This window comes from Salvia splendens, chromosome 21 (assembly GCF_004379255.2).
Source record: "Salvia splendens isolate huo1 chromosome 21, SspV2, whole genome shotgun sequence".
Taxonomy (NCBI): Eukaryota; Viridiplantae; Streptophyta; class Magnoliopsida; order Lamiales; family Lamiaceae; genus Salvia; species Salvia splendens.
In genome coordinates, this window is record NC_056052.1 from 27,224,285 (window position 1) to 27,330,781 (window position 106,497).

The 106,497-nt window shown below is 38.4% G+C and overlaps 12 protein-coding genes and 1 pseudogene across 16 annotated transcripts; 5 read left to right on the top strand and 8 right to left on the bottom strand.

Annotated features, from left to right (window-relative positions):
• Positions 1–1,059: 1,059 nt before the first annotated feature.
• Positions 1,060–3,212, bottom strand: LOC121783790 (glycosyl hydrolase 5 family protein-like). Its single transcript, XM_042181970.1, has 3 exons — positions 2,630–3,212; positions 1,957–2,557; positions 1,060–1,633 (listed from the first exon to the last, which is right to left on the bottom strand). The coding sequence occupies exons 1-3, from the start codon at positions 3,191–3,193 to the stop codon at positions 1,200–1,202; spliced, it is 1,599 nt and encodes a 532-aa protein (XP_042037904.1). The 5' UTR covers positions 3,194–3,212; the 3' UTR covers positions 1,060–1,199.
• A 4,670-nt stretch (positions 3,213–7,882) lies between these two features.
• Positions 7,883–10,037, top strand: LOC121785580 (uncharacterized protein YpgQ-like). Of its 4 annotated transcripts, none has more exons than XM_042184052.1 (4): positions 7,883–8,599; positions 8,705–8,802; positions 9,025–9,123; positions 9,413–10,037. In XM_042184052.1, the coding sequence occupies exons 1-4, from the start codon at positions 8,562–8,564 to the stop codon at positions 9,442–9,444; spliced, it is 267 nt and encodes an 88-aa protein (XP_042039986.1). In that variant the 5' UTR covers positions 7,883–8,561; the 3' UTR covers positions 9,445–10,037. The 4 variants fall into 4 exon arrangements, 3 of the variants coding, with proteins under 3 accessions (XP_042039986.1, XP_042039985.1, XP_042039984.1); XM_042184051.1 differs by having other exon boundaries at positions 9,460–10,037; XM_042184050.1 differs by having other exon boundaries at positions 7,883–7,994; positions 9,683–10,037.
• A 2,069-nt stretch (positions 10,038–12,106) lies between these two features.
• Positions 12,107–13,642, top strand: LOC121783473 (probable membrane-associated kinase regulator 2). The gene is made up of 2 exons (XM_042181557.1): positions 12,107–13,222; positions 13,295–13,642. Exons 1-2 carry the CDS (start codon positions 12,109–12,111, stop codon positions 13,399–13,401), a joined length of 1,221 nt encoding a protein of 406 aa, XP_042037491.1. The 5' UTR covers positions 12,107–12,108; the 3' UTR covers positions 13,402–13,642.
• Positions 13,643–16,626: 2,984 nt separating this feature from the next.
• LOC121785467 (respiratory burst oxidase homolog protein A-like) lies at positions 16,627–24,322 on the bottom strand. The gene is made up of 13 exons (XM_042183910.1): positions 23,236–24,322; positions 22,980–23,139; positions 22,776–22,824; positions 21,755–21,868; positions 19,749–20,171; positions 18,494–18,880; positions 18,311–18,406; positions 18,109–18,224; positions 17,860–18,027; positions 17,606–17,765; positions 17,318–17,512; positions 17,031–17,238; positions 16,627–16,937 (listed from the first exon to the last, which is right to left on the bottom strand). Exons 1-13 carry the CDS (start codon positions 23,882–23,884, stop codon positions 16,828–16,830), a joined length of 2,835 nt encoding a protein of 944 aa, XP_042039844.1. The 5' UTR covers positions 23,885–24,322; the 3' UTR covers positions 16,627–16,827.
• Positions 24,323–35,274: 10,952 nt separating this feature from the next.
• Positions 35,275–36,550, top strand: LOC121784030 (protein LURP-one-related 17-like). The gene is made up of 2 exons (XM_042182214.1): positions 35,275–35,594; positions 36,120–36,550. Exons 1-2 carry the CDS (start codon positions 35,340–35,342, stop codon positions 36,495–36,497), a joined length of 633 nt encoding a protein of 210 aa, XP_042038148.1. The 5' UTR covers positions 35,275–35,339; the 3' UTR covers positions 36,498–36,550.
• Positions 36,551–37,247: 697 nt separating this feature from the next.
• On the top strand, positions 37,248–40,822 carry LOC121783768. Its single transcript, XM_042181943.1, has 6 exons — positions 37,248–37,362; positions 38,331–38,745; positions 38,914–39,224; positions 39,317–39,364; positions 39,764–40,215; positions 40,292–40,822. Exons 2-6 carry the CDS (start codon positions 38,486–38,488, stop codon positions 40,565–40,567), a joined length of 1,347 nt encoding a protein of 448 aa, XP_042037877.1. The 5' UTR covers positions 37,248–37,362; positions 38,331–38,485; the 3' UTR covers positions 40,568–40,822.
• A 261-nt stretch (positions 40,823–41,083) lies between these two features.
• LOC121784747 (WD repeat-containing protein 7-like) lies at positions 41,084–49,787 on the top strand. 2 transcript variants are annotated; one of them, XM_042182968.1, is made up of 9 exons: positions 41,084–41,369; positions 42,560–45,247; positions 45,323–45,426; positions 45,754–45,823; positions 46,658–47,455; positions 47,890–48,092; positions 48,496–48,619; positions 48,898–49,104; positions 49,368–49,787. In XM_042182968.1, the coding sequence occupies exons 1-9, from the start codon at positions 41,214–41,216 to the stop codon at positions 49,509–49,511; spliced, it is 4,494 nt and encodes a 1,497-aa protein (XP_042038902.1). In that variant the 5' UTR covers positions 41,084–41,213; the 3' UTR covers positions 49,512–49,787. The 2 variants fall into 2 exon arrangements, 1 of the variants encoding a protein (XP_042038902.1); XR_006046777.1 differs by lacking the exons at positions 48,898–49,104; positions 49,368–49,787 and having other exon boundaries at positions 47,882–48,092.
• Positions 49,788–49,845: 58 nt separating this feature from the next.
• LOC121784748 (probable WRKY transcription factor 43) lies at positions 49,846–50,857 on the bottom strand. The gene is made up of 2 exons (XM_042182969.1): positions 50,526–50,857; positions 49,846–50,034 (listed from the first exon to the last, which is right to left on the bottom strand). Exons 1-2 carry the CDS (start codon positions 50,855–50,857, stop codon positions 49,857–49,859), a joined length of 510 nt encoding a protein of 169 aa, XP_042038903.1. The 3' UTR covers positions 49,846–49,856.
• Positions 50,858–55,332: 4,475 nt separating this feature from the next.
• Positions 55,333–56,863, bottom strand: LOC121783414 (WRKY transcription factor 22-like). Its single transcript, XM_042181476.1, has 3 exons — positions 56,472–56,863; positions 56,250–56,363; positions 55,333–55,823 (listed from the first exon to the last, which is right to left on the bottom strand). The coding sequence occupies exons 1-3, from the start codon at positions 56,783–56,785 to the stop codon at positions 55,457–55,459; spliced, it is 795 nt and encodes a 264-aa protein (XP_042037410.1). The 5' UTR covers positions 56,786–56,863; the 3' UTR covers positions 55,333–55,456.
• Positions 56,864–61,479: 4,616 nt separating this feature from the next.
• On the bottom strand, positions 61,480–65,568 carry LOC121785349 (G-patch domain-containing protein 1-like). Its single transcript, XM_042183732.1, has 11 exons — positions 65,408–65,568; positions 64,977–65,061; positions 64,768–64,844; positions 64,637–64,664; positions 64,471–64,552; positions 64,305–64,371; positions 63,414–63,504; positions 62,730–62,881; positions 62,119–62,343; positions 61,931–62,044; positions 61,480–61,834 (listed from the first exon to the last, which is right to left on the bottom strand). Exons 1-11 carry the CDS (start codon positions 65,483–65,485, stop codon positions 61,772–61,774), a joined length of 1,062 nt encoding a protein of 353 aa, XP_042039666.1. The 5' UTR covers positions 65,486–65,568; the 3' UTR covers positions 61,480–61,771.
• Positions 65,569–66,966: 1,398 nt separating this feature from the next.
• On the bottom strand, positions 66,967–81,542 carry LOC121783759 (annotated as a pseudogene).
• Positions 81,543–83,836: 2,294 nt separating this feature from the next.
• Positions 83,837–85,061, bottom strand: LOC121783878 (heavy metal-associated isoprenylated plant protein 39-like). Its single transcript, XM_042182061.1, has 3 exons — positions 84,901–85,061; positions 84,592–84,667; positions 83,837–84,296 (listed from the first exon to the last, which is right to left on the bottom strand). The coding sequence occupies exons 1-3, from the start codon at positions 84,907–84,909 to the stop codon at positions 83,956–83,958; spliced, it is 426 nt and encodes a 141-aa protein (XP_042037995.1). The 5' UTR covers positions 84,910–85,061; the 3' UTR covers positions 83,837–83,955.
• A 12,924-nt stretch (positions 85,062–97,985) lies between these two features.
• LOC121783995 (protein ROH1-like) lies at positions 97,986–99,382 on the bottom strand. The gene is made up of 2 exons (XM_042182175.1): positions 98,916–99,382; positions 97,986–98,758 (listed from the first exon to the last, which is right to left on the bottom strand). Exons 1-2 carry the CDS (start codon positions 99,360–99,362, stop codon positions 98,009–98,011), a joined length of 1,197 nt encoding a protein of 398 aa, XP_042038109.1. The 5' UTR covers positions 99,363–99,382; the 3' UTR covers positions 97,986–98,008.
• Between the last annotated feature and the right edge of the window lie 7,115 nt (positions 99,383–106,497).

The window sequence follows — 106,497 nt, forward strand, 5'->3', positions numbered from 1 at the left end:
TCAATTCTGTATTGTTCTTGGTTTGATCGACGAGCAAAGCTCCCGCCTCTACCTTTTATCCCTCCGACGATTGCAATCGCGACGCCGGAATCTTGTTAAGAGAAATCATCTCTTAACATACGGCCTCGTGAACATATACGTCGGCCACGTAAACCTTACGCAGTTGAACCCATTTTCACTTATCTTTTGTATTATATCGTCCATCGGCCCCTTGTCTAACCCCTCTGCGATCATCGGCTCCAAGTGCGAAGGCCAGTTCACTCACGCCAGCATCACGCGCTGCCCCGTCACGCTGTCGACTATCCATCGGGAGTACGTCGACAGCAGCGCGGATTTGGAGAAGGCGGCGACTTGAAGAAGGAAAAGAGCCATTAAAATGGCGTGGTGATTCATTTTGTTTGTCATTGTTGTTTTTGTGTGATTTCTTTTCATGTTTTCGTGTTGATATACAATTAAAAGTTTCGATGGAGAGATTTGGTTATTAAACGAAAAAATATTTTATGGAAACCCTATTAAATGACCATTTCCATTTAGTTAACGAGATATGTGTAATGTATTTATTCATTACATGCATTTGAATTTGATTTTGTTTATAATTATTTAACTGAATTATTGCGATTTATAAAAGTACACATGCTCGCTCCTTTGTTGGTCGACATGCTTGTTATTAAGCTCACGCGTTAATTAATTATTAAATGGCTAATTATGACAATATAATATCAAATCCACGTTATATATATTGATTATTTGTTAAATACGTGTGAGAGAGGATAGGGGAGCTCCTTTAATTAGTAAACGACTTTTATTTCCTTTTCACATTCTCTAACTCCCTTATTTGTTTTATGACAAATCGCAATTCACTTCATAAAAACATTTATCATACAATCATTATATTGGAGATTCGTGTCACCTAACCTAGTGTAAGGGAGTGTGTAATATTTTATAAAGTGCTTTCCTATTAAAATTTGTCAGAAAATATCTTATAAGAAAATGGATGAGATTAAAATCGTTTGATAATAATTAATGGTACTAGCTAGTAAAAGGTTTGTAATTCGGTTATTGCTTTATGAATGGTAACCTCTTCCTTTCATTAAAAATTTCATTATCACCCATATGTAACTTTATATAACACCAATAATTAGTGAAATAAACCACAAGATTAAAAAAAATCAAATAATAAAACTCAACTCCAAGCCATTTTAGCTAACATTTGCTATTATAAGCTTAAACCACTGGCTTTGGGGAGACTGTAGGCACTTCATATCTTCATCTTGCCCCAAACAAAAACATTTGCTAGTCAAAACTCTTGATGAATTATTAACATCCAATTCCAAGCACAAATAATTCCCATTCTCATCCCTATTTGCCACTTGAAATTTGGTGTTTGAAAGCAATTCCCATCGACTCTTTCCACCATTGCAATTCCGAGATAGTGTTGCCGGAATCCCATCTCCGGTAGTCGAGAGACACAATTCGGTGTCAATCAATTGGATAGAATGAGTATTCCGATCATAATTCCATCGACTGAAATTCTGACAATTTCCCAAGTGAACTTCCCTATTGTCGACTTGAATACATCCTCCGCTTAATGGGTGGTACAAAATTTGGTATGTAGGAACCCTTGAATTAGGATCTACAAAACAAATGTTATATGCCAATCGAGAGCCCATCAATTGTCAAAACAGCCCTAACTATTTATTATCTCATCAAAGTAGGCTGAACATTCATATTTCAGTTTCGATTTTCGTACATTCCAATCTAAAAATTCATAATTTTATTAAAAATGAATTTGAGACGATATGTATTGTCCAAAAGTCCAAAAATGCATAAACATATCAAAGAAACTTATAAAAAACGATTTTTATTTCATAAACTCATTTTTTCTTGATCATAAATAAAGAATATGTGTAATAACTAACACATCCAATAATGAAACATATAGTAATCGAATTGAACCTTGAATTTTGTGTTGAACAAGCTGAAGTTGGTGATGAAAATCGGGATTCCTAATGGAGGTCCAACCCGAATCCAGCATCCCATAAGTCTCATCAAGCCCACGAACCCCACTCCTAATATAATACCCTCCTTGCAAAGCCCACACACTCCAATCCATATCTTTTTCCGCCAGATAGCCCAAGAAACAGCCCAAAAACAATCTCTCGACCCGACCCATTTCCATCTGGTTTATCCCAAATTCACTAGCAAATAAAGGTGATGCATTCTCACCCTTAATCAGAAACCCAGCCTCTTTCTCAATCTCCCCTCTAACACTATTGCAAGCTTCATGAAAAGGCTTTGTTAGCCACAAATTCCTCTGCCCCTTTGAGAAAACGTACCGATGAAATTCATACACCAACTTGTTCTTGAATGGCTTTTGCTTCAATGGCCTTTGCTTCAAGAACCCTAAGCTAACATCGTAGTGCAGTCCGGAGACGATCACCACGAGGTTTGGGTTTGCTTTGTGAATCCGTCTTGCTCCTTTCTCCATGTACTTGTACCATACACTCGAATTCTCATGCACCCCGCGAAGTTCATTACGTAGACTCATGCCCACTACCTATATCACCATCAACATATTAGATTTTGAATTTTCCGAAGAAATTGGATCATACATGAATTTTGAACTTACCATTGGTGTATCTTTGTATCGTTTGGCCACAATTTCCAAGCCACGTAGCCACTCATTGGGATCAAAATCCTCATCTCCAAAGAAGCCATTTCCATCATGATCACCACAGCACCACATGGGCTGGCTCACATGGTTGTCTAGTACAACCATTAGACCCTTCCCTACAAGCTCTTCCACCACTGCCTGTTGCGCTTCGACCACGGTGAGGTTGAGAAAGCCTGGATTGTTCTGGGCTATCCCAATCCTAGCATCGCGGAGCCCAAGCCTGTGAAAGGACTGGCCCACTGTGGTCTTGCCATACCGGGTGAACATATAGGTGGCCCACGTGAGGCGCACACAGTTGTACCCCATGTATTTTATGTGGGCCGCTATGTGGTTGACTGGCTTCTTGTCAAGCCCTTCAGCCAACATGGGCTCGAGGTGGGCCGCCCAATTGACGCAAGCGAGCTTCACCCGGGCCCCACTCAGATCATCCACAATCCATCTTGACCTTGTTGAGAGAGGGAGTGAGAAGACTAGGTTTGCTAAGGAGAGAAGGAACAAGTGTATTAGGATGTTATTCATGCCTCAACAATTATTTGATCAATTCAGCCTCAATATATATGGGTGGGAGGGGATAAAGGTTGTTAATTTTTACAACAACATTGGAACAAAATTGTATCTGTATCTTACCAAGATTTGGACACTATATAGACTCCTTGAATTAATGAAAGAAGTTGATCGGAAGGGATTAGGTGGTCTGAGGGGAAAATCACATTCTATTCAAGCCATTATTTATTGAAGTTCTTAAGTCACATAAATTTGCACAGAATTATCGGTTGTAAATGGTGCTTTACTTTTTCTTTTGATGTCACCAATGACACTTATACGCCATCAATTTGGTTTTGAACTTTTGATAGAAAATTTTTTCCTTATAAATCTAAAAATCTAATAAAATAATTTTATTATAATGCTAATTCTTCTTTTGAACAAGATGTAACAATAATTAATAATTATATTGATGCAACTATGCCACTGTTTTAGTCAATGTAACCACGATATTTTCAGTGGTCTAAAAACTAGGGAATTAGGATCTAGCTAATTTAGAGGTTGAACTAATGAACCATTTCTAATAATTTGATTGGACTTTGGGCGGTCAACATTATGATATATAGTCGAACCGGTCCATACACTTTTTCCAATCTAGTATTAGTCCAACAACTACATCCATGTTGACTACACACATTTTAATTAATCAATTACATTTCGACCACCTTAGTTCTGTTTAATCATACTCTATAAATTGACTGATGCATTTATCAGACATTTTTATAAAAGAGTGAACTGCACCAAATGATCATAACTTTTGCACTTGTTGCACCAGTGACTCATAACAAAAAAAAATAGCACCAGAGGGGCCTAACGTTAAATATAATCACGAATCATGTTTTTTCGGACCAAAACACCCTCAGGCCTAAAAGGGCATTTTTATCACTCCATTATATTACTGACATGTGATTTCTACCACATTTCTGTCAACAACTTCTTATGTAATTTTCTAATAAGTTTTTGTACTTCATACATAATTAAAATTTTGTCATTATTTACACTTTCTATTTTTATTATAATATACATATTTATCATTATCTGCATTAATTAATATGAACCTAATCAAATGAGATCATTTCTTCCTTATAAAACTCATTTTCTGGTATTTTTCCGTATTTTATTTTATTTACATTGATTTATGGATCAATTTTATTTATTATGAAAATATCTTAATTTTGCAGTATTAATTTATAAACTTACGTTGTCTTATTTCAAATACTATTGTTAATAAAAAATCTTGAAGGATTAAATAGCTAATATCACATGCTTGAATTTTTTCAAAATATTACTCACGTTTCAGTTTTATCATGAATGACAAGAAACTATGCAAATTTATATCTAAAGATTGAATGTTCATATGATGTTAAAATTTTCAGTTTTAGCTAAATTAAAATTACATCAATAAAATATCAACCATAAAAATCGTCTTAAAGTTAGGCTTAGAGTAATAAATTAGTTCGATAATATATAATTAAAAAATATTTTAAATGTCAATGTTTTCAATAAAATAATTATCGTATCATTTAATTAAATGTGAAATATTTTTTATTCTGTGTATTATTGATTCGGATTTTATTGCATAAATAACTTCACTTTTTCCATATTTTTGTTTCTCAATGAATTTCCTACTTGATATAAGTACTATATTGTTACCACTAACTAGAAATAAAGGGACATAAGAATTTTTTTTTTGTACCAATATTGACAAAACTTTAATCACGTATGAAGTACCAGAACTTATTAGGAAATCACTTAAGAAGATATTGACAGAAATGTGACAAAATTCATAGGTCAGCGAATTTAGGGATTGCCAAAAATGCCCTTTTAAGCTATTTGGGCATTTTCGTCCGAAAAGTGACTAAAAAACATGATTCGTGATTATATTTAACGTTAGGTCCCTCTGGTGCTATTTTTTTGTTAGGGGTCACTGGTGTAACAAGTGAAAAGTTAGGGTCATTTGGTGCCGTTTAGAGCATCCACATCCGTGCTCTTGCCAGCGAGCACGGATGTGGGCCCTGCCCCTCTTTTTCTGTCTGCCCTTAGGCAAGAGCACAACACCCACATCTGTGCTCTTCCGCAAGGACGAGCACAAGACCACCATTCTATTATTCAATTTAAATAAAAATATTTCTACAAAATTAAAATTCATTAAAAATACCCGAAATAATATTACAAATTACAATAAAAATAAAAATTACATAATTAAAATCCTAAAAAATAAAAATTACATAATTAAAATCCTAAAAAATGAAAATTACATAATTAAACTACTAAAAAAATAAAAATTACACAATTTAAGCGTAAAAATGCCCCCGGTGAAGACTAATCATCATCCAGCAATACCCCCAACGTTCTTTGGAGACCCCGTACCATCGCCACATGCGATTGAAGTTTCTCGGGGTCATATTTGACCTATCGGCCAAATTGATTTGGGCCAAAACCCCCCACAACGAGTTGCTGGGGTGTTGAGGTGGCACATAGGGAGCGGGAGCGGGTTCGGGATCGGGGGCAGATGGAGTCGCGGCGCGACGGCGGTTGGCCGCTGCCTTCTTCCTTCCTTGCGGTCGGCGTTGGGAACCACTCGGGCCGGCGTCGGGGTTACCCAAGTTAGCTCCGGCAAGTTGGCTAGCCACGTCTTCGGAGCCGGCGTCGGATAGGGATACCGACCTTGACCGTTTGGAGGAGCCGATAGAGGAGGATGTTACGCCTCCCCTATACTTCGGATGTGACCGTGTCTCCTGCCAAATGTTGAGGTACTTGAACGGCTTGTAGTTCATCGATTGGTAGGTCGACAAGGCGGAACTGATGATGTCGACTTCGCTCCGGCCGCTCCCCGCCGACCGCTCTTCATGGAGGTAATACCCCTGGAACTTTTGGATTTCTTCGATGGCTCTGTATATGGCGTTGTGCACCATACTCTCGTTGCGCTCGATTATTCCAGCCGGCCGGTTTTTATTATACCGTCGACAGATGCGCCACCATTAATGATCACAGGATTGGTTCGTGTCAATCTTCGGATCTTCGGAGATTGACAAGAACGCTTTGAACAATTGCTCCATCTCCGCCGGAGTGTACGGTGTGCGAACACCGCGAGTAGGAGGAGTCCGAGTTTGGGAGGGGCCGCTCGACCTCGCTCTAGGCTCGGGTGTCCACCCGTATTGCCCTTCGGGGGCATCTTGGTCGTCGATCGGGTAAGGCCGGTAGCCACCCGGAACTTTCGAACCTTGGGTTTGAGGAGGGGCCGAATATTCCGTTTCCGGACTAGGAAACGGTTGTGAACCGAACTAATCGTGGTTCCAACCGTGGGAGCCCGGGTGGTGATCGCCGTGGCCGGACATTGTTTTGTTGTAAGAGTAAGAGTGAATGAAAGATTGGATGAGAAATGAGAATGGAAATGAGAGAATTTGGATGATAATTGTGTAGTGTGGTGTGAATTTTTGGTGTGGAAGTGAGAGTATTTATAGATGAAAATGTGTATTTTTGGGGAAAATAATTTGAAAAATAAATTAAAAGTTGGTAAAAACGGATATAATTTTTTGGGAAGTGGGAAAATATTTTTTTATTTTTAATCGGATTTTTTAATTAAAATCCGTTTTTTTTAAAAAATTTAAATTGCCAACGGCTATACCGTTGGCCAATCACACGTTGTCACGTCGCCTGCTCGCTGGCACGGACGTGCTCGATACATCGAGCAGCGCCGTGCCAGCGGCGGACAGCGTCTCCGTGCCGCTGGCACGGACGGACGGACGCCGTCTGCTCGCCGTTGTGGATGCTATTACTCTTTAAAAAAAATTCAGGTGATGCCTTTTTAGAACCATGTAATAGTATAAACATTCAATATTGCAATTATTAAACTGAGCGGAAGAACCTCTTATTATTATTATTTGTTGCAATTAAGAATCGTTGTCGTGTTATCGGACACCGCCGCAGCGCCGCGAACCACCACAGTGAGAAGCAGCTGTTGCAACACACCGCGTAGGCTCTTCACAGTCCAAGTCCAAGTCCAAATTACTCGTCAGTCTAATAATTAACCATCTATTTTGGAAGATAGGAAGAATCTTTGATCCATTTTCAGTTGGCGAGACGTAGTTTTCTGCTTTTTTTGCCAAACAAAAGTAGAGAAAAAATCGAACTTTTACTCCTCTGTTACGGACTCAATTCCCACATCGGTTATGAGAACAACGGATCTGATATAGACTAAATAGGCTCTCTCTCCTAAAAGGCTAGTCTTTTGGGACGAGTTCTCCTGTTTGGTCTGTATCAATTGGTGCTTTCATAGAGAGCCCAAACGGCTCGGAGTGGTGGCCGAGCAACGAACTTGCCGTGACCAACGAGTGCGTTTGAGACCGCTTGGAGTGGTGACCCACGGAGTGGTGTCCGGGCAAAGAATCCGCCGTGACCAACGAGAACTCGGACTGGTGGCCTGGCAAAGAACCAGTCGTGACCAACGTGGCCGTGACCAACGAGGACGTTGGCCCTTAAAGGAGGGTCGAATGTTACGGACTCAATTCCCACATCAGTTGTGAGAACAACGGATATGTCCTATATAGACTAAATAAGCTCTCTCTCCTAACAGGCTAGTCTTTTGGGACGAGTTCTCCTGTTTGGTATGTATCATCCTCAAATCAAATCATTTTCCTCCACTAATCAATCCCTTGAGAGGCGAGAGAAAATGGGAAAGCAAATTGGGAGGGACATACTGCTAAGAGCAGAAGAATTGGTTAAATCCGCTATGAAAGGAAACGATGCATCCCACGACGCCGCCCACGTCTTCAGAGTGAGAGACCTCGCTCTCTCACTTGGATTAAGATGAATGGCTCCACTTCCTCTGTTCCTTTGGCTTCTATTTTTCGTTCTTTACTGATAAATCTTTGATCTTGTTGAAATCATTGTATCATTTGTTTCCTGTCATTACGGCACCGTGATATTATTTTTCCGAGGATCAAAATACAACACGGTATACTCTAAAATTGTTGGTTCTGCTAGCACCTTCATGTAACTTTGATGGCAAACTTTGCATCAAGTTGAATTCGGTTGTATCAAGTATGGCTTGATTGGGTGTAATCTTCTAGGTAGTTTCTTAAGTAATTATTTTCCCTTGAGGATGTACTTTCATATGGACTACACCTTTTCTGGCAGCTATATTGCTGTATTTGTTTTCGTACTAACTAATATTTTAGATCCTTTTTTAAATTAGCCCACTACTTGGAAAAAAGTTTTTCCCATACCTTTAAGAATAAAATTATCTTCACATGGTTTATGCATTACTTGAAATCAGATGCATTTTGAAATGGTAAACTTATGTTTGTAACTAAAATCCTTGATATGTTTCTCCCAACTTATAATGACCTTTGGTAAAAATCTGCAAGTATTTCTCCAAAGGTTTGATGGCGCAGCCCTTGCCTTGTTTCTCCATTGATTCAAATTCAGTAGTATCATTCTCTCTCTTAGTCTTTTGTCTTATTAATTTAAAATGGTTATTTTTAGGGATCCATCGGAAGGAAAAATTGTTGAGAACTTTCTCGTGGAGGAAGGTGTAGATGAAAATACGAAGACGAGTATATTGAGCATAATAAAGGGAATGGGTAAGCAACCCCGAAGCTTTTCTTTCTTTTGTTCCCCAGTGGATCATTTTGCGTGTTGCAGTTCTATATTGTATTCATTGTATATTGTTACATGAAGCCGTCTTCTGGTATGTAATGCATGCTTCTGCCATTTGGTGATCGTTTTATCAGTCTTATGCGACATCGTTATTTTTGTGTTCCAGCTACCAGCCTACCATAATAGAATTTGCTAACATTTTTCAGGCTTCAAGGAGGAAATTGGTGGGCTTACAGGTAGCACTCGTTGTCCAGAATTTGGAGTGGTACAAGATGCTGATCGCCTTGATGCAATTGGCGCAATAGGTATGTTACTTTAAGTCATGGCCGTGCATGAGCTTTCAACGGTATGCAACATTTTGTCGGTATATTTGATTCTTTGGATTCCAGGCAATTGTGCAACTCAGTTTTGATTTCATATACGAGTACAACTCAGTTTTAATTTCATGTACAACTAATATTTGTCTGAAGATTTATTTGATCATAATACATAACCCATGTTGGAAAACGAAGAGCGGAAAGGATGTAAGTTAGAGACCCTTTTCCCCGCAAAATCTATTGTAATGACTGAAGAGTCAAATGATTTACTTCACAGGTACGATTCAGTTTTTGAACTGTGATTGCTGATAGAGTTGCTTTTAGGAATTGCTCGATGCTTTACGTTTGGGGGAAGCAGGAATAGGGATCCCCAGATAAAGACGAGCAGACAACAGTGAACCATTTTCACGAGAAAGTTGTTTTCTTCGAATAACTTGAGTTAGATGATAGCATATGCTATTAAAAATGAACATTCTGCACGAAATCATTAGTTGTAGGAGCAACGCACAAATTAAGAGTTAAACAGGTTTTGTGTGTCAACTTTCAGCGTTTTCCAGAAAAAGGCACAAGTTCATGGAGGAGTTGTTGGAGAGCATGAGGTTGGGTTACTTCCTTTCTCTCGTAAACCTATGTATTTTCGTCATAATTGGCTCTCCGATATGATTCTGTTACTGAAAATGCTGATTTGGTTGCAAAATTTGGTATGAATTTGTGAGTTAGTTGTAAAAGAAGGTGGGGGGGGGGGGCATATATTGGCTTCATTCATTATTGAACCAAGAATATTAGTAACTCATTTTTCTCCAATTGCACACACAACACAATCAGCTATGTTGGTGTTTTATGTAAGTTGGATATTTGTCTGTCACACACCCGCAATAAAAGAGCTGTCCCAAATTCTTACATATGTTGAAATGGTACGTTGCGATTGCAGGCTGACAAAACTGCTACTACATCACATGACTTACGTATACAGACAAATAAATGTTGTAATAATGTCTTGTTCTTACCGAATTTACCCCTCCTATCCCTTTTCAACTAGTAGTACAAAGTTTTTCACTCCATGACCATGTTTGGTTGTCGAGAAAGTAAAGTTGTCAAGGAACATGATTCCTGGGAAAATGAATCCTGGAAATATGATTTCTAATAACTTTACTTTCCCGTGTTTGGAAAATATCAAGATTTGAAAGTATATATTTGATTTAAACACTAAACTAAAAATATACTTATCATTTTTTATTTATAAAAAATAATAATACATATTAATTAATAAATTATTAATTACAAATGATAATAATTATATTATTTTATTTATTATTACGATGGATAGTTTAAATATGGATTATACATCATAATATATAATAATATAATAATAAATAAGATTATTATTATTATTATTATCATATTTACTTAATTTTTAATTGAATAAATTTTATAATTTAAAATTTCACTACAATTTTATTGTTAATTACTAATTTATAAATTAATAATTATTATATTATTATATAATTATAATTATATTTAATTATTTAATAAATTATTATTATTATGATAATACAAATAAAATTAAATATTAATAATATAGTTATAATTATGATAATTTGAATTATAGTTATTTATTATCCTGAAATTAAGTATGGTTTATACTTTTAAATTATTTTTAAAATATTGTAATAAATAATAACAATAATAATGATAATAATAATAATAATAATAAATTGTACTATATTACATTAAATAGATAAGAATCCTAAAACTGGGAAAAAGAATACCTAAGAAAAGTTAGGATTTAGAATCCTGGAAAGTTGTACTAACTTTTATTGTTTCAGGATTTTGATTACTTTCCCAGTTTGATTAAAAACAGAAACAAACACAGGAATTTAAAATTTAAGGAATCAGATTACTTTCCCAGACAGAATCCTGACAACCAAACAAGACCTATGTATTTTGCTTCGGTGCAAGAAAGACAACTGAACTTTCATGGGAAAGGATTTGAAAGGGGAAATTCCATTTTTATTCTAGATTTATGTAACAAAAATTGTAAAACATTTTACATAAAATTCCTTTTTTTTGTCAGTTGAAATTTTTGGTTACGAGTGTTTAAAATAGGTGTATATAAAAAGTAGAACTAAAAATCAAGAAAGAAAATCATAAAGTCAATTTTTTGACAGGACATTATTACAAGGAAATAGTAGGAGTAGTAAATTTAATTGGCTCAAAACAACTAGCTCAATTATCACTCCATAAACTTGAAAAGAAAATTTAAAATGACATAGTTATGTTAGAATCTAAAGGTTTGTATCTCAATCATCAATACTTATTAAAGTTGACGGAGTACATTTTTTAGTTGGTCTGACTACACAACTTTAAAATTACTAGATTTCAATTATCAAATCTAAATAATCTACCTAGGTTAATAATATAACATGAATATATGATAGGATCAATGACTTTATGAAGTAGTACAAGAAATTCAAGATTCATTGACGGCAGCTAATTGATGAGTTAATCATTCCGTAGAAATTTATTCGAACTTCCAACTTGAAAGGGAACCATCTTACTAATTATTTTGTATTTCATTGTTAATTGAGAAGGTATAGTTATTCTTTTTAGAAGATAAATGAGAAATATATCTTCTCAATTTAACTTTTTTTTTAGAATGTATAATTATTTTTTATGAAGATAAATCAGAAATATATCATCTTAATTTAACTTTTTTTAAAGATGCTTCAATTGTAAAGAGAAAATATGTCCATAAATATTAAATAGAGATAGAAAGGGAGTTAGATATTTAATTGTAGAAAAAAAAGTACTATATTTATTGGAAAATAAAGTTAACAAAATAAAATGTACTCGTTATTATCTTATTTTATCCCAAACTAAATAGAAAATGTGTTATCCTAATTGGGACGCGAAAATGAATAGATTATAAAATAGTTTTATACAAAATGTGACATTATAATAAGAAAGTCGTATATGATTCACAAATTCATCAATATTTTTCTAAAACCCTTTATTGCTCCCTCTATCTCTCTGGCTCTACCAACCATGGAAGCCTTCAGTTTACTCAAATACTGGCGCACTAGTGGCGGCGGCGGCGCTGCTGGAGCCACCACCACCGCAAACTCCATCACCACCGCAAAAGCCATCACTAAAACCACCGTCTCCACCGCCGTGAGCCCTTACTCCTCCGACGGCGAAGACGGTCCCTACTTCGACCTCGAATTCGCCCTACCTGACCACGAAAGCGACACCGCCGTATCGCTTGAAAATGACGTCAAAATCCTCCAATCAGAAGACGAAACCGACACCGAAGAAGAAGAGGAAGAAGAAGCGGAGCTCAAATTTTCTCTCTCTAGCAATGAGTGTACGGATCAGAACGCCGCGGCTTCTCCTTCCGACGACCTCTTTTTCAAAGGGGATATGGTAGCGATTGAGCCTTCCAGCATTCTGCTCAACGCCGCCGGAGAGAACCCTAGGTTTCCCGTGTTTCTGGTCAAATCCGCTTCCAAATTCCGCGTGCTCATGCTCAAGCTGAAGAAATCGAAATCCGCCAATGGCGAGAATCCCGAAGCGGCTGACGATTCCGGCGGTGCGAGGATCGTAGAGAGGGAAAATCAGGGGAAATCGAGCGGGAAATTCTTCGTGAAGCTCAAGCTCGAAGAAGCGCCGCTCGTCAATTTGTTCACCAGAGACAGCAGCTCCAAGGAGAAACCGCCGATTCACGATTCGGAGACGAATCCGGCTTCGGATGAGCGGAAATTGCCCAAGGAAGTCATGGCTAAGTATCTGAAAATGGTGAAACCTTTCTACATTCGCGTTTCCAAGCGCTACGTGAAGAAGCTGAAACACCCCGGCGGCGGAGGCGCCTCCGCCGTGTCGCCGGAGAGCAATGTGAAGAATTCGCAGGGGAAGAATCTGCAGGCAGGGCTGAAAGTTGTGCGGAAGCACTTGGGGAAAAGCCGATCTGCCTCCGCAGGTGCGTCGGCGCCGCCTCCCTCCGACCGCCGCGACGACTCGCTGGTGCAGGTGCAGGACGGAATCCAAGGCGCCATTTTGCACTGCAAGAAATCATTCAATACCTGTAGAGGTATTTTTCCATTTTTCTTCAAAATTGAATTGAATATAAGTTTTTAATAATGAATAGAATTAAATTATGCAGAGGTTGATTCATCTTCAATATTAAGCCGTTCAGTTAGTGATCCATCTGCAACGTCGTCGTCAACCTCCAGATCAGAAGCTAAGAAGAAGGGATTAGATAATGTTTAGGAGTGAAATTAGATAAAGAATAATGATTGTAAGTAATGTTTTTATTTTATTTTATGTGTTTTTATTGATAAAGATATAAACTAGTGTAGGTCAAAGTGCTAGGCCGAAAGAGCAATGCTCTTTTATTTTAATTTGGCTACTTCGATTTGCGTGCTTCAAATTGAGGTATGGCAAATGAAATGATTGAGGCCATCCACAACGCTGTTCCTATACCGTTCCTAAACCGTTCCTTAAACTACTATTTGAGGGTCCCACTGTACTATTTTACTCCATTCCTTAACTAAGGAACGGAACCTGCAACCATCCGTTCCTTTACCGTTCCTTAAATTACTATTAATTCAATTTCATTTTTTATTTTTATTTCCAACTCAATTCAATTAAAAAAACACACTTTAATAAAAAACACATACACTTTATTAAAAAACACAAAACATTAAAACAAAGTTACAACTTAAACTTAAAAAAATAAAAAAGCACACAATTAAAATCCTAAAAAAATAAAAGTACGCAATTTTAATAATTTCATCCGCCAAAGTTTGTCCAAAAAAACGGTCATAATACCGTTGCAAAATTTTTTTTTTTAATATTAAATTCGAATTAAAAAAAAATTTAATTATTGCGTCAAAAAACGAAACTCACTCGCGGGGCAGCGAGTGGGCTTCAAGCGACGAATGGGAGGCCGCCACGTCGCCTCGGCGTGTGGCGGAACGGGTCGTGCCGCGTGCCGCGGCAACGACCCACGGCACGGCATAGGCACGGATCGGCGACGGTTCGGAGGCTGCAACGCTGGTCCTTGGCGGGACCGTTCCGGCGGCACGGCTCAGTTCTTACAACAAGAAGATATGGTAGATATCTGTAGTGAAGAAAAGTGAAAGGTGGGAGGTGAAATGTGGATTGAGGGGTGGGGAAAAGGGGAGGAGACAAGGACTTGAACAACAGTAGTAAAGTTTATAGCTTTTTGAATTAGTCATATTTTTATCAAAGGAAGAGAATTAGGCAATAAAGTTAAGTTTGATAGAGATGTGAATAAATGAAATTGTTTGTTTTGGGTGAAAGATATAGTAAATGGTGAGATTCTTGCTTTTGCTCTTGTATATTGGCATGTGTGTCTTTTCACTCCAATTGCATATTTGTCGCATGCAACTATATAAGCAGTTACAAAATCAGGATATTAGTATTATTATTAGGATTAGTATTTGTTGGAAGTTGTGAAGACTTTGTAATAGTACTATACTATATCATATTGAAAATTTTATAATTTGAGTTTTTATATGTATCTGATGGTGTGTTCCCTATTGGAACGACATGAGTTATAAAATTAACATCATAAGCTCAAATATTTTAGTAATTGGTATTTTCATCAGAATTCATAAATGCTACATCATTCATGTATGTTGTTAACGCGTAACATAGTCAGTTGATTTTGAAAAAAATTGCATCTTGGCGCAGGAGATGAATATATGTGCATTAAAGCATTATATAGTCAATAAATTGGCATATTTAATTATTGTTTATCGGTTATACCGTAGAATTTCAACAAAATTCAGCTTACTTTAATTAAAAGTGTAAATTTGATGGAGGGAGTATTAAATTAGAGTAAGTAATTAATTACAGTTGCAATCATGTGTAAAAGTGTGGTGGTAGTTGTTCTTCGTCAAAATTAGATCTGTAATGATGGCTAATCACCATGAAAATAAGTATCCCAGTCAGACCTCTTGGTTATAGAGAGTACACTAAATTACTACTTAGTACATTTGAGTTTCAATTGCAATTAATTGTCATTTCAGATTCAATTATCGAAAATAACAATGACTAAAGTAATTTTAGGGTGATTTTGACAATAATAGAATGTCTCACAACAATATAGGAGTAGTTGAATTTATAAAATATTAGTAGTATTTACTACGGAGTATAGCTTGATTGAACAACACTTTGTTTCTTTTCAGCACTAGGGATTTCTCTTCTAACCAAAAAGCATTGAAAAGCCTACAGATTTCCCCTTTTCTCTTTATCTTTTTTGACATTTTAATTTTGTCGTAATGTCTCTTTTCATTAATATTTGTCACCAAATTTTAGATTTGGCATTATATGATGATGGTCATTATTCGAAGTTGCTTTATGGTTACGGGGAGTCAAATAAAATGACTGTGTGACGTTGATTTTGATGGTAAAAACACTTAATTGAAAACTAGTCCACATTTGTGGGTGATGGAAATTCAATTTGTCTCCTCCTACAAAAGCAATTCCATTTAATTCTCCAATCTTCTCTTTTTGACCATTAATTTTTGCCACACCAAGAGACTACATAAAATTATAAATTACACTATTTATCTATGCTTTATTGATAAAATAATTTTTTTACTATGTCAATAAGTGCACTTGCATAAATTGTGCATTTATGCAATATTCCATGAATTAAAGAGATATCGAATTAGAGTAAGTTGGCTTTTTAAGATTCAACACCAAATGTGACACTTATTATGGGACCGAGAGAGTACTTCTTCAACCGTTACTAGCAAACTACGATTCAAAAGACAAAAAACACAGCTTGACAAATTTATGTATGATAAGGTCGATTTAAAACAATATATGAATTGGTTGAGTTGAAACAATACATGAATGAAAAATATTAGTAGTAATTAGTTAGCTATAACGTCTTTTATCTAAATTTAATATAGGCATGTGACTTTGTACACAATTGCAATATAATTTCACTAATAAATGTCTTTTAAAAGACTCCAAACTGAAATAAACATTTCCTAAAAAAATAAAACAAATCCTGGTTATTATAATTGGTAATTTATTTCTTCTGCAAATGTGATATTTTAATTTTAGTACTATATAATGTGAACATAACATATTAGCTAGAGGACCACCTACTGGCTACTACTGAAATAATTGAATTGTTATGATTGCGACATTAATAACGAAAATACTTTAAAATTGTCACATTATATAATACAGCCACTTTATAATTAATCTAGTTTATGAACTAGAAACTACGTATATCGATTTCTTATTTTTTATGGGCTTCTGACGAAATTTTGTCAAACATATATTTGAGATTAATAATCCCACCCTAAAGAATTAGGCCAAAATATAAGAATTTACATGTAAATATCACTTTAATTTTGTACATGATCTTTGACTCTTGAACAGAATCAAAGAACTCTGCCTAACGCCAACCAGCACCAATTTTTGGTTTGGTCATGAAACTCTCTCTACTTACTAATAAAAATACTATTTTATAAATACTCAATTACTTGTACGTATACATTTTCATTAACTCTAATCTATTATCCTATCAAGAACTATACAAAATATTATTACGTTGAAGCTCTGTGAAATGGAGAGGATAGGTCACGTAATACTACTACTACTACTTGTATAGACTTGGATATTTGGTCCTCTTAATTCCTTTAGAAATTAGAAATGCTCCTTGTGGAACTCGAATTTCGTCGAACCCTTCTGATTATAGTCATAACAGAGGTTGCTAAGCTCCTTGGCTAACACCGGTGCTCCACAGTAGAAAACTCCTGCTCAAAAGTGTTCAATTCACAAAATCACATTGCTATGGCATTTGAGTAAATCATAGTAATATTTTGGTATAGCATAGCATAGTGACTTACCTATCCTTGCATTGGCATGCTTGGTACCGATCTTAGAAAGAACTTTCTTCCAATTAGGCCTTGCAAAGTGTGTTCTCACCCTTGTCCCAGATACAATGTCCACCCCATTTTTGGCATGGTTGAGTGCTTGAACCATAGTGATGAGAGCTGAACGAGCATCGCCTTCTTCATATACACTTGTTAGATAGTTGTGCATCTCGATCACCCCCTGAAAATTCAAATCATTGTGCTGAGGTTATGAACTTGTAAGCATGTTTTAGATGACTTGGAGATGTCCCTTTAATTACCCTTTGGTCAAGCTCAGCGACTTCATTCATGACGCCTTTGAACCAATCGAATGACCCTTGCTCTCTTGTGACCCAATAAAAGTAGGCATTACTTGTCCTTACAGGTTTCTTCCGTTTGGGAGAAATCTTGTTCAGCGACGAGTCCATAGAGCCCGTGCTCTGCTCCGAATACCTGCTGAAATCTGATATCGAATCCTGAAATATATAAAAGGAAAAACTATTCATAGGTTCTATCCTGAAAATAAAATTAAAAAAAGAAGGCCTTCCATAGTGAGAAGTGGTGCTTACAGCCAGCTCCTCCATTTTGATGATGTTGTTGAGTAAATCTTTAAGGATGCTGATGAAGGGCGTTGCTCCGATGCCAAGGCCAACAAGTAAGAGCACGTCGTACTTTCTGTAATCTTGTGCTGGAGCTCCGTAAGGTCCATCTATTAGTAGCTTTGGCAAACTGGATGCAGAGAAGACTTCAAATTTTCTTGGGAGGAATACATCTCTACAAGTTCATAAACCATGCGTACTTATTTTTGGGAAGAGAAACACACCTTTTCTTAGTGCTTTCGTCTGCTCTGAGTAGCCCACTCTTCCCAGAAAGAGGAGGTTCACATGCCTCAGCGAATACCCTCTTAAGTTCTTGTGTCCAGTCACCCAACTGCCTTATGTGAATGCTAAGATAATCGTCATCAGGTGCGGAGGTAATCGAAAATGGATGCCTAGTTGTGAATATGCAAGCAATGGCCTCAGCAACTGACTTGACAGTAAACAAAATATGATAGCAAGTTAATGAGTTTTACCATTCAAATGGAGAAACAGCTGGACACTGAACGAACATGTACTGCCCACTCTTATATCGAAACTGTGGAGGTTTTGACATTTGCAACGTCAGTACATTTCCTGGATAAATGGCTACCTGGAAAGGTTGGGGGAAATAGAGATAAATAATTAGCTTCTTCAGTTGAACTTCATTTGTATTTGTCTTAAGCAAATCATGCTCACCTTCAAAATCCGGACGCTGAAGAAGCCTGACCGGAAGTATCTAAGGGTCCTTTCTCCAGCATACAGGAGTACAGGGACAGCAAGATACATCCATGTCTGAAATGTTAAGAAAATAGAAATGCATTAACCTCCTTTGGAATTCAAGTATCATGAAGCTTTAAAGTCTAGCTAATGTATGCATACCGTCATTTTGTACCAGTCGTGAACAAGGTAAAGAGATGTGCCATGGACGATGAGCAGGATGTAGACAATAGCAAACAGGTGGTGTGAATACCAGAAAGCGTTATAGCCTGTGAGCCTGTCAAATGGCTTAGGCAGCTTAATAAGACTCCGCCTGAACCACCGTGTTGCCAATGTAAAAGCAATTATCATAAGGATCACCATGAGAATCCCTGTCACACCCTCAGTCCCTTTAATTAGGTCCATGTACTGTGGCTTGTGGCGACCAAAATCATGAGCCATATACTCATTGTATATGTCATCGGACTCATGTATAAGCCTTGGAAAGTCGCAAGCAAGGTGGTTTCCAGCATGGAGTATGATACCAACTACAATGGATGCAGCGATGGTCTGCATTTGTCCAAGAAAACACTCAGAACTCTATTATACATTATATGACTGCAATAGACTTCATGAATTAGAGCTCAATCATAAAATGTTGAAAGCCAGTATCATTGCATACAGTTTAAGATATGAAGCATGATCCAGTTCTCAAGTTTAAACAATTCAATATCCATGTGAAACATTCTCCTCCCCTGCTTTTTAGCTTATAAAAGCAACATTGCTAATAAAATTAAACTGCTCATTTCTTTTGTTTTCTGCATTATGCTTTCTTCATGAGGATTACCTCATAATATTGAAAAGTGATCTATCATATTCAAATAATAGCAGTTTTACTTACAATAAACTAAAACAATAGAAGCATCATGCAAGGGAAAACTAGCTGATATTGTTTAACCTATAAATATTTGTTGCATAGGTGGGAATATCATGAACATTTTACTTGGAAAGCTAACTAGTAAAGCTTGATGCAGAAAGAATAAAATTATCAACCATGTTTTGCATACTTTGTAAAAATAACTCATAAGCTACTGTATATGAATAGCTTTAGAAAGCCACAACAAATGTCAAACTTCTCTGCAGATTCTGAGTTTACTTGGTAAATTCAGGTGGAAAAATAGAAGTAGAGATATTTGTTTTTATTGAAACAATCACTGCTGACTTATTCATAAGTCCATGGCGATGGTGTCACATATAGACGTATAAAACAAGTAAATATAAACAAGCGTGGTGATGCTTATGACACCTTGGTTGTTGGGACACATTTCTTTCCTCATGTCATTCTCAAATAGTATGGTCTTGAAATGGTATAAATCTCACACGCTGGGACCCCACCCAATGTGTAAAACTAAAACAAATGAGTGGATGAGATGCATACCTTATGAAAGTTGATATTGTCATCAAAGGGCACAAAATGGCCCATTTTAGAGGACCTCAACCAAGTAATGGTGTTCCTACACACAGGCAGTAATATGAGCGCCATGTTGAATTTCAAAGTCTCTGCTGCGCCTTTGGCCGTGAGGAGGCAATAACCCATGATCATGAATGCCTTCTTTTCTTTGTACGCATAGAACTTCCATGTGAAGAGTCCAATCATTATCACAATCCATAGAGTTAGCACCCAAATTCTCCTCCAATTTTCTTGCAAAAAGTAAACTAATTTAGTGCTTAATCTCTTAATCCGGCCTCGATATCTGAGGCCGTGGAGGTTTTGGCTAAGGGCTTGGCTTGTGTAGCTTAGAGCTTGGCTATAGTTGAGGTATGTGTCCTTCTGTAGCAGTAGTGTTTCCAGCTGCCAGAGCTGCATCAACGTGACACCAAATTATGTTTGGACCCTAAATGGCCAAAATGAAATCATGTTTGGACCATGTATGTGAATGTGTGATTGATGTCCATATCTTTGAGTGCTGAAAACACGCTTTACTGGTCCGGAAAATAGAATGTTCACATGGGCAAACCAAAAAGTATGCTTGTCGTCTCATGATAGAAAAAAAGGGCAATAGCAATTACACAATATTCTTTGTTTCGTTTTGCTCTATATTGGCATGTCATTTCTACTTATATATACTCTCATTGTTAAATAGGTTATGCAATATTATTCGTTTGAAGAATCTCTTTTGTCTCGTTGCAAGAATTCTTGAATGACTATAAAAGACAATTTAATGGACGAAAATATATAGAATTATAATTTCCTCAAAAAGATAAAGACAACATATATATGCTCATAGACTATAACAAGCTATGTACCACTTACATAATTAGTACTTGTGTTTAAATATGTAGATTGTAGAGTGTGGTATTTCTACATAGCGAAAGATCGAGACTGTGTCATAAAATCTATCTATCTATAGTTCTCCACAATAAATCAATAATAGTACAAGTGAAGCCATCGGCTAACTTTTCAAGAATCATTACGTAATACGGAACTATAATTTCCAGTTGCGCATTTTTTATAATTTTCTTCATTAACTTCGCCTTATCATCTAATTGGAATTAGGTAATTGATTAGTTGTTTAAAGAAACAGTTGGCAAGAAAGCTACTCCTAGATTACCCATTTACCATAGCTATTCTTACATTATACTTCTGCAAGTTGACTTAATAACTTTTTTTCCTTGTCTTAAAGAGTGCTATGACAATCATGGATTAATATTTTACTGTTCAACTGTTAGCCCACTGGCATTATGCCATACACCTGTATAATCTATAAGAAGCAAACTTTTTTTCTCTCTTTTTCGACATAACCCACCAACTTAATTAAGAGAGACGAGAATTAAAACTAGAGATAATTATCACAAAAAAGTTAATTATACATTACTCTCAGCCATTAAGCGAAAGGTAGGGTCGTTGAGCTATCAACGTAGACAATTCATACTATGCCGTAACAAGATAATTAAGGGGAAAATTCATACTAATATTTTCAACCACTCTTGGTCCTTAGATGTAATCATACTTTAATTTAAATTATACTATAGTATCTTTTTAGATATTTTATCATCATTTTTCCCTAATTGCCCTGACACACCCAGCTTCTCTATTTTGACTTGCAACTAAACAAGGCTCCGCTATACAAAAATTTCAGAGACTGGATATTTGTATACTAATGTTTATACATGTGTAACACATATGGTATTTAATTCAACGTGTATAGTTGAACAACACAATAATCGCAATGTTAAGAGGATGTAATCAGTCATTTGTCCTCTAACTACTTATTTTTAAAAAAATAATAGGTGTGGCAACTAAAGTCCAATATGATAATTTTAGTTGCAACCATTTTTCATTCTATGTGATGTGGTTGGTGAAGAAGCAATCACTAGCTATATAAATAATTAATGTTGTATGAAATTTATGAAGTGTATGTTTAGACTGAAATCGAGTCGTACCTCAATGTAGCCAAGCCTTTCAGGGTCTAACTCTTCCATGATTAGAGCTGCGTACTCTTCGGCTTGCTCTTTTAATCTCGATAATTTATTTGCAGATGCACTTACCATAATAATCTACACAGTTAAAGAATAGGAAAATGGTAAAGAATTATTTACTGTCATTTTTTCATATTCCCAAGTTTACCCCCACCAACCCCGGAGTTGATTTATTTATCTTTATTTAAAAGTCGGTGTATTTTAGAGAATTTTGGCAAGCATACTTTGACTATCTCAATAACCATAAATATAGTTCAACTTCAAATAAATGCGTGGGCATATATATTGAGACGTATGTGTACATAAATGAATCTCATTAAATAACAAAAGTAGAAGCACAATTTGCATGTATATCTTGATAAAATAGTGTATTTACCAACTCTGCTACTTAACTCATATTTAGTGCCCCTTTCATAAGTTTGACATACCTATATTTTTAACCAGCAGACCGAGCAAAGCAATGTTACATATCTAATACTACTATTTAATATATACTGAAGTATAATATAAGCAAATATTGGAGTTGTTGGTATAGGAAATTATACAATATGGTCATCCTTCACGCCTATCCCTAACCAATTTTAAATTCCACTCTCGAAAGATCCTTTAAAATAAGAAACTTTTTGTTATAGATTGGATCAAATATAACAGTATCACATTAAATCCAGTAACTGAATAATAATAATAATAATAATAATAATAATAATAATAATAATAATAATAATGTAGACTAATATTTACATTTACAAATAATTACTACTACTACTACTACAGTATATCACTGTACCCAATTAATTATTTCCAAAGAAAATTGTCTGCTCTAATATTTATTTTTAACAGAATCTGACAGATGTGCTTTCCTCAAATTATCACTTCCTTGATTTAAAGTTATTGATGAAAGGTGATGATTAATTAATTACCCATTATTGATTAGTAGGGAGAAATGATTACTCAAAAATTAACAAAACGAATTAATCAGTGTTACCTCCTTCACTTCCTCTTCCGTGATCCGACCATCCTCATTTTTGTCCACCCTGAAACACGATCATTAATTAATTAATTAATCAAAATTAATAAAAGGATAGATAATCACGGATATATGCTACTTTAACTGTAGTTTAATTAATTAATTGACTTATTAATCGCTGAGTAAGAATTTTGAACTAACTAAATAAAGTTGAATACATACATGTCGAAGAAAATCTGGAGTCTCGAATCGAAGCTTTGATCGGTAATCTGTGACCAGAACTCGTAGAGCTCATCTCTGCCGATCTTATCGACTTTCAGTCTTCTTCTTCTGCTTAATGCATCGAACAACTCCAGTCCAAATTCCTTCGAATCTCTCATCCCTATTCAAAAAAATAACATAATTTTTTAATTAAAGAGCAAAATTATCTCGTTAATCGAGAAAATTTATCGCGTTGAAAGGCGATTAATGAATTAACCTATGCATTGCGAAAAGTCAGCGCGATGAAGGTAACCGTCTTTGGCGAGCTTCTCGAAATTGATCTGAACTTCGTTCCACGCTTCGACGCGGTTGTTTCTGCTATTACTGATGAATTTAAGTCCTTGTAGCGCCTTGTGAGCGCCGGATCGCGTCCGATCCAGCTGCGCGCGCTGCCGGCGCATCGCCCTCGCCGCCAGCGCGGAGTCCAATCCGCCGTTCCCGCCGCCGCCGCCGGAGATTATCCGCGACGCGTGCCCGTGGCTCCACGAGAACCTCCTCAACTCATGCGATAGCTGCTTCGCCTTCGCCAGCGCCTCCGCCTTCAGCTCCTGAGAAAACTGGAGCAACTTGTTCGAACCGCTCCGGCGCATCGTCGGCGATCGAGACGCCGACGACGACGGCGCAGGCGTATCGATCCCGGAGATGACGTCATTACCGTCGATGCTGATCACCGTCGCCGGCTCGACGCTGCGGAGAATGATCGTGTCGTCGTCTTGGAGATCGAGCGTGACTTCGACGAATTCTGACGCGCTCGCCGCCGAATCGGCGGAGTACTCCGTCGCCGGCGAGGATCCTCCGCTGGCTATATTTCCGGCGGGTATGGTGTCGGATCCCCACCGCCGTTCATATCTTCCGTTTCCCCTCATTGAATCAACAAAAATGCGACAACTCTTTTTGGTGCCAGCGAAGAAAAATTCGCACAAATTGGGGAAGTTGAGAAACTGAGAATAAAATAAACTACTCCGATAAAAAAAATATTTAAATCCAAATAATAATCAGTACTCCATTTGAATGAATATAAAAAGGAGTGGAAATGCAATGAGGAGCAAAACGCGTCAGGAATCCAAGTAAAACGACATGCAAGGCGAAGGTGGTGAGGTAAACGGACGGCGAAAGAGACTGCAATCTGCAAAGGCGAAGAAGGAAACAGAGCTCACACACTTGAAGTCGTGCTTTTCTGTTAGAAACTTATTCAATTTTTCCAATGAAAATTGCATCTCAATTTCGGTGATAATGATTCCACATGTATTAGCTAGAAAGGGCAGTGGATGATGAGTGGTTTTGTTGGTGTCGAGTTTCTGCTGTGAAACTCTCACTCTCTCTCTACATATACATGTATATTACTCCATATAATAAGTATATACGAAATGTATGTAAAGTTGAGTATATCTGTGTGTGCGTGTATATGTGTGTATACAAGTTTGCAAAGCTTGAGAGTTGGTGTGACGCGTCTGGGAAAATACAGGGAAAAGACAATAAAAAGGGCAGATCAGATTACTGAAAAAAAAATGTAAGTAATCAATTTTAATTAATTATTTTAGTTATTTCAAGAAATGAAATATCATAATTTTAATATTTTTCTCAATTATCTTATAATATTCGATTTTAGAGAAATTATGTATTACTTGGTAACGAGAAATACTATATTGGTAAAACTTTCAAGTTACTTAAACGACGACATACTAGGATTATAAAACATCTAGTTAGTCCCGTCTTTAATTTTGCACATGTACGCATCATGTCCGTAAATCCAAATATGTAGCAATTTTGAAAATTTTCGATATATATTAGTAATTGAGAAACATATAAAAATTACTTTCTCCGTCCATGAAAAATAGAACACATTTGTCATTTTTGGTTGTCCGCGAAAATGAAAAATAGAGCACATTTAAAAAAGGAAAGTTTTCAACAACCTCTCTCTTGCTTTTTTTCATTTTCTCTTACTAATAATATGAACCTCACATTCCACTAACACTACTTCTCTCCTACTTTTTTCCCTTCTCTCTTACTTTTTTTCCTTCTCTCTTACTAATAATATGGACCCAACATTCACTAACACTACTTCTCTCTTACTTTTTTCCCCTTCTCTCTTATTTTACCAATTCCATATTAAAGTCATGTCATTCACAAAGCGTCCAATTTTTTTGTGGACGGAGGGAGTATAATATAATATGTCATTTTATTAAGCTGTGAGATTAACTAATTAAACTTATGATACTTCTTCAATCTTCTCAGAAATGATATAGCTGAGAGGGATAAAAAGGTAAAATTAAAAAGGAGTACGAAATTGATAGGTGGCGAAAATGAAAAGAATTGCTGTGGGAATCTGCTTTTCTTAACAATTTTTTTCTTAGATATTCTTATTAAAGTTGAAACTTTATCAAATTGATGTAATTTTCTTCACCTTTTAAATGATGCCATCAACTGCAAATATTTGCTTGTCATCAAATGAATCTATTTCACGTTAAATTTCTAAGTTTGCATTTCTTATATGGTACAATTTCTGCAATTATTTGATGTGATTGTAGAATTCAACCAATTCGTATTAACATAGAGAGAGCATTGGGGCTGAAGCCCATATACAAGCTTCTTTCTTTATTTATTTTTTTAATTATAGATTATTTAATTTATTTAAATATTATGTAAATTCTTGTGCAAAAATTCCTATTAATAATCTCAATCACTGAAAATTATATTTTCAAAATATATTCCCTACTAATTTTTTCTGCATCTTTTCCGGCATACCAGCATATCAAACATGTTACCATACTCATTTCTAAACGTGAATATTAAATTATTAGCTGACAATAATATTACTGTTCACCACTATTTGAATTCTCTCCTCTTTATAACTTGTGTATTCAAAAAATCATTAGTGGAATAACAGAATATACCATGTGTTTAATAAAATTTATAACAAATTTCTCCAATTGATGTTATGTCATTTAAAAAGTGAATATCTTATCTCACAAGATAACTACATAGTATGTTATTCAATATTTCAATTAAAGTTAGGTCCACTTGATTTCCATCATTCACCAACTACTACTGTAAGGTCCAAAAAGCCCCTCGTGGCAAATATATGTGCACCAATATATATTACGTAAAAATATTCATGCAACATATCAAATTTATAGAATTCCAGTCTTACAAGTTAGAAAGATTGAAACTGACTTTTTTCCCATTCATATAACAAATTAGGTGATCGCTATATGGCCTGATTAATCTAGCTATTTTTTCAAATGGCCTAATTTCAAAGCAAGTTCTTTGTAACAATATTAGTTCATTCCTTTTACATATTTCGAGTTTGAAATAGATTTTGATTCTTCAGTAGACGATGAGCAAGTAATACAAGAATCGGTCCAAACAAAAGAATGCACAAGCAACAAAGATAAACATATACGAACAAACAACAATCAAGGACATAGTTGAGTGATATCAGATATTGAAGTCAAGATTGATACCAAGTTTGTGTCCATGTTCTCCAGTCGTGCACTACGGTCTTTGCTTGTGTCTTTGTGGTGCCGGATGTTTCGTAGGTCGATTTTTTGTTGTATTTTTTGACGTTGCTTATGTTTCTTAGACTAATTACGTTGTTGGCGTTGTTTTGTTTTTTGTTGATTGTTTAGGATGTTACTTGTGGTTTTTGTTTGGATTTTTGTGGTACGGCATTTGACCGCTTGTATCGAACCCTTGATCGTTGTTTGTCAGGTCGAGCCTTTTCTCTGTTAATCGAAAAAAAAGAGACCCCCAACATCAACAAAAATCAAGAATACGACCAACTAATGCCCCTGATCAACAAACTCACAACGAGAGGATGAGATAGAATCACTTTGGTTTCAAAAGCAAGAAGAGAATTGATCTTTTAGTTCTTTCATAACCAGTTTCTTACCTTGAATAAATCCTCACACAGTTGCCCTCCCAAAAAATCAACTTTTGTCGGCATTTGTCTCTGGACACCAACCTTTATTTTACAAACTAAACCTCTAAATAATGAGTTTCATCTCGGCAAAAAGCGAGATTCTAACGCCGGGAATGAAAAATACGTGCAGTGAATGGGATGAAAACACCATATACTACTATTCTAAACTAAAATAGTAAAATGTCATTAAAACTAATTCCACTTACTATTGTAAACCAATTATTAGATACGAGCAACAATTTTCCAACCATATACTAGTATTTAACAAGTTACTTAATGGAAAAATAGTCTCATTAGTTTTTCAAAATCTTTTACTAACACAATTCAACAATATTCTATTCATAAGTTATAGTCGACAAAACAAAAGAAGGGAATCTACAAACTCCCTTAAACAAAAATACAAACAAAAAATTTGAATATAACTTGATGTTGGGGCAAGCAAAAGGAGTGATACATCATATACACTCTTTAGAGCACCCACAACCGTGCTCTTGCCAGCGGCACGGTTGTGGGCCCGGGCGGTACTATTCATGCCTGCTCTCTGGCAAGAGCACAACACCCACAACTATGCTCTTCCGCAAGGACGAGCACAATTAATATAAAATTCAATTACACAAAAACATTTTCATAATACTAAAATTCATTAAAAAAACCACAATAAAAATTACAAATTACAAATAAAATAAAAAGACATAATTAAAATCCTAAAAATTAAAAATGGAGATGAGAGATTGAAGATGAGAATGGATATGAGAGATTGAAGATGAGAATGGAGATGAGAGAATGATGATGAGAATTGTGTAGTGAAAGTGTGAATTTTTGGGAGTGAAATTGGGGGTATTTATAGATGAAAGTGTGTATTTTTGGGGTAAAAAAAATGAAAAAAAAAATTAAAAAGGTGTAAAAAACGGTTATAAACGGATATATTTTTTTGGGGAAGTGAATTTTTTTTTATCGGTTTTTTAATTAAAAAACCGATTTTTTAAAAAATAATAAAAAAATTTTAAACTCAACGGCTATGCCGTTGACGAATGGGAGGGCGACACGTGTGCGTCCGCTGGCACGGACGTGCTCGATACATCGAGCAGCGCCGTGCCAGCGGCGGTCCTTCGCCTTGCCAACGGTGCGGACGGCGGTGGCAACTTTCGCCACCGCTGCGGATGCTCTTACTGATGCTTTGTCCTAAGAATAAACCACATGTTTGATTTATTTTACTAGAAAAATAAATTCTACTGAAAATTTTGATGTAGAAAAAAAAGGTATTTTTCTAGTATTACTCCCTCCGTCCCTTAAATATTGTCCCACTTTTACCCGACACGGATTTTGAGAAATGTAATGATCAGTGAGTTGAAAAAGTTAGTGGAATGTGAGTCATACTTTTATATATTAGTTTTTATAATAAAATATGAGTAGAAATGCGTTAGTGGAATATGAGATCTGCGTTAGTGGAATATGAGATCCACTACCAAAAATAGTAAAAAAGTGAAATGGAACAAATTTTGTGGGACGGACGGAAATAGAAAAATGGGACAAACGTTCAGGGACTGAGGGGGTATTATTTTTGGTAGGTGGTTTGGGCTTCTAGAAGATCGATTCATGGACAGAATAGACTAAAGATGCCTTCATTGGCCCACCTTCGAAGCTTCTAAAACTCGTTAAACTCTACCAACTCCTGATTTGAAATGATAGACCGAAAATAAAACTAGATTGACTCCAAAAGTTAATCAATTAATGAAAGGCCCCATTAATAATTAATGGAATTACCATTGCATAATACTGCTAAAATATGAAACTAGTTTTTTTGCTTTTAGTTTGTTCAATCCTACTTGATAAATAAAAAGCAATGAAATTTTACTTAATTTGTAAAATCACAATTTTACCCTTTATTGAAGTAAAAAATCATCATTCCTTTCCTTCTAGCTTCTATTATCTCCGCTCCCTCCCTATTGTATTATGGATCTGCCACATGATGATTTTGATGTTTAGTGACAATGAATTATTAGTATATGCATATAAGTGATAAAATAGACTAATACGATTAATTATGAGTGAAAATAAAACGTAGTAACATAGTAGTACTATTTTAAAGTAACGTACAATAAACTCTAGAAAACGGATATTCAAAAGAAAAATTCGACCAGAGTCACATCCTATGACTATAAGGCATCTCTTTGCTAGTGACTATAAATCTATAACAGTATGCAACTTCAAACTTTTCTTTTTGTCTTGATATCATATATCTATGTTACCCCAATATTCTTTTCTTACTTGGAAAATCATATTAATTACTTGTTAGTGCAAATTTTAGGGTGTGGCTTAGCTTTTTTTCTTTTTGACGTGGTATAAAACATTCAAATCAAAAGAATGACGAATTAGGAATGCAAAAACAATTCATAATTTAAACTATAAGAAGAATAAAATATATACAGATGTTCTACGTATCTAAAATCATTTATAAACAATAAAATAGAAGCAAATGAGTTGGACACGTGCATGAGTGCAAGGGCACTCTCGTCAATCATAATCCACCAAAGAGTAGTAATTTGTCTCACCGCGGCTTTAAACAAAAAAAAAGTTCCAATAATAAACTCAAAATTGATTGTCCTTTGATTATTAGTTTTAGAACATCACCTATGTATATATTCATAAATTTTAATTCAATGCCATTTACTGTGTGTGTGCGTGTTTATTTTTCTTCCTTTTTTTTTGAAAATTTAGTGTTACGTTTGAGTATAAGTTAGAAGAGAATGATAGTGCATGGGGTTGACCTGACACAGTATGTAGGTTGATCTAACCATGAATATTGGTCATCCACGCAAAACTAAAGAAAATTTGAAAATGTTCACCAACTTTAATTACATAATTAAGACTATGAACAAGATTTTATAAGAAATTCACTATTTACAATTATGCTATTTTTCTTACGAGTAAAGGCCAAAATTGGTCCTGAACATATAGTCATTTTACGATTTTAGTCTTAAACATTATCTTTTGGATTTTTTGGTCCTGCACATATGGCCATTTGATCATTTTGGTCCTGAACATATGGAAATTTGATCATTTTGGTCCTCCGTCAACATTTTCGTTAAAAACTAACGGTCAACATTATCTTTTGGATTTTTTGGTCCTGCACATATGGACATTTGATCATTTTGGTCCTGCACATATGGAATTTTGATCATTTTGGTCCTCCGTCAACATTTTCGTTAAAAACTAACGGTCAACGGCCGATTTTTGACTAAAACAATGGGTTGGGTCGGGTCGTGTTTGGGTCGGGTTTGGGTTACACGTTAAGAAAAAAAATAATTATTTTTTATTAATTAAAAAATTATAAAACTTTAATTTTTAGTTATTTTTGTTGATTAAAAATATTATAACGACTAAAACATGATGTTATTATACGATTTAAACATGATATTACACGATAAAATAAAAAATTATCAAATTAAAATAATCATTTTTTAGTCAAAATAATAAAATTAAAGTATACTAATATTAAATCTATATAATAAAATTAAATAATTAAAAAATTATTTTTAATAAAATCTAAGCATAATATTTTCTTCAAATTCATGAAAAAATTAATTAAAAAATACTATACTTTAATTTTATTAATTAAAAAATATTAATTAATTTTTTAAGAATATTATGCTTAGATTTTAACGAAAATATTATGCTTAGATTTTAAGAAAATATTATTTTTTTCTTAACGTGTAACCCAAACCCGACCCGACCCAACCCATTGTTTTAGTCAAAAATCGGCCGTTGACCGTTAGTTTTTAACGAAAATGTTGACGGAGGACCAAAATGATCAAAATTTCATATGTGCAGGACCAAAATGATCAAATGTCCATATGTGCAGGACCAAAATGATCAAAAAGATAATGTTGACCGTTAGTTTTTAACGGAAATATTGACGGAGGACCAAAATGATCAAATGTCCATATGTGCAGGACCAAAAAATCCAAAAGATAATGTTTAGGACCAAAATCGTAAAATGGCTATATGTTCAGGACCAATTTTGGCCTTTACTCTTTTCTTACTTGTTGGAAAATCGGTAATTGTGGGGATTGGTATAGGACTTTGGATATATTAATAATTAATTGACATTTATTCTCTATGAAATGTCGTATCGCGTACTTATAAGTAAATAACATCTTAATATAACTTTGATAAATAGATGATCAAAACTTTGACATATGGGTTAATATTGATTTGTGTCCCCAACTTTAAAAGAGTAATTAATTTTGCTCTCAATTATCCATAACAAAGGTGTGGGCTAACGCGGTTTCCAACATAAATATCTTAGCGAAATATTTCGAAGAAAAGTAGTATGGCAATGATCAGTTTCTCCCCCTATTTTTTCCTCCACATAAATATATAGTCATTGTTTTTCACAACCATTCATGTTAATAAAATGAATATTTCTCAATAAACTATATATATCGATAATGGTATAGACAAATATGAAATCAAGACTTCAGTCCCAGGAAACACATGCAGTTAACTATACATTATTCCCTTTTTTAGGGTGGCTTAAGTGCTATCTTTATATGTTAAAGAATGATAATGATTTCAATGAAAACGTCACAAGAGGCCAAATCCCATTATCCCACTACTAAGAAAAAAATTATTTAATAAAGTCACATTCAATAGTAAAATAAATATAGGATGGATCCGAAAGTCTATGCAGTTTGATTGATTAATCATTGGTGGTGGATTGGTTTAATAACCCCAAGAAAAAAAATGAGCCTTTTGCATCTTATAATAAGTATTAAAGAATTACTTGTATATAGGGGGTAAATAGAAGTTGGATATTGGGAACCATAAAACAGAGACATGTGGTAATAGGTATGCCTTACAATCCAATGTGGCAGACAAAAGAGTGAGAGAGCAGTCCATGATAATGACACTAATATGCATAGTAAAATATAGATTTGTTTTCAATAGAAATATACATATATAATAAAGTGATGTATGTATTTGTTGAATACTGCCTTTTTATTTTGTTAGACCTCAATACATAAACAAATCTCCTAACAAAAAAAAAAAAACTCTACCCTGCTCATTGTAGAAAAAGAGAGAAAGAATAAATGGAAACCAAATAAGTAGAACTTTATACTTCTAATTAATAAACTTTAAAAACATATTTCCTATCCAATTAAATTTGAAGGCGGTTGAAGAATTAGATTTCTAGAGCTTCTTTTTCAACTGTTCTACATCATATAGAATTAAGTAGTGGGCTGCAAGGCCATAACATCTAATGAAATGTTGCATATTTTATAGTTAACTTTGGGAACTATAGTGATTAAATAAGGGATTGTCAACAGAATCGCCCTAATTCTTTTTAGGGTCATTTGCATGAAAATATAAATTTTGAGGTTTTATTTCTGGTTCATTCATCGAAGGTTCGTGTATTTACGGATAAATTACTTTCTTCTACTTAAACGACATCGTTTTAATACTAACCACTTTTGTCACACTGGCACTTCTGATGAATAGGTCAGCTTCAATTTAAAGATAATTAATTTTAGGCAAATAATTAGAATAATTCAAAACTATACATTTTGATTAAAAAATGATAATTTTGATGAAAAATCAGCAAATATTGAAAATTAAGTAAATACCCCTTTTTTTATTTTAATTTTAATTTTTTTGAAGTTGGCATTTCAAAGAAGTTGTAATTTTGGCATCCCAAGGCCCAGATGATAACAGTGCATTCATTATTAAGGTCCATTGAAGAAAAAAGGCCCACAAAAACTACTGCTACTATTATATAGTACACAAACTCAAATATTAAGCTAAAGAAAATAGGCCCATAAAGACGCTCATCAATATATGCGGATATCAACTTTAGCTTATTTAAAGTTCGTGAGTTTCTGGCCTTTTCCGTTTTTGTTTTTATTTTTATTTTCAAATTCTAATGTTGTAATTTTTCGTTCTCTGACTTCATACAAGATATACAAAATTGGTTAGTGATAACCACATAAGAGCATCCACAATGAGACCGGACTTCACATAGTCCTCACATAGCCTTCACACTGCCACATCATCAGCACTAAAATTCTCCTACCACATCAGCTGGACATCAAATAGCCCTCACATAGCCTTCCCACTAACTATCCACATCACTAATAACAATTATATAATTTAATTTAGGGGGCTGCATGCCGGGTGCCCACCCCGGCATCATCTGCTGCCACGGGTACATGTTGTAGTACCCGGTCATCGGAGGCCAACCACCTTCCCCAGGAGCCGGGAAATTCTGGGACCCTACCCCGGGAGTCGGGGGAGTCTGAGACCCTACTCCGGGAGTCGGGGGAGTCTGAGACCATCCCCCGGGAGTCACTGGAGTACCTTCATAGTTGTTCTCCATTGCTCGTTATTGATCTTGTACAGAAAGAAAGATAGAGAGAGTACTCGTTAAAACAAGTGGTGCGAATGAAAATGACGTTCAAAGCGCGTATATATAGTGTTTTCGAAAAAAAAAATTATTAAAAATTAAATTCTGACGCCGATCCGGGGCCTACAATGGCGCCGTGAGGATCGGCGTTAGAACCGGCGTCACCACACGAATCGGCATGGGCACGCCGAAATTGACGCCGATTTCACCGACGTCGGTCGCAATGGTTCGGCGTCAGAACCGGCGTCGGCGAAAAATCGGCGTCGCAGTTTTGACGCCTCCATTGCCCTGTTCCATTATACTTATTACTGTTATTATTATTCTTGGAAGTGATGTAAAATGTGGCATTAATATTTTGAAAAAAGCAAAGATTTTGAGTCAATACACAATAGGAGTGGAAAATCGTTTGGTACCTAAAGGAATCAGCGATCTCATAATTGAATAAGTGGGGGAAATTCCCGCCGCGTCAACGAAGTCAAACAAATAAAAAGTCTAGTTTAAACGAGTCTTGTAATGCTTCAACTTATTGCTACTTGAACTAGGCTCAATCAATATTTTATAGTATTATGTCATAAACTAAAATATTTTACACATGCACCACTTGGAAACCATTTTCATATTATATAACGGCATAAAATAGCAATAAATATCACAATTTACCATATAATTACTCGTTTTATGCAATGCCAATTGTTTTATTTTTAACATTCAACAATCAAAACTCAGTGGATCGGAATAAAGTTTTAGCATTTGAGGGAGTATATTTTGTTCAGAAACAGTGTTAATTTAATTAAATACCTCATCAATCAAGAATTCAAGATACACTATTCAGTCAATTTTATTTATTTTTTGAGAGAGTGGATATTCATCATTGCTATCCATTGAATTCAACGTGGTCGGCCAGTGTCAGTTCTTGAATCACACACGACACCCACATGAAAATTGAAAAAAGTAATGATAATAAAAGGGAAAAAAAAGTAATGATACATTATGAGACCAAATACAATGAGTAGGCCAAAGGCGTATAGTCCCTAACGCCAAATATGCACGTGTTCTTATCTAAGTGGATATAATGCAGAGAATAATATGGAGGGAATATTAAGATAATCTAATTTAATGGGACTTCATCAAGAGTTTTACCTTCAATTTTGTCTGATTTTGGTGTATTGATTGCCTAAATAGGGCAAGGATCTTGCTTTTGAGATTTTTGATTTGGCACTTTCCATCTTTCTTTGCTCTTTTGGAAGTGTGATGAAAGCTCCCACGTCAAAGGGAAGATGAATTTAATTAAATTATTGAATACCTACCTGTATACAATAGAGTGGACCAAATAATTACTTTCTGTTCATAGTGATTAAAAATTAATTTGTATTGTTGATAAGGAAAAATAGTACTCCTACTAGCATTCAATTTAATTCTATTAGGTGTTGGAGAGACACATAACATAAAACTTACGCGCATGACGTGATTTAGGTATTACAAAAATGATTAAACAAGATTTTCTTATATTGGAGATCGTTATCAACTTTTCTTTTTCTCAAGGGCCATTGTTATCAGTACTTTCTCATCACTTTTATAAGGAAAGTTGGATTAAATTAGCAATATATTGCTCGGTCTCCCGGAAGCAAGCAAACTGCTTCATTACTAATAGTATCAAAATAGTCATTACTCATTCATAGTTTTTAAAATTTTATTATAATAATTTAATAGTTCTGCTTTTTTTTTAAAATTTTGATATATCTAAAATAATAGTTTCTTCCATTTTTAAAAACATAATCCACCATTTCTTAATTTGTATTTTATTCAATTAAGTTCGTTAAAAGAATTTAACGGAAAAGGTTATAAATAGTTCGCCCTTATATACAGTAAAAAGCGTGTACCTTTACACACAACCACATGCTCTCGCTCGCTCTCATCACATCCAAATCCAATATATAGGCAGATATCACAACTCGATTTTTCACTTCCACACACACACACACATAACAAAGAAAATATGCTCTTCTCATCGAAATCCAAGTCAAGAACAGTTCACCACTATCACGATGAGAGAGATAAAGAAGACAGCGGTGAAGCATCCACTTCTCTAACAGTTTGGACAAAATCGCTCCTTTACAGCTGCAGCGGCTTCACCGTCATCGGCTCCGACGGCCGTTTGGCCTATCGGGTCGACAACTACAGTTGTCGACCCGATCATACCGTCCTTATGGACGGTTCCGGCAATCCCATTTTCACCATCTGCCGCCGCAAGGTATACTACTTTTTTTTCAATTGGATATGAATTTATTTACAAAATTTAGCTCAAACCATATTGGAAATTGTCGCATCCCAAAATTTAAATTTTGTCATATTTCTTAAAACTCATGCCAATCCCAAACGAGAGAGACGAATGGAGTAGACTGTCAAAATGGAAACATTTCAAGTCAAATGTGACATCTCAATCCGTATGCCAATACACATTATGCATTTAGGGAGATCGGATTTTAAGAAATGTGAATGAATGTATAGTGTGAAACAAGTTATTCTAATTGAATATGAGTTCTATTTTTATGTACATTAGTTTATAACGAAATGACAAAATTAGACATAATGACACATGGAATGGTACTAGTTAAGTTGAATGGGAGTATCTATTTAGTTTAATCCTTAAAAGTGAATTGCCCATGATTGCATGTGTAAAACTAAATCTTGCATGTAAAATAAATCACATACACTAATAAAGTTCATTATCTACTTGGAGTTGTAATTAATTAAACTTTATTTTGATAATCTGCAGAAGCTAGGCCTATTGGACTACTGGCTTGTCTACGAAGGAGATGTCTGCAAACACAGCAACAACGAATCGCAGAAACCTATGTTTTATGCGAGGAAAAATATGAGTCTGAGGCAGACAAAAGTGGATGATGTGTTAGCCTATATTTACTGTGGGATGTCGGAAAAGAGATGCATGTATGTGGTTGAAGGCTCATTCAGACATCGATCGTGTAAGATTTTGGGAGAATCGGGGAGAGCAGTTGCAGAGATTAAGAAGAAAGAAGCCATGTCCAAAGGTGCATCTTTTGGTTTAGAGGTCTTTGATTTAGTCACTAAGCCAGGTTTCCTCTGCAGATTTGCCATGACTATTGTGTTATTACTTGACCAGATGTACTCTTAAAGTTGGGGACACAAATCAATACAAGTTTTGTTCATCTATTTTCACTATTATTAGTTCAAATGTTCCATATCAATTGAACCTCATCTGAAATTTATAGACTACACAAACTTTCCCTTTTACAAAATAATAGTAATAATAATAATAATAGTAGGTAATTCTTTAATTTAGAGATTGTTGGAATAAAATGGAGTGATATTTTTATTATTTCTTCAATAAGAATTTGTGGAAAAAAAAATTATGCCTTATGTATAGAAATAGAATCACATGTGTTCAAAAAAATATTTATAATTATCTTCTGTCTTAAGCCCGCGGGTCCATTTATCTTGGATTAAACTTTTGGGCTTTTTTTTAATTGGACTTTAATAGCGGAAGTATATATAGTCCATTACGATTAATGAGTCCACTTACAAAAAAGTGAATAAGAAATAATTGTTTCATTTTTATGCTTATTATTATCAGTATCATAAAATTTGTTATTGCAACAATTTTTTTTACTTAAAGTTTGTTTTATCTTTCAAAATAAATATTTTTTTGTAAGATACGTGGGTAAAAATTGGAGTGCGTTTTTAGCTAGGAAGCGAGAAAGCGGTAAAATGAAACAAGCGTTTTTAAGCAGGAAGAAGAAACTGCGGATGCAACTAACTTTAGGTCATAGAATTACAATCATATCATAAAATAAAATATTAATAAAATTAAAAAATATATAAACACGATGAAAACACAAAACGTTGAGTTGTTGTTGCACACTCAAAACCATACGCCGCTCGTGTAGTCGCCGCCAACCTCCCACCATTTCTGCGCAGGCCTCTCTCTTCACCCTTTTCATGCATGTCTTCTACCTGGGCTGCTTCTCTTTCATCACTAAGTGCCATTTCATAACTTCTTTTTGTTTTTTATTGCTTACTTAAGATGCACAGGAGTGTTTTATGTATCTTCTTCCTTTTTCTTGTTCAATTATCTTCTTGAATTTTTAAGGTTTTGGGTGGTAATTTGGGGTGTCTCTTTTATGTGGGAGCTGCATTTCCTTCATTGTATAACTTCTTTTTTTTAATTTGTGTTGAGCTCCTTGTTTAATTAGTTATTGGTTTGATTATGCCATCCTGTTATTTCATGAACTTGATCTCTACTTTCCAGTTTAAAAGATTCTTTTTTTAGTTACATCTGCCATTTTCTTATGATTAGAAAGAATTCATTTTTATTTTTTTGTGTAATTGGTTTAATTATGGTTTCATTGTGATTCTTTTTGAGTAATTTTGCTGAGCTAAAACTTGATATAATTAGCAGAGTTTTTGGTTGGGATTAGTTAGTAGAGTCAAGATTTAGCAATTCAGATGTTTAATAATTAGATGGGATTGTGGATTGTTTGAATTGGTGATTAACCTTTCAATATGCTAAAATCTTTTGATGGTTTGGTTTGCTGTGTGTTGTGTGATTTATATGTGATAAATTTTGAATGTAAGTAGAATCATAGGACACTTTGTATTTCTTTTATTTGTGCTCTTTTCTATGTTGAAATGAATACCCTTTACCATTGGGCTGCAAATTATTTTTTACTACTTGTAAATATTAGACTCGAAGATGTACTGGAGGCTTGAAGTGAAATAAGATTACTGGCCTTTTGACAAGTCAATGTAACTCTTAGATATAGTTGGTGAAGAAAATTATTTGTTACCATTAACATGTTGATTATTACTATATCCTACTTTGTGTTTTTTGAATAATCTGAAGTTTTTTGAGCCTAATTCTCCCTTGAGACCAGCTGAGATGCTCGACAACTTCTACACATATATAACAAATGTATGTTGTGACTAAACTACATGTTCATGATTTTAGGTGTGTATATTATGGAGGACAAGAGAACAGAATATGCTGTATAGTAATGAGCTTTGACGGAGCCGATTTTATTATAATGTACAAAAAGTTAAGAGAGCAGTTCAAGATCTTGGTGATAATGGCTTGAACTGCACAAGTATAGGAACATCTAGAAAATGTTGGCTGGCAGTTATGGATCTTTGAAGAATGCAGAGGATGTTTCTGTTGATATACTTGAACTTTCGCGAAGCAGGGACCTCAAGGTGGAGGCCAAAGAGGACCCTGATGCCACTGAATATTCAAGCTCATTTGCCGACACAATTTCTGGAAATGAGAACGGTTCTAGTTTGAGTGATGCTGAAGTTGAATCAAAGTTAATTCCTGACATTTATTTGGCTCCTGCGTGTGATGGATTTGGCACCGTCTTCCCAATAAGGTTTGGTTTGTTAGTTGCACATTTTAGATTTTTGCGTGTGTGCATTGCAAGAACAAGTTTATGAGCAGTTCTTGGTGATGTATTTCGTGTAAGTGGTAATAATGTCAATTGTGTTCATTTCCGTGTGCTAGACACAGATGAAGCTCATTCTGTTTATTATTTACTCAGGAAGAAAAAAATGACTGCTCATTGGAGAAACTTCATACATCCGATAATGTGGCGATGCAAATGGGCAGAGCTGAGAATAAAGGAGTTTGAGTCACAAGCATCAAAATATGCCAGAGAGGTTTCTGTAATTGACCGTGGGAAACATATGTCATTAGATAAAAAAACAGTGGAACAGTTGGGATCAAAGTCACTGCCATTTCCGCTTCAACGTCACAGAAGAAGGCCGATGAAGAGGAGGAAAAGAAAAAGAGTGGAGAATACAATTGATATTACATCATACATGTCAAATCATATCCTTTTCTCTGAGCGAGGTTCGATCTTCTTTCTTATGCTATGTTATTCACACTTGTTATTCTTATATATTACTACAAAGAAACCATTCAACTGATAACTCTTACTGCAGAAAATAAGAGGCCTGATCTGGATGGAGTTCCTACATGGGAGAATAATGGTAACTCATTCATGTTTGATGAAATCCCAAACAAGCTAATAATTTTTGCTTTCTTAATACTCCTATATATTTACAGATATATTGGCAATTTGGGTATGTTGGTTTTTAAACATCTTTAGGTTGGTGATGGTGCAGAAGGGGTAAAAAGAAATGATAACAACTACAACAATGATAATTGTTGATGATTGATGATGATGACGACGATAATTTCTTGGTCATGAAGCTGCCATTATTCTTTTTAACTGTGATCTCTATTATTTTGTTTCACATATTGGGTAAAAGTAATGGATTGATAATGATGATGACGATAATTTCTTGGTCATGATATCGTTAGAGAGAACGTATGTTCGATTATCATGCTAGACGAAGATAATATGTAACTTTATTTGCTTTGTGCAGACAAGCATACGGGAAACCGTGATGAGTTTGGCCTTGACGATGATTATTCATTTCATGAAGAAAATGATAATATCTTAGAGCATATCCTCAGGAAAATCGAGCTTGTGCATACCCGGGTTCATAGGTTGAGGACTCAACTTGATGTAGTGCTGATAAATAACGCTAGCAGGTTTTCTTCCTCTGAGAACTTGAGCCAACTTATGGGAGGTGATGTACGTAGCCCTACATTCTCTGCTTGCAATGGAGATACGGTCTCTGCTGGGGGCATGTATGCATCATCTCCGTATATAGGGGTCTATGATATCGGGGATTTTGTTTTACCCGACAGTCCAGAAGTTTCTAGCTTTGGAGAGCCTATCGCGATTCCTGATATCATTGAAAGCACCGTTGGGCTTCTGTCCTCCATAGATGTCACACAACATCAAGCCCAAATCGGAGACTCATCTGAAAAGGTAAGACAAAATGCACTCTTCCATCATCATGTTGCTTTGCTTGTTTCCTAACAAAAACTATGTTGGTTTCATTCAGATTGTGGACAACATCCTCGTACAAAACGAGGCAGCTGAAGTTGAGGGCGCCTTCAAAGACAGCCACAACCAATCCGCTGACAAGGCTCAGGACGCGGAACACAGTGGAGAGGAAGAGAGCAATAGCAAGGCCTCCGTTTTGGCTGTAGAGGCAAACACTTTGAAGTCATGTCTAACCTCACAGATACATTTCCCTAAGAATAAGAGGAAGCGGGGAGAGCGCAAAGCAGGTTCTGGGAATTGGAGTCGCCAGTGCCCAAGCGAACCTGACAGCTAACGAGAAACACGGTTATTCGAGCCTGAACTATATCTCCTGCTATGCTTCGAAATGCTATTTCTGTGCGATGCAGGCACGCTTCGAATGGCCCCTTAATTTCTGTAGCCTAGTTTTCTTATTCATTCATTTGTGGGTTCTTTGAGCCAAGTTGATACTTCAGTTCAGGAAGTGCAGCCATAATGCTGCAATGTATTATTGTATGTGTAGGCTGTTTTAGTCATCAAATAACTGCTGAATTCCAGTTTTTGTTTGTTACATTTCAGTGCCTCAAATCCTTTGTTTTAGAATAATCAGTTATTGCTTATAAATCATCATGTGTACCAACCAACAAATTCAACCTGTGTAATTTGTTTTAGAATAATACGGAGTTATAAATGCAAATTTTCCAAAAATAGTACTTTTACATGTATATAAGAGTTAATATTGCTATAAGTAATCTAATAAGTAATAAGTGAGATTTACCCTTTTAAACTGAATATAAATTGCGATTTGCATAATTACACTGAAACAATAAATCTTGAGAGAAAAAACCAAATACTCCTATATAAATTGGTGAAATAAAATAATCCCAACTTCCGATTCCAACTAATCACTGTGATCCCTTCCCCTCCGCCCGGTCTGGACCGGTTCTCTGATTCTGTAGCCGATGAAGTGTAAATCGGTGGCCTGTATATGGTCGGGCTCACCGCCGGTTCACCAAGTAACCGCCGTCGCCGCACTCCACGACCCGCCGACTCTTTACACCGGCGGATCAGATGGCTCCATCATCTGGTGGAACCTCAATTCCTCCCTTGCAAAACCGGTACTTGAAGTTCAATTTTCAATTCAATTTTTGTTCCTGCATTCCGTAGTCGGGTGAATGCGTTGAATTTCTTGTGTTATTGCCTTAATCTATGGCGTTTTTCTTGTCTGAAAAGTTTACATGGATTATAGTCGAGCTAGCTTAAATTTGAGAGCTTTTGCTTGATCTTAATGTTTGAATAATGAGAAGACGTAAATTAGTGAGCTCCTTGTTTAGAGATGTGTAGTTGAAACTTGAATGGAGGTGAACAGAGGGCTATTTCTGTGTTACCACTTCTGGTTATTATGAATGATGTCTGCAAGATGATGAATTTCAGGGCTTAAAGGTGAAACTTGGGATTCTTTTTACATATATCCTTGTATACGTTTTTAATTCAAATATGTGAGTTTGAAATAGCTAACACTGGTATTGCATTGCTTGGCTTATCGATACATTGAGTTAGATATTTTTTATTCTTAAGGTGTTGGTTTTGGAATTGGGGAAGATATATGCTAGTTTCTGTAGTGAAGATTTGTCATTTTTCTGCCTTTACCAGCTATAATGAACCTGCACGTTCATGTTCAGTAGTAGCAACAATCTCTTTCCTTCTGTATTGAGATCATGAATCCACTTGTTCTTTAGTGTTTACCCCTCTATAGTTCAGTTGCAAACCTGCTACTAAAGCATGCAGACTTAGATTTTAGAAAATAAGGCATGATTGTCAACTACACCAGTTGGCACCTCAAGTTTCTTATCTTAGAAACAGAAAGTTAATGGTCTGTAGAGTAAGGCTGGCACATACTAGTATATCAGGTTTGAACAAGTGTGCTTATGTTCCATGCCACATTCTGAAGGATCATGAAAAATGCCAAATTTCTTACTATATTAATCACATCTGGTCAATTTTTTGCATAATCAACTTCATATGTATCATTTTCACAATCCAGATTATCCAATAAGGGAAATGTAAGGTAACACTAATAATAAATAAAGAACTTGTATCACAATTTTACTTTAACCACCCCACATTCAAGCTCTTTTCTTGAGGAGATGGACTTCTCTTGCATCTATTGTAGTGGATGGTTCATTACTTTTAATCTTCTATACATCTAGACATGTAGTCTATTTCTCTTACCCACAACAGTAATATTATTTAAAACTTATATTATTCTGACCACTTGTTATTATTATAATGCACGTTTGTGGATCAGGAGATCAGACCAGTAGCGATGTTGTGTGGTCATGCCGCTCCAATAGCTGATCTAGGGATTTGTTTTCCCCTTGAGCAACATGAAAATGGAACTTTTACTAGTTCTAGTGATGAGCTGTTGCATCCTAATCCAGTTAAATGTGGTGCACTAATCAGTGCTAGTAGTGATGGTGTATTATGTGTCTGGAGCAGAGCAAACGGACACTGCAGACGGAGAAGGAAACTTCCTCCTTGGACAGGAAGCCCATTCATGATTAGGACATTGCCCAACAACAAGAGATATGTTTGTATTACCTGCACTTTTGTCAACAAAGAACATCCATCAGCTGTTTCGGATGAAGGACACGAGTCTTTGGCAGATACAGAGGTGCAAAATCCAAATCCTTTGAAATGTACAGTTGTAATTGTAGACTCGTTTACTCTTGCAGTTGTCCAAACAGTATTCCATGGGAATGTGTGTATTGGACCTTTAAAGTCCACTGCTGTAGTAATTACCTCAGAAGATATGGAGTCACAGTCGGTGATGATCATTGATGTGTTTGGTAAGGTACTATGTTTACCAATATTGAAGGACTCTGACCTAAAGGGGCAAAATGTCCCTGTTGTGTCAAATGATTCCTCAAATTTAGAAGTGATGGACTGGGCAGATGAATCCAAAGAGAGGGAATCGCTTATGGCCTTTGCCAAATGGGGTTATGTTTTGGCCCTTGTGCATAGAACATATTGCACATTTAGGCAAGCACATAACGGAATTGTCATTGGCAAGATATCTTTCACAGTTGATCAATTGTGTTTCCAAGACAAGCTATATGTGACGGGTGGCATATTCCTAAAGGATGATACCAGTATCTCTAGTAATGATTTTGTGGAAGAATTTGTAGTTTGGAATAACACGGGGGCGGCTGTTATATACAGGATCTCGTTCTTGAATGGTATATTCAAGTATGATCTTTTATCTGTTATTCCTGCTGTATTGCATCCTTCCGACATGAGACTATGCTTTTCTTTCATACCTTTGAGTAAGTATGTATTTCGTGTTGAGTCAAATTGCTTTCATGTCAAGATGCATAAGTTCTGGAGACCTTATGTTACTATATGGCCTTCACCTGTAAAACGTGATAATTATCAGGATTCCCCATTAAAGTACGAAATGCTTGCCGAAGGTGATTTTTATGATGATTTAGCTTTGGACTTCTCTTTGTCAAAAACTGATGGCCTATATCATAATGTTATCGATGAGGGATCTATTATGAGTTATGAGATGACTACACCGGAGAATAGTGCGGCATCTCCAAATGAGAGGGATAGTATATATTCAAGTTATGTTACTCATCAACAAGGAGGGGAACTAGTATCTTCTTCCATGGTTATATCTGAAAATTATCCAGCACCTTACGCAATTGTTTATGGGTTCTTTAGTGGTGACATTGAAATTGTTAGGTTTCGCATGTTCTTCTCAGCTTTGGAGTCACTTACCCAATATCCATCTCAGGAAGCAGATCCAAATGAACAGAAGAACCATCTCTCCGGGCACAGTGGAGCAGTGCTGTGTTTAGCTTCTCATCAGATGGTGAGAAGGTCTGGAGCATGTAGTTCAAACCATGTTCTTTTGTCAGGTAGTATGGATTGCACTGTTCGTGTGTGGGATCTTGAATCTGGTGATCTCATTGCAGTATTGCACCAACATGTTGCACCAGTACGACAAATAATTCTTCCTCCGACGCAAATTGAATACCCATGGAGGGATTGCTTTTTAACTGTAGGGGATGACTTAAGCGTATGCCTTGTTTCACTTCAGACTTTGAGGGTGGAGAGATTGTTTCCTGGACATGTGTACTTTCCAGCAAAAGTCTTGTGGGATGGTTTAAAAGGTTACATAGCATGTCTTTGTCCAAATCATTCAGAAAAACCTGATGTGCATGACATTCTGTACATTTGGGATGTAAAGACAGGTGCTCGTGAGCGAGTTCTTCGTGGAGCTGCTGCACATTCAATGTTTGACCATTTCCTTAAATCCATCAATGAGATCTCTTTGTCCAGCAACTTGATGAACGGAAATACTTCAGTTTCCTCTTTAGTTTCGCCTGTGATAGAGCCAACAATTTTTTCACAATCTCATCCAAAAGCTCATGGGAAGGGAATTACTCCTCAAGCATCCACAGCAAGTAAAGCTGAACAAAATGCTCCAGAAACATCAAAGATAATGAATGGAGCTAGTGCAAAATCAGGAAGGTTTCAATCAAGAATCTTTGAGAAGCACCCAGTTAAAAGCTCATCTCCTTTCCCTGGTGTATCCACTTTGTGTTTTGATCTGTCTCCTTTGATGTCACTATGCTCTATGAATGAGTTTTTTGAGGATGGCAGTCACCTTGTTGAAAAGAAGCATGTGAAGATTTCTGGAAGTAGGAGTCCTCAAGATGATCCTCAACACAGGAATGTGAAGAGTAGGTCAGCTGGGGCATCTATTGTTACACCAGAACATCATGAATGGGTTCGAACACTTGAAGGATGCCTACTGCGATTCAGCCTGTCACTTCTGCACCTTTGGGATGTTGATAAGGACCTCGATTACTTGCTAATAACTGAAATGCATCTAAAAAGACCTGATTCCTTTAATATGTCTTCTGGCATATTAGGGGACCGGGGTTCTATGACACTAACATTTCCTGGTTCTATTTCAACTCTAGAGGTACTTTAGTAAATGATGATTTTGATCACATGTCCTGACTCAATATCTAAACAGCGTTATATACTTTTGTTACAGCTCTGGAGATCTTCTTCTGACTACACTGCCTTGAGATCATTGACTATGGTGTCCCTAGCGCAACATTTAATTAGCCTAAACCATTCTTGTTCTTCTGCAAGTGGGTAAGGCAGTTTATTACGATTCTTCTCTAATGTGTATGTATTTCATTAATCTTCAAGGTTTTCTATACTTTGTAATTTGTTTAAATATCAGCATTTCCTTTTATAAGTTAGTGATAGTCCTTGAACTCTTCTTCTTCTTCTTTCCATAATCATCTGGTAGATTATCACTTGAGCACAGCCTACTATAAAACTTTCCTGCAAGTTATTGTGAGAGAGAATGATTTTAATTTCATTGTTGATTAGGAGAGTTAAGACAAGCTAATCTTTATGGCCTTTTATAATCACATAATTCTTATGCATATGTTGACTAACATATCTTACCTGCAGTGCTTTAGCAGCATTTTATACACGGAAATTTGCAGAGAAGATTTCGGATATCAGACCCCCTTCACTTCAGGTAACACATTGAATCATAAACTGTATGGGCTCAGTTGTTTGATTACTGAAAGGTTTGAGAAACATGTATATATAAGATAAGTTGCTTTTTAACTTGGTACTACTCCATCCGTCCCACTTTAGGAGTCCCATTTGAGTTCGGCACGGGTTTTAAGAAATGTAAAGGAAAGTGGGTGAAAAGAGATAGTGGAATGTGGGCCCTACTTTTATATATTAGTTTTATAATAAACTGTGAGGGGAAAAAGGTTAGTGGAATGTGGGGCCTATTACCATTTATGGAATATTCCAACCGGGACTCCTAAAGTGGGATGGAGGGAGTATTATTTTATATGGAAAAATATAATTCTGGTCAGTGTAAATTAGAGATATGACCAGTACTAATATACTACTATTACTTTGTCACATATTGGTTTGGTCTACCAGTAAAAGATGGAGTATCATCTTCGGTCATTAACTCCTTCCTGTTTTGGTGGCATGCATGTGAAGCACCTTTCTAACCCCTAAGACTCCCCACAAGGTGTCCTTCTCCCAAACTTGTATGTTAATCCCATTCCTGAGTGCTATACTCTTCATAGTGTGCGAGATTAAAAAGACAGATATGATAAAGTAAACAGCTTCTTTCCCGGACTCCTAAAAGTTCAATTTTTGTACTACTATAGTTTAGTTTTATTTTGAAAATAATAAACCAAGATCCTTTCTGTGAAATGCATATTGCATCATGGTTGTAAATTTCTTATATGCTTAGTAAATGATTTAATTGGATAATTTTGAATAGTACTGCATTGTTTTTTTGTGAATTATAGCATTCTTATGATTGCCTTTCTCTGTGCTACAGCTCTTGGTAAGCTTTTGGCAGAGTGAGCTTGAACATGTGAAAATGGCTGCTCGCTCTTTATTTCATTGTGCCGCCTCACGAGCTATTCCCCGCCCACTTTGTTGTTCGAAAGCCACTCAGTTTGTAAGTCTTGACGCATGTCCTGATAAAGCATCAGAGAAGGAGCATGGAAATACAACTGCAGTTTCTCCTATATCTGAAGTGAACATGCAATCTCATGAGGACTTTACTGAGGAAGAGTCAGAAATAACATTATGGTTGGAATCATATGAATTGCAAGGTTGGATTTCATGTGTTGGAGGAACAACTCAGGATGCAATGACTTCTCAAATAATTGTTGCTGCTGCATTGGCTGTCTGGTACCCTAGCCTTGTCAAACCAAGACTTGCCAGAGTAGTGGTTCATCCTCTGGTAAAATTAGTTATGGCCATAAATGAAAAGTACAGTGCTGCGGCAGCTGAGGTTTTAGCTGAAGGTATAGGGAGTACTTGGAAGGCGTGCTTTGGTTCTGAAATACCTCGCCTAATATCAGACATATTCTTTCAAGTCGAGTGTGTCAGTAGTTCATCAGCTAATGCATCATCACCAAACTATGCGGCACCTCATAAAATTCGAGAGACTTTAGTTGGAATTCTTCTCCCAAGTTTGGCAATGGCTGAAATTCCCGGATTTCTACATGTGATAGAGAGCCAAATTTGGTCCACTGCATCTGATTCACCTGTACATGTGGTGTCCCTCATGACTTTGATCAGGGTGGTCCGTGGTTCTCCAAGGAACCTAGCTCCGTATCTGGACAAGGTGTGTGGAAAGCAATTTATAATTTTCACTTGTCAGATTTAAGATCTCCAGGTTTCTTCTTCCATGAGCATTGCCATTGATTTGTTGCTTTCGTTAATGCAGTGTGTCAAATTTTCTTGCTAACAATGCTTGCTAGAGAGTTGAATTTATATATGGGTAATATCCAATGGCATTGTTTCAATAAAATTTTCTTGGAATAAACTTTTCTTCCTAATGTGGCTCAGAAGATAATATAGTACAAAACCCAGGGTTTCTGTAACTTATGTTTTGACGGTCATGTTATCATTCTTTCTTCTGATTAACCATTTCCCTACCACTTCCAGAAAAAAAAAAGTTTGAGCAAATCAGAACTACTCAAAGTTAGTTTATGTTACAATTTATAGGATTGAAAGGACAGTAATTCTACATGTTCTAACATCTAGACAGGTTTGCAGGTGGTTGTTTTTATTATGCAGACAATGGATCCCAGCAATTCAACCATGCGGCGAAGTTGCCTCCAAAGTTCTATGATGGTGCTCAAAGAGGTTGTACGTGTCTTTCCTATGGTAGCCCTAAATGATACATCTACCCGGCTGGCAGTTGGCGATGCAATGGGTGACATTAAAAATGCTAATATTAGGGTGTATGACATGCAAAGGTACTAATTTGTCATATTCGATGAGCAAAGTTCACTACCTTGATACTAATATCATGCAAGTAAAACTCTTCCCGGTCATCCTTGAACTAGGAATAACTAACAAGGCTGCTTTCTGGTGTACCACTGTTTTCATTCATCGTTGAACTACATTGGCATTCAGTTTGAGTAGCTATGTAGGAAGTCTTTATTTGTTGTAGATAAGCATAGGCAAAGATAAAGCATTTTCCATCTCTATATGATCCACATTTACTGTCAAACATTTCATGCCATTTGTAGACGTAACCTGGACAGGTGAATGGCTAACAAGAGAATATCATACATGTTTTTGCTGCCTTCATATTCCTGATGAGTGTATCATGAAATTTCGATGTTTGTTCACAATGTTGATCTACTTTGATTGTAGCATGAGCAAGATAAAGGTCTTGGATGCCAGTGGACCTCCTGGACTTCCAGGTTTGCTTGGAGGAGACTCGGGATCAGCAATGACTACAGGAATATCCGCTTTAAGCTTCTCACCAGATGGAGAGGTACACTCTATGTTGGGTTTTAACACTCAATTCCATACTTCATCTTCCCATATTGAAATCTTATTTTTCTGTATAAAATTTAAAATATCAATGTACCAGAGATTTTGTTTCTCATTTCAGTTCCATTTCAGCAGAGGTATCTGATTTACGACATAATACAGTTGCTTGCTTTTGCTTAAGTAAACCCTGCAATTCTTATTTATTCTTGATATACCTTTCTTTTACTGATATTAAAGTTATTCTCACTCCCTCCTTTTTTTTCTCTAATCTTCTTGCAGGGGCTGGTTGCCTTTTCGGAGCATGGTTTGATGATTAGATGGTGGTCCCTCGGATCTGTGTGGTGGGAGACACTCAGCCGAAATCTTGTTCCCGTCCAATACAGCAAGCTTATATTAGTTCCCCCATGGGAGGGATTTTCACCTAACACTACCAGATCTAGTATAATGGCTAGTGTATTGCGAGAGAATGGAAACCCCAATTCACCGGTAATTCTTTTTATGCCATTTTTCACATCTTTCTACATAAAAAGATCCTTCAATAATCCCTTACTGTTAAACAACTATGGAAGCTAAGCCAAATAATTATTTGAGTTCTTAATGCTTGTATTCAAGTTGCATGGTAACTTAGTTGGTCTTCTTGATAGAGACTATGCTATTTACACACGCTTCATTTCATGAGAAATTACATTTCTCCAAGAACTATTTTGAAGGACCTTTATCCAACTTGTCTTTGTTCATCTGTTTTGCAGGGAGGCAACAAAGCTCTGGCTGAAATGGACAAGTTGAAACTTCTGGTTCAGAATCTCGACCTGTCTTACAGACTTGAATGGGTTAGCGAGAGAACAGTAAAGCTTTCGCAACATTCCAATGAGCTTGGCACCTTCCAGCTGTAAACACTTGCTACAGACCATTTTTCTGAGATATCTTCTCAGGGTCCTGCTCTGTAGCTTTAGATATACGGAGAGCATGGCAAAAATGTGTCTAGTTTGCTGAAAGATCCTCAACAAGTAGGCTTCTCAATTTTGGTTTTCATTCTTTTGTTGTAACAAAATAGCTCTCAGAGATGCATACACTGTGTACACATTGCTGTAATAGTAAGACAAGTCTATTCAAGACCAATAAGCATTGTTATAGATTGGATTCTCAAAATAGCGAGTAAGATTGATATATACATGGAAGTGAGAAACAGTTGCATCTGATCATTGCCTTTTGGCTTTGATATGATCATATGTTTGTTTCTAGAATCTAGAGAGAAACTGAAGCTGCTTGAGCAGAGGGCTCAAAGTCTCCATTAGTTTTTCGCAGGGATGGTTGTGAGTGCCTTCGTACGTCGTGACAATGATGCTGTTGTCTTTGGAGAGCCTCTGTATCTGTTTCTTGACGTTGCAGGTATGATGGGTGCAGCGGTAGTAGCTCCTTACCAACAACAGGTGTGCTCAATCAGATAATTAATTATGGATACATTTATACAAATCAACTCCAATAAGTAGAGATTATATGAAGAAAATATTAGAATATAATTTTAAATTGTAAATTGAATCTAATTTTATTCAGCTGCAAAGTCTCTCTTTTTTTTCATTTCGAAGTAATAGCAAAAATATTAGATGCCAAAATTTAAACGAAAGCAAATTCAATACAGGTATCAAGATGTTCCAAGAAGAAAATATAGATTTTATTTACACAATTATTAGATGCCAAAAATTAAAAGAAAGCAAGCGTGCATTTCGATTTGATATTTACTCCGTATTTTTATTACTGTGCATCTTTGTTAAAGTTGAAATAATAGTATGTGTATCTTAGTCTCGTTATATTGTTTCATCTACTTTTCATGCATGTTAGTTTAATTAAAACTAGAACATGAAGCACCCTAATATATACACACAAACATCATTTATTAAAAAAAATACCTTGGATGAACGCTATTCTTGACAGATTTCTGTCCATATTTTCTCCATTTATAGCCATCATCAAGAATGTCTTCTTCACTTCTTGTATGAAACGCCACTCTCTGAGGAATATATTTCTTCTTCTTCTTCCCAAATTTCGTTTTACTTGATCTGCTGCTGTTTTGTTCTACATGACTAGACGCAGTCGAGTCACCTGACCAAAGGCTACCCAAATCCATCTGATCAGCTGGTGATGCAAAATTCGGGTTTTGCATGGATTGTTCTACAACATTCGCAGTCGAACCGCTCGAAGGCAACGAGCTGAAGAAATAAGGGAAGTTTTCGCCTTCCATGCAAACTAAATTTTCTTGAAAATATTGAAGCTGGATTAATGGATCCCACATTATATTTATAGAGGGTTAGGTGGGAAAAAAATATATGGAAAATAGATTTATATGCATCACAAGGGAGAAGTTAATCTTGAATTTGAGTATGGGGGAGAGGCCTTGTTTGGCTTGTAAATATAAGAAAGCCAACCACAATTCACCTAACTAAAATATGATCTGTTCAACCTCCTCAAAGTAGACGTGCTCAAATGGATATAATGTTTTTAGGTGTCAAAGCACGAAAAGGGTTTACAAATAATTAGGGTCAAAAAAGGGTGTTATATAAAGTACAGAGAGGGTTTAATTAGAGTGACTACCCTAGAGTTAAGATCAAGATTCATATATACTATGTATATTTTGTTGATGGATCAAAACTTCTTAGCATAACTATATGCAAGACTTAGTCATTGGTACACACACACAGTTTGATTAATTAATTTTAATAATTGAACTCATGCATTACAAATTAGCATTTCTAACAACCTTAAAATGATCATGCAACATATGTCTGTAGTATAAAACACCTTCTGCCTACGCCATGTATATACAGTGTATGTATATACGAATGTAATTTTTTCTAACAAAAAAAGTAGTAGTACTTCCTCCGTCCACAAAAAATAGTCTTATTTTGTCATTTTGGGATGTCCACAAAAATAGTCACGTTTCTTAAAATGGAAAATTTCTCCCTCATACTTTTCTCACATCTTTCATACTTTACCTACTTTCTTTCTATCTCTCTTACTTTACTCACTTTTTCTCCTCCTCTATATTACTCACTCTGTCCCAGTTTAAGAGTAAGATTTAGTTATGTCACGAGTTTTAAGAAATTGATGGAGTGTGTAATAAATGAAGTGAGGTAGTGGCTGTTAGAGTCTGTAATAATTGAAGTGTGTTTAGGATTTTGTTTTGTGTGTTTAGGATTTTATTTTGTTTAGGATTTTGTTTTATTTTATTTTTATGAAAGTAATGGCATTTGAGTGTAAATTTCATCAACAATGAGCTTAAATTTTATGTCCAAATATGGTAGATTCTAAATGTGACTCTTAAACTGGGACGGACTTAAATGGCAAAATGTGACTCTTAAACTGGGACGGAGAGGGTAATTACTAAGAAATTTATAAATTTGAGAATAAAATTATATGTGCATATGCATATTTCTAATAATATAAATATAATATCATAAGTAAAATAGCACGAAGGTAACAATGTTTTTTTTTAATACCAGCAAAGGGATAGAGAATGTTGACACCATACATGTAATTAGAAGAAAAGATGTGTGTGTGAGAGTTGGTCAAGCAGTAGAGATGTTAATGTCTGAGGCCAAAGGTCTCAAGTCCGAGTCCTTCGTGGCGCGATCTTTAAATTTAATAGTGTTATTTAACGATTCAAAAAAAGAAGAAACGAGGTCAGTCTACCTACAAAACCAGCATATGTGTATCATGCCCCAGCCTCCCTCCTAAGCCTCTCTAGAAGGTGGTGATGGATGAATTCCAACTGATATAACATATTGAACTATATGGCCATAGGCCATAGCAATATCTAATGGCATCATCACATAAGTCAAACATATATTTCTCATGCTTGATGAGTTTTTAAAGTTAATCTCATTTGCAAGGGCATTAAGAAATGGTCTCGCAAAGACTATAGAGAGATGGAGGGTGAAGATGTCGATAGTTGCTGGAATCACCACGCTAGCAACCGGGACCTCAAGAGGTGGAGTAGAGGCACCAAAAGACTCACCCAACTCAAAATGAAACTGAAATGGTGGGTCCTCCCCCAAATCAGTTCCAACTAAGGGTGGGGTATTATACCGAAATACCGGACTTACCATATAGAAAAAATACCAAAAATACCAATTTTTCGGTATACCGTAGTTTTTGGTACTGTAACGGTATTAGATTTCCTATACTGCGGCATACCGGTTTATACCGGCATACCGAATAGTCGATATATATACTGTGGTATACCGATTAATTATTATATATATAAATATATAGGGTTGAGTTAGTGGGTTAACTAATTTATATTAATAACTAATAACTTTCAATTCTGTGTATTAGAATTATCAACACAAAGACATAATTATATCAATACAACAAGTAAATTTAAACATCAATACAAAGATATAAGTTTATCAACACAATAAGATTGATAAATTTATGTTTTTGTGTTGACATTTTTAACATACAAAATTGATATTAATCATTAGTTATTACTGTAACGTAGTTAGTATTTGATCACACATATAATTATGTTATATTTATACTAAAATTTAAAAAGAATGACTATATGAACAAGATTTGATTGTGATGAAGTTTAATTGTTTTGAACTTTTTGGAGTAGTTGAACACTAGAATTGTTTTTTTGAATATTTTGGGTATAATAAATTTTGTTCCGATATAACAGGTATAACAGTACACCGCAAAAGTACGGTATGCCAGAATGCGGTAGGGTATACCGAAAACACGGTATGGTAACCGTATCAAAAACTACCTTACCGAATTTTTCGGTATATCGGAGTTCGGTATACCGGAAATTCGGTACGGTATCGGTATGGTGTTTTGTCATACCGTAACTTTCGGTACAGTATATGGTATGGCATTCACGGTATGGTATACCGTACCGAACCACCCCCAGTTCCAACGCCCGAATTCGAAGTCCATATTCCATACCCAGGAATGGTGTCTGGGTCTGGGTCCGAATGAACATGAACCTCCAACGAGGATGAGAGGCATGGAGGCGGGTCCGAGACCGCGAGGATAGTGATCATGGATGAGGGTCTGGGAAGGAATGAGAATCCATAACCTGAATCAAGCAAAGTAGATTAAGACAGATAAACAAAAGAGAGAAAGTGTCACAATTATAAGAACAAAAAAAAGTATAAAGACTGTCCTAAACAGTAAAAAACCATTCCATCACAAAATAAACTAAAAAAGCTATTCCAGTCGAAAATCATGCTGATGTCCACCGCAAACAGCAAATAAAGACACATAAAAAATCAATCATTAATGGAAGTACATTCGAGAGCAAAACACCAATCCACAAGATATCTAACCATAAACAAAGGGTAACCAAGAGAGGACTAAGAAAAGCATACTCCAAGCAAAACAAGGAAACCAAAAACTAAACAAGCATTAACCAAAGCCACCAAGCAAAAATTGACCAGGAAGTAGGGCGAGCTACATTGTACCTTTATGTTTACCAGAGTTGCTTTTGTGATTATGCCCTGTCCATATTCTAGCTTTAAGTAAGTTCTCACACATTTGGCCTGGTGAAAAAGGAAATTCGGAGCACCACCCTTTAGTCCATGGTCCAAGTCTCCAAAGAATGAGTCTCTTCTCAATTTCCCGATTCGGTTCCATTTTTTAAAAGATAACTTTATTTCTGAGCCATCAAATAGACCAAATAGAATAAGGAACTCCAAATTTTCAAGTCAAATCTCGTGAATGGTGCAACCAAAGATAATATGATACATTGTTTCATGTTCCTCCCCACACAATGCACAAAGCTCATCCTCAACTCCGGGGAATTGGAATCTGAAAAGTCTCTCCTTTGTATTTAGTCTGCCATGTAGGACAAACCAAATGAGGAGTTGTGCACGCGGTGGAGCCACATTCTTCCATGCAAGCTTCCCATGACAAAAGCAATTGCTTCTCTGTCCTACTATGCGAAAGACCTGCTGGTAAAAATTAGAAACAGAGAAAGAGCTAGACTTGCCAAAAGCCCATAGTCTCACATCTCTCACACTCTCACTCATGGAGTCATGATCCACGGCTAGGTAGAGGTCTTTCACCAAATCCTCCTCCCATACAAATAGCCTTCTTCTCCAAGTAAGCTTCCACACCCATCTATTTTCTTCCCATTTGCCCGTGCTCTCAATCAAGTTGTTTTATTGGGTAGAAATCATGGAAAGTTTGGGGAAGAGTGACTTTATAGTATCATTTCGAGTCCATTTGTCAAGCCAGAATCTTGTGCTAGCTCCATTGCCCACTTTTATTTTTATTCCTTTCTCCGCCACTTCTTTGCTAAAAACTCGATATCGAATTCTCATATATTTGTTGATTCCTAAAAATCTCGGATAAAAAGAGGCGAATTTGGTGCATTTCATAATGATGAATTTCAGGGACTCAAGATCGGATCAGTCGCATTTGTCGACAAACACGTATATGGACGTGGCTTTTGTAAGAACTGCGGCTGCTTTTGTTGCCCAAAACAACCGTTCATACTTGCACTTTCCTATGCTCTTTTGTCAAAAATTATGGAAATAAATGAAATCATCATTGGTTTTTTAATTACATCTTCAAAGTCGTGGGGGTTGTTAAATCATGTCACATATTTCAATACGGTTTGGCCAAATATTACGGCGTCTCTTGAACACTATTAATTTCTTCGTTTTATCGAAACAATCGAGTAATTTCGTAAATTTGTAATGTAATGCTAAATGATGCAAATTTTTTTTATTAATTTAAGCATGTTAAATAATAAAAAAATTAGTTTGGACATTCTAACTCGCCAATTTTTGACTTGAGCGACTATATTTCTTGCATCGGAAAAAAGGAACAACTCCTAAAGCCAGCTACAAGGCCTTGCAGAAAATGGCTGAGCGAACTCATCGAATTCCTCTAGCCCCGAAAAGAAATCCTCGCTGAAAACAAAATCTGAGACGACGAATTCGTTTGGGTCGGGTTTGGGCTTCTCCTCCACTTTGATCACCGGTTTAACATCCGTTTCCGTTTGGTGCTGAGATTTGAGGGCTTGCTTTGGGGAGGGGAACTTCTGCCTGACTGTGCCGGCTAAGGAGTTCCGGCGCGTGGGCTGGCTGTGGCTGTGCTCCGCGGTGTAGGTGATTATGAACATCCCCGCCTCCGTACAGCTTTGCTCCACTTGTTTTCTTGCCAAACACCCCTTTGAGCTGCTACATCTGTAATAGCTCCTGTTCCCGCAATTTCAATTCTAGTTAATTAGGGTTATAAGCAATAAAACGACACCAAGATTTAACGTGGAAAAACCCACATGAGATTCTTATTTGTACAAGTGACTTCTATATATATATATATATATATATATATATTTATCTTTTGAGTTGTTCTGCCGGATAGGTTGCTCTAGATCTTTGATCAAGGCATATTAGAAGTAGAAGGCACTTTGGTTTGGTGGGATTTTGAGAATGATCAAGTAACATTGAGATAACCAAATTATGCACTAGAGAAATGTTGGTTGAGAGATTGCATAATAAATTAAGGTAACTCAACCTAATTCTGATGGCTAATAAGGATCAAATACAAGATCACAAATTAACATGGAGTAGTATTTTTTCATTTTTGATTTTTCTTTTATGAGAAAGTGATGAGAGATGAACCTTGGATATGGCGATCCCTTGATAGGTTTTTGGCCGTATTTACGCCAAGCCCACATGTCAGATGAAAGCCCCTCAGCTGAAACCTTAACCACAACTCTCTTATGCTGATTCTTCCTGAAAATTCAAACCACTAAATCAATATTAATACTATAAATATGCAGGCCAAATTAATTGCTGCAAAAATGAGTCGAAAAATCGTAAAATTTGAGTGAATTGACCGACCTTTTCTTGTACTTGGGCGTGTAGGTGGTGATGGAGGATTGATCGGATTGGTTGGGAGACGCCTTATCCTCAGCGGCGTTTAGTTCTTGGGTGGTTTGATCGGAATGTGTGGTGGTTGCGGGGTAAAAAGGTTTGTAAAGCTCTTCAAGCTCGTCGCCGTCAAAGATGTCGGGAAAAGCGGCGCGGAGATCTTGATCGGAAGCCAAGGATTGGAAGAATGAATCAGGACCGTCCATTTCCATCTTCCCAAACTCGCCGCTCGATCCTCGGACTATTGCCTGCAAACTCCAGTCCTCCATCTGCAGTTCGGACATAACTCAATATCTTTGACTGTCTTAGATATATAATATAGATATTGTTTTGAATTTTGATTCCAGAAAATGAAATTATTTAGGTGGTGAGAGAGTTGCAAGGCCTTTATATAGTGAATTATTGATGAGGCCAAGTTGAAGGATTTCGATTTATTTTATTTTATTACGATTTTTAGATTGGGTTGACTTTTGGTAATTGTCAAAGGGACGACACGGTTTCACCGCACACTGCCGGTTTTGATTGAGTTCGAGTTCGAGTTCTCATTGGTGACTAGGATTTGATGAGTTGGAATTAAAGAAAAACATAAAGGAAAGGTCATAGTCTTTTATGACTGTGATATTAACCTTTTTGCTTCTGTCATCAACACGTTAGTATTACATATTGCATCTTAGTAGTATTTCTTTTGTTTTATTTCATTATGTATGCCATATTAATATGAAGAATCTGATATGTTACAGTATGGTATACACAATTTTAGATATCACAGAACATGTATTATGTATGAATTTAATATGCTAGTGACAAGTACTACTACTATTATGTGCGTCCAATAAGTACATCATAATTTTGGGTAAGGTTCATAAACAATTCGGATGACTCATTAATACTCTGTCACTGAAAATTTGTCTCATATTTCCATTCTGTTCGCCTCACAAAATTTGTCACATTTCCATTTTTTTACATTTTTGTAGTGGCTCCACATTCCACTAACTCATTTAATTTTATTATAAAACTAATATTTAAAAATAGGATCCACATTCCACTAACTTTTTTAAAATCCATCTTCGATCATTTTACTGCCTCGGACTCCACTATCACGCCATCGTCTAGTTTGCAATTTTCTCAATTTTAATCGTTATTTAATTAGTGATAAAGTTCCAGAACTGGTCCTTAATTGTATTACTGTGGGATTCAATTTAAAGGTATTAATTAATTGACTCAATTAACTACAGATACGTGTATATTTAGGCATGCCATTAATTAAACTGCATGCATTATTCGAGTCTTGTAGTAGTTTAATTAATTTGCCCTATTTTGGAGGAAATATTTTGTCTTTGCTATTTAATGCAGATTTTGATATTTGGTGTACAACATTTAAAGGAACGTGGTGCTATCTACATCTGTCTAATATTATAAATATAATAAATAATTCAGAATGCCTAACGTGAAAAAGGCTACATGCGGGATGCCTATATTAAACATGAATTAATATTTTCAAAATTTCACATAAATCAAAGTATATTAAAAAAACTGATTAATCGTGTTAACTTTTATGCGCTTATTTATGTTATTCTTTTTTTAGTTAATGGATTGATGATGATATAAATGTCGAAAATATTTTATCCTTGAATCCGTTCGAACTTTGACCACTTGGGTTATTTTCTCAGCATTAATTTATAATTTCATTTTTGTTATTAGTTTAGTTGGTCAAAGAATAAACTAATTTAACTAGTCAATTGTCTTATTTTGTAAGCAATATAATTAATATTAATATATTATTAATAGATAACCCACGCGGTCACATGCCGTATATTGGATGACCCATCAATTATGGAGTACTATATACTTACCACATTAAAATAATATTAATAACACGATCTCAGTACGCAAACTGTCAAGCATTATGATGCACAAAATGCCAAGAAACAGGTGTATTAAATTACAAATGTCTCATACGTATAATTTTATAATACTAGTTGCAATCATGATTTTTAACCATATATTAATACATATGGCTAAAACAAAATCTTCATGTGTACTATATTTTTTCTTTTGTTATTTCTAAATATCATGATCCCCTCAAAGCTCAAATTTTAAAACATGTGTTGAAAAGAAATTTCATATATAAAGAATATAAAAATTTTGTATTCTTTATATATTTTATTAATATTTTATTTGATTTGTTTAGATGATCAATGAGATGTTCCATACCTGCAATAATATTTTTTTATTGGGTGCGAGTGTAATACTGCCATATCGACAACTGTTTATATCTCGACGTAGTTGCAAGTAGCAAGCCATAGATAGATAAATCCATTTTAGTAGTGAGGGTGTAGCTATAGGAGGTTTAATTTCAACGCATGATCTTCAAAGGGTGTGTGACTTGGGATTTTAGGACCCTTGAAAAATTATGCAACTTGCACATTAACGTGTGCTTTAGGGATAGTAGGAGAATGGACTTTTTAATTTGGGACCATGTCTATTTCCCATGCCTAATTATTCATATACTTATTATTCTTTCTATTTGGCTTATTCTACCCCCACCCAATAAAATATCCCACATAAGATTTTTCTATAAGTGTTTTATTTTATATTGCTAATTATGTGGGGGTCGCAAAACAGATATCGGATATTGGATATACACAATGCAAACCTGATATCACTCGGATATTGAATATCTGATATTGTGTTTATGAATATCGAGTACGGAATCATGTAATGGAGTTACTATGTGTCGGGTATCGGGTATTACCTTTCTTTTTTTTTTTGGCGGCTTTTGCCACCCCTAAATGATCATGTAACCTTTAAATGGCAATAATATAGGAATAGGTTACACTATATTTATATTAAACATATCGCAAGTATTATATGCAGAACTGCCCATCTATGATAATTGATTATTTAATTTGTGTATTATTCCTAATTAACCCCACCAATATACAACTATATATATTGTAGGACGGGAATAGACTTGAGGACTTTAAGATCGTTTAGATATGTTCTTTTATAACATTTTTCCTATGTCAAAATTAATGAATTCTATTCTAATTAAAGTTATGTTATTTGTAGCTGAACGTATGTGCAAAATATAGGCTCGAGTCTGTTCAGTTAAATTTGAGTAATAGGTTTAAAGCCGATGTTAACATAAGAAAAAATTATACTCCAGTATATAGTTAATTGCATTTAAATACATGAAATTGAAATCAAAATTTTAAAATTCATGTGCAATATCATGATCATGTCATTCAAAATTTTAAAAAATGAAAATTCATTAGCTGTTGTCATTCAAAATTTTAAAATTCATGTGCAATATCATGATCATGTCAAAATTCGTATATTTAGCGGCATTGTTTTTGTCCATGTCGATATGGTCTAGACGTCGAAAATAAGTGGGCTGATTGGTCCATATATAAATCGAATAAAATGAGTTAGGACCGAAAATTTATAGCTCGAAATTGATTGGCCTTTCGGGGTGGACCAGTTTGACCGGATTCCGTTTTCATGTTGGCCTGGCTAGACTCGATAGCCTTCAATTGTTTGGCCATGAATCATGACTCGCGATAACGTTCTCATAATAAATTGCTAGCTAGGTCGTAATGTCTTTAGTAGTACTACTTGAGACACAGGCAATATGTGCAGTTTATATTCTTATGAAGCCTAATTCACAACAAAAAAATATATACACAAATTAAAAAACTAACTGCAAAACAAATAATCTCACTATTAATAAGTGGTCTAGAAAAAAAACAGTACAATGGCATTTTTGTCCTTTAAACGATCTTCTATGGCCAAATTCCATCGAACATAACACCATGGCGTAGCGATGACTTTGAATCACGCCTATTTTGCAAGTCTCAACAACCATGGATGAGATTATCACAACATATATATTATGGAGTAGTAAATAATAGCATAAAATTTGTAATATAATGAAAATTATACATATTACAAACATTCTAGTCATATATTATAGTATCATAATAATTCTCATTTATGTATAAGAAAGAGATATGTATAGAATAGGGGGAGCATGCAAGAAACTATAGTAGGAATGCGATTGGCATTGCGCGTGTGGAATGTGTTAAAACCTAATCTCATTGTCACGTCGGTGTTCAATATTCAAATATTTACGCTGCCAAATATCTAACGTTATCTTCCAATTATTTGTGTTAACACAAAAACTCTCATGCGTGGGTCCCACCCGAGCCTACGTTCGATCCGCTTCACATACCTCTATCAAATCTCAATCCACAATTTGATGGGAGAATAATTTCGCATTTTTGGAGGCATTTAGAGACTTGGTCTTATCATAAATAAATTCCCATAACCGTGCCGTTCTAACTTGGTATTGCTACAGTAATTACACCTTTACTATTGATTCATGCTTACTAAATAATTCTTCTTTTCAATTATTGAAAGATATCATCAATGGAATTATATAATACTGACATATGTGAAAGTAAATATTTTAGTATTTAGTTAACTATTATGAGTAATTCATTGTATTTATTTGTCAGCGCAACTCACACCCAACTAAAAAAATCTAATTTTATCATTTGGGTCATCCACCAAAATTAAATCAATTCTAAATATGGAAAGTTATAAATAAATAAATACCAACCCTAAACATTATTATTTCGAATTGTGAATCTCATAATCCACTAACAACACGTTCATTATTTTCTTCTTTTCTTTTACTTTACTAATTGTACATTATAATTTATTTCGTTTACAATTTTATCTATTTGTTGTGTGTGGACGGAGATAGTATTTTTTTCATAATGATATTAGGCCTTTTAACTGATACATACCAGTTGCTACAAACAAATATGCAAATGCAAACACATTTTTGCTTAATTTTTTCAACTGGGCTGATGTCCAGACTGTTAATGAATAAAAGAAGCCCATAAATATATATTAGCATAAAGCCTGATAATATAAATATCACTAATTCAAAAACTCAACATAGCCCCCCTAAAATATCAACGTCATTCTATTGAATATAAACTGAGCATTCCTCCCACAAAATTGTTTTACAAAATAATAACAGTAGATTAGTCATCAGACATGTAAGCTCATGTTCAAATAAATAGGAGTAACTCTCCAAACTTTCTTTGCACGATGAGTATCTTCTTCTATCAACTCTGGACTCATGGCCGCACGGTTAATTAAACCTGCGAGATTATGCGTCCCCTGACCTTCAACGATAAATGCTGCTATCTGATAGCTGAGACCTATATTTCTATCACATACTCTCTCAGATTTTGTCAAGTTATTTTCACGAGCAAGACTTTGTTCCTCTTCACCAAAAACTTATCACTGTTTTCAAGCTGCAACAGAAATGAGTAAGTGATTCTTGCTCGATAGGGACTAAAAGATAACCACGAATCTAAGTACAGCATTGTAATGGAGATATAATGATATACCTTCTGCAATAAAAAGGCAAGAGCCTCTTCTTTTGATAAGTTGGAAAATGTAGAAGGTGAATGTTCATCAACAAGTACTTTGAGCTGCTTCAGCTTCATTGATTCTCCAGGTGCCTGCAGCAAGAAGCAATTAGCTGAGTAGATGCAGACCAAATAAAAAAGAAGCTTCGCGGTACAAGGGATGATACCTGTTCGAGAAGCTGCCTACACAGCTTCTTGAGTTTTGACCTTGGTGCAGGATCTGTGTCCACCTCCAAATTTTCGTGTTGCCTTTTCACTCCACTATGGGAATCAGTGGAACCCTCCCCGTCGCTATCACCGAAAGTAGTCTTTTTCCCTTCAAAGTAGCAGCCTGCGATTTTCTTTTTACGATCCTTGATACCAAGCCCTTGTTTTCCAGAGGTCTTTGAGCCCTGAAAATGCAGGCCCAGATAATTAATTCCTAACATTTAGAAAACTTGTAAAGTCAACTATCAAATACTAATGACTTCCTTAAAAAATCATAAACATAAATCTAACTTCAAGTCCTCATGAAACCAGTATGATGTGATAGATGCGAGTGTCAATAAGTAACTATAGCTTTGAGTTTCAGAGTTCTGAAAAGACACCTATTTTCTACGATACAAATTCCCTCACTAATTCAATACTGAATACGAAAATGGAGCCATGTTCAGTCCCTATACTTTTACACAATAAGACAAGATAACATTAATTGGCTTAACAGGGTCAAGCAGTTTAAACACTAGAACCTTGAAATTCAGATATTTCAGAAATATCAGATACAAACATAAGAGCATACCTGAGCTAAGTTGTAAAGATTTTCTTGATCGTCCTCATTGAACATGGTCCTCTCGAGGGACTTCTTTCTGCGAGATTCGGCACCAAGCATACCTCCAACGACAAACCCAAGTTTGTAGCCCCACCAATCTGATGGAACATCCTGAGTTCTTCCTGCAATGTGATACATAAGAGATCATAAGTATGAGGTCTGGGAACTTATTAGTATGTCTATACAGGATGAGATAGGCACTAAATGTAACTCCTCTCCAAACAACAGTAAAAATCATTGACAGCTTGTCACTCTCTTACTAATGACATTTCTTCTTGACTTCATTATTTAGTTAATAAACAGTAATAGAAAATTCCAAATTCAAAAACTACAAGTACTACAAGTTTTAACTGTTAACTTGTATATTTTCTAGAAATAACTTGTAATATCATATGCAAGATTGCAAGTTTAATTAATTTCTCTCAGACTTCCAATATACTTCATCAATCTACAATGCAAGTTTGATTTACAATATTTCCTCTTCAGAGTAAAGAAAATATGCACTTAGTCAAAGCCAGTTCAAAAAGTTAATGATGTTTCCAGGGTTCTATAGCAGCATGCTGATAAAAGAAGTATCCCGAAGAAGCACAATGAAGTTTCATTCAAACAAACCCATCCAAGACACTACTTTATAACCATAGAATCAAAACTTACCTGCTTCATCTGGAACACTGGTTTCAATTGGCTTCTCATCCTCGGATACTTCTGGAGCATTGCAGGTCTCTGAAGCCTTAGTCTTATTCACCTAAGGCAATAATTTCAATTAATATGATAGTGGGAAAGGCTAAAGCTGTACATGAAAAATCATGAGAGCATCAGATTATGGCGATCAGAAAGGCTTTAACAATGGGACTCAACTTAAGGAAAATTGTGTTGCTAAATACATAAAAGGCATTCTACCAGAAACCCCTGAGGCTAGTCAGCAATACAGTTGCAGAGGTCAGGTCACCCTAAAAAGGTACTCCCTCCGTCCCACAAGAGTATGCACTCTTTCTTTTTTAGTCAGTCCCATAAGTATGCACTTTCTAATTTTGGAAAGTCTTTTCTCTCTAATGAGGTGGGACCCATTATCCATTAACAACATTTCAATTACTTTTCTTTTCTATCTCTTACTTTACTAATTGTACATTAAAACCCGTGCCCAACCAAGAGTGCATACTCTTGTGGGACGAAGGGAGTATATTCATGTCGTCTTCTAGTTTATCAGTTTCCTTTTAAAAGCCATATATCAACAAGCAACTTGCATCTTGTTTCTAGCCATCCCAAACAGCAGAATTCATTAACTCATGACATCACCCGAGAACTTACAAGCTCTTTGATTCAGCTCAAATACAGCTGCGGTAATCACTAGTAGCTAGTAAGACCCTAAAAATTCAGCACATATCACTAAATTTCTTTTTTCACTATTACAACCTCCAACAATAGGAACAGGACATAATTCCAGGAACTAAGACATGAATATATAAAATTGATGCAGCAATTCACTCCAGACATACTCTTCATTGAATCACAAAAACCGGAAAACTGCATCCAAACTATACTTACAAGAATCCCTTCAAGATCCTGAGAAGAATATGCACGTACGGTCTTTCCCTTCTCTCGTTTTTTATACCTGGATATTGATATAAGAAGTCATACACGGCTGAATCAATATGATAGTACTATGTTTTAGGTGTATAAGAAACAAAATCAGCATTTTTCATGAGCCTACCTTCCTTGGGGTCGAGTAGCCTTGGCAACTGCCTCTTTTTTGTCCTTAGAAGGGCTGGGTTGTTCAGCATCTGTCTCATCATCTATGAAATACAGAAGATCACATGTCATGTAACTAGCATTATCATACAAACCCAAAAATCAGGTCAAATTTCATTTCTATGTACCTTCATCCTTGGTTTTTACAACTGCTTGCTGCCAAAGTATATATACAATGAAGAGATTTTTAATTAAAAATGATGATATGTGAAGATTTCATAGAATAAATAAAATAAAGCAGACAAGAGGCAGAACATACCACTTTCAGTTTCTTGAGGATACTGTCAAACTGAGTGGTATCAAAAGCCCATGCATTTGGTATCTCTTTTCCAATACCTGTATGCAACAAATCAAAATCATACATCAGTGGACAAATCAGAAGAACTGCAGAGCTTCATATAAGATCACATCAATTTCAGATACCACTACGCTGCTAAAAGATGCTATGAGAGAGTGCAAAAAGACAACCTAAAGTATCCTGCTTGTTCTTCACCCTTACATATCCTTTGATGCCTTGCTTTTCCTTTCCAAGCCCTTCACCTTCTTCCCATCCCTGAACAGTCATTACATTAAGCAATGAACATTCGTGAACACTTTTAACCAAACTTGATCAACAAATTTCTCATCTTTGCACAAAAATGATTGCCTATAGATCAGAATTGCAACTATACATGATGAATTTTACAATGGGAGAAAAGTGGAGCTGTAATGCAGCCTATGAAAGTCAATTTCGGTATGGTTCAACAGCTTCAACTTGAATTCAACCCAATCATATAAAGTAATAAAAAATGAGCTATCGAAAGCACATGTCTGAGCTGCGGAACTACAAAATTCACAGTCAATATTTGTAATTTGGGGGGAAATTGATAAATAAGTAAATGAAACGGGATTATTATTACCATTTGCTTCATGAGGCGGAAGGCGGCAGAGCTCCGATCTACTCCGACGTAACGGAGAGGAACTTCCGGCGTCGCCATATTTACGGTCACGTCCTTCACTCTCTCCCTCTTGATGTAGTTGGAGAGAGAAGTAGGCAGAGACGGTTCTCTGAAGCAACGGAAAACCACTACAAAAAACCTAGAACAGAGAGGCTACTATTTACGGTTGGATCTAAACGTTTACACTGGATCGACGGCTGAGAATAAAAGTGTAATTTAAATACGTAATACTAATGTTAATGAATTTATTATATCCATTTTTATTAACATCCAATATTTGGATTAAAATTTTCAAATCCCCAAATATAATGTCAATAAAAATAATTGGAGATTTTGTGTTGATGTGTTTGTGATAGTACTTTCTTAAAATATTTCTAATAATTTAAGAATCACATGTAGATGATAACTAATCAGACTCCAATCGAAGGTTAAACTTGTGCTACTTATGATATTGTTCTTGATGTACAATTAAGTAATTGGGTACATTTGATATATGCAATACCCCTCATCCATGAATAGGAGTCTTGTTTTTTCATTTTAATCCATCCACAAATAAGAATTCTGATTCATTTTGTTATTATAAATAGTAATAGAGCTTTATATTCATTACACTTACATTTCATTTAAAACTAAAATATACTATATATACAAATGATATTCATATTGTACTAATTTTTTTTCACCCACTTAATGAGACTCCTAATAGATGACTTAATGAGTATTTTTTAAAATCTCAGTACATGTAGACTTACGTGATATAAAAATGCGTATATCTTACCTAAAATGAAATCCCATTCTTGTACTTTAGATGATGACCAAACAAAATTTTGGCATTAGTGTGAACAACTATTTAAAGCAAAATCTTATTTGAATTATCTCTAAGTCAAAATGTTTCCAAACTACTAATAAGTCCATCATTTATACTATAGGATCAGATATTCTGAATTCTCTAATTAGCCTCTTTTCTACTGCTACTCCCTCCGTCCCACTTTAGGAGTCCAAGTTAAGTTCGGCACAAGCTTTAAGAAATGTAAAGGAAAATTAGTGAAAAAAGATAGTGAAATGTGGGTCATACTTTTTTATATTAGTTTTATAATAATATGTGAGTGGAAAAATATTAGTGGAATATGAGGCCTAATACCATTTATGGAATATTTCAACCGGGACTCCTAAAGTGGGACACCCTAAAATGGTAAACCGGGACTCTTAAAGTGGGACGGGAGGAGTAATATTTTGACCAAACACTTTGAAAATGTTGTTAGTAGGATCACATGGATATATGAGTCATAACTGACATGTTAATTAGTCTTAAAGTAAAACAAGAAGTAAAATATAAACTTCATATATGCTTCATCATTAGTTTCCCAGCAATCAAACAATTAACAATCAATACCATCGAATTAAAAACAGTAGAAACAATACAAAGACAGAGCATACAATCAATGGGGAAAAAAAACTTAATACTATAGCGCAGTTAAATAAATAATTAAAGAAATATAAGTAGTAAAAGTTTGATAAAATCAAGTCATTGTTCGGACAAGCGGTGACGTCATCGGAGAGTGAGGTGACATCATCATCTCCTCCAACCTCCTGAACGACAAGCTGATCTCCAGCTTGCTCCTCCTCCTGCATTGCTTCCTAGCCTCGCTGCTCTTGCTCTGCACCACCAGCTTGGAGATCCTACTCAGCGCCACGCGCATGGTCTCCTCGTCCATGTTCGCAAAGCACACTCTGAACCACCCCGGCTCGGCGCAGTGAAACGACGCGCCGGGTGAGACATTGATCCTCACGTCATTCACAATCACGCGCCACAGCTCCATCTCGGCCTCGAACGTGGCTGCCTTCAGCTGCCGCCGCAAATCCATCCAGCAGTAGAGCCCGGCGCTACCTTTCAGGCTGCCCACGCCAATCTGCGCCATGCCCTGGCACCCAGGCGCGCCGCGCTCTCGGCGAGGAATTTCCCCACGAATTCCTCGTCCACGAGCATGGACGCCAGCATCCGCTGCGTCTGCGTGGACACGAGCCCGAAGCTCGACATCTTGCTGGCGCAGCAGACGACGGCATCGTTGTAGGAGTAGAGGATCCCGACGCGGAACCCCGGGAAGCCGAGGTCCTTGGAGAGGCTGTAGACGATGTGGACTAGGTCGGGGTTCGCGTCGGGGGACTCTGCCAGGATCTCGGCGATGCTGACGAAGCCGGGCTCGTCGAAGACGGTGGCGGAGTAGATCTCGTCGCAGATTAAGTGGATGTTTTTTTCGTTGGTGAAGCTCAGTGCCATTGATAGAGCTTCACGGTCGAGGACGGTGCCTAGCGGGTTTGATGAGTTGTTTGTTGGTTTCTGGGATTACAAGATAACAAAACCGGGCGTAATACAACCCAAAAGAAAGGAAAAGTATGAACTGAACTTAAAAATTACAACGTAGAATCGAAACTACTAAACCAGTATGATTAGCCGAGTCGAGGAGGCCTCTTCCCGCAAGACGAGATACGCCCCGGTAGTGCTCTTCGGTTTGGCGTGTCGTCCCCAAAGGTAAAACGGCTACGTCTCTATTGATGCAGCACCGCAATCAGTAGAGCTCCGGCGAACTGGATGAAGGAGAGGGCAGAGCTTCGACAGAAGGACAATGCAGAGAGAGGGAGAGAGCTTATGCAGATGCTTGTAGATGTGTGTGTCTTAATGCAGTGGTATGGCTAGCCTATTTATAGGCCAACCACCATGCAGGGTCAACCAGCCATTGAAGGCTCATCATGGCAAAAACGTAACCGACGTCGGTTACAGGCGTGTGGCTGGAATGTGCCACCCGTGTGTGGAGCGTGTGGATTTCTCACGTGGCAACCGTGACTGTGCCTCGCTTGACGACGTGTCAAGCCACTTGGATTGCTGACTCGGCGGTGGTCCAAAAAGAATAGTTTGGGCCAAGCACCAAGCCCAAAGACCACCCAAAGACCAATTGCCAAGATCCAAGTCCAAGTCCAAGCCCAAGCCCAAGCCCAAGATCGAGATCGAGATCGAGATCGGGATCGGGCTCGGGCCCGGGCCCGAGGCCCGCGGCCCGAGCACGGGCACGGGCTCGGGCTCGGGCGGGCGGGCGGCGGCGGCGGCGCGCGCGTGTGCGCGCGTGTGGGCTCTTTCACCCATCTTGGTCCACTATAATTATTAAGTAACATAAAGTCACTTAATTTATACACATTAAAGATGTGTTAATCCTCCAATGTGGGATAATTAACACTAGTTAATTATTCCCTAAGCTCCATCTCCAAGCTTTAATTAAAAGCTAATTATGCCCAACTTTAATCCACTATTTCTCACTCACCGGAAATCGGATTTGAGAAAGTGAATATACTACATTTACCTACGTAAAATGTAGATCGACGCTATGTCATTTAATTTCACAAAATTAAATGTCTCGTCACATTTATTATTTGGTCAAAATCCATTGACCGGGCATATTTAATCCATGATTTTTACAATCTCCCACATGAGTGGAAATAGCCGAATGCATATGCATGCAGACACAAGCTCAACCCTCGCGAGGTATATAAGCATAAGGATAGGTAGTTGTTGACTTTGAACCCTCCATAGTCGACACCATCGGATACACAGGCGGCTTAGTAGCGCGATGCTTTGAACTAATCCCCCACGGCGTGCACCGAGACAATGGTGTTAACGCTTAAACACCTCAACCTCATCCGTTCTCACGTTTTGTGTCCATTGCGGTCTTGGACACCACTTTGGATTCATAAGTGCATTTTTTTTTTTTTTTATGAAGCGACCACACTTCGCACTTACATAGGTGATTCTTAGTCAAGTACCTTGCCATACTTGGTCTCTTTGAGAATTCCATCTCTTTGAGATCCTTAAGAACCATTAAAAGTCATAGACTTAGCCTTTACCACTAGGCAAGCTCTCCAACACTCTATTGCTCTCTAGGGAATAGATATAGTTGAGTGTTTCTCATGAACTCTCATAGCTTAGTTGTCCCTTTGAACCAAGTTCTTGGGATCTCCAGTCATCATGGTTGGATTACCACTATGACAATTCTTTAGTTTGTGGATTTCAAACCCATTCCCTCTAGCAACTTATTCATTTGATCACGGTTTAACCCTTTGGTTAGCGGATCCGCTAGATTATCTATTGACTTCACATAGTCAATTGTAATCACCCCTGTTGTGATCAAATGTCTCACGGTGTTATGTCGTCGACGTATATGTCGAGACTTACCGTTATAGAAACCATTGTTTGCCCTTCCAATAGCCGCTTGGCTATCGCAGTGAATCAGCACTGGTGGCACTGGCTTAGACCAACATGGAATGTCTTCAAGGAAGTTCTTAAGCCACTCGGCTTCCTCACCAGCCTTATCTAAGGCAATGAACTCCGATTCCATTGTTGATCGGGCTATACAGGTCTGTTTTGTGGATTTCCATGATACAGCACCACCCCCAATAGTGAAGACATATCCACTTGTTGAAAGTGAGTCTCTATTATCGGATATCCAATTGGCATCACAGTACCCTTCAAGTACCGGGGGGTATCTCGAGAAGTGTAGCCCAAGATTTTGAGTGTGTTTTAAATATCTCAAAACCCTCACAAGAGCTCTCCAATGCTCTTTGCTTGGATTGCTCGTGTAGCGACTTAACTTGTTCACGGCACAAGCAATGTCAGGTCGAGTGCAATTAGTCAAGTACATAATGCACCCGATGACCCGTGCATACTCTTCTTGTGCAACGGGCTCGCCTTTGTTTTTGCTCAAGTGAACGTCGAGTTCAATTGGAGTCTTAACCGGCGCGCCATCATAGGCTTTGAATTTATTCAATATCTTCTCAACATAATGTGATTGTGTTAAGATGGTTCCATCATTCGTTCTTAGAATCTTCATTCCAAGAATTACATCGGCTAGACCCATGTCTTTCATGTCAAAGTTTCTCTTTAACATGGCCTTTGTATCGTTAATTACTTGAGTGTTGCTACCCAAGATTAACATATCATCAACGTAGAGACACACTATAACATGACCGTTATTAGTGCTCTTGATGTAGACACATTTGTCGCACTCGTTGATTTTAAACCCATTTGATAACATCACATTATCAAACTTCAAGTGCCATTGCAATGGCGCTTGTTTCAATCCATATAGGGATTTCACGAGCTTGCATACCTTTTTCTCTTGTCCAGGTACTACAAACCCTTCGGGTTGTTCCATATAGATTTCATCTTCTAGTTCACCATTCAGAAACGCGGTCTTTACATCCATTTGATGAATCTCGAGATTGTGCAATGCAGCAATAGCGAGAAGCACCCGGATAGATGTAATCCTTGTTACAGGTGAATAGGTATCGAAGAAGTCATGTCCTTCTTTTTGTTTAAAACCCTTTACTACTAATCGGGCTTTATACTTATCAACTGTTCCATCGGCCTTAAACTTTCTTTTAAGGACCCATTTGCATCCTAAAGGTTTAGCACCTTCGGGCAAATCAACCAACACCCATGTGTGGTTTAGCAAAATTGAATCAATTTCGCTTTGAACAGCTTCTCTCCAATGCAGCCCGTCTAGGCCAGCAAAGGCTACTTTTATCGATGTTGGTTCTTCATCCAACATGAAAGCAATGTAGTCAGGACCAAAAGTTTTTGGTGTTTTGACTCTATTACCACGTCTTAGTACTGTATCTTTTGGATCGGGCCTTGCACGCTTGCGCGATTCAGGTTCCGCATCCGCTGATTTAGAACTAGTGGCTTCTTCTTCCACTTGTTTGGAACTAGTGGCTTCTTCAATTCTTGTCTCAGAATTGGTTGAGACTTTTTCCTTGTCTTTGCAAGGAAATGTATTTTCGAGAAATACAGCATTCCTCGACTCAATTGTTGTTCCTACTTTGATAGTCGATATTTTAGACTTGTGAACAACAAATCGATATGCACTACTGTTAAGTGCATATCCAATGAAGATGCAATCAACCGTCTTAGGTCCGATCGTAACTTCTTTGGGCGGAGGAACCATCACCTTTGCCAAACACCCCCACACTTTGAGGTATTTGTAGGATGGCTTCCTTCCCTTCCACAACTCATAAGGAGTAACATCTTTTCCTTTGAGAGGGATTTTATTCAAGATATAGTTTTCTGTCAAAACAGCTTCCCCCCACATGTTATGTGGTAATCCTGAACTGAGTAGCAGTGCATTCATCATCTCTTTTAGAGTTCGATTCTTGCGTTCTGCAACACCATTAGATTGTGGTGAATATGGAGCAGTTGTTTGATGAATTATACCACTTGCGTTGCATAACTCCTCAAACGGGGCTACATATTCGCCTCCTCTATCGCTTCGAATCATTTTGATTTTACAACCAAGTTGATTCTCAACTTCGTTCTTATAATTTTTGAACGCCTCTATTGCTTCATCTTTGCTTCTTAAAAGATAAATGTAGCAATATCTTGTGCAATCATCTATGAAAGTGATAAAGTACTTTTTACCACCTCTAGTTTGCACCATCTTTAAATCACATACGTCCGTGTGAATTAATTCAAGGGGTTTTGTGCTACGTTCAACCGAGTGAAACGGCAACTTAGTCATTTTTGCTTCAAGACAAATTTCACATTTATCTTGGGTATCCAATTCATTAGCCTTTAGTAAATCTAAATTCACTAATCTTTTAGTAGCTTTTGAATTCACATGCCCCAATCTACAATGCCACAAATTTGAAGACTCAATCAAATAAGAGGAAGTAGATGCTTTATTCTTATTAGCCAGTGGCTTTGGAACACGCAGTGTTTCTACACTAAGCTTGAAAAGTCCGTCGGTTACATAACCTTTTCCGAGGGACTTCCCAAACTTATACAATGCAAACCGATCGGATTCAAATACAAGTTTAAAACCCTTATTCACTAGTATTGATCCTGAAACTAGGTTCTTCCGGATGTCCGGAACGTGCAGCGCATCCTTCAAGGTGATTTAGACGCCAGACGTCATCTTGAGGATTACATCACCAACTCCGAGGATTTCAGACGAGGCTTGATTCCCCATGTTTATCTTTCTCCCTTCAACGTTGTTGTAGGTGGAGAACATACTCCTATCTGCGCAAACATGTGCAGTAGCGCCGGTATCAATATACCAGCCACCCTTGTTGTTGTTAACAAGGTTGACCTCTTCAGTGACCACAGCAATGAGGTCGTTCTCATCCCAGTCCTTGAACTCCTTCTCTACGACGTGGGCAGCCGGCTTTCTCTTCTTGCTGCGGCAGTCTTTAGCAAAGTGGCCTGGTTTGCCACACTTGTAGCAGTCGCCTTCAAACTTCTTTGAAGGCTGCTTTCCCTTCCCTTTGTCGTTTGGACGGTTTGGGCGAGGGCGTTTGTTGGAGGGACCGCCCCGCTCCAACAGGTTGGCTTTGGCTTCATTTGGGGTGAAGCCCTTAGCCTTTTGATCACTTTTGCGCATGTCGGCCTCAATGCGCAACTTCACGATCAAGTCTTCAAGGGTCATCTGCTTTCGCTTGTGCTTGAGATAACTCTTGAAGTCCTTCCAACTTGGAGGGAGCTTGTCAATGATCGTGCACCTTAGGAACTTATCGGGCAAGGTCATCCCTTCAGCCACTAAGGAGTGGATGATCATTTGGAGCTCTTGGACTTGCTCCATGATGGGTCGAGAGTCGACCATCTTGTAGTCCATAAACTTGGATGCTACAACCTGTTCAGTCCCTGCAGCATTGTCTATGCTATATTTCTTCTCTAGGCTTTCCCACATTTGTTTAGATGTGGTTACATTGGAGTATACATTATAGAGGCTATCATCTAATGCACTTAAAATAAAGTTTTTACATAGATAATCCCCTTTTCTCCAAGCTTCATAGTCCGCCATGACTTCGAGCCTAGTCTCTTGGTCGCTTGGCGCGGGCGGCTCGTTCTCCGTGAGGAAGTTGGCGACGCCCAATGTTGTCAAATAGAACAACATCTTTTGATACCACCTCTTGAAGTCTGATCCTCCAAACTTGGGTGGTTTCTCAGCAGGTGGCATCATTCTTGGTGCCAAAGGTGCCGCAGTTGGTCCTTGGAAGGAACCAATTCCATTGCCCCCGAAGGAGCCAACAACTTGGTTGGGCATAGAGCCCCCACCATTCATGTTGGGCATAGAGCCCGCCATGGTCGTACCAGCCCCGAAGGGACTAGCACCCGCATGAGACCCGAAGGCCCCAGCATTCGTGTTGATCCCGAAAGATCCAACACTAGTATTGAGCCCGAAGGCACCAACACTTGATCCATTAAAGGATCCGAAGGAACCACTAAAAGTGGAACCAACCGAACCACCAAAGGTGGAACCAGTGGACGCCCCGAAGGGGTTGTCCCAAACCCAAGGGACGGTGGATGAGGCAGCTGGGAAGCCGGGAGTTGGCATCATCGAGGGAGCCGATGAAGTGTTGACCGGTTCAGTGGTCGCCATGGTGGAGGGAATGGCGGCGGCGGTGGTGGCAGCGGCGGTGTTGGAGTCGGTAGACATCTCCAACAAAGGTGTTTAATATTTCGAAAGTTTTAGTTCAGTTTAGAAGTCCAAATTCCTTCAAAGGCAAGTTATCTCGTCTTGCGATTGTTGGTTTCTGGGATTACAAGATAACAAAACCGGGCGTAATACAACCCAAAAGAAAGGAAAAGTATGAACTGAACTTAAAAATTACAACGTAGAATCGAAACTACTAAACCAGTATGATTAGCCGAGTCGAGGAGGCCTCTTCCCGCAAGACGAGATACGCCCCGGTAGTGCTCTTCGGTTTGGCGTGTCGTCCCCAAAGGTAAAACGGCTACGTCTCTATTGATGCAGCACCGCAATCAGTAGAGCTCCGGCGAACTGGATGAAGGAGAGGGCAGAGCTTCGACAGAAGGACAATGCAGAGAGAGGGAGAGAGCTTATGCAGATGCTTGTAGATGTGTGTGTCTTAATGCAGTGGTATGGCTAGCCTATTTATAGGCCAACCACCATGCAGGGTCAACCAGCCATTGAAGGCTCATCATGGCAAAAACGTAACCGACGTCGGTTACAGGCGTGTGGCTGGAATGTGCCACCCGTGTGTGGAGCGTGTGGATTTCTCACGTGGCAACCGTGACTGTGCCTCGCTTGACGACGTGTCAAGCCACTTGGATTGCTGACTCGGCGGTGGTCCAAAAAGAATAGTTTGGGCCAAGCACCAAGCCCAAAGACCACCCAAAGACCAATTGCCAAGTCCAAGTCCAAGTCCAAGTCCAAGTCCAAGATCAAGATCGAGATCGAGATCGAGATCGAGATCGGGATCGGGCCCGCGGCCCGCGGCCCGCGAGCGCGAGCACGAGCACGTGCACGGGCACGGGCTCGGGCTCGGGCGGGCGGGCGGCGGCGGCGGCGCGCTCGTGTGCACGCGTGTGGGCTCTTTCACCCATCTTGGTCCACTATAATTATTAAGTAACATAAAGTCACTTAATTTATACACATTAAAGATGTGTTAATCCTCCAATGTGGGATAATTAACACTAGTTAATTATTCCCTAAGCTCCATCTCCAAGCTTTAATTAAAAGCTAATTATGCCCAACTTTAATCCACTATTTCTCACTCACCGAAAATCGGATTTGAGAAAGTGAATATACTACATTTACCTACGTAAAATGTAGATCGACGCTATGTCATTTAATTTCACAAAATTAAATGTCTCGTCACATTTATTATTTGGTCAAAATCCATTGACCGGGCATATTTAATCCATGATTTTTACATTGTTGAGAAGTATGCCCTTCACGGTTGTGTTTGAGTCTAGTGTCGCTTTGTATGCGGCTTCGAGCGCATCCTGAGTCATCTTGAAGCCATTCGAGCTGTCACAGATGACTGGGACGAGCTTGACACCCGTGCGCCAAGTCAGATCACGGTCGTTTCTGCATGCCATAAAACGGTAATGTCAATATAAGTCTAGATAAAAAAATTTCTTCACATTTGAAATTTTTAGAGGTAAAAAAGTTACACTTTAATTAGCAACTAAAGCTAATATTATTTGTGATGTGTTTATGTAAGATGCTTTGAAAGGGAACATGGCAAATGATAAAAGTAGCTGGAATCGAAGTAGACGTGACAAAAACAGTTAATTATGAAATTTGTCGTGGAGTTAAGATTTATTATAAAGAGACGAATTAGTAAGTATGGTGTCCCACCAATAATTTTGGCTAATAAATTATTTTCAACATAAAATACAAAAATAAATCAAACAGAAATTAGTTAAGATATGCTTACGCTGGATAATATGGAGTGGGCACCAACAGGGCTCCCCGGGATCGGCCAAGCAGAAGGTGAGCGTTTCTTGAGCCCCGGTCGCACCTCCGTTCATTACTATGCGGTCCGGGTTGAACCGGACTCGGTCTCCCCTCACTTTCTCCATAAATCTTGCAACAGCCTATAACAAAGCAATTAATAATATTACAATTTGATTAATCTTGATAATATAGTTGATTATACATAATTAATTAATGTGACATAAATTATTACATTTCGGAATTCTGGCATGCCATGATAATCTTGAAAAAATAGCTACGTCCTTAAATTGGCTCGCCCCTTCTGCAGTGCAAATGGATGCCTTTGGGTTGTTCCTCGCCCACTCCTCCACTAAATCAAATGAAAGCTGCAAACAAATAAATAAACAAATAAAAAATAATTTAAGATTATCGACAGATTAGTGAAAAGTTCGTCAGTAAAATTACGGATCAATTCTTTTTTTTGGTAAAGCCTTTAATTGAATTCCATTTTAATGAAGAGCATTACTTGTATTCCGCCTCAGGGAGTGACGCATAAGAGTTATGCGTCACTAACAGAAAGACGCATAATAATTATGCGTCGTTAGTTATTGACGCATAATCGTTATGCGTCGCTAATAAACGACGCATAAGGGTTATGCGTCGTTAGATATTGACGCATAACCATTGTACGTCGTTCATTAGCGACGCATAACGCTTATGCGTCTTTATTTAGCGACGCATAATTCTTATGCGTCGTTCGTTGAGTTTTAAACTGGGCAGAAGGTAGAACCAGCCAGAAACGAACGAGCAGAAGCAGGGGACGAAACCAAACGACGAAATCAAGCGATTTCCGACGAATCCGAGCAAAATCCGGCGAATTTCCACCATTTTGCAACCATATTCCGGTAATTGTTCTTCAATTTGGCTAAATACATCCTTTAATGTTTAATTTGGGCAGGTTTTCCGTAATTTAGTAAAAGTAGGGTTTCTGATTAAATTGATGGATTTTTGGTATATTTTTGTTGTTTTGTTGCATATAATTAGGGATTATGATGAAATTATGGGTTATGATGAAATTGATGGAATTTTTGGTCGACTTTCCGTAATTTGTGTATTTCATATGGATTTAATTTAGCAAAATTAGGGTTTATGATGAAATTGTTGGATTTGTTGGTCGATTTTCCGTAATTTGGATATTTCATACGCATATAATTGAATGGGTAGAAGCAATTGATTAAGTTTTTGTAATTGTCCCCCTTTTGGTGGGCGATTTTATGTAATTTGGGTATTTCATATGCATATATTGCGCCCCTAAGTTGCAATTTAGTTAGCTTGTTGAGTTGTTATGAAAAAAATTGAATCATGGGTGAATGTTTTGAAGTAGATGGCATCTGCAAGTTCCGAACAACAGTTATGCTATGGACCTGAGGATCCATCACTATTGTTTCATCAGAACGAACACATTTCAGGCTCCTTGTTGGCGAATGGCACAGCAAATGTGTTGAGAAGTCGTAGGACGGAGAGTAAGGTGTGGGCATTGCCAATACATGAAAATGTAATGTATTGGCTAGATGTATGGGGGTTCAGAGGCGTGGTTGAATGTGGAAGGCCGATGAGGATGGACAATGAGCTAATAACGGCCTTGATCGAGCGCTGGAGGCCTGAGACACACTGTTTCCACCTTCCAGTTGGTGAAGTTACTGTAACCTTACAGGATGTGCAAAGCCTGTGGGGTTTGAGAGCAGACGATCATGTTTTCACTGGCCGTGACTACCCTGTTGGATTTGAAGATTGGTCCAGCAAGTGTAGAGATTTGTTGGGATGGATACCTGACGCAGAAACCGAAACGAAGCACAGTGGTTTGTTGATGACGTCTCTGATCCACCAAGCGACGATGCCGTTGGGTGATGGGCTGTCTGAGTATGCATACATTCAAAGAGCACGTATACATGCTCTGATCTTGTTAGGGGGGCTTATTTTACCGGACACCACAGGGTGCAAGGTCCCCTTTATGTGGTTAAATGCCTTAGACGATCCGGAAGATGTGGCTAATATCAGTTGGGGTAGTGCTGCTTTAGCATACCTGTATCATTATTTGTGCGAGGCTTCTATAGGCAGACAGAGAAGAGATGTGGGTGGACCTATGGTTCTCTTGCAGCTGTGGGCCTGGGAAAGAATGCCTACATTGATGCCAGCCTTCTTGATATCGCCTATGCACACGCCGTATACCCCGTGTGGAGACAAGTAATGTTTTTGTTTAAATTAACTCACATAATTATGTATTTTGTTGATAACTTTTGACATTAATATTATGTATAGGTGGCACGGAGTTACTGAAATTGGAAATGCTCCCCGACATTCAGTAGCTCATTATCGTGATCAGTTATCACTGATCCGTCCTGGCCAGGTGAAATTTATTTGTGTTGTTTTAGTTAATGAATTTACTTACTATAGTATGAAATTAATTGTGTTTTTTATTTTATTTGTTTGTAGTTTATGTGGACACCCTATGCAGACTGTATCCTCCCTGAGTACTGCATTGATTCGACTGCATCCTAGTTGTGCGATACTTATTTGGTGTGCTGGTCATTTGTCGAGGCACACGAGGCTGGACGCGTTTCTCGACAATTTAACCGCTACCAGCGTATTCCTCAGTACTGTGATAGGATGCTACATAGCTCCGGCCATTTGAGTAAAAGTCACCGCCGTGGGAGGAAGGGCACTGATTGGGCTAAGGTACATAAGTTCTTCATTGATGAATGGGACTTGCGCCACGACAGGTTCCAAGCAACTTTTGACCATGCAAAGGCGACAATGGATGGTCGCATTAATCCGGGCTATATGGCGTGGTACAATAGGATCACCGTGTCGTACCTAGTTCAACCTGGGACACAGTCAACTGAAGGGATGAACGAGGCAGTCCCTTCTAATTTATTGGCGGTATGTGATGTTTTTGTATATAAAAATGTCTTTAGTTTAAAGTTTGTATTGCTCACCGTGGTATGATGTCATTTGTATTTGTGTTATCTAGGTTGAGACCCTTCAGGGGATATGACATTTGACCTATGAACATGACACAGACCACCAACTTCTCTTCGTCATGGACTGCCGGGTGTTCGGACGGGTGGGCACGGGATTACGCGACAGCATAGGTTATCGCAGCAGCAGCAGCCGCAACCTGAGTATGCGGTACCAGAGCCCTTGAGTCCGGAGTACGATCCACCAGGATGGTCTCAGTTGAGTGGTGCAAGCCACGAGCCCTCGCAATGGGGAGCACGCACGCCATGTGATTCATTCTTTGGCGGTGTGTCTGATTGGGATGCAGCTCAACCAGGACGTGATACGTACTTTCAGAATTATCAATTTATGGATCCTGTGGGGGAAGAAGAGGGTCAGGAAGAAGAGGGTCCGGAAGAAGAGGGCGGGGAAGAACATGACGAAGTAATATTCCGACCACCGACCGCGGGATCCTCACGACCATCAAGTACGATTGGGAGGGCTATGCAGAATGTATTCAGGGGATTTTCAACAAGGAAGAACAAAGGGAAAGCTCCGACAAAGTTCACGCCTCCATCTAGATAGATTTCGGTCATATGTTGGTATTTATGTCTATTGAAACAGGTTGTGATCGTAAGTTGATTTTTGAACATTTTTGATATGATGAAACATAAATACTTTGGAATGTTTTCTATGGTGGAATGAACAATATTATGATTTTGATAAACAAATATAAACAAATATCGTCATATGCCCGAAACATGTTTCAAAAATCAACATACGACCACACCGGGCGAAGTGGCTGGACTCGTTACAAATTTACATAAAATCGCCCGACCGAGCGTTTTAGAAAAATAAAATCGCCCGACTGGGCGAAGTTTCTGGCCTGAATAGTGCGTGACGAAATTCCCCCGGTGACGCATAACGATTATGCGTCGTTCTTCATAACGATTATTCGTCGTTCTTCATAACGATTATGCGTCGTTCATTGGTGACGCATAATCATTATGCGTCACTGGGTGAATGTCGTCACGCACTGTTGAGTCCAGAAACTTCGCCCGGTCGGGCGATTTTATTTTTCTAAAATGCCCGGTCGGGCGATCAAAGCTCATTCGATCCACCCTCGCAGATGATCCAATACCACAGTCAAAACTCATTGGTTCAAACCCCGCAGATGCTCCAATACCATAATCAACAACTGGTGGGATTTCTGCACTCCTCACCGGTGAATACTCAACAAATAATTCAATACACCCACTTGAATTTTGAGCATTGTTGAACATAAACATTACACTTTCATCATTGCAAATCACAGAACATGTATAACTCATACCGGAAGCATAGACTACACATTGTCTCCATAATAATTCAATTGTGTGTTGGTTCATATCTATTCCCATCGCATCACAGATCATTGCTACCAACCCAGAATAGGAAACACCTGAATTTAATATGATGGAGCTCCTCGCACGAGGTGGTTCATAACCAATACCCATATGTGGTAGTTGAACTACTCTACCACCCCAATACAAACTCACAAATACTTGCATGATTTCTGCATAAAAAACATTTAAAACAACGACAATTAGGGACATTTTTCCTACAAGCCCTAATTTGTATAAATTGGGTAAAACTAACAAATGAAAGCACAATAAACATGAATAATGATGAATGTAGCTAAATTGATTAACAAATTATCGGATCTTATGGAGAAATCGCCGGAAATCGCCGACAGAAGAAATGAAAGTGTGTGAAAGTGCGTTCTGTGAGCTGCGTCTGCCTGTAGGGGGTTAAAAGCCGCCTTAACGACGCATAACCATTATGCGTCGTTCTTTAATGACGCATAACCCTTATGCATCGTTAAGCGACGCATAATCCTTGTGCGTCATTAAAGAACGACGCATAAGGGTTGTGCGTTTCATTAAGAACGACGCACAACCATTATGCGTCACTCCCTCAATTAGAATGAATCTATTCTCCTTTATTAAATTGGAATTCCATTACTTTTTAAGCACAAGAGAAGAAAGACTTCGTAAAATTACCTGGTTTTCGGCTAAGCCCATCTGAATAACTCCATTAGGATTTTTTGTGGGATGATAAGAGCATCTGTAACGCGTCGGGCCGGGCCGCAAATCGCGAGTCCCGGCCCGTCCCATGCGTTACACGGAGGCGAGTCACGGCCCAGGCCGGTCCCGGGGCCGCGTTCCCGGCCTGGTGAGCGTCCCGCGTCCCGGCCCGGGATGGGGTTGCACGGTGACGGGCCGCATGTCCCGCGGCCCGGCCCAGCGTTACACGCTCTTCGGGCCGGGCCGCAAATCCAATTTTTTTTTAATTCGATGTCTATAAATACGAGCTTGCGTTCCATCCATTTCAATCCCGCGTTCCATTTCAATACTCTATTATACCCTTTGTTTCGGCGCCAATGGATTGGTTTAACAGCGATCAACGTGAGATGGAGGAGTTCGTTAACTTGAACAATTGGTACATACCGTCGTCGCAACCATCGCAGACACAACCTAGTCCGGGAGTCGGTAGCAACGTCGACATTAATTTCTAATGAACAATGTATTTTCCCGGTTTCAATTGTTCAACGAATTGCGTTTACGAGTTAAATAGGTTGGAGTTGTGAATAGTGTCATTTATTAGTTGCGGCCCGGGCCGCAACCTGCAGGGTTACAACAGTTGGGGCCTGGGCCGCAACTGTAGAGGAATGATGACGTGGAGGGGACTTGGGGCCGGAAATGGGGACGGGGTTAATGATGCCCTAAGGATCGACGTCATAGGCCTTCCAGCCGTCAAAAAACACAGTTTTCACCATGACCGTCATTACTAGCAATCTTGGACAGAATATGCTCTTGGCTTCCCAACATTATTTTCCAAAAAAGAATTATAGAAGTGAAAGAATGAGTTAGATATCAGTAACAGTTGTTGAAATGTGAGAAGATGTTTGTAAGTAGAATGTTTAAGGTATGTAAGGAGGGGCTATATATAGTCCGAAACTAGGTAGTGATAATATTCAAATGAAGCTTCCTAAGAAATAACATAGGCAAGAATAAGCATATATACTAAATAAAAAAGACGATGTTTTAAAATTTAGATTTACGTTCATGCTCAAAATGTCCACATGCACAAAATAATTCTCCTCTTTGAAAATATAGTAAAAGGTTGTTTTTGAAACTTGGCAGCCGACATTGAACTTGATTAATCTCAAAAAACCTTAGAATCCACACATTGCCTATACTATGAAATAAATTCAACGAAAATGTATTTAATTCTCTAAATATTGTCAAACTGCCAGCTCATCACCATGAATGATGAAATTAATTGTTCGTCACTCTTAAGAATTTTTATTTGCAATCATTTTATAAAATAACTAATTAATGGCTTAGATTTTTTTAATTGCAATGCACTAAAAGTAAAAAAAGTTCTATATTTTGGTAACCGCAATTTATATTTGTTAAGATCTCAATTTCCGGATTTGTGAAACAATCTGCTGTCCCATTTTTATTTATGTGACAGTAAGATATAATTAAAAATATTAAAGGTGATTTTGGCAACGCTGAAATTCATTAGGTACAATGTGAACTGTTCGACATGAGCATATATTTATATATGTGTGAGAATTTTGGAAATTACACCGAAATATTCATCACTTTGTTTTGTCACCTTCTGAAATATTTTCGTAATAGTTTAAAAAAATTTGAATTTTGGTATTAAATGACGAGACAACGTGTGTTAAGTAGGTTCGAAAAGAAGAACTGGACCCGAGTTGTCTCGGATTAGGCATCACCTAATTAATTTTATTTATAAGGTCTTATTATTATTTAATTATTTAATTTTCAAATCAGAACACTATCATGATCGGTTTATAAAGGTTAACCTATTAGTTAGGTAGAAGATGACATAACTAAAATGAGTATACATATAAAAAAAGTTAATATTATACTCCTACCTAATGATCTTTGAAATTAACAACGTATTGTTGTGACTTGTGAACGAGTGGATGATAGCATCGATGGATAATATTAATATAATTATGTGTTTCTAGCTAGATACATAATTTGGTAGAGGGAAGGGTTACATTACAAATCTCAATTGCTACAATATAAATTACAAATTGTGAAACATAAGGAATTTATTTTTGTTTTGAAAAAAGATGAATGACCCCTAGAATTCAACTATACTTACTACATATAGGATCAATAATTTATTTAGCATATGAATGAATTAACTAACATAAATCTTTATGATTTAAATATTGAAGATGGATGAATTAGATTTTATTTTAAAAATAATATTTATTTTATCCACTTTTCAAAGAGATAATTTTATGGCCACACGTGGGCTTTTTACGGAAATGGAAAAATCATGAATGTAATGATAATTGCATATTAGTAATAGGAGTACATACTCTTTATTTAAAATTAACCAAATCTAAAACCGGTGGATTATTCCAACATATCAGTGCTGACTGGACCTGTCGGCAGCTGAGTTGTGATTTTATTTTGTTTTAATAAACATAGAAATAACTAATTACACTTAGCAAAACAACCAAAATTAAGAATACACAAAATGGGAGGCCTGGATTAATAATATGAAACTGGATACTTGTGGTTCCCTTGCCCCCCGATTGATCAACCAATAGTTTTATTAATATTAATATTAATATTTGTTGTAATGTTGTTTATAATATCATCGATTAATTTTAATACAATCTGCAATTTTATTTGCCAAAGATTAGACCATCGACTGACTAAATAAGTAAAAGAGAGATAAACTCAAACCTTTTAAAATAGTTAGAACATCGAATTGAATTGGGTTTAATTTAAATTATCATTTTCTTTTTTTAAAGAAGCATCATTTAATTTTTAAAGTCTCTCGTGCATATCATGTCACTATTTGTACCATAATTATAAATAATCAATGTTTGTTTTCAATTAGTACTGAATATGACTGATACCAAGAAAGATTAGTTAGTTCAATACACACATTAATTTAAATGTTAAATTTTTATTAGATTAATAAACAAGCTGCGATTCACAAAAATTACTGAACCGTATCATCATAGATATATATCCTTATTTATTAAATGAAAATAAATTTTTAGTGGTGTAGAAATCATAGGAATTTTAAAAAAAAAATATGAAAATTAAAAAGCCTTGATTACACCTCAACAATCACAAAAAGTTGGTAGTTTATTCCCCTCTGTTTGCTATCTGTACATGATAAAATCCAGCCTCAACAATACTATGCACAGCTCAATAAGAGAGATAATTATTAGTATCAAGAAATGACACAAGCATTAGGGTTTTCCTCAGAACTATAGACATGGTAGTACTGTGTGGCATAAGGGTTGTAATTCTTATACAATTTGATTAGTTCTGCAATTTGTTCACTCTCAGTTTTCTTAGTACTACTACTATCATCCTTTTTTTCATCCTTCTTTTCATCTTTCTTCTCTTCTTTCTTCTCACCTTCCTTCTTTTCTGGTTCTTTTGCAGGCCCCACTGCTAGTATTTGTGGGCACCATGATTTCTTCAATTTGTTCACAATTTCAACTGGATCCACATTCCCTATCACTGTCATTTTCTTCTCATTCATGTCCATCGCAAGCGATTCGATTCCTATTCAGCACCCGATAGTCGAACTCAGGGGTGGGAGTAGAAAAGAAGATTGGTTGGAGCTATATCTTTAAATTTTATTCGAAAATATATTTTTAAGTGGTTTAAATTATTGATAGGGGGCTTTTGTATAAAAATTTATATAAAAAAAATTGAATAAAATCCAAGACCACGAATTTATTCAGCAAAATGTCGAAGGGGGGAAGCTAGAAGGGAATTAAAAATGGAGAAAAACAAAAGTAAAATATGCAAAATCATATCAACAAGATTGAGAATTGATGTGTTGGATAGCAAATACCTGGTAGGCTAGAAACTGACTTCATAGCCTTCTGCTTTCCTTTCTCATCTTGAACTGCTACTTTTACTACCACTTTCTGAAAATGAAAAAGAGAACAAAGAAATAAAAAAAAAAATGAAGCTAACTTGTTAAATAGTACTATAAGCCATGTTGTTATTTGTGTAGAAAAGTAAAAGAGCCATAAACATCAAGTGAAAATCTGAAAATTCCATCAAAGAAATTCTATGCGAATTCTTCTTGTGACAAAACAAGAAATTAAAGATATAGTAGTAATATACAAAAGCACGTAAAGGAATGGGAAATTTTCACCTTTGACATCTCCAATTGGCACAGATGATTGCTTGAACAGGACTCCGAGGCTAAGGAAATATGTTAAACAAATTCCCAGAAATTGATCGGAAATGGTCTTTTGTTGTGTGAGACTGAGAGGGTCCATTTTTTTATATGCATGTAAATATCAGTCAACTTATTAAAATTAGAGATTTAGACCAATAAGCATTACTTAAGCTTCCCTTTAGACCAATCGAAGAGCCAAACTAGGGAAAAAATCAAAGATAAATATTTTCCACCCTTTGGTAGATTCAAGAGAAATTAATTGTCACGCCATGTGAATTTACTTTTTGACCGTATTACAAATAATATATTCCATATTGCTATTTTGATATGCAAAATATTAAACATAATTAGTTAATTAGTAGATAAATTCTTGTTCATCTAACTGAGAACTAACAACACCTAGCAATTGGTCCCCAATCTAATTATATGAGGGCACTAGCTAAGTTATACTACTATAATTGATAATAGACTAGTTGACAGAGAAGAATCCCACTGACTCAAAGTCAGAACGTACACACCTTCATCAGTTTAATATATCTGGTCTTGCTTAAATTATATTATGAATTTTTAAATCATATGATTCCATATCACATGCAGTTTATCTTTTTATGTATTTGTGTTAGTCTGTAGTCTGTAGTAGTAGATATTTCTATAACAAATAATTCTGAGGCTCGATATTTAACATTGTATATAGAAGGAGAAATCAGTGTGTTTATACTATTACCTCCACATAGATATATAGAGTTGAATTTAAATAATAATGTAGTTTAAATAAATAACATGGATAAGAAAGAAAGATTATGGAGCCAAATCAACTAACCATAGCTGTTTCTAGTTATTTAAATGGGCAACCAACCTTCGCCACCCACTCCCAAAACAAATAAATACATAAATAATGCTCTTCGCAATTAATAAAAATATTAGGGAAATCAAATTAATTTATTTAAGGTGGTATTTCAACGTTATACGCTGAACATTTCGAACAATTAATAACGTAACGTTGAGAATGACGACATCTATTTTGACATGTTATTTTCGTACTTTAATCCATTGAGTTCATATCAATAAATTATCCGCTTAATATATTAATGACATAAAATTAACCCAATTAGAACGTCTGAAGGTAAAGATATGACATGATCTTGTTTTTATACCCAACTCCATGTGGATTCATCTGCATACAAATGGATTTCAATTTTAGATACTAAATTTCTAGAATTGTAGATGCATTGTAGTACGTATTCTTATTTATAATAAAAGATTATTTTTATTAAAAATACAAAAAAATGTACTACTAATGTCCAAGATTGATGAATTAGACGAAACTAATATTCTTTACTGTAAGTTGACATCTGAATTGTATATACAATTGATGAATCCGCGAATTATTGATGTTAATAAATGCTGGTAGAGAATGAAGATTATGACACAAAGAATTTACGTGGTTCGATTTACTGAAGTAAATCTACGTCCACGGGAAGAAGGGAGGGCAAGATTGTATTGCTTGATCTGGGATTACAGCTTACAACACAGACTTGCTATATGCTATTTTATCTCTAGAGAGCTTAACCCTTTTCTATCTGATCTAAGTTCTATTTATACATTGAACTAGGATCGTGGTTTGCAGCCCCACTAACAAGATCGTGGGTGAGTAATAACTGCTCAATAACTGCTTCGTACCACTAAATAGATCGTGGGTATAGCGGAGGTCGTGGAGGCCTTTCATGAGTCCACTAACTCCTAGTTCGGTCGAATGCTGAGACCGAACTGCTGGACTTTACCGATCAGCTCTTGCCGATCTGAGAGGAGAGCTTGACTGGTCGGCTTTTACCGAGCTGTAGGCTGAGTCCGAACTCTTTGGTCGTGCCGAACTCTTTGGTGCCGAACAGAACTCTTTCCTGGGCTCTGGGCTGATGGGCCGTCACTGTTATTGGGCTTGCCATTAGGGTTTAGTTCGTACCCCATCACTACCCCCCCCGAAAAGCGAAGTGAATCACTTCGGCGAGGTGAGTCACTTCGGCATTCTGGATAATGGTAAGGGGGAGGCTGACGTCAGGGGACATGCCTTGCGCGTGCCTGCATTAAATGCGACAGTAAAATCCGGCCGTTGAATCCTGAAAAGGTGGGATTCGAAACGGCGCAACGATCTCGAAATCTTTCCCGTATCTAATAAATATGCTTTTTCTTCCTCATTTGAACACCTTTGCTGTTGCGTCTTCTATACTCTCTCTTTCTCGAGAAATTTTCTTCCGCTTTCAAGAGCTTCTTCAGACTTTCTTCACCTTCAAAAAGTAAGAAAAATGTCTTCTTCTTCTTCGGAGTCGGGTAGCGGTAGGAAAGGGGATAAGGGGTCTTCTGGCCGGAAAGGGTCCGGGGAGAAGACCGTAGAGTATTTCCATAGTATTTTGAGTAAGGATACTGTGGTATCCCTACCCGAAAAATACTTTTTTCCTGGGGGAAAGGCGGTGGTACCTGACGGTGATCATAGGGCTGACTCCCCGCCGGAGGGGTACGCCACCGTGTACGAGGCCTGCTTAGAATGCGGGCTTCGTTTCCCCCTCCCTTCTGCCTTTATAGATTTACTAGATTTTTTTCAGCTTCCTTTAGGCCAAGTGACTCCGAACTCTTGGAGGCACTTGTCGGCCTTTGCTGCCGAACTCCGTAGGTTAGGAAGGGATTTGTCTTTGAAGGCGATCCTTAAATTCTTTCAATTTAAGAGGAAGGGGTCTTGGTTTTACTTGATCCCTTTACAGCCCTTTAGAGCCTTTTGTAAAACGAAGTGGCCGAAGTGGCAAAATCGCTTCTTCTACTATGATAGGACCGCGGCTCCTAGTTTTCCCTGGAGAGGGCCGGAGTCCGTTATCCGTCACCCTCGGCCTGAACCGTTGGACGAGCTCGATGGCGAGCTCAACAAGATTCCCATAGTTAGGAAACAATACACGGAGTCTGAGCTCGTCAAGGGCGACGTCGTGTTCGACATCTCGTCTTCGGACGAAGAGGCCGAGGGTGAGGATTTCTCTTTATCTTTATGCTCTACTGCTTTAACGAAGAAAATCTGACTTTGCTTTCTTGCTTTTTGGCAGTGTACATGCTGAGTAAGGCTAGCCGCAAATCTTCGGAGTCCAAGGAGCCGGAGAGGCCGAAAACCACCAGCTCGGCGTCTGATGCCGAGAGGACTCCGAAAAGGCAAAAAACCTCTTCGGATCCGAAGAAGCCGGAGTCGACTTCGGCAAAGGGGAGGGGGAAGGCCCAGAAGCCCCCGAGAGCGCCAGAGAAAGACGTGGTCTTGGCGCCTCCTTCGGAACATATCTGTGAGCCGTTTTTATGGCCCACGGACTTCGCCGAGGTGAATTCTCTTCTTGATTTTCTGGCCTTGCTTTTTTCCTGTATTTTTGTGGCCCCTTTGTTGACTTTTTTCTTTATTCATTTTCAGAGGAACGATATGCTCTCCAAGCTCGTCGCCGTCGAACTCTCCAAAGCGTCCAATGACTATGCCGAGATGCAGAGGAAGTTGGCGGCTGCTTGTCATCGGGCCGAACAGGCTGAGGCTAACTTTGAGAAGGCCAGAGCTGCTAGGATTTCGGCCCAGGATGAAGCTCAGTTTGCCAAAAACCAGCTCGTCATCCAGCGAGAGCAGACGAAGCGGAGCGATGCTGCTGCCGTGGTTGCCCAAGGGGAGGCTCTCCGTGTTTACACGGAGAAACTCTTTTTGAGCAGCCAGTTCTCGGCCTTTGTCGGTAGCCTGGTAAGGCTAATTGCCGATAAGGGCGAGCAGGGGGCCGACGTCGTGCTGCCTCTGTACAGCCGAGAGATAGCAGCTCGGCTTCAGAATCTGCCGCTCCTTGAGGAGCTCGCTTCATCTTCGGTCCTGCTTTCTGCAGACCGAGTCCGGAGTTGCCGAGCTGATCGGGACGAGAACCTGGAGGCTATCTTTGCCTCCGTGGGACCCGTTTCACCCGCTTCGACTTACAACGGAGAGGGTGAGGCCGAGCCGCCGGAGCTGGAGGCCGAAGTCGAGCGGGCCGGGCATCCGGAGAAGGAGGCCGATCAGGAGGCGGAGGCGAGGCCGGCAGGAGGCGAGGCGGAGGCTGAGGTAGTTCAGGAGAAAGAAGCTGAACCAGACCAAGGAGCCGGAGACGAAGCTGGCGGAGTATGATTTCGTCTCCCTTCTCTTAGTCTAGTTTCTTCCTTGTAAAATGGCCTTGAAGCCCTCCTAGTGTAAAAAATTTTCCTTGTGAATGAAAAATTCTCTACACTTGTCTTCGTATAGCTTTTCGTACTCGCCTTTATTCTTGTTGTATTTTACTATCTGCTCGGTACAGCTGCCGAACTAATATAGCTGCTTTGTACTCAAGGAGATGGAGATACTTCACTGGAAACGGCTGTACTCTTCGGCTTTAGACGAAGCTGAGAAAAGAGCTATAGCCGATCAGACGAGGAATGACGAGCTTCTGGCTCGTTTAGTGAAGCTGGAGGCCGATAATAAGGACTTAGAGTCCGATAAGAAGGATCTGGAGGCCGAGCTGAATACGACCGTTGCTGAGAGGACTGCGTACGAGGATTACATCCGTGTGCGCGGGGGATTGACCATATCAGATGTTCAGAGTCGAATTGACGAACTGTGGGAGGAATATCATGTACTCCGGAGGAACAATGCGCTGGAGAGCTCGGCTTGCCAACAAGTTGTGAAATCATTACGGCGCTGGGCTTCTCGGTACGACATTGTTCTTTCTCGGCGCCCCTCCATAGAAAGATTCCTTCGGCATGTCGTGCCAACAGATGCTCGCACTCCAGATCAAGCCTCTGGTTCCCTTGTTCAAAATCCTACTTCCAGTCAACAACGAACTCCGGAACAGCCGGAAACGTCAAGACGAGAACGGGCTCAGGAGCAACCGGAATCGTCAAGACAGGGACGGACTGAAATTCGCCGAGGAGTTGTGACTATGAGCGAGCAAGATCAGCAGATGATTATTGCAGAGACTCTTCATCGCCGAGGTGTTAGGACTTCTCGGGCTCGGGGAAGAGGCGTTGGGTCGAGGATAGCATCTCGTCGACCTGCTTATTCTTCATCTGCTCAGAACAACCGAACTCGGCTTCCAGAGGATTTTGCAGATAGGTGGCTTAACTTCAGCAACCCTGGACAGTAGAATAGTCCTTTGTAATAGCGTAACGCCATTTTGTAGGGTAGCGGAGTTGTATGCCGAACAAGATTTGAAAAATGAAATTTTGTTTTCGCTTCTAACACTGTATTTACAGCTTAACGAAAAAATTTCATCGTACTTGTCCTCGGTCTTATGAAGTAAGCTTCTTTGACCGGACTTGGTCCTTGGTCTGATGAAATAAACATCCTTGACCGGACTCGTCTTTGGTCTGATGAAATAAACATCTTTGACCGGACTCGTTTTTGGTCTGATGAAATAAACATCTTTGACCGGACTCGTCTTTGGTCTGATGAAATAAACATCTTTGACCGGACTCGTCTTTGGTCTGATGAAATAAACATCTTTGACCGAACTTGGCTTGTGTTCTAATTTGGCGATTTTTGTCGCCGGGATTGAACTTTCCCTTGTCCTAATTCGGCGAGTTTTATCGCGTGGATCGGACTTTCCCAGTTAACCGAAGTGGTCTTATGCAGTAAACCTCTTTGACTAGACGTGGTCGTCCCCGGTCTTATGAGGTAAACTTCTTTGACCGAACTTGGTCGTCCTAATTCGGCGAGGTTTATCGCGTGGATCGGACTTTCCCTTATTGCAGTTCGTTTCAGACGAAGTGCTTATTAAGCTGAATTGCGGTCTTGTATCCTCCTTGGAAGCTTGGACACACAATCGTTGGCTTATTGCAGTTCGTTTCAGACGGACTGCTTGTTAAGCTGAATTGTGGTCTTATATCCTCCTTAGAAGCTTGGACTCACAATAGTCTTTAATAATCGATCTAAAAAGGGGATCAGTCTTTAAAGAACGATATACCTTGGTACCATTTGTAAGAGACGACAAGCACATAGAGACAAAACACATAGGGAAAAAATGAAAAAGACGAAAGAAAGAAAAAAACTTTAAACTTTTTATAAAACGATAAGTAAAAAGTACAAGTAAAAACAAACAAATAAAAACATGTACCCCTATGACCGAACTAGACACAAGACAGACTGACCGGACTTTGTCTCTTACAAGTGGAACTTCTTGAGGTTGGAGACGTGCCATGTTCGGGGTACTTGTTCTCCTGACATGTGAGTCAATTTATAAGACCCTTTGCCGAGGACTTCTGACACCCGATACGGACCCTCCCATGTGGGTTCGAGTTTGCCCAGCTTTTCTGCTCGGCTTACTTCGTTGTTTCTCAAGACGAGATCTCCCACTTGAAATTGAAGCTTTTTCACCCTTTGGTTATAATACCGGGCTACTTGCTCCTTATACTTGGCTGCTTTTATGCACGCCAATTCTCTTCTTTCTTCGGCGAGATCTAGTTCTGCTCTCAGTCCGTCGTCATTCATTTCTGAGGAGAAAGTTAGAGTTCGGGGACTGGGTACGCCGATCTCCACCGGAATTACGGCTTCAGTGCCGTACACCAGACTATACGGAGTTTCACCGTTGGAGGTTTTGGGCGTAGTTCGGTAGGACCATAGGACTTGAGGGAGATTTTCTACCCATTGTCCTTTGGCTTGTTCTAACCGAGCTTTTAACCCTTTCACCAGAATCCGGTTCGTTACTTCCGTTTGTCCGTTTGCTTGGGGATGGGAGACCGAAGTGAACCGCTGTTGAATGTTCAGCTCTTGGCACCAATTCTTGAACGTCTTGTCGGTGAACTGAGTCCCATTATCCGAGATGAGGATGTGGGGTATGCCAAATCGGCACACTATGTTCTTCCAGACGAAGTCCAATGCCTTTGAGCTCGTTATCGTAGCTAATGGTTCAGCCTCCACCCACTTCGTGAAGTAGTCCACGGCAACGATAAGGAATTTCATTTGCCGAGGAGCTTGAGGAAGTGGTCCCACTATGTCTATGCCCCATTGCATGAAAGGCCAAGGGCTTTGCATAGTGTATAGATCGGTCTGCGGCATCCTTGGGACATTTGCATGAATTTGGCACTTCGTACACTTCTTGACGAGCTGCACTGCCTCTTGTACCATGGTTGGCCAATAATATCCCCATCTCAGAACTTTTTTAGCTAAAGCTCTGGCTCCGATGTGGCTACCGCACGATCCTTCATGAACTTCTCTGAGGATGTAGTCCGTCTCTTCTGGTCCTACGCACCGCAATAACGGCTGGAGGTAAGACTTTCTAAAGAGGACTCCTTCATGAAGTTCGTACCGAAGTGCTCGGCACGTGATCTTCCGAGCTTCTCTCTTATCCTCGGGCAATTGTCCTTGACCCAGATACTGCAAGATCGGCGTCATCCAGTTCGGCGAGCTGGATACTGAATGTACCTCGGCTTCATCAATGCTTCGATGCATTAATTCTTCCGCCTTTGAGTTCGGATCTGAGGCCAACTTACTTAAGGTATCTGCTCGGCTATTTTCCGCTCTGGGAATGCGGATTATCCGAAAATAGGAGAAACTTCGGCTGATGCTTTGCGCTTTGTCCAAATACTTCTTCATTCTCTCGTCACGAGCTTCACTTGCACCCAACATGTGATTTACTATGACTTGTGAATCACAATGGACTTTGAGAGATTTGACGAGCAGACTTTGCGCTAACTGGAGTCCGGCCAGGAGGGCTTCGTACTCGGCTTCATTATTAGTAGTGGGGAATAGGAACCGAAGTGAGTAGGTTACCTCGTGTCCGTCGGGAGCGACAAGTAAAATACCAGCTCCACTTCCCATCTTGTTTGAAGCTCCATCTACGAATCCGCTCCAGCAGTCCGGCGGCTCTACTTCGGATTCCAAGGGCTGTGCTAGCTCGGCATTGGCAGAATTCTTCTGTTCGGCAATAACAGGAATTGCTTGATCGAACTTTGCTTCTGCAAGAAAATCTGCCAAGGCTTGTCCCTTGATGGCTTTCCGAGGTAGATATTCAATTGTGTGCTCTCCCAACTCTATAGCCCACTTGGCGATTCTGCCTGATGCTTCTGGTTTGGTCAACACTTGCCGAAGTGGCAGATCAGTTAAGACGCATACCTTGTGAGCATAGAAGTATGGCCGCAGTCTCCTTGCTGCATTTACTAATGCCAGAGCAATTTTTTCCAGAGGTTGATACCTTGTTTCTGGACCTCTTAATGCTCGGCTTGTAAAGTAGATGGGAAGCTGCTTTAGGCCTTCTTCTCGTACAAGCACCGCGCTGATGGTTTGATCCGATGCCGCTAAGTATAAGAATATTACTTCGGCTTCGGCTGGAGCAGAGAGCATAGGAAGCTCGGCTAGATAACTTTTGAGCTCGTCAAAGGCCTTTTTCTGCTCGGCTCCCCACTCGAACTTTGGTGCCTTTTTCAACACCTTGAAGAACGGCAGTTGCTTTTCGGCTGCTTGGGAAAGGAATCGATTCAGTGCGGCTAGACATCCGGTTAGCCTTTGCACGTCATGTATGGACTTCGGCATTGCCATGTTCTGAACGACTTGAACTTTTGAGGGGTTTGCCTTGAGTCCGTCCTTTGAAACCCAACAACCCAGAAACTTTCCCGAATCTACCAAAAAGGTACACTTTTGGGGATTAAGCTTGAGGTTGGCTTTCTTGAGCACGTTGAGAGTGGACTTGAGGTTGGGCTCGTACTCCGAAGTGCTTTTGCTTTTGACGACTATATCGTCAACATACACTTCGACCTCCCTTCCAATCAGGTGCCGAAAAAGCTTGTCTACCATCCTTTGATAAGTGGCTCCGGCATTCTTTAAACCGAATGGCATCTTTTTATAAGTGAAAATGCCGAAATCAGTAATGAAGGCCGTTTTTGAAGCGTCAATCTCATCCATTAAAACTTGATGGTATCCTTTGTACAGATCAAGAAAACAAAAAATTTCAAAGCCTATCAAAGCTTCTACTTTTTTATCTATGTTCGGAAGGGGATAGCAATCTTTGGGACAGTGCTTATTTAGATCGGTGAAATCTATGCACATCCGCCATCCTCCTTCCTTTTTCTTGATCATGACAGGATTGGCCACCCACGAAGGATACTTCACTTCGAATAACACATCCGCCTTCAATAATTGACGGACTTCGTCATGGATGACTTGACTTCGTTCTGCCGCAAAGAGTCTTTGCTTCTGTTTTATCGGCCGGACTGAAGGATCAATATTTAACCGATGAGTGATTACCTCGGGGGGCACTCCGGTCATGTCCAACGGAGACCATGCAAAGACGTCTTTATACTCCTTGAGGAGCTGGATGGTTTTTTCCCGAAGTAGGGGCGTTCCCGCGAAACCGATCTTAACCGTTCTGGATGGATCGTCTTCGTACAGCTGAACCGTCATCGAGTTCGGCTCCGGTATGACTTCGGTCATCGCCTCTGACTCCGGCTGCTGTGATTGCTATGCTTGGTGGTGCCGATCTGACTGCTCGGCACTTCTGAGCGCAATTTGCAGACATTCCTTTGCTCTCTTTTGGTCACCTCGGATGACCGCTATCCCTCCTTTAGTAGGGATCTTGATGGTGAGGTGATAGGTGGAGCAAACGGCCCGAACTGTGTTGAGCCAGTCTCTTCCCAGGATGACGTTGTACGGGGACCGAGCTTTCACCACGAAAAACTCAATCATCGTACTGGAGCTAGTAGGCGCTTTCCCCACCGTGATCGGAAGGCTGATAATACCTTCAGGGCGGGTGTCCTCCTGAGTGAAGCTCTTCAGGGGAAGCGGAGCCGGACTGAGCCGAGCTGGGTCCACTTCTAGTTTGTCGAAGCACTCTTTAAAAAGAATGCTAACCGACGCTCCTGTATCCACAAACACCCTGTGGATCAGTTTGTTTGCCACTCCGGCTTGGATGACAATGGCGTCTTGGTGAGGAGAGATGGCCGGGACGGGATCAGCAGCCGAGAACGTAATCACTTCGTCCTGCTTCAGCCTTTTATGCGTTGGCTCCTCTCGATTGGAGCCTCTGCGTTCTGACTTTAGGGACGACTTGGTCTTCCCTGCAGGGAGCGCGTCAATAGTCTGGATTACTCCATCATATTGCGGCTCGTCATCGTCTTCGGGATCCGGCTGCCTTTTCGGATCCTGAGGGGCGCAGTTCGCACCACTCTGCTTTTTATTCTTCTTTGGCTGCTTACTTCGGTATTTTTTCAATGTCCCTGCCTTCACAAGAACATCGATGCCTGCAGCCAAGTTTCTGCACTCCTCAGTATCGTGACCGTGGTCTTGATGGTAGGAGCAGTAGTTATCCTGTGGTCGGCGCGCGGCTGATTTCGTCATCCGCTTTGGCTTTTCGAACAGGTCAGAGTGCAGTTCGAAAATTTCCGCTCTCGGCTTGTTCAGCGGTACGAACTGAGCGGGCGGCTTCTCGGGATTGAGACGAGGTCCCAATCTGTCTTGCACCGGAGCCCTTTGAATTCTTTCAAATGGAGTCCGGCGAGGATGCCCCTGATCGCTATGATCGGGCTTCCTTCTGTCTCCTCGGGACGATGAGCTGTCTAACGACCGTTTGCGACGGTCTGCCTCATCGGCCCGGGAGTACTGGTCCGCAATGTCCCACATTTCCTGAGCTGTCTGCGGACCGCACTCAACGAGCTTCCTGTAGAGAGCTCCGGGCAAGATTCCATTTTGGAATGCCGAGATGACAAGCAGATCGTTGAGATCGTCTACTTGCAGGCATTCCTTGTGGAATCTTGTCATAAAGTCGCTGATTTTTTCGTCGCGACCTTGACGAATGGAAAGCAGCTGAGCCGAAGTGATTCGGGCTTCCGCTTTCTGAAAGAACCTCCTGTGGAAGGCATCCATTAGATCTCGGTAAGATCTGATGCTGCCCTGGGGGAGGCTATCGAACCACCTTCTTGCGTTCCCGATGAGCAGCTCGGGAAACAGCTTGCACATGTGGACCTCGTTGAGACCCTGGTTCGCCATGTTATATTGATAGCGCCCCAAGAAATCGTGAGGATCCACGAGCCCGTCGTAAGTCATCGACGGAGTTCGGTAGTTCTGTGGTAGGGGAGTTCGGGTGATGTCGTCCGAGAACGGAGTCTTCAGTGCTCCGTACACGGCGAATCCGATATCTCGTCGGTATGGAGGAGATTGAGTTCTCCTGTGATTCCGGTACCGAGGAGGAGCTGGAATATGTGGGGGACGGGGATTCTTTCTCCTGGGAGATGCGACACTACTGCGGTAGTGACTTTCTTGTGCGGAGGGAGAAGGAGAATCCGTCGTTTTCGTCTCCGGCTGCTTTTGGCTTTTTCGCAGGAAGGTTAAGAATTCCTCCTGCTTTTCAGCCAAAAACTGCTTGACAGCCTCATTCAAATCGGGCTGCTGGGAAGACTCAGTGGGACGATTTTTGGAGCGGCTTGTTCCTTCGCCATGAGAACTGGTGGTGGATTTATCCCTAGGCTGTTTTCCCGACCTATGGGATGGATTGGCTTCCTCCTGGTTCTCACGGGCTGGAATACGGGTATTCTGCGATCTGGTATGCATTTTTTGGGTGGAAAAAATGGATCAAAAATTCGCTTTATCACAAATTTTGTTCTCTGTTTCCCACAGACGGCGCCAGTGATGAATCCGCGAATTATTGATGTTAATAAATGCTGGTAGAGAATGAAGATTATGACACAAAGAATTTACGTGGTTCGATTTACTGAAGTAAATCTACGTCCACGGGAAGAAGGGAGGGCAAGATTGTATTGCTTGATCTGGGATTACAGCTTACAACACAGACTTGCTATATGCTATTTTATCTCTAGAGAGCTTAACCCTTTTCTATCTGATCTAAGTTCTATTTATACATTGAACTAGGATCGTGGTTTGCAGCCCCACTAACAAGATCGTGGGTGAGTAATAACTGCTCAATAACTGCTTCGTACCACTAAATAGATCGTGGGTATAGCGGAGGTCGTGGAGGCCTTTCATGAGTCCACTAACTCCTAGTTCGGTCGAATGCTGAGACCGAACTGCTGGACTTTACCGATCAGCTCTTGCCGATCTGAGAGGAGAGCTTGACTGGTCGGCTTTTACCGAGCTGTAGGCTGAGTCCGAACTCTTTGGTCGTGCCGAACTCTTTGGTGCCGAACAGAACTCTTTCCTGGGCTCTGGGCTGATGGGCCGTCACTGTTATTGGGCTTGCCATTAGGGTTTAGTTCGTACCCCATCAACAATAAATTGCATGACAACATATTAGGTGCCCCATGATATATCTAAACATTATTGTGTGTGATGTATCATGCTTTTATTTGAATTAGAAACTTAGAATTCTGAGTACTAGTATTAGAAATTTTACAATAAAAACCAGATATCTCAATACAGTTCAAAATTTATGGCCCAATAATAATTTTGGGGCTCCATTCAAAGTCTTAGTGACGTGATAAATAAAAGGGCCATTACCAATTTACAATATCTACATTATTTTCTTTTCTACAAAAAATTGACCATCAGCTATAGCCCAATGTGCTAAGTTCTTTTGCATGGCCAAGGTCCATAAATGACTATGGTAAGTTCAATGAATTGGGCCAAGTGTGGAGAAGTTGTTAGTAGATTGCATGGCCCAAGCCAACTTCCTTGGGAGCCATAGGCCTGCCTTATCCACCTTTTGCATGTGCCTTAACTTTCTCATTTCTTTCTTTGTTAAAAATAAATTAATAATAATAGTAATAATTTTATGCTTATTTATGAAATATTATGCATTAGTATAAATAGAAAATTTAAACCATCATATATAATTATAAGTAGTTATATGAACTATATGAACTTCTATCACGATATTAGATTGGGTCGTCAACTATAGGCTAGGCTGAATGTTTAACCAACCTATGAATAAATTTAGGGTGGAACAAAATTAATGGCTCAACAATATTTTGAGTACAAATTTAGTCAAGTTGAATAGAGAGAGTAAACATCAAACTATAGGTTAAAGAAAGAGATGACAAATCAATATAATTTTCAAACATGTTTTATGCTGTAAAAAACAACAAATTTAAAAATATATGCATTCGCCAAAAATTGTACAAGAAGCCTACACTAAATTCAATATTGCACGGTTGCAGACAATTTATTAACATGATCAAAAACATCAAGAATCTCCCCTCTACTCTTGACAATCCTATGAAACACCTCCCTGACCAACTGTTGGAGGGGCCCCAGCCCCTCCTCCATCTTCTGGCATATCCCGGCCAGCTCCTCCACCTGCTTCGCCATCTCCTCCGCCCTCCCATCCTCCAAGGGGAACACGAACCCGTCCGCAAACTCCACGAGCGAATGCGCGGCCGCTTCCATCTTCTGCAGCTCCTCCATCAGCCCCGGGTTCCCCTTCTTCTCCTTCCTCTTCACCTCCTCCCCGATCCTCTCCTGCAGCGCCATCATCGGCTGCGCCCAGCTCAGGCTCCGAGGTATGTGGAAATTCGTCGCCAGCCCGTGCCTCTCCTGGCACGGCACCGCCGCCACCAGAGCCCACGCCGCGAACACCAGCATCGTGTTCATTATGTACACCGGTGTCGCCATCCCCCCTGCCTCCCCCCCTCTCGGCGCCGCCAGGCTCATCAGCATCCCCTGCACCTGCTTTGCTGCTGACCACGACTTCGCCACCGTCCACGACAGCGACCGCAGGCTCCCCACCGCGCCCCGCTCCCGGCTCGCCAGAGCACCGCCTAGCCGCCGCCCGAACGACCGTGTCCGCTCTGCCCACTTCCCGTGGCCCCCACCGCCACTCCCTCCGTCCTTGTCGTCAAATGACATGGATGCGATGAGGGTAGCCAGAGCGCGGCGCGCACGACGAACCTGTTGCAAAATAAGATCTCAATCAGAACTGACATAACTGGTTTATTTTGGTAAGTTCTAAGATAATTGAGTCATTTTTATTTTTATGACAGGATATAAAAAATTGAATTATTAATGTATTTTATCATTCCAATTCAATTTTGTAACAACATGTTACCTGGCCTTCCCCGACAGGGGATTGGTGGAGGGCGGAGACGGCGATCTGGGCGAGCTTCTGCCAGTGGTGCATGAGGTCGAGGGCGTTGGTGACGGCGTTGAAGACGTCGAGGGCCTTGACGGAGCGGTCGAGGAGGTCGGGGACGAGGCGGTCGAGGGGAGGGCGGGAGGGGTCGCGGGAGGAGAGGAGGAGGGCTTTGAATTCGGCTTCGCAGGAGAGGAAGGCGTCGAGGAGTTCTCGGAACCAGGAGAGGGTGAGGATTTGAGGGCTGGCGGAGGGGGACTCCGGGGCCGGGAGGAGGGCGGTGAAGCGGTCGGCGACATTGCGGCTGAAGAGTTCCAAGTCTTCTTGGTCTAGCTCATTATTGTTGCTTTCGACGGCGGCGATCTGATTGCGACGGATGCTGATGCGGTTCAGGAACGAGTTTTGGATTTCCGTCACCGGCATTTTCTTTTTTCTTTTTTTTTTCCTTGGCGGTGGTAGTTATGACGATTGGAGCGACGGTTTTGGTAGTTAATATAAGTGGTGAAGGGATGGGTGATGGTTATTGTTTGTCGGGGGCTGACCGTTTCTCACTCAATTACTATATTGCCCTTGCTATATCATTTTTGAATTGATCAATTTATATGTGTATGGACCGGACCATATTATATGGTGTTTTTTATACATGTATATGGAAGAGAAGACTCGATAAAAGCTCTTGTCTGGATCGTGTTAATTGGACTAGTTTGTAAATCTTGATTGATGGATGCTCAAGATTGATTTTTAAATCAAATATAAAAAATTAATGTTTTCTACCTAGAATCATATTTTTGTATTATTGGTATTAATATAAAAAAATGTTTTTTTCAATTTTAATCAACGAGAGATAAAAGAAGAACTTACAAAGCCCCTGAAGAGTTCATTTTTTTATATAAATTTTTAATTTGTTGCGTGAATTGTTGTGCAAAATTTCATATCATCATAGTGAAAATATAAAAAAAATTATTATCACAAAATTGAGAATATATATACAACCTTTATTAAAATAATTTTTATGTGTCCACCCTTGATCTTATATATTGATTTAGATGAAAATCATCGGGGCGTTAGGAACGAGTTTAAGAACCAATTTAAATTTTGGACTAAATCAATATGCAAAATAAGGACAATTATTGTGTATAACAAGCTTCTAGTTAGTGGGTGCATGCACCATACAATTAGAAGATGACAATGAGTAAGGACAAATTCAACATACCAAACTTAATGAGTTATGGCAAAGAAGTTGGTCTTTGCACATGGAGGGCCATCTTGTAATTTGTGAGACACACTTTTGACAAAATGGTGTGAGCGTTGAAAAATAAAAATGACAAAAATTATGACAAAAGTTGAGGCGTTGAACGCGTTTCGTTGTCTACTAGTGTTAGTGTGCCCACGTTGAAATATTGTTTTTATCCTCCCTCGCCAAAAAGTTGGTTAGCACATTCTAAAATTATTAAATGATAGTAATAAAAATAGGAGAAAAATAAACCCATAAATAAAATATTCAAAGGCAATTTGACAGACATTTTGACCGAGCCTTGAAGTCTTGGATCCATTACACCATATTGCTCTTCCACCTTCCTCTCCCCACTTAAATTCTTGAATTATTGCAATTAGGAATGCAAAGCATGTCTCAATATAATTGATTACTGTGACTCTTAAAATTTTTTGTTCGTCTCATTTTATTATTTTAGTCGATCAACTATTAACATATGTTTCATTTCACTTTATTATAGTATACTATATAATAAATATGAGTAGTTCACATTTCACTAACCATTCCACTCATTTTATAAAACTTGAGCCATCAACAGTAAGGTAACTATTGATAGAGAGAGAGGTTGTATGATTTGTAGCTAGGAATGGAAGTTTGAGCAGAATGAACAGTAGTACTCCATTAAGTTACTATTAGAATGCATAAAATATCTTTTGTCAAAATTATTTGTTTCTAATTCGAGTTAAAATGTGTCTAATTTTAAATCATTTATACTTATGTATTTTTGGGAGCCGTTAGCCGGTTACAATATATAGTAGCTACACTAGAATCCAAGAAAATTGATTCTCAAAGATCTAAAGCGAAATTCCCGAAGAATATCCGTTTTAGGAGAAAGAAATAGTTTATTAAGGAGAATTTGTTTAAAAAGTTGCTTTAATGTGATAATGAAAATGAAAGAGGCTTTTACAAGTTTTAAAAGAGGATGGATGAGTGATTAGCGGCCGAACTTTACATTAAATACCCAAAATAGATTGGTTTGAAGAGCCCAAAATAGATTTTGGGCCTCATTAAATAATCACAATACTAGGGTCTCCAAGGCAGCTCGGTGTATAGTTTTTGAGACTAAATATTCTATGTTTTGTTTCTTAGTATTAATAATTAATGAATATTTAATTTATATTATTAGTTATTTCTAATTTTTATTAAAATTTTGGAATGCATTATAAAAAAATAGGCAAATTAGATAAAATGCCAGAGTTTTATTTACAATAAATATTTTTTTTACGCTTTTCAAGAATAAAATTTTAAAAACTTATAGAAAAATGTTCAATAAAGTATATATGCTGATAACTAAAATTTTTAATAAAATGGTTGAGAGGAATCTAAAAGGGAATATATATATATATCAAAGAACGCGGGTCCGCCTAAGAAGGTTGGAGATTATACGTTTAGTCTTCTTTTTTTTCTTTCCTTAATTAGTTTATTATTTATGTGAGGAGTATTTACTTTCCTTTTTTGAGCTATTGTATTTCCTTTTGAGTCAAGCGACGATACAAGATTGTATCAGCGAGCTCCCTTCAACGTAACCCCCATTCCCGGCGTTGTACAACATCGCAATCAAGTGCATTGGGCTCTCTCCTCCTTCCATTCACATGGATCCCACCCGAGATTCAAACCCACTACCCTACGGATGTTACTGATAGAAATCCATGGATTCCATCTTAAAACCAATTGGTGATAAGAGGAGAGACTCATTAGACTTATATAATGGATTAAGCTCTTTGTGTACACCGATGTGGGATATTATTATATTCATTTTTATGTTTCAATTGCCAACACCCTCCCTCAAACCCTTCAAGGTGTTGGACTTTTTTTATGATCGAGTTGGACTTTTATTATATTCATTTTTTTGTTTCAATTGCCAACACACTCCCTCAAACCCTTCAAGGTGTTGGACTTTTTTTATGATCGAGTTGGACTTTTTTTATGATCGATTGGACAATCGGCCCAATTTTTTTTTTCGATCGGTTGGACCACTAACCCAAATTTTCAGCCCATTTATACTGTTGGGTCAATCATTTTTTTTAGGTTTCAGTCCAGATATACTGCTCGGTCAGTTAAATATGACCCACAGTCGGCGACCCGCTTTGATACCATGATAGAAATCCATCTTAAAACCAATTGGTGATAAGAGGAGAGACCCATTAGACTTATATAGTGGATTAAGCTCTTTGTGTACACCGATGTGAGATATTATTATATTCATTTTTATATTTTAATTGCCAACAGTTATTCCGTCCATGAGCATCAGCAAGTTATGCCACTGAACTATTGTTGATCTAATATTTATGGATTAATTTGCGCTTTAATGTATTCTTTTGAGTTAATCTAATATTGAAGCACGAACACAAAGTATCTTAACTATTGTTGAACCATAAATGTTGTAGATGCTGCAGTAGCTTATTGTGCCATTTAGATAGTGCTTTCACCATAGCTAAACCCGGATTATTCTTTCATGTTTTTACTATTCTAGAAATAATTTAGTATTCTTTCATGTTTCCTTTCCTTTATTTATATTTATGTTATATAATTGGAATTCTCTTCCAATATGTTTTATCTTCTAAAATTTACTCCTTTTCAATCCTAATTTATGAGATGTTTTTGATGCATATGTAGCTATCCATTTCCACCACTCTCATTTTATTTGGCAGGTTACTATTCTAGGGATCAGATCACTCATGATTTACTAATTATCGGGACCTATTTTGTATTACATCGCTACTGAGATGGCTAGTCTCAGAGGGAACAAGCCAAATACAAAAGACGATTCAAGATTACAAGTAATCTAAGTACAAAAGATACAAATCGGAAACCCTAACTATAAGTCAGTCTTCCACTAGACTGAATATCAAGCTCCATCCGATTGTATGCCTGCACGGTAAGTAGAAACGTTAGTAATCAAAATAAGACTCCGTAGAGTGAAACACTTAAACGAAACAGGACTTAAAGGATTTGGCTCAGGTCACAGCAGTAACAGCACTAGGTCTCGGACCTCCCCAAATCTCAACCGAAAGTCACAAAGGAGAAACCGTCGAACGGATTAAACCATCTGAGATCAGTAACACTGGAACTCACCGACTACCACACACCACGACCTACTCACACCCGGATCAAACACTAATCGCTTGAATATCTGCTTTACAACACCAGGACTCTCAAGAACATCTCCAATCGCAACCAGATCTAACACCACAGTCAGATCTAACCCTAGATCTGAGCAGGAAACCGAAGAAGTGGCCTTACTCAAGATCTAAACCAAAGGATCTCTCTAAAACTGAGAATCATCGATGGAAATAGAAGATCGGAGAAGGTGACCGACAACAACCGCCGGAGAACAAGAGAGAGAAAGTAGAGAGAAGGCAGAGCATATCGCAAGAGAGAGAGAGTGTGTGTGTGTGTGTGTAACTGAATGAATGAGAGAAGTGAAGAGGCGGAGTAAAACAACTCAGCATACAAGCACAGCCCTACATCCAACGGCTCAGCTCTGCGATCCGCGTGGAGTTGCAAGGTGGTGACCATCGAAAGCATCAGGTAAGTGATCAAATGAGACGGGCCACAAAAAAATATGGGCCAACCATTTAATTCACATTGGGCTTCAACATAAACTAGCCCAAGGACTGAAGTCATCGGCCCAATCCAAGACGTGATCCAATTATTCAACGACTATCATCTGCGCACCTATGTACTGGCTTGTAAGCTCATCCCGATTCACTGGAGGGGTTGCTCGTCTTTGGTTGATTCCATGTCATCATCTCCCAGATAGCGTGTTCTACATTCACTCATGGTCCTTTGGCATCCCTGATAAGGGAAAAACCCTTATCAAGTGAAAAAGATAAAGAAAGTCGTAGAGAAACCATGCTTTGTCGACAATCGGAAATTTCTAACTTAAAAAACTAAATAAAGATAAAAGACAATAATTATGATTTCATTGATTGAATAATGAGAATAACAATAGGTCCTATTTATAATACTCCTATGAATAACCTAACTTGGTGAACAAGATAATAAATATATGGAAAAGATATGATAATATAATAATAGAGATAGAGATATGGGAGATATTTCCGAAGATATAATCGTATCAACTCCCCCACAGTTGAAATCCACCTTGTCCTCAAGGTGAAAATCAAGAAGCAACGACGAGCGAAGCTTTGCGAGGCATACCCTCCGGGATCAAATGGGCACAGAACAAGTGAATTTCTCCCTTTGTACAACTTTGCAACTGGAACGGGTAAATCGAGAGTGAGGAGTCTCGAGTTTTTCTCGTAACCAAATTTATGCTTAAGAGAAGCACTACCAACAAGGAAACCATCCAGATTGGGTTGTGAAGTCAATTCCGTGTAGTTGCCACCATTCACAGCTCCTCCACAAATGATTTGTATTGAAGCAACAACATTTCCATTCATATTGCAATTAAACCACGTCATCAACTCAATATGTTCTTCCTGAGCAACATTGTGCGATGCGACCATCTGTTTCACTTCCTTGGTAGAACCATACCCCTCTTCATCATCTACCAATGCCTCTTCCTCTCCAACGATATCAGGGATGCACGGGAGAGAGATCGCGTCGAGTGGGGGCGGGGAAACCATTAGCATCTCATCTCTGACATAGGACTTGCGGTTGAAGAGCATGACTTCGCTGCTGCACTTATCTTGGACTTCCTCCACTACAACGGCTTCAACGGGTATGATGATGGCCTCCATTGGGCCGCCTTTGTACGGCGGGACAACAACAGCCGGCAGCGGCGCTACTAAGCCGTGGTGACTCGTCAGTGGGCAACAGCCAGTAGCGGGCTGCTCAGTGTAAGGCAGCTGGTCAGCGGACTGAATCAGGGCCTGCTTCTGCGGTTGTGCTCCAGGGAGTCCGTAAGTCGACGCTCCAAATAGCGGTGCTAGATTCGGTCCACCAGTGTAGGGTTGCTGTTCATCCGGCTGGTAGTTTTGGTGGGGTGGATTTGCGGCGGTGGTCGCTGTAAGCAGTGGTTCCCAACACAAAGGCGGGCGAGCCGGGGGCTGATCATATAACTGAAATCCGAGCAACTGTTGCTGGATAGGCGGATCCAAGCAAGTGGCATGTTGAAGCCTAGTGTGATGTGGCTGCTGGTATACGATCGATGAAAGCCCAACAAAATTCAAGATTGAGAGATTGTGCTGCTGAAGCAAGATGAGTTGATAACCGTCGATCGGGTAACTCGGGGGCGCGACTGAGAGCGCCTGACGTTGGGCCGGTGGATCCCAACAAGTCGGCTGTCGGGGCTGGTTGTGGTACAATTGCTGGTAATAGGGCTGGACGTAATTCCACGATTGTTCGTTGGGCGGGTCTGGCGGAGGACGCGGCTGCGTGACAACAGTTGCAACATGCCAAGAAGGTTGTTCGTGGTAGGAAATCACCGGAGTTGTGTACGACGAGAGAAACTCGTCATACTTGTCCAACTTCTTGTGTATTCTATCGCATGCAACCAATATCTGGTCACATAGGTAAGATAGATAGATTTCATCATTGGAAGTCATGGTGAGATCGCGATGAAAGCACCAGTTGATAAGGGAAAAACCCTTATCAAGTGAAAAAGATAAAGAAAGTCGCAGAGAAACCGTGCTCTGTCGACAATCGGAAGTTTCTAAACGGAAAAACTAAATAAAGATAAAAGACAATAATTATGATTTCATTGATTGAATAATGAGAATAACAATAGGTCATATTTATAATACTCATATGAATAACCTAACTTGGTGAACAAGATAATAAAGGTATGGAAAAGATATGATAAAATAATAATAGAGATATGGGAGATATTTTCGAAGATATAATCGTATCAATCCCACTGATGCTCCTTGGGTGAAGCTGAACACTGACGGAGCCTTCTCTACATCGACACTGGGCCGGAGGCGGAGGCATTGTTCGTGGTTCTGATGGAGGTCTTCTGATAGCCTTCTGTTCTCCTCTTGCTGTATCGTCGAGCTTCGAGGCGGAGCTTATGGCTCTTCTTCAAGGCTTTTAGATGGGTATAGAGTTCTCCTCTCACATTTGAATTGAGCTGGACTTAGCGGCTCTTGTTTCTTCACTGTCATCTGGACAGTTAGCTTATGCTGATCTCAGACATTATATGGCTTAGATTTGCAGCTTGATTTCTCAGCGACATGTTCGATTCTCACACATCCACAGAAAGGTAAACCGTGCTGCCGACTTTCTTGCTGTGGGGCCCAGACCCCTGCCTTGTCCTACTATGATTCAGTCTCTGCGGCTCGGTCCACGAAGGCGCGCGCTTGTTAGGATGGAACAACT

What these genes read in the sequence shown, in the direction of transcription:
- LOC121785580 (XM_042184050.1), top strand. Translation starts at nt 7,963, where the DNA reads ATGCATCCCACGACGCCGCCCACGTCTTCAGA. An exon ending in ACGCCGCCCACGTCTTCAGA is followed by an intron (nt 7,995 to 8,704) that starts GTGAGAGACCTC and finishes GGTTATTTTTAG; the next exon opens with GGATCCATCGGAAGGAAAAA. An exon ending in TGATGCAATTGGCGCAATAG is followed by an intron (nt 9,124 to 9,682) that starts GTATGTTACTTT and finishes GTCAACTTTCAG; the next exon opens with CGTTTTCCAGAAAAAGGCAC.
- LOC121785349 (XM_042183732.1), bottom strand. Translation starts at nt 65,485, where the DNA reads ATGGCGACGCCGGAAGTTCCTCTCCGTTACGTCGGAGTAGATCGGAGC. An exon ending in GAACAAGCAGGATACTTTAG is followed by an intron (nt 64,845 to 64,976) that starts GTTGTCTTTTTG and finishes TGTTGCATACAG; the next exon opens with GTATTGGAAAAGAGATACCA. An exon ending in GTAGGCAGCTTCTCGAACAG is followed by an intron (nt 62,045 to 62,118) that starts GTATCATCCCTT and finishes TTCTTGCTGCAG; the next exon opens with GCACCTGGAGAATCAATGAA.
- LOC121783768 (XM_042181943.1), top strand. Translation starts at nt 38,486, where the DNA reads ATGTTGGCTGGCAGTTATGGATCTTTGAAGAATGCAGAGGATGTTTCT. An exon ending in GGCACCGTCTTCCCAATAAG is followed by an intron (nt 38,746 to 38,913) that starts GTTTGGTTTGTT and finishes TTATTTACTCAG; the next exon opens with GAAGAAAAAAATGACTGCTC. An exon ending in TATCCTTTTCTCTGAGCGAG is followed by an intron (nt 39,225 to 39,316) that starts GTTCGATCTTCT and finishes CTCTTACTGCAG; the next exon opens with AAAATAAGAGGCCTGATCTG.
- LOC121783995 (XM_042182175.1), bottom strand. Translation starts at nt 99,362, where the DNA reads ATGCCGGTGACGGAAATCCAAAACTCGTTCCTGAACCGCATCAGCATC. An exon ending in CCCCTGTCGGGGAAGGCCAG is followed by an intron (nt 98,759 to 98,915) that starts GTAACATGTTGT and finishes ATTTTGCAACAG; the next exon opens with GTTCGTCGTGCGCGCCGCGC.
- LOC121783414 (XM_042181476.1), bottom strand. Translation starts at nt 56,785, where the DNA reads ATGTCCGAACTGCAGATGGAGGACTGGAGTTTGCAGGCAATAGTCCGA. An exon ending in ACGCCCAAGTACAAGAAAAG is followed by an intron (nt 56,364 to 56,471) that starts GTCGGTCAATTC and finishes TTGAATTTTCAG; the next exon opens with GAAGAATCAGCATAAGAGAG. An exon ending in AAGGGATCGCCATATCCAAG is followed by an intron (nt 55,824 to 56,249) that starts GTTCATCTCTCA and finishes TTGCGGGAACAG; the next exon opens with GAGCTATTACAGATGTAGCA.
- LOC121784748 (XM_042182969.1), bottom strand. Translation starts at nt 50,857, where the DNA reads ATGGAAGGCGAAAACTTCCCTTATTTCTTCAGCTCGTTGCCTTCGAGC. An exon ending in AAGAATAGCGTTCATCCAAG is followed by an intron (nt 50,035 to 50,525) that starts GTATTTTTTTTA and finishes GTTGTTGGTAAG; the next exon opens with GAGCTACTACCGCTGCACCC.
- LOC121785467 (XM_042183910.1), bottom strand. Translation starts at nt 23,884, where the DNA reads ATGAGGGGAAACGGAAGATATGAACGGCGGTGGGGATCCGACACCATA. An exon ending in TGACTTTTCGCAATGCATAG is followed by an intron (nt 23,140 to 23,235) that starts GTTAATTCATTA and finishes TTTTTTGAATAG; the next exon opens with GGATGAGAGATTCGAAGGAA. An exon ending in ACGACTGGTACAAAATGACG is followed by an intron (nt 18,407 to 18,493) that starts GTATGCATACAT and finishes TTAACATTTCAG; the next exon opens with ACATGGATGTATCTTGCTGT.
- LOC121783473 (XM_042181557.1), top strand. Translation starts at nt 12,109, where the DNA reads ATGATTCACAAATTCATCAATATTTTTCTAAAACCCTTTATTGCTCCC. An exon ending in ATCATTCAATACCTGTAGAG is followed by an intron (nt 13,223 to 13,294) that starts GTATTTTTCCAT and finishes TAAATTATGCAG; the next exon opens with AGGTTGATTCATCTTCAATA.
- LOC121784030 (XM_042182214.1), top strand. Translation starts at nt 35,340, where the DNA reads ATGCTCTTCTCATCGAAATCCAAGTCAAGAACAGTTCACCACTATCAC. An exon ending in TCACCATCTGCCGCCGCAAG is followed by an intron (nt 35,595 to 36,119) that starts GTATACTACTTT and finishes GATAATCTGCAG; the next exon opens with AAGCTAGGCCTATTGGACTA.
- LOC121783878 (XM_042182061.1), bottom strand. An exon ending in GTCAGTTTCTAGCCTACCAG is followed by an intron (nt 84,297 to 84,591) that starts GTATTTGCTATC and finishes GGTGCTGAATAG; the next exon opens with GAATCGAATCGCTTGCGATG.
- LOC121784747 (XM_042182968.1), top strand. Translation starts at nt 41,214, where the DNA reads ATGAAGTGTAAATCGGTGGCCTGTATATGGTCGGGCTCACCGCCGGTT. An exon ending in TCTTGTTCTTCTGCAAGTGG is followed by an intron (nt 45,427 to 45,753) that starts GTAAGGCAGTTT and finishes TCTTACCTGCAG; the next exon opens with TGCTTTAGCAGCATTTTATA. An exon ending in TAGCTCCGTATCTGGACAAG is followed by an intron (nt 47,456 to 47,889) that starts GTGTGTGGAAAG and finishes ACAGGTTTGCAG; the next exon opens with GTGGTTGTTTTTATTATGCA.
- LOC121783790 (XM_042181970.1), bottom strand. Translation starts at nt 3,193, where the DNA reads ATGAATAACATCCTAATACACTTGTTCCTTCTCTCCTTAGCAAACCTA. An exon ending in GATACAAAGATACACCAATG is followed by an intron (nt 2,558 to 2,629) that starts GTAAGTTCAAAA and finishes ATGGTGATATAG; the next exon opens with GTAGTGGGCATGAGTCTACG. An exon ending in TGTTCAACACAAAATTCAAG is followed by an intron (nt 1,634 to 1,956) that starts GTTCAATTCGAT and finishes TTTGTTTTGTAG; the next exon opens with ATCCTAATTCAAGGGTTCCT.